The sequence below is a fragment of the Euwallacea fornicatus genome, unplaced genomic scaffold, assembly GCF_040115645.1.
Source record: "Euwallacea fornicatus isolate EFF26 unplaced genomic scaffold, ASM4011564v1 scaffold_47, whole genome shotgun sequence".
Classification (NCBI taxonomy): Eukaryota; Metazoa; Arthropoda; class Insecta; order Coleoptera; family Curculionidae; genus Euwallacea; species Euwallacea fornicatus.
In genome coordinates, this window is record NW_027096015.1 from 456144 (window position 1) to 600322 (window position 144179).

Sequence of the window (144179 nt, forward strand, 5' to 3'; positions counted from 1 at the left end):
TTTTGTGACTTTTCACATGTTGAAGCTCGATAACTTCGGTCAATGAGGACCAAATTTCTTAATCAAATACTCAAATGAACCATCTCGACGAGATCTTTAACATGACGTAACACATCATGATTGTATCATCTTGAGTTTCAAAGAAAAATAGTACTTTATGAGCTCAAACATACAATTTTTGTGACTTTTCACATGTTGAAGCTCGATAACTTCGGTCAATGAGGACCAAATTTCTTAATCAAATACTCAAATGAACCATCTCGACGAGATCTTTAACATGACGTAACACATCATGATTGTATCATCTTGAGTTTCAAAGAAAAATAGTACTTTATGAGCTCAAACATACAATTTTTGTGACTTTTCACATGTTGAAGCTCGATAACTTCGGTCAATGAGGACCAAATTTCTTAATCAAAGACTCAAATGAACCATCTCGACGAGATCTTTAACACGACGTAACACATCATGATTGTATCATCTTGAGTTTCCACGAAAAATAGTACTTTATGAGCTCAAACATACAAGTTTTGTGACTTTTCACATTTTGAAGCTCGATAACTTCGGTCAATGAGGACCAAATTTCTTAATCAAAGACTCAAATGAACCATCTCGACGAGATCTTTAACATGACGTAACACATCATGATTGTATCATCTTGAGTTTCAAAGAAAAATAGTACTTTATGAGCTCAAACATACAAGTTTTGTGACTTTTCACACTTTGAAGCTCTATAACTTCGGTCAATGAGGACCAAATTTCTTAATCAAAGACTCAAATGAACCATCTCGACGAGATCTTTAACATGACGTAACACATCATGATTGTATCATCTTGAGTTTCAAAGAAAAATAGTACTTTATGAGCTCAAACATACAAGTTTTGTGACTTTTCACATTTTGAAGCTCGATAACTTCGGTCAATGAGGACCAAATTTCTTAATCAAATACTCAAATGAACCATCTCGACGAGATCTTTAACATGACGTAACACATCATGATTGTATCATCTTGAGTTTCAAAGAAAAATAGTACTTTATGAGCTCAAACATACAATTTTTGTGACTTTTCACATGTTGAAGCTCGATAACTTCGGTCAATGAGGACCAAATTTCTTAATCAAAGACTCAAATGAACCATCTCGACGAGATCTTTAACATGACGTAACACATCATGATTGTATCATCTTGAGTTTCAAAGAAAAATAGTACTTTATGAGCTCAAACATACAAGTTTTGTGACTTTTCACACTTTGAAGCTCTATAACTTCGGTCAATGAGGACCAAATTTCTTAATCAAAGACTCAAATGAACCATCTCGACGAGATCTTTAACACGACGTAACACATCATGATTGTATCATCTTGAGTTTCAAAGAAAAATAGTACTTAAAGAGCTCAAACACACAATTTTTGTGACTTTTCACATGTTGAAGCTCGATAACTTCGGTCAATGAGGACCAAATTTCTTAAACAAAGACTCAAATGAACCATCTCGACGAGATCTTTAACATGACGTAACACATCATGATTGTATCATCTTGAGTTTCCACGAAAAATAGTACTTTATGAGCTCAAACATACAAGTTTTGTGACTTTTCACATTTTGAAGCTCGATAACTTCGGGCAATGAGGACCAAATTTCTTAATCAAATACTCAAATGAACCATCTCGACGAGATCTTTAACATGACGTAACACATCATGATTGTATCATCTTGAGTTTCAAAGAAAAATAGTACTTTATGAGCTCAAACATACAATTTTTGTGACTTTTCACATGTTGAAGCTCGATAACTTCGGTCAATGAGGACCAAATTTCTTAATCAAAGACTCAAATGAACCATCTCGACGAGATCTTTAACATGACGTAACACATCATGATTGTATCATCTTGAGTTTCAAAGAAAAATAGTACTTTATGAGCTCAAACATACAAGTTTTGTGACTTTTCACACTTTGAAGCTCTATAACTTCGGTCAATGAGGACCAAATTTCTTAATCAAAGACTCAAATGAACCATCTCGACGAGATCTTTAACACGACGTAACACATCATGATTGTATCATCTTGAGTTTCAAAGAAAAATAGTACTTTATGAGCTCAAACATACAATTTTTGTGACTTTTCACATGTTGAAGCTCGATAACTTCGGTCAATGAGGACCAAATTTCTTAATCAAATACTCAAATGAACCATCTCGACGAGATCTTTAACATGACGTAACACATCATGATTGTATCATCTTGAGTTTCAAAGAAAAATAGTACTTTATGAGCTCAAACATACAATTTTTGTGACTTTTCACATGTTGAAGCTCGATAACTTCGGTCAATGAGGACCAAATTTCTTAATCAAAGACTCAAATGAACCATCTCGACGAGATCTTTAACATGACGTAACACATCATGATTGTATCATCTTGAGTTTCCACGAAAAATAGTACTTTATGAGCTCAAACATACAAGTTTTGTGACTTTTCACATTTTGAAGCTCGATAACTTCGGTCAATGAGGACCAAATTTCTTAATCAAATACTCAAATGAACCATCTCGACGAGATCTTTAACATGACGTAACACATCATGATTGTATCATCTTGAGTTTCAAAGAAAAATAGTACTTTATGAGCTCAAACATACAATTTTTGTGACTTTTCACATGTTGAAGCTCGATAACTTCGGACAATGAGGACCAAATTTCTTAAACAAAGTCTCAAATGAACCATCTCGACGAGATCTTTAACATAATGATACACATCATGATTGTATCATCTTGAGTTTCAAAGAAAAATAGTACTTTATGAGCTCAAACATACAATTTTTGTGACTTTTCACATGTTGAAGCTCGATAACTTCGGTCAATGAGGACCAAATTTCTTAATCAAATACTCAAATGAACCATCTCGACGAGATCTTTAACATGACGTAACACATCATGATTGTATCATCTTGAATTTCAAAGAAAAATAGTACTTTATGAGCTCAAACATACAAGTTTTGTGACTTTTCACACTTTGAAGCTCTATAACTTCGGTCAATGAGGACCAAATTTCTTAATCAAAGACTCAAATGAACCATCTCGACGAGATCTTTAACATGACGTAACACATCATGATTGTATCATCTTGAGTTTCAAAGAAAAATAGTACTTTATGAGCTCAAACATACAATTTTTGTGACTTTTCACATGTTGAAGCTCGATAACTTCGGTCAATGAGGACCAAATTTCTTAATCAAATACTCAAATGAACCATCTCGACGAGATCTTTAACATGACGTAACACATCATGATTGTATCATCTTGAGTTTCAAAGAAAAATAGTACTTTATGAGCTCAAACATACAAGTTTTGTGACTTTTCACACTTTGAAGCTCTATAACTTCGGTCAATGAGGACCAAATTTCTTAATCAAAGACTCAAATGAACCATCTCGACGAGATCTTTAACACGACGTAACACATCATGATTGTATCATCTTGAGTTTCAAAGAAAAATAGTACTTTATGAGCTCAAACATACAATTTTTGTGACTTATCACATGTTGAAGCTCGATAACTTCGGTCAATGAGGACCAAATTTCTTAATCAAATACTCAAATGAACCATCTCGACGAGATCTTTAACATGACGTAACACATCATGATTGTATCATCTTGAGTTTCAAAGAAAAATAGTACTTTATGAGCTCAAACATACAAGTTTTGTGACTTTTCACACTTTGAAGCTCTATAACTTCGGTCAATGAGGACCAAATTTCTTAATCAAAGACTCAAATGAACCATCTCGACGAGATCTTTAACACGACGTAACACATCATGATTGTATCATCTTGAGTTTCAAAGAAAAATAGTACTTTATGAGCTCAAACATACAATTTTTGTGACTTATCACATGTTGAAGCTCGATAACTTCGGTCAATGAGGACCAAATTTCTTAATCAAATACTCAAATGAACCATCTCGACGAGATCTTTAACATGACGTAACACATCATGATTGTATCATCTTGAGTTTCAAAGAAAAATAGTACTTTATGAGCTCAAACATAAAATTTTTGTGACTTTTCACACTTTGAAGCTCTATAACTTCGGTCAATGAGGACCAAATTTCTTAATCAAAGACTCAAATGAACCATCTCGACGAGATCTTTAACATGACGTAACACATCATGATTGTATCATCTTGAGTTTCAAAGAAAAATAGTACTTTATGAGCTCAAACATACAAGTTTTGTGACTTTTCACACTTTGAAGCTCTATAACTTCGGTCAATGAGGACCAAATTTCTTAATCAAAGACTCAAATGAACCATCTCGACGAGATCTTTAACATGACGTAACACATCATGATTGTATCATCTTGAGTTTCAAAGAAAAATAGTACTTTATGAGCTCAAACATACAAGTTTTGTGACTTTTCACATTTTGAAGCTCGATAACTTCGGTCAATGAGGACCAAATTTCTTAATCAAATACTCAAATGAACCATCTCGACGAGATCTTTAACATGACGTAACACATCATGATTGTATCATCTTGAGTTTCAAAGAAAAATAGTACTTTATGAGCTCAAACATACAATTTTTGTGACTTTTCACACTTTGAAGCTCTATAACTTCGGTCAATGAGGACCAAATTTCTTAATCAAAGACTCAAATGAACCATCTCGACGAGATCTTTAACACGACGTAACACATCATGATTGTATCATCTTGAGTTTCAAAGAAAAATAGTACTTAAAGAGCTCAAACACACAATTTTTGTGACTTTTCACATGTTGAAGCTCGATAACTTCGGTCAATGAGGACCAAATTTCTTAAACAAAGACTCAAATGAACCATCTCGACGAGACCTTTAACATGACGTAACACATCATGATTGTATCATCTTGAGTTTCCACGAAAAATAGTACTTTATGAGCTCAAACATACAAGTTTTGTGACTTTTCACATTTTGAAGCTCGATAACTTCGGTCAATGAGGACCAAATTTCTTAATCAAATACTCAAATGAACCATCTCGACGAGATCTTTAACATGACGTAACACATCATGATTGTATCATCTTGAGTTTCAAAGAAAAATAGTACTTTATGAGCTCAAACATACAATTTTTGTGACTTTTCACATGTTGAAGCTCGATAACTTCCGTCAATGAGGACCAAATTTCTTAATCAAAGACTCAAATGAACCATCTCGACGAGATCTTTAACATGACGTAACACATCATGATTGTATCATCTTGAGTTTCAAAGAAAAATAGTACTTTATGAGCTCAAACATACAAGTTTTGTGACTTTTCACACTTTGAAGCTCTATAACTTCGGTCAATGAGGACCAAATTTCTTAATCAAAGACTCAAATGAACCATCTCGACGAGATCTTTAACACGACGTAACACATCATGATTGTATCATCTTGAGTTTCAAAGAAAAATAGTACTTTATGAGCTCAAACATACAATTTTTGTGACTTTTCACATGTTGAAGCTCGATAACTTCGGTCAATGAGGACCAAATTTCTTAATCAAATACTCAAATGAACCATCTCGACGAGATCTTTAACATGACGTAACACATCATGATTGTATCATCTTGAGTTTCAAAGAAAAATAGTACTTTATGAGCTCAAACATACAATTTTTGTGACTTTTCACATGTTGAAGCTCGATAACTTCGGTCAATGAGGACCAAATTTCTTAATCAAAGACTCAAATGAACCATCTCGACGAGATCTTTAACATGACGTAACACATCATGATTGTATCATCTTGAGTTTCCACGAAAAATAGTACTTTATGAGCTCAAACATACAAGTTTTGTGACTTTTCACATTTTGAAGCTCGATAACTTCGGTCAATGAGGACCAAATTTCTTAATCAAATACTCAAATGAACCATCTCGACGAGATCTTTAACATGACGTAACACATCATGATTGTATCATCTTGAGTTTCAAAGAAAAATAGTACTTTATGAGCTCAAACATACAAGTTTTGTGACTTTTCACACTTTGAAGCTCTATAACTTCGGTCAATGAGGACCAAATTTCTTAATCAAAGACTCAAATGAACCATCTCGACGAGATCTTTAACATGACGTAACACATCATGATTGTATCATCTTGAGTTTCAAAGAAAATAATACTTTATGAGCTCAAACATACAAGTTTTGTGACTTTTCACACTTTGAAGCTCTATAACTTCGGTCAATGAGGACCAAATTTCTTAATCAAAGACTCAAATGAACCATCTCGACGAGATCTTTAACATGACGTAACACATCATGATTGTATCATCTTGAGTTTCAAAGAAAAATAGTACTTTATGAGCTCAAACATACAAGTTTTGTGACTTTTCACATTTTGAAGCTCGATAACTTCGGTCAATGAGGACCAAATTTCTTAATCAAATACTCAAATGAACCATCTCGACGAGATCTTTAACATGACGTAACACATCATGATTGTATCATCTTGAGTTTCAAAGAAAAATAGTACTTTATGAGCTCAAACATACAATTTTTGTGACTTTTCACGTGTTGAAGCTCGATAACTTCGGTCAATGAGGACCAAATTTCTTAATCAAAGACTCAAATGAACCATCTCGACGAGATCTTTAACATGACGTACCACATCATGATTGTATCATCTTGAGTTTCAAAGAAAAATAGTACTTTATGAGCTCAAACATACAAGTTTTGTGACTTTTCACACTTTGAAGCTCTATAACTTCGGTCAATGAGGACCAAATTTCTTAATCAAAGACTCAAATGAACCATCTCGACGAGATCTTTAACACGACGTAACACATCATGATTGTATCATCTTGAGTTTCAAAGAAAAATAGTACTTAAAGAGCTCAAACACACAATTTTTGTGACTTTTCACATGTTGAAGCTCGATAACTTCGGTCAATGAGGACCAAATTTCTTAAACAAAGACTCAAATGAACCATCTCGACGAGATCTTTAACATGACGTAACACATCATGATTGTATCATCTTGAGTTTCCACGAAAAATAGTACTTTATGAGCTCAAACATACAAGTTTTGTGACTTTTCACATTTTGAAGCTCGATAACTTCGGTCAATGAGGACCAAATTTCTTAATCAAATACTCAAATGAACCATCTCGACGAGATCTTTAACATGACGTAACACATCATGATTGTATCATCTTGAGTTTCAAAGAAAAATAGTACTTTATGAGCTCAAACATACAATTTTTGTGACTTTTCACATGTTGAAGCTCGATAACTTCGGTCAATGAGGACCAAATTTCTTAATCAAAGACTCAAATGAACCATCTCGACGAGATCTTTAACATGACGTAACACATCATGATTGTATCATCTTGAGTTTCAAAGAAAAATAGTACTTTATGAGCTCAAACATACAAGTTTTGTGACTTTTCACACTTTGAAGCTCTATAACTTCGGTCAATGAGGACCAAATTTCTTAATCAAAGACTCAAATGAACCATCTCGACGAGATCTTTAACACGACGTAACACATCATGATTGTATCATCTTGAGTTTCAAAGAAAAATAGTACTTTATGAGCTCAAACATACAATTTTTGTGACTTTTCACATGTTGAAGCTCGATAACTTCGGTCAATGAGGACCAAATTTCTTAATCAAATACTCAAATGAACCATCTCGACGAGATCTTTAACATGACGTAACACATCATGATTGTATCATCTTGAGTTTCAAAGAAAAATAGTACTTTATGAGCTCAAACATACAATTTTTGTGACTTTTCACATGTTGAAGCTCGATAACTTCGGTCAATGAGGACCAAATTTCTTAATCAAATACTCAAATGAACCATCTCGACGAGATCTTTAACATGACGTAACACATCATGATTGTATCATCTTGAGTTTCCACGAAAAATAGTACTTTATGAGCTCAAACATACAAGTTTTGTGACTTTTCACATTTTGAAGCTCGATAACTTCGGTCAATGAGGACCAAATTTCTTAATCAAATACTCAAATGAACCATCTCGACGAGATCTTTAACATGACGTAACACATCATGATTGTATCATCTTGAGTTTCAAAGAAAAATAGTACTTTATGAGCTCAAACATACAAGTTTTGTGACTTTTCACACTTTGAAGCTCTATAACTTCGGTCAATGAGGACCAAATTTCTTAATCAAATACTCAAATGAACCATCTCGACGAGATCTTTAACATGACGTAACACATCATGATTGTATCATCTTGAGTTTCCACGAAAAATAGTACTTTATGAGCTCAAACATACAAGTTTTGTGACTTTTCACATTTTGAAGCTCGATAACTTCGGTCAATGAGGACCAAATTTCTTAATCAAAGACTCAAATGAACCATCTCGACGAGATCTTTAACATGACGTAACACATCATGATTGTATCATCTTGAGTTTCCACGAAAAATAGTACTTTATGAGCTCAAACATACAAGTTTTGTGACTTTTCACATGTTGAAGCTCGATAACTTCGGTCAATGAGGACCAAATTTCTTAATCAAATACTCAAATGAACCATCTCGACGAGACCTTTAACATGACGTAATACATCATGATTGTATCATCTTGAGTTTCAAAGAAAAATAGTACTTAAAGAGCTCAAACATACAATTTTTGTGACTTTTCACATGTTGAAGCTCGATAACTTCGGTCAATGAGGACCAAATTTCTTAAACAAAGACTCAAATGAACCATCTCGACGAGATCTTTAACATGACGTAACACATCATGATTGTATCATCTTGAGTTTCAAAGAAAAATAGTACTTTATGAGCTCAAACATACAATTTTTGTGACTTTTCACATGTTGAAGCTCGATAACTTCGGTCAATGAGGACCAAATTTCTTAATCAAATACTCAAATGAACCATCTCGACGAGATCTTTAACATGACGTAACACATCATGATTGTATCATCTTGAGTTTCAAAGAAAAATAGTACTTTATGAGCTCAAACATACAAGTTTTGTGACTTTTCACACTTTGAAGCTCTATAACTTCGGTCAATGAGGACCAAATTTCTTAATCAAAGACTCAAATGAACCATCTCGACGAGATCTTTAACATGACGTAACACATCATGATTGTATCATCTTGAGTTTCAAAGAAAAATAGTACTTTATGAGCTCAAACATACAAGTTTTGTGACTTTTCACACTTTGAAGCTCTATAACTTCGGTCAATGAGGACCAAATTTCTTAATCAAAGACTCAAATGAACCATCTCGACGAGATCTTTAACATGACGTAACACATCATGATTGTATCATCTTGAGTTTCCACGAAAAATAGTACTTTATGAGCTCAAACATACAATTTTTGTGACTTTTCACATGTTGAAGCTCGATAACTTCGGTCAATGAGGACCAAATTTCTTAAACAAAGTCTCAAATGAACCATCTCGACGAGATCTTTAACATAATGATAGACATCATGATTGTATCATCTTGAGTTTCAAAGAAAAATAGTACTTTATGAGCTCAAACATACAATTTTTGTGACTTTTCACATGTTGAAGCTCGATAACTTCGGTCAATGAGGACCAAATTTCTTAATCAAAGACTCAAATGAACCATCTCGACGAGATCTTTAACATGACGTAACACATCATGATTGTATCATCTTGAGTTTCCACGAAAAATAGTACTTTATGAGCTCAAACATACAAGTTTTGTGACTTTTCACATGTTGAAGCTCGATAACTTCGGTCAATGAGGACCAAATTTCTTAATCAAAGACTCAAATGAACCATCTCGACGAGATCTTTAACATGACGTAACACATCATGATTGTATCATCTTGAGTTTCAAAGAAAAATAGTACTTTATGAGCTCAAACATACAAGTTTTGTGACTTTTCACACTTTGAAGCTCTATAACTTCGGTCAATGAAGACCAAATTAATTAATCAAAGACTCAAATGATCCATCTCGACGAGATCTTTAACACGACGTAACACATCATGATTGTATCATCTTGAGTTTCAAAGAAAAATAGTACTTTATGAGCTCAAACATACAAGTTTTGTGACTTTTCACACTTTGAAGCTCTATAACTTCGGTCAATGAGGACCAAATTTCTTAATCAAAGACTCAAATGAACCATCTCGACGAGATCTTTAACATGACGTAACACATCATGATTGTATCATCTTGAGTTTCAAAGAAAAATAGTACTTTATGAGCTCAAACATACAAGTTTTGTGACTTTTCACACTTTGAAGCTCTATAACTTCGGTCAATGAGGACCAAATTTCTTAATCAAAGACTCAAATGAACCATCTCGACGAGATCTTTAACATGACGTAACACATCATGATTGTATCATCTTGAGTTTCAAAGAAAAATAGTACTTTATGAGCTCAAACATACAAGTTTTGTGACTTTTCACATGTTGAAGCTCGATAACTTCGGTCAATGAGGACCAAATTTCTTAATCAAATACTCAAATGAACCATCTCGACGAGACCTTTAATATGACGTAATACATCATGATTGTATCATCTTGAGTTTCAAAGAAAAATAGTACTTAAAGAGCTCAAACATACAATTTTTGTGACTTTTCACATGTTGAAGCTCGATAACTTCGGTCAATGAGGACCAAATTTCTTAAACAAAGACTCAAATGAACCATCTCGACGAGATCTTTAACATGACGTAACACATCATGATTGTATCATCTTGAGTTTCAAAGAAAAATAGTACTTTATGAGCTCAAACATACAATTTTTGTGACTTTTCACATGTTGAAGCTCGATAACTTCGGTCAATGAGGACCAAATTTCTTAATCAAATACTCAAATGAACCATCTCGACGAGATCTTTAACATGACGTAACACATCATGATTGTATCATCTTGAGTTTCCACGAAAAATAGTACTTTATGAGCTCAAACATACAAGTTTTGTGACTTTTCACATTTTGAAGCTCGATAACTTCGGTCAATGAGGACCAAATTTCTTAATCAAAGACTCAAATGAACCATCTCGACGAGATCTTTAACATGACGTAACACATCATGATTGTATCATCTTGAGTTTCCACGAAAAATAGTACTTTATGAGCTCAAACATACAAGTTTTGTGACTTTTCACATGTTGAAGCTCGATAACTTCGGTCAATGAGGACCAAATTTCTTAATCAAATACTCAAATGAACCATCTCGACGAGACCTTTAACATGACGTAATACATCATGATTGTATCATCTTGAGTTTCAAAGAAAAATAGTACTTAAAGAGCTCAAACATACAATTTTTGTGACTTTTCACATGTTGAAGCTCGATAACTTCGGTCAATGAGGACCAAATTTCTTAAACAAAGACTCAAATGAACCATCTCGACGAGATCTTTAACATGACGTAACACATCATGATTGTATCATCTTGAGTTTCAAAGAAAAATAGTACTTTATGAGCTCAAACATACAATTTTTGTGACTTTTCACATGTTGAAGCTCGATAACTTCGGTCAATGAGGACCAAATTTCTTAATCAAATACTCAAATGAACCATCTCGACGAGATCTTTAACATGACGTAACACATCATGATTGTATCATCTTGAGTTTCAAAGAAAAATAGTACTTTATGAGCTCAAACATACAAGTTTTGTGACTTTTCACACTTTGAAGCTCTATAACTTCGGTCAATGAGGACCAAATTTCTTAATCAAAGACTCAAATGAACCATCTCGACGAGATCTTTAACATGACGTAACACATCATGATTGTATCATCTTGAGTTTCAAAGAAAAATAGTACTTTATGAGCTCAAACATACAAGTTTTGTGACTTTTCACACTTTGAAGCTCTATAACTTCGGTCAATGAGGACCAAATTTCTTAATCAAAGACTCAAATGAACCATCTCGACGAGATCTTTAACATGACGTAACACATCATGATTGTATCATCTTGAGTTTCCACGAAAAATAGTACTTTATGAGCTCAAACATACAATTTTTGTGACTTTTCACATGTTGAAGCTCGATAACTTCGGTCAATGAGGACCAAATTTCTTAAACAAAGTCTCAAATGAACCATCTCGACGAGATCTTTAACATAATGATAGACATCATGATTGTATCATCTTGAGTTTCAAAGAAAAATAGTACTTTATGAGCTCAAACATACAATTTTTGTGACTTTTCACATGTTGAAGCTCGATAACTTCGGTCAATGAGGACCAAATTTCTTAATCAAAGACTCAAATGAACCATCTCGACGAGATCTTTAACATGACGTAACACATCATGATTGTATCATCTTGAGTTTCCACGAAAAATAGTACTTTATGAGCTCAAACATACAAGTTTTGTGACTTTTCACATGTTGAAGCTCGATAACTTCGGTCAATGAGGACCAAATTTCTTAAACAAAGACTCAAATGAACCATCTCGACGAGATCTTTAACATGACGTAACACATCATGATTTTATCATCTTGAGTTTCAAAGAAAAATAGTACTTTATGAGCTCAAACATACAATTTTTGTGACTTTTCACATGTTGAAGCTCGATAACTTCGGTCAATGAGGACCAAATTTCTTAATCAAATACTCAAATGAACCATCTCGACGAGATCTTTAACATGACGTAACACATCATGATTGTATCATCTTGAGTTTCAAAGAAAAATAGTACTTTATGAGCTCAAACATACAAGTTTTGTGACTTTTCACACTTTGAAGCTCTATAACTTCGGTCAATGAGGACCAAATTTCTTAATCAAAGACTCAAATGAACCATCTCGACGAGATCTTTAACATGACGTAACACATCATGATTGTATCATCTTGAGTTTCAAAGAAAAATAGTACTTTATGAGCTCAAACATACAAGTTTTGTGACTTTTCACACTTTGAAGCTCTATAACTTCGGTCAATGAGGACCAAATTTCTTAATCAAAGACTCAAATGAACCATCTCGACGAGATCTTTAACATGACGTAACACATCATGATTGTATCATCTTGAGTTTCAAAGAAAAATAGTACTTTATGAGCTCAAACATACAAGTTTTGTGACTTTTCACATGTTGAAGCTCGATAACTTCGGTCAATGAGGACCAAATTTCTTAATCAAATACTCAAATGAACCATCTCGACGAGACCTTTAATATGACGTAATACATCATGATTGTATCATCTTGAGTTTCAAAGAAAAATAGTACTTAAAGAGCTCAAACATACAATTTTTGTGACTTTTCACATGTTGAAGCTCGATAACTTCGGTCAATGAGGACCAAATTTCTTAAACAAAGACTCAAATGAACCATCTCGACGAGATCTTTAACATGACGTAACACATCATGATTGTATCATCTTGAGTTTCAAAGAAAAATAGTACTTTATGAGCTCAAACATACAATTTTTGTGACTTTTCACATGTTGAAGCTCGATAACTTCGGTCAATGAGGACCAAATTTCTTAATCAAATACTCAAATGAACCATCTCGACGAGATCTTTAACATGACGTAACACATCATGATTGTATCATCTTGAGTTTCCACGAAAAATAGTACTTTATGAGCTCAAACATACAAGTTTTGTGACTTTTCACATTTTGAAGCTCGATAACTTCGGTCAATGAGGACCAAATTTCTTAATCAAAGACTCAAATGAACCATCTCGACGAGATCTTTAACATGACGTAACACATCATGATTGTATCATCTTGAGTTTCCACGAAAAATAGTACTTTATGAGCTCAAACATACAAGTTTTGTGACTTTTCACATGTTGAAGCTCGATAACTTCGGTCAATGAGGACCAAATTTCTTAATCAAATACTCAAATGAACCATCTCGACGAGACCTTTAACATGACGTAATACATCATGATTGTATCATCTTGAGTTTCAAAGAAAAATAGTACTTAAAGAGCTCAAACATACAATTTTTGTGACTTTTCACATGTTGAAGCTCGATAACTTCGGTCAATGAGGACCAAATTTCTTAAACAAAGACTCAAATGAACCATCTCGACGAGATCTTTAACATGACGTAACACATCATGATTGTATCATCTTGAGTTTCAAAGAAAAATAGTACTTTATGAGCTCAAACATACAATTTTTGTGACTTTTCACATGTTGAAGCTCGATAACTTCGGTCAATGAGGACCAAATTTCTTAATCAAATACTCAAATGAACCATCTCGACGAGATCTTTAACATGACGTAACACATCATGATTGTATCATCTTGAGTTTCAAAGAAAAATAGTACTTTATGAGCTCAAACATACAAGTTTTGTGACTTTTCACACTTTGAAGCTCTATAACTTCGGTCAATGAGGACCAAATTTCTTAATCAAAGACTCAAATGAACCATCTCGACGAGATCTTTAACATGACGTAACACATCATGATTGTATCATCTTGAGTTTCAAAGAAAAATAGTACTTTATGAGCTCAAACATACAAGTTTTGTGACTTTTCACACTTTGAAGCTCTATAACTTCGGTCAATGAGGACCAAATTTCTTAATCAAAGACTCAAATGAACCATCTCGACGAGATCTTTAACATGACGTAACACATCATGATTGTATCATCTTGAGTTTCCACGAAAAATAGTACTTTATGAGCTCAAACATACAATTTTTGTGACTTTTCACATGTTGAAGCTCGATAACTTCGGTCAATGAGGACCAAATTTCTTAAACAAAGTCTCAAATGAACCATCTCGACGAGATCTTTAACATAATGATAGACATCATGATTGTATCATCTTGAGTTTCAAAGAAAAATAGTACTTTATGAGCTCAAACATACAATTTTTGTGACTTTTCACATGTTGAAGCTCGATAACTTCGGTCAATGAGGACCAAATTTCTTAATCAAAGACTCAAATGAACCATCTCGACGAGATCTTTAACATGACGTAACACATCATGATTGTATCATCTTGAGTTTCCACGAAAAATAGTACTTTATGAGCTCAAACATACAAGTTTTGTGACTTTTCACATGTTGAAGCTCGATAACTTCGGTCAATGAGGACCAAATTTCTTAAACAAAGACTCAAATGAACCATCTCGACGAGATCTTTAACATGACGTAACACATCATGATTTTATCATCTTGAGTTTCAAAGAAAAATAGTACTTTATGAGCTCAAACATACAATTTTTGTGACTTTTCACATGTTGAAGCTCGATAACTTCGGTCAATGAGGACCAAATTTCTTAATCAAATACTCAAATGAACCATCTCGACGAGATCTTTAACATGACGTAACACATCATGATTGTATCATCTTGAGTTTCAAAGAAAAATAGTACTTTATGAGCTCAAACATACAAGTTTTGTGACTTTTCACACTTTGAAGCTCTATAACTTCGGTCAATGAGGACCAAATTTCTTAATCAAAGACTCAAATGAACCATCTCGACGAGATCTTTAACATGACGTAACACATCATGATTGTATCATCTTGAGTTTCAAAGAAAAATAGTACTTTATGAGCTCAAACATACAAGTTTTGTGACTTTTCACACTTTGAAGCTCTATAACTTCGGTCAATGAGGACCAAATTTCTTAATCAAAGACTCAAATGAACCATCTCGACGAGATCTTTAACATGACGTAACACATCATGATTGTATCATCTTGAGTTTCAAAGAAAAATAGTACTTTATGAGCTCAAACATACAAGTTTTGTGACTTTTCACATGTTGAAGCTCGATAACTTCGGTCAATGAGGACCAAATTTCTTAATCAAATACTCAAATGAACCATCTCGACGAGACCTTTAATATGACGTAATACATCATGATTGTATCATCTTGAGTTTCAAAGAAAAATAGTACTTAAAGAGCTCAAACATACAATTTTTGTGACTTTTCACATGTTGAAGCTCGATAACTTCGGTCAATGAGGACCAAATTTCTTAAACAAAGACTCAAATGAACCATCTCGACGAGATCTTTAACATGACGTAACACATCATGATTGTATCATCTTGAGTTTCAAAGAAAAATAGTACTTTATGAGCTCAAACATACAATTTTTGTGACTTTTCACATGTTGAAGCTCGATAACTTCGGTCAATGAGGACCAAATTTCTTAATCAAATACTCAAATGAACCATCTCGACGAGATCTTTAACATGACGTAACACATCATGATTGTATCATCTTGAGTTTCAAAGAAAAATAGTACTTTATGAGCTCAAACATACAAGTTTTGTGACTTGTCACACTTTGAAGCTCTATAACTTCGGTCAATGAGGACCAAATTTCTTAATCAAAGACTCAAATGAACCATCTCGACGAGATCTTTAACACGACGTAACACATCATGATTGTATCATCTTGAGTTTCAAAGAAAAATAGTACTTTATGAGCTCAAACATACAAGTTTTGTGACTTTTCACACTTTGAAGCTCTATAACTTCGGTCAATGAGGACCAAATTTCTTAATCAAAGACTCAAATGAACCATCTCGACGAGATCTTTAACATGACGTAACACATCATGATTGTATCATCTTGAGTTTCAAAGAAAATAATACTTTATGAGCTCAAACATACAAGTTTTGTGACTTTTCACACTTTGAAGCTCTATAACTTCGGTCAATGAGGACCAAATTTCTTAATCAAAGACTCAAATGAACCATCTCGACGAGATCTTTAACATGACGTAACACATCATGATTGTATCATCTTGAGTTTCAAAGAAAAATAGTACTTTATGAGCTCAAACATACAAGTTTTGTGACTTTTCACATTTTGAAGCTCGATAACTTCGGTCAATGAGGACCAAATTTCTTAATCAAATACTCAAATGAACCATCTCGACGAGATCTTTAACATGACGTAACACATCATGATTGTATCATCTTGAGTTTCAAAGAAAAATAGTACTTTATGAGCTCAAACATACAATTTTTGTGACTTTTCACATGTTGAAGCTCGATAACTTCGGTCAATGAGGACCAAATTTCTTAATCAAAGACTCAAATGAACCATCTCGACGAGATCTTTAACATGACGTACCACATCATGATTGTATCATCTTGAGTTTCAAAGAAAAATAGTACTTTATGAGCTCAAACATACAAGTTTTGTGACTTTTCACACTTTGAAGCTCTATAACTTCGGTCAATGAGGACCAAATTTCTTAATCAAAGACTCAAATGAACCATCTCGACGAGATCTTTAACACGACGTAACACATCATGATTGTATCATCTTGAGTTTCAAAGAAAAATAGTACTTAAAGAGCTCAAACACACAATTTTTGTGACTTTTCACATGTTGAAGCTCGATAACTTCGGTCAATGAGGACCAAATTTCTTAAACAAAGACTCAAATGAACCATCTCGACGAGATCTTTAACATGACGTAACACATCATGATTGTATCATCTTGAGTTTCCACGAAAAATAGTACTTTATGAGCTCAAACATACAAGTTTTGTGACTTTTCACATTTTGAAGCTCGATAACTTCGGTCAATGAGGACCAAATTTCTTAAACAAATACTCAAATGAACCATCTCGACGAGATCTTTAACATGACGTAACACATCATGATTGTATCATCTTGAGTTTCAAAGAAAAATAGTACTTTATGAGCTCAAACATACAAGTTTTGTGACTTTTCACACTTTGAAGCTCTATAACTTCGGTCAATGAGGACCAAATTTCTTAATCAAAGACTCAAATGAACCATCTCGACGAGATCTTTAACATGACGTAACACATCATGATTGTATCATCTTGAGTTTCAAAGAAAAATAGTACTTTATGAGCTCAAACATACAAGTTTTGTGACTTTTCACATTTTGAAGCTCGATAACTTCGGTCAATGAGGACCAAATTTCTTAATCAAATACTCAAATGAACCATCTCGACGAGATCTTTAACATGACGTAACACATCATGATTGTATCATCTTGAGTTTCAAAGAAAAATAGTACTTTATGAGCTCAAACATACAATTTTTGTGACTTTTCACATGTTGAAGCTCGATAACTTCGGTCAATGAGGACCAAATTTCTTAATCAAAGACTCAAATGAACCATCTCGACGAGATCTTTAACATGACGTACCACATCATGATTGTATCATCTTGAGTTTCAAAGAAAAATAGTACTTTATGAGCTCAAACATACAAGTTTTGTGACTTTTCACACTTTGAAGCTCTATAACTTCGGTCAATGAGGACCAAATTTCTTAATCAAAGACTCAAATGAACCATCTCGACGAGATCTTTAACACGACGTAACACATCATGATTGTATCATCTTGAGTTTCAAAGAAAAATAGTACTTAAAGAGCTCAAACACACAATTTTTGTGACTTTTCACATGTTGAAGCTCGATAACTTCGGTCAATGAGGACCAAATTTCTTAAACAAAGACTCAAATGAACCATCTCGACGAGATCTTTAACATGACGTAACACATCATGATTGTATCATCTTGAGTTTCCACGAAAAATAGTACTTTATGAGCTCAAACATACAAGTTTTGTGACTTTTCACATTTTGAAGCTCGATAACTTCGGTCAATGAGGACCAAATTTCTTAATCAAATACTCAAATGAACCATCTCGACGAGATCTTTAACATGACGTAACACATCATGATTGTATCATCTTGAGTTTCAAAGAAAAATAGTACTTTATGAGCTCAAACATACAATTTTTGTGACTTTTCACATGTTGAAGCTCGATAACTTCGGTCAATGAGGACCAAATTTCTTAATCAAAGACTCAAATGAACCATCTCGACGAGATCTTTAACATGACGTAACACATCATGATTGTATCATCTTGAGTTTCAAAGAAAAATAGTACTTTATGAGCTCAAACATACAAGTTTTGTGACTTTTCACACTTTGAAGCTCTATAACTTCGGTCAATGAGGACCAAATTTCTTAATCAAAGACTCAAATGAACCATCTCGACGAGATCTTTAACACGACGTAACACATCATGATTGTATCATCTTGAGTTTCAAAGAAAAATAGTACTTTATGAGCTCAAACATACAATTTTTGTGACTTTTCACATGTTGAAGCTCGATAACTTCGGTCAATGAGGACCAAATTTCTTAATCAAATACTCAAATGAACCATCTCGACGAGATCTTTAACATGACGTAACACATCATGATTGTATCATCTTGAGTTTCAAAGAAAAATAGTACTTTATGAGCTCAAACATACAATTTTTGTGACTTTTCACATGTTGAAGCTCGATAACTTCGGTCAATGAGGACCAAATTTCTTAATCAAAGACTCAAATGAACCATCTCGACGAGATCTTTAACATGACGTAACACATCATGATTGTATCATCTTGAGTTTCCACGAAAAATAGTACTTTATGAGCTCAAACATACAAGTTTTGTGACTTTTCACATTTTGAAGCTCGATAACTTCGGTCAATGAGGACCAAATTTCTTAATCAAATACTCAAATGAACCATCTCGACGAGATCTTTAACATGACGTAACACATCATGATTGTATCATCTTGAGTTTCAAAGAAAAATAGTACTTTATGAGCTCAAACATACAAGTTTTGTGACTTTTCACACTTTGAAGCTCTATAACTTCGGTCAATGAGGACCAAATTTCTTAATCAAATACTCAAATGAACCATCTCGACGAGATCTTTAACATGACGTAACACATCATGATTGTATCATCTTGAGTTTCCACGAAAAATAGTACTTTATGAGCTCAAACATACAAGTTTTGTGACTTTTCACATTTTGAAGCTCGATAACTTCGGTCAATGAGGACCAAATTTCTTAATCAAAGACTCAAATGAACCATCTCGACGAGATCTTTAACATGACGTAACACATCATGATTGTATCATCTTGAGTTTCCACGAAAAATAGTACTTTATGAGCTCAAACATACAAGTTTTGTGACTTTTCACATGTTGAAGCTCGATAACTTCGGTCAATGAGGACCAAATTTCTTAATCAAATACTCAAATGAACCATCTCGACGAGACCTTTAACATGACGTAATACATCATGATTGTATCATCTTGAGTTTCAAAGAAAAATAGTACTTAAAGAGCTCAAACATACAATTTTTGTGACTTTTCACATGTTGAAGCTCGATAACTTCGGTCAATGAGGACCAAATTTCTTAAACAAAGACTCAAATGAACCATCTCGACGAGATCTTTAACATGACGTAACACATCATGATTGTATCATCTTGAGTTTCAAAGAAAAATAGTACTTTATGAGCTCAAACATACAATTTTTGTGACTTTTCACATGTTGAAGCTCGATAACTTCGGTCAATGAGGACCAAATTTCTTAATCAAATACTCAAATGAACCATCTCGACGAGATCTTTAACATGACGTAACACATCATGATTGTATCATCTTGAGTTTCAAAGAAAAATAGTACTTTATGAGCTCAAACATACAAGTTTTGTGACTTTTCACACTTTGAAGCTCTATAACTTCGGTCAATGAGGACCAAATTTCTTAATCAAAGACTCAAATGAACCATCTCGACGAGATCTTTAACATGACGTAACACATCATGATTGTATCATCTTGAGTTTCAAAGAAAAATAGTACTTTATGAGCTCAAACATACAAGTTTTGTGACTTTTCACACTTTGAAGCTCTATAACTTCGGTCAATGAGGACCAAATTTCTTAATCAAAGACTCAAATGAACCATCTCGACGAGATCTTTAACATGACGTAACACATCATGATTGTATCATCTTGAGTTTCCACGAAAAATAGTACTTTATGAGCTCAAACATACAATTTTTGTGACTTTTCACATGTTGAAGCTCGATAACTTCGGTCAATGAGGACCAAATTTCTTAAACAAAGTCTCAAATGAACCATCTCGACGAGATCTTTAACATAATGATAGACATCATGATTGTATCATCTTGAGTTTCAAAGAAAAATAGTACTTTATGAGCTCAAACATACAATTTTTGTGACTTTTCACATGTTGAAGCTCGATAACTTCGGTCAATGAGGACCAAATTTCTTAATCAAAGACTCAAATGAACCATGTCGACGAGATCTTTAACATGACGTAACACATCATGATTGTATCATCTTGAGTTTCCACGAAAAATAGTACTTTATGAGCTCAAACATACAAGTTTTGTGACTTTTCACATGTTGAAGCTCGATAACTTCGGTCAATGAGGACCAAATTTCTTAATCAAAGACTCAAATGAACCATCTCGACGAGATCTTTAACACGACGTAACACATCATGATTGTATCATCTTGAGTTTCAAAGAAAAATAGTACTTTATGAGCTCAAACATACAAGTTTTGTGACTTTTCACACTTTGAAGCTCTATAACTTCGGTCAATGAGGACCAAATTAATTAATCAAAGACTCAAATGATCCATCTCGACGAGATCTTTAACACGACGTAACACATCATGATTGTATCATCTTGAGTTTCAAAGAAAAATAGTACTTTATGAGCTCAAACATACAAGTTTTGTGACTTTTCACACTTTGAAGCTCTATAACTTCGGTCAATGAGGACCAAATTTCTTAATCAAAGACTCAAATGAACCATCTCGACGAGATCTTTAACATGACGTAACACATCATGATTGTATCATCTTGAGTTTCAAAGAAAAATAGTACTTTATGAGCTCAAACATACAAGTTTTGTGACTTTTCACACTTTGAAGCTCTATAACTTCGGTCAATGAGGACCAAATTTCTTAATCAAAGACTCAAATGAACCATCTCGACGAGATCTTTAACATGACGTAACACATCATGATTGTATCATCTTGAGTTTCAAAGAAAAATAGTACTTTATGAGCTCAAACATACAAGTTTTGTGACTTTTCACACTTTGAAGCTCTATAACTTCGGTCAATGAGGACCAAATTTCTTAATCAAAGACTCAAATGAACCATCTCGACGAGATCTTTAACATGACGTAACACATCATGATTGTATCATCTTGAGTTTCAAAGAAAAATAGTACTTTATGAGCTCAAACATACAATTTTTGTGACTTTTCACATGTTGAAGCTCGATAACTTCGGTCAATGAGGACCAAATTTCTTAATCAAAGACTCAAATGAACCATCTCGACGAGATCTTTAACATGACGTAACACATCATGATTGTATCATCTTGAGTTTCCACGAAAAATAGTACTTTATGAGCTCAAACATACAAGTTTTGTGACTTTTCACATTTTGAAGCTCGATAACTTCGGTCAATGAGGACCAAATTTCTTAATCAAATACTCAAATGAACCATCTCGACGAGATCTTTAACATGACGTAACACATCATGATTGTATCATCTTGAGTTTCAAAGAAAAATAGTACTTTATGAGCTCAAACATACAATTTTTGTGACTTTTCACATGTTGAAGCTCGATAACTTCGGTCAATGAGGACCAAATTTCTTAATCAAAGACTCAAATGAACCATCTCGACGAGATCTTTAACATGACGTAACACATCATGATTGTATCATCTTGAGTTTCAAAGAAAAATAGTACTTTATGAGCTCAAACATACAAGTTTTGTGACTTTTCACACTTTGAACCTCTATAACTTCGGTCAATGAGGACCAAATTTCTTAATCAAAGACTCAAATGAACCATCTCGACGAGATCTTTAACATGACGTAACATATCATGATTGTATCATCTTGAGTTTCCACGAAAAATAGTACTTTATGAGCTCAAACATACAAGTTTTGTGACTTTTCACATTTTGAAGCTCGATAACTTCGGTCAATGAGGACCAAATTTCTTAATCAAATACTCAAATGAACCATCTCGACGAGATCTTTAACATGACGTAACACATCATGATTGTATCATCTTGAGTTTCAAAGAAAAATAGTACTTTATGAGCTCAAACATACAATTTTTGTGACTTTTCACATGTTGAAGCTCGATAACTTCGGTCAATGAGGACCAAATTTCTTAATCAAAGACTCAAATGAACCATCTCGACGAGATCTTTAACATGACGTAACACATCATGATTGTATCATCTTGAGTTTCAAAGAAAAATAGTACTTTATGAGCTCAAACATACAAGTTTTGTGACTTTTCACACTTTGAAGCTCTATAACTTCGGTCAATGAGGACCAAATTTCTTAATCAAAGACTCAAATGAACCATCTCGACGAGATCTTTTACATAATGATACACATCATGATTGTATGATCTTGAGTTTCCACGAAAAATAGTACTTAATCAGCTCAAACATACAAGTTTTGTGACTTTTCACATTTTGAAGCTCGATAACTTCGGTCAATGAGGACCAAATTTCTTAATCAAAGACTCAAATGAACCATCTCGACGAGATCTTTAACACGACGTAACACATCATGATTGTATCATCTTGAGTTTCAAAGAAAAATAGTACTTTATGAGCTCAAACATACAAGTTTTGTGACTTTTCACACTTTGAAGCTCTATAACTTCGGTCACTGAGGACCAAATTTCTTAATCAAAGACTCAAATGAACCATCTCGACGAGATCTTTAACATGACGTAACACATCATGATTGTATCATCTTGAGTTTCCACGAAAAATAGTACTTTATGAGCTCAAACATACAAGTTTTGTGACTTTTCACATGTTGAAGCTCGATAACTTCGGTCAATGAGGACCAAATTTCTTAATCAAAGACTCAAATGAACCATCTCGACGAGATCTTTAACATGACGTAACACATCATGATTGTATCATCTTGAGTTTCAAAGAAAAATAGTACTTTATGAGCTCAAACATACAAGTTTTGTGACTTTTCACACTTTGAAGCTCTATAACTTCGGTCAATGAGGACCAAATTTCTTAATCAAAGACTCAAATGAACCATCTCGACGAGATCTTTAACACGACGTAACACATCATGATTGTATCATCTTGAGTTTCAAAGAAAAATAGTACTTTATGAGCTCAAACATATAAGTTTTGTGACTTTTCACATGTTGAAGCTCGATAACTTCGGTCAATGAGGACCAAATTTCTTAATCAAAGACTCAAATGAACCATCTCGACGAGATCTTTAACATGACGTAACACATCATGATTGTATCATCTTGAGTTTCAAAGAAAAATAGTACTTTATGAGCTCAAACATACAAGTTTTGTGACTTTTCACACTTTGAAGCTCTATAACTTCGGTCAATGAGGACCAAATTAATTAATCAAAGACTCAAATGATCCATCTCGACGAGATCTTTAACACGACGTAACACATCATGATTGTATCATCTTGAGTTTCAAAGAAAAATAGTACTTTATGAGCTCAAACATACAAGTTTTGTGACTTTTCACACTTTGAAGCTCTATAACTTCGGTCAATGAGGACCAAATTTCTTAATCAAAGACTCAAATGAACCATCTCGACGAGATCTTTAACATGACGTAACACATCATGATTGTATCATCTTGAGTTTCAAAGAAAAATAGTACTTTATGAGCTCAAACATACAAGTTTTGTGACTTTTCACACTTTGAAGCTCTATAACTTCGGTCAATGAGGACCAAATTTCTTAATCAAAGACTCAAATGAACCATCTCGACGAGATCTTTAACATGACGTAACACATCATGATTGTATCATCTTGAGTTTCAAAGAAAAATAGTACTTTATGAGCTCAAACATACAAGTTTTGTGACTTTTCACACTTTGAAGCTCTATAACTTCGGTCAATGAGGACCAAATTTCTTAATCAAAGACTCAAATGAACCATCTCGACGAGATCTTTAACATGACGTAACACATCATGATTGTATCATCTTGAGTTTCCACGAAAAATAGTACTTTATGAGCTCAAACATACAAGTTTTGTGACTTTTCACATTTTGAAGCTCGATAACTTCGGTCAATGAGGACCAAATTTCTTAATCAAATACTCAAATGAACCATCTCGACGAGATCTTTAACATGACGTAACACATCATGATTGTATCATCTTGAGTTTCAAAGAAAAATAGTACTTTATGAGCTCAAACATACAATTTTTGTGACTTTTCACATGTTGAAGCTCGATAACTTCGGTCAATGAGGACCAAATTTCTTAATCAAAGACTCAAATGAACCATCTCGACGAGATCTTTAACATGACGTAACACATCATGATTGTATCATCTTGAGTTTCCACGAAAAATAGTACTTTATGAGCTCAAACATACAAGTTTTGTGACTTTTCACATTTTGAAGCTCGATAACTTCGGTCAATGAGGACCAAATTTCTTAATCAAATACTCAAATGAACCATCTCGACGAGATCTTTAACATGACGTAACACATCATGATTGTATCATCTTGAGTTTCAAAGAAAAATAGTACTTTATGAGCTCAAACATACAAGTTTTGTGACTTTTCACACTTTGAAGCTCTATAACTTCGGTCAATGAGGACCAAATTTCTTAATCAAAGACTCAAATGAACCATCTCGACGAGATCTTTAACACGACGTAACACATCATGATTGTATCATCTTGAGTTTCAAAGAAAAATAGTACTTTATGAGCTCAAACATATAAGTTTTGTGACTTTTCACATGTTGAAGCTCGATAACTTCGGTCAATGAGGACCAAATTTCTTAATCAAAGACTCAAATGAACCATCTCGACGAGATCTTTAACATGACGTAACACATCATGATTGTATCATCTTGAGTTTCAAAGAAAAATAGTACTTTATGAGCTCAAACATACAAGTTTTGTGACTTTTCACACTTTGAAGCTCTATAACTTCGGTCAATGAGGACCAAATTAATTAATCAAAGACTCAAATGATCCATCTCGACGAGATCTTTAACACGACGTAACACATCATGATTGTATCATCTTGAGTTTCAAAGAAAAATAGTACTTTATGAGCTCAAACATACAAGTTTTGTGACTTTTCACACTTTGAAGCTCGATAACTTCGGTCAATGAGGACCAAATTTCTTAATCAAATACTCAAATGAACCATCTCGACGAGATCTTTAACATGACGTAACACATCATGATTGTATCATCTTGAGTTTCAAAGAAAAATAGTACTTTATGAGCTCAAACATACAAGTTTTGTGACTTTTCACACTTTGAAGCTCTATAACTTCGGTCAATGAGGACCAAATTTCTTAATCAAAGACTCAAATGAACCATCTCGACGAGATCTTTAACACGACGTAACACATCATGATTGTATCATCTTGAGTTTCAAAGAAAAATAGTACTTTATGAGCTCAAACATACAATTTTTGTGACTTTTCACATGTTGAAGCTCGATAACTTCGGTCAATGAGGACCAAATTTCTTAAACAAAGTCTCAAATGAACCATCTCGACGAGATCTTTAACATGACGTAACACATCATGATTGTATCATCTTGAGTTTCAAAGAAAAATAGTACTTTATGAGCTCAAACATACAAGTTTTGTGACTTTTCACACTTTGAAGCTCTATAACTTCGGTCAATGAGGACCAAATTAATTAATCAAAGACTCAAATGATCCATCTCGACGAGATCTTTAACATGACGTAACACATCATGATTGTATCATCTTGAGTTTCCACGAAAAATAGTACTTTATGAGCTCAAACATACAAGTTTTGTGACTTTTCACATTTTGAAGCTCGATAACTTCGGTCAATGAGGACCAAATTTCTTAATCAAATACTCAAATGAACCATCTCGACGAGATCTTTAACATGACGTAACACATCATGATTGTATCATCTTGAGTTTCAAAGAAAAATAGTACTTTATGAGCTCAAACATACAAGTTTTGTGACTTTTCACACTTTGAAGCTCTATAACTTCGGTCAATGAGGACCAAATTTCTTAATCAAAGACTCAAATGAACCATCTCGACGAGATCTTTAACACGACGTAACACATCATGATTGTATCATCTTGAGTTTCAAAGAAAAATAGTACTTTATGAGCTCAAACATACAATTTTTGTGACTTTTCACATGTTGAAGCTCGATAACTTCGGTCAATGAGGACCAAATTTCTTAAACAAAGTCTCAAATGAACCATCTCGACGAGATCTTTAACATGACGTAACACATCATGATTGTATCATCTTGAGTTTCAAAGAAAAATAGTACTTTATGAGCTCAAACATACAAGTTTTGTGACTTTTCACACTTTGAAGCTCTATAACTTCGGTCAATGAGGACCAAATTAATTAATCAAAGACTCAAATGATCCATCTCGACGAGATCTTTAACATGACGTAACACATCATGATTGTATCATCTTGAGTTTCCACGAAAAATAGTACTTTATGAGCTCAAACATACAAGTTTTGTGACTTTTCACATTTTGAAGCTCGATAACTTCGGTCAATGAGGACCAAATTTCTTAATCAAATACTCAAATGAACCATCTCGACGAGATCTTTAACATGACGTAACACATCATGATTGTATCATCTTGAGTTTCAAAGAAAAATAGTACTTTATGAGCTCAAACATACAAGTTTTGTGACTTTTCACACTTTGAAGCTCTATAACTTCGGTCAATGAGGACCAAATTTCTTAATCAAAGACTCAAATGAACCATCTCGACGAGATCTTTAACACGACGTAACACATCATGATTGTATCATCTTGAGTTTCAAAGAAAAATAGTACTTTATGAGCTCAAACATACAATTTTTGTGACTTTTCACATGTTGAAGCTCGATAACTTCGGTCAATGAGGACCAAATTTCTTAAACAAAGTCTCAAATGAACCATCTCGACGAGATCTTTAACATGACGTAACACATCATGATTGTATCATCTTGAGTTTCAAAGAAAAATAGTACTTTATGAGCTCAAACATACAAGTTTTGTGACTTTTCACACTTTGAAGCTCTATAACTTCGGTCAATGAGGACCAAATTAATTAATCAAAGACTCAAATGATCCATCTCGACGAGATCTTTAACATGACGTAACACATCATGATTGTATCATCTTGAGTTTCCACGAAAAATAGTACTTTATGAGCTCAAACATACAAGTTTTGTGACTTTTCACATTTTGAAGCTCGATAACTTCGGTCAATGAGGACCAAATTTCTTAATCAAATACTCAAATGAACCATCTCGACGAGATCTTTAACATGACGTAACACATCATGATTGTATCATCTTGAGTTTCAAAGAAAAATAGTACTTTATGAGCTCAAACATACAAGTTTTGTGACTTTTCACACTTTGAAGCTCTATAACTTCGGTCAATGAGGACCAAATTTCTTAATCAAAGACTCAAATGAACCATCTCGACGAGATCTTTAACACGACGTAACACATCATGATTGTATCATCTTGAGTTTCAAAGAAAAATAGTACTTTATGAGCTCAAACATACAATTTTTGTGACTTTTCACATGTTGAAGCTCGATAACTTCGGTCAATGAGGACCAAATTTCTTAAACAAAGTCTCAAATGAACCATCTCGACGAGATCTTTAACATGACGTAACACATCATGATTGTATCATCTTGAGTTTCAAAGAAAAATAGTACTTTATGAGCTCAAACATACAAGTTTTGTGACTTTTCACACTTTGAAGCTCTATAACTTCGGTCAATGAGGACCAAATTAATTAATCAAAGACTCAAATGATCCATCTCGACGAGATCTTTAACATGACGTAACACATCATGATTGTATCATCTTGAGTTTCCACGAAAAATAGTACTTTATGAGCTCAAACATACAAGTTTTGTGACTTTTCACATTTTGAAGCTCGATAACTTCGGTCAATGAGGACCAAATTTCTTAATCAAATACTCAAATGAACCATCTCGACGAGATCTTTAACATGACGTAACACATCATGATTGTATCATCTTGAGTTTCAAAGAAAAATAGTACTTTATGAGCTCAAACATACAAGTTTTGTGACTTTTCACACTTTGAAGCTCTATAACTTCGGTCAATGAGGACCAAATTTCTTAATCAAAGACTCAAATGAACCATCTCGACGAGATCTTTAACACGACGTAACACATCATGATTGTATCATCTTGAGTTTCAAAGAAAAATAGTACTTTATGAGCTCAAACATACAATTTTTGTGACTTTTCACATGTTGAAGCTCGATAACTTCGGTCAATGAGGACCAAATTTCTTAATCAAAGACTCAAATGAACCATCTCGACGAGATCTTTAACATGACGTAACACATCATGATTGTATCATCTTGAGTTTCAAAGAAAAATAGTACTTTATGAGCTCAAACATACAAGTTTTGTGACTTTTCACACTTTGAAGCTCTATAACTTCGGTCAATGAGGACCAAATTTCTTAATCAAAGACTCAAATGAACCATCTCGACGAGATCTTTTACATAATGATACACATCATGATTGTATGATCTTGAGTTTCCACGAAAAATAGTACTTAATCAGCTCAAACATACAAGTTTTGTGACTTTTCACATTTTGAAGCTCGATAACTTCGGTCAATGAGGACCAAATTTCTTAATCAAAGACTCAAATGAACCATCTCGACGAGATCTTTAACACGACGTAACACATCATGATTGTATCATCTTGAGTTTCAAAGAAAAATAGTACTTTATGAGCTCAAACATACAAGTTTTGTGACTTTTCACACTTTGAAGCTCTATAACTTCGGTCAATGAGGACCAAATTTCTTAATCAAAGACTCAAATGAACCATCTCGACGAGATCTTTAACATGACGTAACACATCATGATTGTATCATCTTGAGTTTCCACGAAAAATAGTACTTTATGAGCTCAAACATACAAGTTTTGTGACTTTTCACATGTTGAAGCTCGATAACTTCGGTCAATGAGGACCAAATTTCTTAATCAAAGACTCAAATGAACCATCTCGACGAGATCTTTAACATGACGTAACACATCATGATTGTATCATCTTGAGTTTCAAAGAAAAATAGTACTTTATGAGCTCAAACATACAAGTTTTGTGACTTTTCACACTTTGAAGCTCTATAACTTCGGTCAATGAGGACCAAATTTCTTAATCAAAGACTCAAATGAACCATCTCGACGAGATCTTTAACACGACGTAACACATCATGATTGTATCATCTTGAGTTTCAAAGAAAAATAGTACTTTATGAGCTCAAACATATAAGTTTTGTGACTTTTCACATGTTGAAGCTCGATAACTTCGGTCAATGAGGACCAAATTTCTTAATCAAAGACTCAAATGAACCATCTCGACGAGATCTTTAACATGACGTAACACATCATGATTGTATCATCTTGAGTTTCAAAGAAAAATAGTACTTTATGAGCTCAAACATACAAGTTTTGTGACTTTTCACACTTTGAAGCTCTATAACTTCGGTCAATGAGGACCAAATTAATTAATCAAAGACTCAAATGATCCATCTCGACGAGATCTTTAACACGACGTAACACATCATGATTGTATCATCTTGAGTTTCAAAGAAAAATAGTACTTTATGAGCTCAAACATACAAGTTTTGTGACTTTTCACACTTTGAAGCTCTATAACTTCGGTCAATGAGGACCAAATTTCTTAATCAAAGACTCAAATGAACCATCTCGACGAGATCTTTAACATGACGTAACACATCATGATTGTATCATCTTGAGTTTCAAAGAAAAATAGTACTTTATGAGCTCAAACATACAAGTTTTGTGACTTTTCACACTTTGAAGCTCTATAACTTCGGTCAATGAGGACCAAATTTCTTAATCAAAGACTCAAATGAACCATCTCGACGAGATCTTTAACATGACGTAACACATCATGATTGTATCATCTTGAGTTTCAAAGAAAAATAGTACTTTATGAGCTCAAACATACAAGTTTTGTGACTTTTCACACTTTGAAGCTCTATAACTTCGGTCAATGAGGACCAAATTTCTTAATCAAAGACTCAAATGAACCATCTCGACGAGATCTTTAACATGACGTAACACATCATGATTGTATCATCTTGAGTTTCCACGAAAAATAGTACTTTATGAGCTCAAACATACAAGTTTTGTGACTTTTCACATTTTGAAGCTCGATAACTTCGGTCAATGAGGACCAAATTTCTTAATCAAATACTCAAATGAACCATCTCGACGAGATCTTTAACATGACGTAACACATCATGATTGTATCATCTTGAGTTTCAAAGAAAAATAGTACTTTATGAGCTCAAACATACAATTTTTGTGACTTTTCACATGTTGAAGCTCGATAACTTCGGTCAATGAGGACCAAATTTCTTAATCAAAGACTCAAATGAACCATCTCGACGAGATCTTTAACATGACGTAACACATCATGATTGTATCATCTTGAGTTTCCACGAAAAATAGTACTTTATGAGCTCAAACATACAAGTTTTGTGACTTTTCACATTTTGAAGCTCGATAACTTCGGTCAATGAGGACCAAATTTCTTAATCAAATACTCAAATGAACCATCTCGACGAGATCTTTAACATGACGTAACACATCATGATTGTATCATCTTGAGTTTCAAAGAAAAATAGTACTTTATGAGCTCAAACATACAAGTTTTGTGACTTTTCACACTTTGAAGCTCTATAACTTCGGTCAATGAGGACCAAATTTCTTAATCAAAGACTCAAATGAACCATCTCGACGAGATCTTTAACACGACGTAACACATCATGATTGTATCATCTTGAGTTTCAAAGAAAAATAGTACTTTATGAGCTCAAACATACAATTTTTGTGACTTTTCACATGTTGAAGCTCGATAACTTCGGTCAATGAGGACCAAATTTCTTAATCAAATACTCAAATGAACCATCTCGACGAGATCTTTAACATGACGTAACACATCATGATTGTATCATCTTGAGTTTCAAAGAAAAATAGTACTTTATGAGCTCAAACATACAAGTTTTGTGACTTTTCACACTTTGAACCTCTATAACTTCGGTCAATGAGGACCAAATTTCTTAATCAAAGACTCAAATGAACCATCTCGACGAGATCTTCAACATGACGTAACACATCATGATTGTATCATCTTGAGTTTCCACGAAAAATAGTACTTTATGAGCTCAAACATACAAGTTTTGTGACTTTTCACATTTTGAAGCTCGATAACTTCGGTCAATGAGGACCAAATTTCTTAATCAAATACTCAAATGAACCATCTCGACGAGATCTTTAACATGACGTAACACATCATGATTGTATCATCTTGAGTTGCAAAGAAAAATAGTACTTTATGAGCTCAAACATACAATTTTTGTGACTTTTCACATGTTGAAGCTCGATAACTTCGGTCAATGAGGACAAAATTTCTTAATCAAAGACTCAAATGAACCATCTCGACGAGATCTTTAACATGACGTAACACATCATGATTGTATCATCTTGAGTTTCCACGAAAAATAGTACTTTATGAGCTCAAACATACAATTTTTGTGACTTTTCACATGTTGAAGCTCGATAACTTCGGTCAATGAGGACCAAATTTCTTAATCAAATACTCAAATGAACCATCTCGACGAGATCTTTAACATGACGTAACACATCATGATTGTATCATCTTGAGTTTCAAAGAAAAATAGTACTTTATGAGCTCAAACATACAAGTTTTGTGACTTTTCACACTTTGAAGCTCTATAACTTCGGTCAATGAGGACCAAATTTCTTAATCAAAGACTCAAATGAACCATCTCGACGAGATCTTTTACATAATGATACACATCATGATTGTATGATCTTGAGTTTCCACGAAAAATAGTACTTAATCAGCTCAAACATACAAGTTTTGTGACTTTTCACATTTTGAAGCTCGATAACTTCGGTCAATGAGGACCAAATTTCTTAATCAAAGACTCAAATGAACCATCTCGACGAGATCTTTAACACGACGTAACACATCATGATTGTATCATCTTGAGTTTCAAAGAAAAATAGTACTTTATGAGCTCAAACATACAAGTTTTGTGACTTTTCACACTTTGAAGCTCTATAACTTCGGTCAATGAGGACCAAATTTCTTAATCAAAGACTCAAATGAACCATCTCGACGAGATCTTTAACATGACGTAACACATCATGATTGTATCATCTTGAGTTTCCACGAAAAATAGTACTTTATGAGCTCAAACATACAAGTTTTGTGACTTTTCACATGTTGAAGCTCGATAACTTCGGTCAATGAGGACCAAATTTCTTAATCAAAGACTCAAATGAACCATCTCGACGAGATCTTTAACATGACGTAACACATCATGATTGTATCATCTTGAGTTTCAAAGAAAAATAGTACTTTATGAGCTCAAACATACAAGTTTTGTGACTTTTCACACTTTGAAGCTCTATAACTTCGGTCAATGAGGACCAAATTTCTTAATCAAAGACTCAAATGAACCATCTCGACGAGATCTTTAACACGACGTAACACATCATGATTGTATCATCTTGAGTTTCAAAGAAAAATAGTACTTTATGAGCTCAAACATACAAGTTTTGTGACTTTTCACACTTTGAAGCTCGATAACTTCGGTCAATGAGGACCAAATTTCTTAATCAAAGACTCAAATGAACCATCTCGACGAGATCTTTAACACGACGTAACACATCATGATTGTATCATCTTGAGTTTCAAAGAAAAATAGTACTTTATGAGCTCAAACATACAAGTTTTGTGACTTTTCACACTTTGAAGCTCTATAACTTCGGTCAAGGAGGACCAAATTTCTTAATCAAAGACTCAAATGAACCATCTCGACGAGATCTTTAACATGACGTAACACATCATGATTGTATCATCTTGAGTTTCAAAGAAAAATAGTACTTTATGAGCTCAAACATACAATTTTTGTGACTTTTCACATGTTGAAGCTCGATAACTTCGGTCAATGAGGACCAAATTTCTTAATCAAAGACTCAAATGAACCATCTCGACGAGATCTTTAACATGACGTAACACATCATGATTGTATCATCTTGAGTTTCCACGAAAAATAGTACTTTATGAGCTCAAACATACAAGTTTTGTGACTTTTCACATTTTGAAGCTCGATAACTTCGGTCAATGAGGACCAAATTTCTTAATCAAATACTCAAATGAACCATCTCGACGAGATCTTTAACATGACGTAACACATCATGATTGTATCATCTTGAGTTTCAAAGAAAAATAGTACTTTATGAGCTCAAACATACAATTTTTGTGACTTTTCACATGTTGAAGCTCGATAACTTCGGTCAATGAGGACCAAATTTCTTAATCAAAGACTCAAATGAACCATCTCGACGAGATCTTTAACATGACGTAACACATCATGATTGTATCATCTTGAGTTTCCACGAAAAATAGTACTTAATCAGCTCAAACATACAAGTTTTGTGACTTTTCACATTTTGAAGCTCGATAACTTCGGTCAATGAGGACCAAATTTCTTAATCAAAGACTCAAATGAACCATCTCGACGAGATCTTTAACATGACGTAACACATCATGATTGTATCATCTTGAGTTTCAAAGAAAAATAGTACTTTATGAGCTCAAACATACAATTTTTGTGACTTTTCACATGTTGAAGCTCTATAACTTCGGTCAATGAGGACCAAATTTCTTAATCAAAGACTCAAATGAACCATCTCGACGAGATCTTTAACATGACGTAACACATCATGATTGTATCATCTTGAGTTTCAAAGAAAAATAGTACTTTATGAGCTCAAACATACAAGTTTTGTGACTTTTCACACTTTGAAGCTCTATAACTTCGGTCAATGAGGACCAAATTAATTAATCAAAGACTCAAATGATCCATCTCGACGAGATCTTTAACACGACGTAACACATCATGATTGTATCATCTTGAGTTTCAAAGAAAAATAGTACTTTATGAGCTCAAACATACAAGTTTTGTGACTTTTCACACTTTGAAGCTCTATAACTTCGGTCAATGAGGACCAAATTTCTTAATCAAAGACTCAAATGAACCATCTCGACGAGATCTTTAACATGACGTAACACATCATGATTGTATCATCTTGAGTTTCAAAGAAAAATAGTACTTTATGAGCTCAAACATACAAGTTTTGTGACTTTTCACACTTTGAAGCTCTATAACTTCGGTCAATGAGGACCAAATTTCTTAATCAAAGACTCAAATGAACCATCTCGACGAGATCTTTAACATGACGTAACACATCATGATTGTATCATCTTGAGTTTCAAAGAAAAATAGTACTTTATGAGCTCAAACATACAATTTTTGTGACTTTTCACATGTTGAAGCTCGATAACTTCGGTCAATGAGGACCAAATTTCTTAATCAAAGACTCAAATGAACCATCTCGACGAGATCTTTAACATGACGTAACACATCATGATTGTATCATCTTGAGTTTCCACGAAAAATAGTACTTTATGAGCTCAAACATACAAGTTTTGTGACTTTTCACATGTTGAAGCTCGATAACTTCGGTCAATGAGGACCAAATTTCTTAATCAAAGACTCAAATGAACCATCTCGACGAGATCTTTAACATGACGTAACACATCATGATTGTATCATCTTGAGTTTCAAAGAAAAATAGTACTTTATGAGCTCAAACATACAAGTTTTGTGACTTTTCACACTTTGAAGCTCTATAACTTCGGTCAATGAGGACCAAATTAATTAATCAAAGACTCAAATGATCCATCTCGACGAGATCTTTAACACGACGTAACACATCATGATTGTATCATCTTGAGTTTCAAAGAAAAATAGTACTTTATGAGCTCAAACATACAAGTTTTGTGACTTTTCACACTTTGAAGCTCTATAACTTCGGTCAATGAGGACCAAATTTCTTAATCAAAGACTCAAATGAACCATCTCGACGAGATCTTTAACATGACGTAACACATCATGATTGTATCATCTTGAGTTTCAAAGAAAAATAGTACTTTATGAGCTCAAACATACAAGTTTTGTGACTTTTCACACTTTGAAGCTCTATAACTTCGGTCAATGAGGACCAAATTTCTTAATCAAAGACTCAAATGAACCATCTCGACGAGATCTTTAACATGACGTAACACATCATGATTGTATCATCTTGAGTTTCCACGAAAAATAGTACTTTATGAGCTCAAACATACAAGTTTTGTGACTTTTCACATTTTGAAGCTCGATAACTTCGGTCAATGAGGACCAAATTTCTTAATCAAATACTCAAATGAACCATCTCGACGAGATCTTTAACATGACGTAACACATCATGATTGTATCATCTTGAGTTGCAAAGAAAAATAGTACTTTATGAGCTCAAACATACAATTTTTGTGACTTTTCACATGTTGAAGCTCGATAACTTCGGTCAATGAGGACAAAATTTCTTAATCAAAGACTCAAATGAACCATCTCGACGAGATCTTTAACATGACGTAACACATCATGATTGTATCATCTTGAGTTTCAAAGAAAAATAGTACTTTATGAGCTCAAACATACAAGTTTTGTGACTTTTCACACTTTGAAGCTCTATAACTTCGGTCAATGAGGACCAAATTTCTTAATCAAAGACTCAAATGAACCATCTCGACGAGATCTTTAACACGACGTAACACATCATGATTGTATCATCTTGAGTTTCAAAGAAAAATAGTACTTTATGAGCTCAAACATACAATTTTTGTGACTTTTCACATGTTGAAGCTCGATAACTTCGGTCAATGAGGACCAAATTTCTTAATCAAAGACTCAAATGAACCATCTCGACGAGATCTTTTACATAATGATACACATCATGATTGTATGATCTTGAGTTTCCACGAAAAATAGTACTTAATCAGCTCAAACATACAAGTTTTGTGACTTTTCACATTTTGAAGCTCGATAACTTCGGTCAATGAGGACCAAATTTCTTAATCAAAGACTCAAATGAACCATCTCGACGAGATCTTTAACACGACGTAACACATCATAATTTTATCATCTTGAGTTTCAAAGAAAAATAGTACTTTATGAGTTCAAACATACAAGTTTTGTGACTTTTCACACTTTGAAGCTCTATAACTTCGGTCAATGAGGACCAAATTTCTTAATCAAAGACTCAAATGAACCATCTCGACGAGATCTTTAACACGACGTAACACATCATAATTTTATCATCTTGAGTTTCAAAGAAAAATAGTACTTTATGAGTTCAAACATACAAGTTTTGTGACTTTTCACACTTTGAAGCTCGATAACTTCGGTCAATGAGGACCAAATTTCTTAATCAAAGACTCAAATGAACCATCTCGACGAGATCTTTAACACGACGTAACACATCATGATTGTATCATCTTGAGTTTCAAAGAAAAATAGTACTTTATGAGCTCAAACATACAAGTTTTGTGACTTTTCACACTTTGAAGCTCTATAACTTCGGTCAATGAAGACCAAATTTCTTAATCAAAGACTCAAATGAACCATCTCGACGAGATCTTTAACATGACGTAACACATCATGATTGTATCATCTTGAGTTTCAAAGAAAAATAGTACTTTATGAGCTCAAACATACAATTTTTGTGACTTTTCACATGTTGAAGCTCGATAACTTCGGTCAATGAGGACCAAATTTCTTAATCAAAGACTCAAATGAACCATCTCGACGAGATCTTTAACATGACGTAACACATCATGATTGTATCATCTTGAGTTTCCACGAAAAATAGTACTTTATGAGCTCAAACATACAAGTTTTGTGACTTTTCACATTTTGAAGCTCGATAACTTCGGTCAATGAGGACCAAATTTCTTAATCAAATACTCAAATGAACCATCTCGACGAGATCTTTAACATGACGTAACACATCATGATTGTATCATCTTGAGTTTCAAAGAAAAATAGTACTTTATGAGCTCAAACATACAAGTTTTGTGACTTTTCACACTTTGAACCTCTATAACTTCGGTCAATGAGGACCAAATTTCTTAATCAAAGACTCAAATGAACCATCTCGACGAGATCTTTAACATGACGTAACACATCATGATTGTATCATCTTGAGTTTCCACGAAAAATAGTACTTTATGAGCTCAAACATACAAGTTTTGTGACTTTTCACATTTTGAAGCTCGATAACTTCGGTCAATGAGGACCAAATTTCTTAATCAAATACTCAAATGAACCATCTCGACGAGATCTTTAACATGACGTAACACATCATGATTGTATCATCTTGAGTTGCAAAGAAAAATAGTACTTTATGAGCTCAAACATACAATTTTTGTGACTTTTCACATGTTGAAGCTCGATAACTTCGGTCAATGAGGACAAAATTTCTTAATCAAAGACTCAAATGAACCATCTCGACGAGATCTTTAACATGACGTAACACATCATGATTGTATCATCTTGAGTTTCCACGAAAAATAGTACTTTATGAGCTCAAACATACAATTTTTGTGACTTTTCACATGTTGAAGCTCGATAACTTCGGTCAATGAGGACCAAATTTCTTAATCAAATACTCAAATGAACCATCTCGACGAGATCTTTAACATGACGTAACACATCATGATTGTATCATCTTGAGTTTCAAAGAAAAATAGTACTTTATGAGCTCAAACATACAAGTTTTGTGACTTTTCACACTTTGAAGCTCTATAACTTCGGTCAATGAGGACCAAATTTCTTAATCAAAGACTCAAATGAACCATCTCGACGAGATCTTTAACACGACGTAACACATCATGATTGTATCATCTTGAGTTTCAAAGAAAAATAGTACTTTATGAGCTCAAACATACAATTTTTGTGACTTTTCACATGTTGAAGCTCGATAACTTCGGTCAATGAGGACCAAATTTCTTAATCAAAGACTCAAATGAACCATCTCGACGAGATCTTTAACATGACGTAACACATCATGATTGTATCATCTTGAGTTTCAAAGAAAAATAGTACTTTATGAGCTCAAACATACAAGTTTTGTGACTTTTCACACTTTGAAGCTCTATAACTTCGGTCAATGAGGACCAAATTTCTTAATCAAAGACTCAAATGAACCATCTCGACGAGATCTTTTACATAATGATACACATCATGATTGTATGATCTTGAGTTTCCACGAAAAATAGTACTTAATCAGCTCAAACATACAAGTTTTGTGACTTTTCACATTTTGAAGCTCGATAACTTCGGTCAATGAGGACCAAATTTCTTAATCAAAGACTCAAATGAACCATCTCGACGAGATCTTTAACACGACGTAACACATCATAATTTTATCATCTTGAGTTTCAAAGAAAAATAGTACTTTATGAGTTCAAACATACAAGTTTTGTGACTTTTCACACTTTGAAGCTCTATAACTTCGGTCAATGAGGACCAAATTTCTTAATCAAAGACTCAAATGAACCATCTCGACGAGATCTTTAACACGACGTAACACATCATAATTTTATCATCTTGAGTTTCAAAGAAAAATAGTACTTTATGAGTTCAAACATACAAGTTTTGTGACTTTTCACACTTTGAAGCTCGATAACTTCGGTCAATGAGGACCAAATTTCTTAATCAAAGACTCAAATGAACCATCTCGACGAGATCTTTAACACGACGTAACACATCATGATTGTATCATCTTGAGTTTCAAAGAAAAATAGTACTTTATGAGCTCAAACATACAAGTTTTGTGACTTTTCACACTTTGAAGCTCTATAACTTCGGTCAATGAGGACCAAATTTCTTAATCAAAGACTCAAATGAACCATCTCGACGAGATCTTTAACATGACGTAACACATCATGATTGTATCATCTTGAGTTTCAAAGAAAAATAGTACTTTATGAGCTCAAACATACAATTTTTGTGACTTTTCACATGTTGAAGCTCGATAACTTCGGTCAATGAGGACCAAATTTCTTAATCAAAGACTCAAATGAACCATCTCGACGAGATCTTTAACATGACGTAACACATCATGATTGTATCATCTTGAGTTTCCACGAAAAATAGTACTTTATGAGCTCAAACATACAAGTTTTGTGACTTTTCACATTTTGAAGCTCGATAACTTCGGTCAATGAGGACCAAATTTCTTAATCAAATACTCAAATGAACCATCTCGACGAGATCTTTAACATGACGTAACACATCATGATTGTATCATCTTGAGTTTCAAAGAAAAATAGTACTTTATGAGCTCAAACATACAATTTTTGTGACTTTTCACATGTTGAAGCTCGATAACTTCGGTCAATGAGGACCAAATTTCTTAATCAAAGACTCAAATGAACCATCTCGACGAGATCTTTAACATGACGTAACACATCATGATTGTATCATCTTGAGTTTCCACGAAAAATAGTACTTAATCAGCTCAAACATACAAGTTTTGTGACTTTTCACATGTTGAAGCTCGATAACTTCGGTCAATGAGGACCAAATTTCTTAATCAAAGACTCAAATGAACCATCTCGACGAGATCTTTAACATGACGTAACACATCATGATTGTATCATCTTGAGTTTCAAAGAAAAATAGTACTTTATGAGCTCAAACATACAATTTTTGTGACTTCACATGTTGAAGCTCGATAACTTCGGTCAATGAGGACCAAATATCTTAATCAAAGACTCAAATGAACCATCTCGACGAGATCTTTAACATGACGTAACACATCATGATTGTATCATCTTGAGTTTCCACGAAAAATAGTACTTTATGAGCTCAAACATACAAGTTTTGTGACTTTTCACATGTTGAAGCTCGATAACTTCGGTCAATGAGGACCAAATTTCTTAATCAAAGACTCAAATGAACCATCTCGACGAGATCTTTAACATGACGTAACACATCATGATTGTATCATCTTGAGTTTCCACGAAAAATAGTACTTTATGAGCTCAAACATACAAGTTTTGTGACTTTTCACATTTTGAAGCTCGATAACTTCGGTCAATGAGGACCAAATTTCTTAATCAAATACTCAAATGAACCATCTCGACGAGATCTTTAACATGACGTAACACATCATGATTGTATCATCTTGAGTTTCAAAGAAAAATAGTACTTTATGAGCTCAAACATACAATTTTTGTGACTTTTCACATGTTGAAGCTCGATAACTTCGGTCAATGAGGACCAAATTTCTTAATCAAAGACTCAAATGAACCATCTCGACGAGATCTTTAACATGACGTAACACATCATGATTGTATCATCTTGAGTTTCCACGAAAAATAGTACTTTATGAGCTCAAACATACAAGTTTTGTGACTTTTCACATTTTGAAGCTCGATAACTTCGGTCAATGAGGACCAAATTTCTTAATCAAATACTCAAATGAACCATCTCGACGAGATCTTTAACATGACGTAACACATCATTGTTGTATCATCTTGAGTTTCAAAGAAAAATAGTACTTTATGAGCTCAAACATACAAGTTTTGTGACTTTTCACACTTTGAAGCTCTATAACTTCGGTCAATGAGGACCAAATTTCTTAATCAAAGACTCAAATGAACCATCTCGACGAGATCTTTAACACGACGTAACACATCATGATTGTATCATCTTGAGTTTCCACGAAAAATAGTACTTTATGAGCTCAAACATACAAGTTTTGTGACTTTTCACATTTTGAAGCTCGATAACTTCGGTCAATGAGGACCAAATTTCTTAATCAAATACTCAAATGAACCATCTCGACGAGATCTTTAACATGACGTAACACATCATGATTGTATCATCTTGAGTTGCAAAGAAAAATAGTACTTTATGAGCTCAAACATACAATTTTTGTGACTTTTCACATGTTGAAGCTCGATAACTTCGGTCAATGAGGACAAAATTTCTTAATCAAAGACTCAAATGAACCATCTCGACGAGATCTTTAACATGACGTAACACATCATGATTGTATCATCTTGAGTTTCCACGAAAAATAGTACTTTATGAGCTCAAACATACAATTTTTGTGACTTTTCACATGTTGAAGCTCGATAACTTCGGTCAATGAGGACCAAATTTCTTAATCAAATACTCAAATGAACCATCTCGACGAGATCTTTAACATGACGTAACACATCATGATTGTATCATCTTGAGTTTCAAAGAAAAATAGTACTTTATGAGCTCAAACATACAAGTTTTGTGACTTTTCACACTTTGAAGCTCTATAACTTCGGTCAATGAGGACCAAATTTCTTAATCAAAGACTCAAATGAACCATCTCGACGAGATCTTTAACACGACGTAACACATCATGATTGTATCATCTTGAGTTTCAAAGAAAAATAGTACTTTATGAGCTCAAACATACAATTTTTGTGACTTTTCACATGTTGAAGCTCGATAACTTCGGTCAATGAGGACCAAATTTCTTAATCAAAGACTCAAATGAACCATCTCGACGAGATCTTTTACATAATGATACACATCATGATTGTATGATCTTGAGTTTCCACGAAAAATAGTACTTAATCAGCTCAAACATACAAGTTTTGTGACTTTTCACATTTTGAAGCTCGATAACTTCGGTCAATGAGGACCAAATTTCTTAATCAAAGACTCAAATGAACCATCTCGACGAGATCTTTAACACGACGTAACACATCATAATTTTATCATCTTGAGTTTCAAAGAAAAATAGTACTTTATGAGTTCAAACATACAAGTTTTGTGACTTTTCACACTTTGAAGCTCTATAACTTCGGTCAATGAGGACCAAATTTCTTAATCAAAGACTCAAATGAACCATCTCGACGAGATCTTTAACACGACGTAACACATCATAATTTTATCATCTTGAGTTTCAAAGAAAAATAGTACTTTATGAGTTCAAACATACAAGTTTTGTGACTTTTCACACTTTGAAGCTCGATAACTTCGGTCAATGAGGACCAAATTTCTTAATCAAAGACTCAAATGAACCATCTCGACGAGATCTTTAACACGACGTAACACATCATGATTGTATCATCTTGAGTTTCAAAGAAAAATAGTACTTTATGAGCTCAAACATACAAGTTTTGTGACTTTTCACACTTTGAAGCTCTATAACTTCGGTCAATGAGGACCAAATTTCTTAATCAAAGACTCAAATGAACCATCTCGACGAGATCTTTAACATGACGTAACACATCATGATTGTATCATCTTGAGTTTCAAAGAAAAATAGTACTTTATGAGCTCAAACATACAAGTTTTGTGACTTTTCACACTTTGAAGCTCGATAACTTCGGTCAATGAGGACCAAATTTCTTAATCAAAGACTCAAATGAACCATCTCGACGAGATCTTTAACACGACGTAACACATCATGATTGTATCATCTTGAGTTTCAAAGAAAAATAGTACTTTATGAGCTCAAACATACAAGTTTTGTGACTTTTCACACTTTGAAGCTCTATAACTTCGGTCAATGAGGACCAAATTTCTTAATCAAAGACTCAAATGAACCATCTCGACGAGATCTTTAACATGACGTAACACATCATGATTGTATCATCTTGAGTTTCAAAGAAAAATAGTACTTTATGAGCTCAAACATACAATTTTTGTGACTTTTCACATGTTGAAGCTCGATAACTTCGGTCAATGAGGACCAAATTTCTTAATCAAAGACTCAAATGAACCATCTCGACGAGATCTTTAACATGACGTAACACATCATGATTGTATCATCTTGAGTTTCAAAGAAAAATAGTACTTTATGAGCTCAAACATACAATTTTTGTGACTTTTCACATGTTGAAGCTCGATAACTTCGGTCAATGAGGACCAAATTTCTTAATCAAAGACTCAAATGAACCATCTCGACGAGATCTTTAACATGACGTAACACATCATGATTGTATCATCTTGAGTTTCCACGAAAAATAGTACTTTATGAGCTCAAACATACAAGTTTTGTGACTTTTCACATTTTGAAGCTCGATAACTTCGGTCAATGAGGACCAAATTTCTTAATCAAATACTCAAATGAACCATCTCGACGAGATCTTTAACATGACGTAACACATCATGATTGTATCATCTTGAGTTTCAAAGAAAAATAGTACTTTATGAGCTCAAACATACAAGTTTTGTGACTTTTCACACTTTGAACCTCTATAACTTCGGTCAATGAGGACCAAATTTCTTAATCAAAGACTCAAATGAACCATCTCGACGAGATCTTTAACATGACGTAACACATCATGATTGTATCATCTTGAGTTTCAAAGAAAAATAGTACTTTATGAGCTCAAACATACAATTTTTGTGACTTTTCACATGTTGAAGCTCGATAACTTCGGTCAATGAGGACCAAATTTCTTAATCAAAGACTCAAATGAACCATCTCGACGAGATCTTTAACATGACGTAACACATCATGATTGTATCATCTTGAGTTTCCACGAAAAATAGTACTTTATGAGCTCAAACATACAAGTTTTGTGACTTTTCACATTTTGAAGCTCGATAACTTCGGTCAATGAGGACCAAATTTCTTAATCAAATACTCAAATGAACCATCTCGACGAGATCTTTAACATGACGTAACACATCATGATTGTATCATCTTGAGTTTCAAAGAAAAATAGTACTTTATGAGCTCAAACATACAATTTTTGTGACTTTTCACATGTTGAAGCTCGATAACTTCGGTCAATGAGGACCAAATTTCTTAATCAAATACTCAAATGAACCATCTCGACGAGATCTTTAACATGACGTAACACATCATGATTGTATCATCTTGAGTTTCCACGAAAAATAGTACTTAATCAGCTCAAACATACAAGTTTTGTGACTTTTCACATGTTGAAGCTCGATAACTTCGGTCAATGAGGACCAAATTTCTTAATCAAAGACTCAAATGAACCATCTCGACGAGATCTTTAACATGACGTAACACATCATGATTGTATCATCTTGAGTTTCAAAGAAAAATAGTACTTTATGAGCTCAAACATACAATTTTTGTGACTTCACATGTTGAAGCTCGATAACTTCGGTCAATGAGGACCAAATATCTTAATCAAAGACTCAAATGAACCATCTCGACGAGATCTTTAACATGACGTAACACATCATGATTGTATCATCTTGAGTTTCCACGAAAAATAGTACTTAATCAGCTCAAACATACAAGTTTTGTGACTTTTCACATGTTGAAGCTCGATAACTTCGGTCAATGAGGACCAAATTTCTTAATCAAAGACTCAAATGAACCATCTCGACGAGATCTTTAACATGACGTAACACATCATGATTGTATCATCTTGAGTTTCAAAGAAAAATAGTACTTTATGAGCTCAAACATACAAGTTTTGTGACTTTTCACACTTTGAAGCTCTATAACTTCGGTCAATGAGGACCAAATTAATTAATCAAAGACTCAAATGATCCATCTCGACGAGATCTTTAACACGACGTAACACATCATGATTGTATCATCTTGAGTTTCAAAGAAAAATAGTACTTTATGAGCTCAAACATACAAGTTTTGTGACTTTTCACACTTTGAAGCTCTATAACTTCGGTCAATGAGGACCAAATTTCTTAATCAAAGACTCAAATGAACCATCTCGACGAGATCTTTAACATGACGTAACACATCATGATTGTATCATCTTGAGTTTCAAAGAAAAATAGTACTTTATGAGCTCAAACATACAAGTTTTGTGACTTTTCACACTTTGAAGCTCTATAACTTCGGTCAATGAGGACCAAATTTCTTAATCAAAGACTCAAATGAACCATCTCGACGAGATCTTTAACATGACGTAACACATCATGATTGTATCATCTTGAGTTTCAAAGAAAAATAGTACTTTATGAGCTCAAACATACAAGTTTTGTGACTTTTCACACTTTGAAGCTCTATAACTTCGGTCAATGAGGACCAAATTTCTTAATCAAAGACTCAAATGAACCATCTCGACGAGATCTTTAACATGACGTAACACATCATGATTGTATCATCTTGAGTTTCAAAGAAAAATAGTACTTTATGAGCTCAAACATACAATTTTTGTGACTTTTCACATGTTGAAGCTCGATAACTTCGGTCAATGAGGACCAAATTTCTTAATCAAAGACTCAAATGAACCATCTCGACGAGATCTTTAACATGACGTAACACATCATGATTGTATCATCTTGAGTTTCCACGAAAAATAGTACTTTATGAGCTCAAACATACAATTTTTGTGACTTTTCACATGTTGAAGCTCGATAACTTCGGTCAATGAGGACAAAATTTCTTAATCAAAGACTCAAATGAACCATCTCGACGAGATCTTTAACATGACGTAACACATCATGATTGTATCATCTTGAGTTTCCACGAAAAATAGTACTTTATGAGCTCAAACATACAATTTTTGTGACTTTTCACATGTTGAAGCTCGATAACTTCGGTCAATGAGGACCAAATTTCTTAATCAAATACTCAAATGAACCATCTCGACGAGATCTTTAACATGACGTAACACATCATGATTGTATCATCTTGAGTTTCAAAGAAAAATAGTACTTTATGAGCTCAAACATACAAGTTTTGTGACTTTTCACACTTTGAAGCTCTATAACTTCGGTCAATGAGGACCAAATTTCTTAATCAAAGACTCAAATGAACCATCTCGACGAGATCTTTAACACGACGTAACACATCATGATTGTATCATCTTGAGTTTCAAAGAAAAATAGTACTTTATGAGCTCAAACATACAATTTTTGTGACTTTTCACATGTTGAAGCTCGATAACTTCGGTCAATGAGGACCAAATTTCTTAATCAAAGACTCAAATGAACCATCTCGACGAGATCTTTAACATGACGTAACACATCATGATTGTATCATCTTGAGTTTCAAAGAAAAATAGTACTTTATGAGCTCAAACATACAAGTTTTGTGACTTTTCACACTTTGAAGCTCTATAACTTCGGTCAATGAGGACCAAATTTCTTAATCAAAGACTCAAATGAACCATCTCGACGAGATCTTTAACATAATGATACACATCATGATTGTATCATCTTGAGTTTCCACGAAAAATAGTACTTAATCAGCTCAAACATACAAGTTTTGTGACTTTTCACATTTTGAAGCTCGATAACTTCGGTCAATGAGGACCAAATTTCTTAATCAAAGACTCAAATGAACCATCTCGACGAGATCTTTAACACGACGTAACACATCATGATTGTATCATCTTGAGTTTCAAAGAAAAATAGTACTTTATGAGCTCAAACATACAAGTTTTGTGACTTTTCACACTTTGAAGCTCTATAACTTCGGTCAATGAGGACCAAATTTCTTAATCAAAGACTCAAATGAACCATCTCGACGAGATCTTTAACATGACGTAACACATCATGATTGTATCATCTTGAGTTTCAAAGAAAAATAGTACTTTATGAGCTCAAACATACAAGTTTTGTGACTTTTCACACTTTGAAGCTCGATAACTTCGGTCAATGAGGACCAAATTTCTTAATCAAAGACTCAAATGAACCATCTCGACGAGATCTTTAACACGACGTAACACATCATGATTGTATCATCTTGAGTTTCAAAGAAAAATAGTACTTTATGAGCTCAAACATACAAGTTTTGTGACTTTTCACACTTTGAAGCTCTATAACTTCGGTCAATGAGGACCAAATTTCTTAATCAAAGACTCAAATGAACCATCTCGACGAGATCTTTAACATGACGTAACACATCATGATTGTATCATCTTGAGTTTCAAAGAAAAATAGTACTTTATGAGCTCAAACATACAATTTTTGTGACTTTTCACATGTTGAAGCTCGATAACTTCGGTCAATGAGGACCAAATTTCTTAATCAAAGACTCAAATGAACCATCTCGACGAGATCTTTAACATGACGTAACACATCATGATTGTATCATCTTGAGTTTCCACGAAAAATAGTACTTTATGAGCTCAAACATACAAGTTTTGTGACTTTTCACATTTTGAAGCTCGATAACTTCGGACAATGAGGACCAAATTTCTTAATCAAATACTCAAATGAACCATCTCGACGAGATCTTTAACATGACGTAACACATCATGATTGTATCATCTTGAGTTTCAAAGAAAAATAGTACTTTATGAGCTCAAACATACAAGTTTTGTGACTTTTCACACTTTGAAGCTCTATAACTTCGGTCAATGAGGACCAAATTTCTTAATCAAAGACTCAAATGAACCATCTCGACGAGATCTTTAACATGACGTAACACATCATGATTGTATCATCTTGAGTTTCCACGAAAAATAGTACTTTATGAGCTCAAACATACAATTTTTGTGACTTTTCACATGTTGAAGCTCGATAACTTCGGTCAATGAGGACCAAATTTCTTAATCAAATACTCAAATGAACCATCTCGACGAGATCTTTAACATGACGTAACACATCATGATTGTATCATCTTGAGTTTCAAAGAAAAATAGTACTTTATGAGCTCAAACATACAAGTTTTGTGACTTTTCACACTTTGAAGCTCTATAACTTCGGTCAATGAGGACCAAATTTCTTAATCAAAGACTCAAATGAACCATCTCGACGAGATCTTTAACACGACGTAACACATCATGATTGTATCATCTTGAGTTTCAAAGAAAAATAGTACTTTATGAGCTCAAACATACAAGTTTTGTGACTTTTCACACTTTGAAGCTCTATAACTTCGGTCAATGAGGACCAAATTTCTTAATCAAAGACTCAAATGAACCATCTCGACGAGATCTTTAACATGACGTAACACATCATGATTGTATCATCTTGAGTTTCCACGAAAAATAGTACTTTATGAGCTCAAACATACAAGTTTTGTGACTTTTCACACTTTGAAGCTCTATAACTTCGGTCAATGAGGACCAAATTTCTTAATCAAAGACTCAAATGAACCATCTCGACGAGATCTTTAACACGACGTAACACATCATGATTGTATCATCTTGAGTTTCAAAGGAAAATAGTACTTTATGAGCTCAAATATACAATTTTTGTGACTTTTCACATGTTGAAGCTCGATAACTTCGGTCAATGAGGACCAAATTTCTTAATCAAATACTCAAATGAACCATCTCGACGAGATCTTTAACATGACGTAACACATCATGATTGTATCATCTTGAGTTTCAAAGAAAAATAGTACTTTATGAGCTCCAACATACAATTTTTGTGACTTTTCACATGTTGAAGCTCGATAACTTCGGTCAATGAGGACCAAATTTCTTAATCAAAGACTCAAATGAACCATCTCGACGAGATCTTTAACATGACGTAACACATCATGATTGTATCATCTTGAGTTTCCACGAAAAATAGTACTTTATGAGCTCAAACATACAAGTTTTGTGACTTTTCACATTTTGAAGCTCGATAACTTCGGTCAATGAGGACCAAATTTCTTAATCAAATACTCAAATGAACCATCTCGACGAGATCTTTAACATGACGTAACACATCATGATTGTATCATCTTGAGTTTCAAAGAAAAATAGTACTTTATGAGCTCAAACATACAAGTTTTGTGACTTTTCACACTTTGAAGCTCTATAACTTCGGTCAATGAGGACCACATTTCTTAATCAAAGACTCAAATGAACCATCTCGACGAGATCTTTAACACGACGTAACACATCATGATTGTATCATCTTGAGTTTCAAAGAAAAATAGTACTTTATGAGCTCAAACATACAATTTTTGTGACTTTTCACATGTTGAAGCTCGATAACTTCGGTCAATGAGGACCAAATTTCTTAATCAAATACTCAAATGAACCATCTCGACGAGATCTTTAACATGACGTAACACATCATGATTGTATCATCTTGAGTTTCCACGAAAAATAGTACTTTATGAGCTCAAACATACAAGTTTTGTGACTTTTCACATTTTGAAGCTCGATAACTTCGGTCAATGAGGACCAAATTTCTTAATCAAATACTCAAATGAACCATCTCGACGAGATCTTTAACATGACGTAACACATCATGATTGTATCATCTTGAGTTGCAAAGAAAAATAGTACTTTATGAGCTCAAACATACAATTTTTGTGACTTTTCACATGTTGAAGCTCGATAACTTCGGTCAATGAGGACAAAATTTCTTAATCAAAGACTCAAATGAACCATCTCGACGAGATCTTTAACATGACGTAACACATCATGATTGTATCATCTTGAGTTTCCACGAAAAATAGTACTTTATGAGCTCAAACATACAATTTTTGTGACTTTTCACATGTTGAAGCTCGATAACTTCGGTCAATGAGGACCAAATTTCTTAATCAAATACTCAAATGAACCATCTCGACGAGATCTTTAACATGACGTAACACATCATGATTGTATCATCTTGAGTTTCAAAGAAAAATAGTACTTTATGAGCTCAAACATACAAGTTTTGTGACTTTTCACACTTTGAAGCTCTATAACTTCGGTCAATGAGGACCAAATTTCTTAATCAAAGACTCAAATGAACCATCTCGACGAGATCTTTAACACGACGTAACACATCATGATTGTATCATCTTGAGTTTCAAAGAAAAATAGTACTTTATGAGCTCAAACATACAATTTTTGTGACTTATCACATGTTGAAGCTCGATAACTTCGGTCAGTGAGGACCAAATTTCTTAATCAAATACTCAAATGAACCATCTCGACGAGATCTTTAACATGACGTAACACATCATGATTGTATCATCTTGAGTTTCAAAGAAAAATAGTACTTTATGAGCTCAAACATACAATTTTTGTGACTTTTCACATGTTGAAGCTCGATAACTTCGGTCAATGAGGACCAAATTTCTTAATCAAAGACTCAAATGAACCATCTCGACGAGATCTTTAACATGACGTAACACATCATGATTGTATCATCTTGAGTTTCAAAGAAAAATAGTACTTTATGAGCTCAAACATACAAGTTTTGTGACTTTTCACACTTTGAAGCTCTATAACTTCGGTCAATGAGGACCAAATTTCTTAATCAAAGACTCAAATGAACCATCTCGACGAGATCTTTAACATGACGTAACACATCATGATTGTATCATCTTGAGTTTCCACGAAAAATAGTACTTTATGAGCTCAAACATACAAGTTTTGTGACTTTTCACATGTTGAAGCTCGATAACTTCGGTCAATGAGGACCAAATTTCTTAATCAAAGACTCAAATGAACCATCTCGACGAGATCTTTAACATGACGTAACACATCATGATTGTATCATCTTGAGTTTCAAAGAAAAATAGTACTTTATGAGCTCAAACATACAAGTTTTGTGACTTTTCGCACTTTGAAGCTCTATAACTTCGGTCAATGAGGACCAAATTTCTTAATCAAAGACTCAAATGAACCATCTCGACGAGATCTTTAACACGACGTAACACATCATGATTGTATCATCTTGAGTTTCAAAGAAAAATAGTACTTTATGAGCTCAAACATACAATTTTTGTGACTTTTCACATGTTGAAGCTCGATAACTTCGGTCAATGAGGACAAAATTTCTTAATCAAAGACTCAAATGAACCATCTCGACGAGATCTTTAACATGACGTAACACATCATGATTGTATCATCTTGAGTTTCAAAGAAAAATAGTACTTTATGAGCTCAAACATACAAGTTTTGTGACTTTTCACACTTTGAAGCTCGATAACTTCGGTCAATGAGGACCAAATTTCTTAATCAAAGACTCAAATGAACCATCTCGACGAGATCTTTAACATGACGTAACACATCATGATTGTATCATCTTGAGTTGCAAAGAAAAATAGTACTTTATGAGCTCAAACATACAATTTTTGTGACTTTTCACATGTTGAAGCTCGATAACTTCGGTCAATGAGGACAAAATTTCTTAATCAAAGACTCAAATGAACCATCTCGACGAGATCTTTAACATGACGTAACACATCATGATTGTATCATCTTGAGTTTCCACGAAAAATAGTACTTTATGAGCTCAAACATACAAGTTTTGTGACTTTTCACACTTTGAAGCTCTATAACTTCGGTCAATGAGGACCAAATTTCTTAATCAAATACTCAAATGAACCATCTCGACGAGATCTTTAACATGACGTAACACATCATGATTGTATCATCTTGAGTCTCAAAGAAAAATAGTACTTTATGAGCTCAAACATACAAGTTGTGTGACTTTTCACACTTTGAAGCTCTATAACTTCGGTCAATGAGGACCAAATTTCTTAATCAAAGACTCAAATGAACCATCTCGACGAGATCTTTAACACGACGTAACACATCATGATTGTATCATCTTGAGTTTCAAAGAAAAATAGTACTTTATGAGCTCAAACATACAATTTTTGTGACTTTTCACATGTTGAAGCTCGATAACTTCGGTCAATGAGGACCAAATTTCTTAATCAAATACTCAAATGAACCATCTCGACGAGATCTTTAACATGACGTAACACATCATGATTGTATCATCTTGAGTTTCAAAGAAAAATAGTACCTTATGAGCTCAAACATACAATTTTTGTGACTTTTCACATGTTGAAGCTCGATAACTTCGGTCAATGAGGACAAAATTTCTTAATCAAAGACTCAAATGAACCATCTCGACGAGATCTTTAACATGACGTAACACATCATGATTGTATCATCTTGAGTTTCCACGAAAAATAGTACTTTATGAGCTCAAACATACAATTTTTGTGACTTTTCACATGTTGAAGCTCGATAACTTCGGTCAATGAGGACCAAATTTCTTAATCAAATACTCAAATGAACCATCTCGACGAGATCTTTAACATGACGTAACACATCATGATTGTATCATCTTGAGTTTCAAAGAAAAATAGTACTTTATGAGCTCAAACATACAAGTTTTGTGACTTTTCACACTTTGAAGCTCTATAACTTCGGTCAATGAGGACCAAATTTCTTAATCAAAGACTCAAATGAACCATCTCGACGAGATCTTTAACACGACGTAACACATCATGATTGTATCATCTTGAGTTTCAAAGAAAAATAGTACTTTATGAGCTCAAACATACAATTTTTGTGACTTATCACATGTTGAAGCTCGATAACTTCGGTCAGTGAGGACCAAATTTCTTAATCAAATACTCAAATGAACCATCTCGACGAGATCTTTAACATGACGTAACACATCATGATTGTATCATCTTGAGTTTCAAAGAAAAATAGTACTTTATGAGCTCAAACATACAATTTTTGTGACTTTTCACATGTTGAAGCTCGATAACTTCGGTCAATGAGGACCAAATTTCTTAATCAAAGACTCAAATGAACCATCTCGACGAGATCTTTAACATGACGTAACACATCATGATTGTATCATCTTGAGTTTCAAAGAAAAATAGTACTTTATGAGCTCAAACATACAAGTTTTGTGACTTTTCACACTTTGAAGCTCTATAACTTCGGTCAATGAGGACCAAATTTCTTAATCAAAGACTCAAATGAACCATCTCGACGAGATCTTTAACATGACGTAACACATCATGATTGTATCATCTTGAGTTTCCACGAAAAATAGTACTTTATGAGCTCAAACATACAAGTTTTGTGACTTTTCACATGTTGAAGCTCGATAACTTCGGTCAATGAGGACCAAATTTCTTAATCAAAGACTCAAATGAACCATCTCGACGAGATCTTTAACATGACGTAACACATCATGATTGTATCATCTTGAGTTTCAAAGAAAAATAGTACTTTATGAGCTCAAACATACAAGTTTTGTGACTTTTCGCACTTTGAAGCTCTATAACTTCGGTCAATGAGGACCAAATTTCTTAATCAAAGACTCAAATGAACCATCTCGACGAGATCTTTAACACGACGTAACACATCATGATTGTATCATCTTGAGTTTCAAAGAAAAATAGTACTTTATGAGCTCAAACATACAATTTTTGTGACTTTTCACATGTTGAAGCTCGATAACTTCGGTCAATGAGGACAAAATTTCTTAATCAAACACTCAAATGAACCATCTCGACGAGATCTTTAACATGACGTAACACATCATGATTGTATCATCTTGAGTTTCAAAGAAAAATAGTACTTTATGAGCTCAAACATACAAGTTTTGTGACTTTTCACACTTTGAAGCTCGATAACTTCGGTCAATGAGGACCAAATTTCTTAATCAAAGACTCGAATGAACCATCTCGACGAGATCTTTAACATGACGTAACACATCATGATTGTATCATCTTGAGTTGCAAAGAAAAATAGTACTTTATGAGCTCAAACATACAATTTTTGTGACTTTTCACATGTTGAAGCTCGATAACTTCGGTCAATGAGGACAAAATTTCTTAATCAAAGACTCAAATGAACCATCTCGACGAGATCTTTAACATGACGTAACACATCATGATTGTATCATCTTGAGTTTCCACGAAAAATAGTACTTTATGAGCTCAAACATACAATTTTTGTGACTTTTCACATGTTGAAGCTCGATAACTTCGGTCAATGAGGACCAAATTTCTTAATCAAATACTCAAATGAACCATCTCGACGAGATCTTTAACATGACGTAACACATCATGATTGTATCATCTTGAGTCTCAAAGAAAAATAGTACTTTATGAGCTCAAACATACAAGTTGTGTGACTTTTCACACTTTGAAGCTCTATAACTTCGGTCAATGAGGACCAAATTTCTTAATCAAAGACTCAAATGAACCATCTCGACGAGATCTTTAACATGACGTAACACATCATGATTGTATCATCTTGAGTTTCAAAGAAAAATAGTACTTAAAGAGCTCAAACATACAATTTTTGTGACTTTTCACATGTTGAAGCTCGATAACTTCGGTCAATGAGTACCAAATTTCTTAAACAAAGACTCAAATGAACCATCTCGACGAGATCTTTAACATGACGTAACACATCATGATTGTATCATCTTGAGTTTCAAAGAAAAATAGTACTTAAAGAGCTCAAACATACAATTTTTGTGACTTTTCACATGTTGAAGCTCGATAACTTCGGTCAATGAGGACCAAATTTCTTAATCAAAGACTCAAATGAACCATCTCGACGAGATCTTTAACATGACGTAACACATCATGATTGTATCATCTTGAGTTTCCACGAAAAATAGTACTTTATGAGCTCACACATACAAGTTTTGTGACTTTTCACATGTTGAAGCTCGATAACTTCGGTCAATGAGGACCAAATTTCTTAATCAAAGACTCAAATGAACCATCTCGACGAGATCTTTAACATGACGTAACACATCATGATTGTATCATCTTGAGTTTCAAAGAAAAATAGTACTTTATGAGCTCAAACATACAAGTTTTGTGACTATTCACACTTTGAAGCTCTATAACTTCGGTCAATGAGGACCAAATTTCTTAATCAAAGACTCAAATGAACCATCTCGACGAGATCTTTAACACGACGTAACACATCATGATTGTATCATCTTGAGTTTCCACGAAAAATAGTACTTTATGAGCTCAAACATACAAGTTTTGTGACTTTTCACACTTTGAAGCTCTATAACTTCGGTCAATGAGGACCAAATTTCTTAATCAAAGACTCAAATGAACCATCTCGACGAGATCTTTAACATGACGTAACACATCATGATTGTATCATCTTGAGTTTCAAAGAAAAATAGTACTTAAAGAGCTCAAACATACAATTTTTGTGACTTTTCACATGTTGGGGCTCGATAACTTCGGTCAATGAGGACCAAATTTCTTAAACAAAGACTCAAATGAACCATCTCGACGAGATCTTTAACATAATGATACACATCATGATTGTATCATCTTGAGTTTCCACGAAAAATAGTACTTTATGAGCTCAAACATAAAATTTTTGTGACTTTTCACATGTTGAAGCTCGATAACTTCGGTCAATGAGGACCAAATTTCTTAATCAAATACTCAAATGAACCATCTCGACGAGATCTTTAACATGACGTCACACATCATGATACAATCATCTTGAGTTTCAAAGAAAAATAGTACTTTATGAACTCAAACATACAAGTTTTGTGACTTTTCACATGTTGAAGCTCTATAACTTCGGTCAATGAGGACCAAATTTCTTAAACAAAGACTCAAATGAACCATCTCGACGAGATCTTTAACATGACGTAACACATCATGATTGTATCATCTTGAGTTTCAAAGAAAAATAGTACTTAAAGAGCTCAAACATACAATTTTTGTGACTTTTCACATGTTGAAGCTCGATAACTTCGGTCAATGAGTACCAAATTTCTTAAACAAAGACTCAAATGAACCATCTCGACGAGATCTTTAACATAATGATACACATCATGATTGTATCATCTTGAGTTTCCACGAAAAATAGTACTTTATGAGCTCAAACATAAAATTTTTGTGACTTTTCACATGTTGAAGCTCGATAACTTCGGTCAATGAGGACCAAATTTCTTAATCAAATACTCAAATGAACCATCTCGACGAGATCTTTAACATGACGTAACACATCATGATTGTATCATCTTGAGTTTCAAAGAAAAATAGTACTTTATGAGCTCAAACATACAAGTTTTGTGACTTTTCACACTTTGAAACTCTATAATTTCGGTCAATGAGGACCAAATTTCTTAATCAAAGACTCAAATGAACCATCTCGACGAGATCTTTAACATGACGTAACACATCATGATTGTATCATCTTGAGTTTCAAAGAAAAATAGTACTTTATGAGCTCAAACATACAATTTTTGTGACTTTTCACACTTTGAAGCTCTATAACTTCGGTCAATGAGGACCAAATTTCTTAATCAAAGACTCAAATGAACCATCTCGACGAGATCTTTAACACGACGTAACACATCATGATTGTATCATCTTGAGTTTCCGCGAAAAATAGTACTTTATGAGCTCAAACATACAATTTTTGTGACTTTTCACATGTTGAAGCTCGATAACTTCGGTCAATGAGGACCAAATTTCTTAATCAAATACTCAAATGAACCATCTCGACGAGATCTTTAACACGACGTAACACATCATGATTGTATCATCTTGAGTTTCAAAGAAAAATAGTACTTTATGAGCTCAAACATACAATTTTTGTGACTTATCACATGTTGAAGCTCGATAACTTCGGTCAATGAGGACCAAATTTCTTAATCAAAGACTCAAATGAACCATCTCGACGAGATCTTTAACACGACGTAACACATCATGATTGTATCATCTTGAGTTTCAAAGAAAAATAGTACTTTATGAGCTCAAACATACAATTTTTGTGACTTTTCACATGTTGAAGCTCGATAACTTCGGTCAATGAGGACCAAATTTCTTAATCAAAGACTCAAATGAACCATCTCGACGAGATCTTTTACATAATGATACACATCATGATTGTATGATCTTGAGTTTCCACGAAAAATAGTACTTAATCAGCTCAAACATACAAGTTTTGTGACTTTTCACATTTTGAAGCTCGATAACTTCGGTCAATGAGGACCAAATTTCTTAATCAAAGACTCAAATGAACCATCTCGACGAGATCTTTAACATGACGTAACACATCATGATTGTATCATCTTGAGTTTCCACGAAAAATAGTACTTTATGAGCTCAAACATACAAGTTTTGTGACTTTACACATGTTGAAGCTCGATAACTTCGGTCAATGAGGACCAAATTTCTTAATCAAAGACTCAAATGAACCATCTCGACGAGATCTTTAACATGACGTAACACATCATGATTGTATCATCTTGAGTTTCAAAGAAAAATAGTACTTTATGAGCTCAAACATACAAGTTTTGTGACTTTTCGCACTTTGAAGCTCTATAACTTCGGTCAATGAGGACCAAATTTCTTAATCAAAGACTCAAATGAACCATCTCGACGAGATCTTTAACACGACGTAACACATCATGATTGTATCATCTTGAGTTTCAAAGAAAAATAGTACTTTATGAGCTCAAACATACAATTTTTGTGACTTTTCACATGTTGAAGCTCGATAACTTCGGTCAATGAGGACAAAATTTCTTAATCCAAGACTCAAATGAACCATCTCGACGAGATCTTTAACATGACGTAACACATCATGATTGTATCATCTTGAGTTTCAAAGAAAAATAGTACTTTATGAGCTCAAACATACAAGTTTTGTGACTTTTCACACTTTGAAGCTCGATAACTTCGGTCAATGAGGACCAAATTTCTTAATCAAAGACTCAAATGAACCATCTCGACGAGATCTTTAACATAATGATACACATCATGATTGTATCATCTTGAGTTTCCACGAAAAATAGTACTTAATCAGCTCAAACATACAAGTTTTGTGACTTTTCACATTTTGAAGCTCGATAACTTCGGTCAATGAGGACCAAATTTCTTAATCAAATACTCAAATGAACCATCTCGACGAGATCTTTAACATGACGTAACACATCATGATTGTATCATCTTGAGTTTCAAAGAAAAATAGTACTTTATGATCTCAAACATACAAGTTTTGTGACTTTTCACACTTTGAAGCTCTATAACTTCGGTCAATGAGGACCAAATTTCTTAGTCAAAGACTCAAATGAACCATCTCGACGAGATCTTTAACATGACGTAACACATCATGATTGTATCATCTTGAGTTTCCACGAAAAATAGTACTTTATGAGCTCAAACATACAATTTTTGTGACTTTTCACATGTTGAAGCTCGATAACTTCGGTCAATGAGGACCAAATTTCTTAATCAAATACTCAAATGAACCATCTCGACGAGATCTTTAACATGACGTAACACATCATGATTGTATCATCTTGAGTTTCCACGAAAAATAGTACTTTATGAGCTCAAACATACAAGTTTTGTGACTTTTCACACTTTGAAGCTCTATAACTTCGGTCAATGAGGACCAAATTTCTTAATCAAAGACTCAAATGAACCATCTCGACGAGATCTTTAACATGACGTAACACATCATGATTGTATCATCTTGAGTTTCAAAGAAAAATAGTACTTAAAGAGCTCAAACATACAATTTTTGTGACTTTTCACATGTTGGGGCTCGATAACTTCGGTCAATGAGGACCAAATTTCTTAAACAAAGACTCAAATGAACCATCTCGACGAGATCTTTAACATAATGATACACATCATGATTGTATCATCTTGAGTTTCCACGAAAAATAGTACTTTATGAGCTCAAACATAAAATTTTTGTGACTTTTCACATGTTGAAGCTCGATAACTTCGGTCAATGAGGACCAAATTTCTTAATCAAATACTCAAATGAACCATCTCGACGAGATCTTTAACATGACGTAACACATCATGATACAATCATCTTGAGTTTCAAAGAAAAATAGTACTTTATGAACTCAAACATACAAGTTTTGTGACTTTTCACATGTTGAAGCTCTATAACTTCGGTCAATGAGGACCAAATTTCTTAAACAAAGACTCAAATGAACCATCTCGACGAGATCTTTAACATGACGTAACACATCATGATTGTATCATCTTGAGTTTCAAAGAAAAATAGTACTTAAAGAGCTCAAACATACAATTTTTGTGACTTTTCACATGTTGAAGCTCGATAACTTCGGTCAATGAGTACCAAATTTCTTAAACAAAGACTCAAATGAACCATCTCGACGAGATCTTTAACATAATGATACACATCATGATTGTATCATCTTGAGTTTCCACGAAAAATAGTACTTTATGAGCTCAAACATAAAATTTTTGTGACTTTTCACATGTTGAAGCTCGATAACTTCGGTCAATGAGGACCAAATTTCTTAATCAAATACTCAAATGAACCATCTCGACGAGATCTTTAACATGACGTAACACATCATGATTGTATCATCTTGAGTTTCAAAGAAAAATAGTACTTTATGAGCTCAAACATACAAGTTTTGTGACTTTTCACACTTTGAAACTCTATAATTTCGGTCAATGAGGACCAAATTTCTTAATCAAAGACTCAAATGAACCATCTCGACGAGATCTTTAACATGACGTAACACATCATGATTGTATCATCTTGAGTTTCAAAGAAAAATAGTACTTTATGAGCTCAAACATACAATTTTTGTGACTTTTCACACTTTGAAGCTCTATAACTTCGGTCAATGAGGACCAAATTTCTTAATCAAAGACTCAAATGAACCATCTCGACGAGATCTTTAACACGACGTAACACATCATGATTGTATCATCTTGAGTTTCCGCGAAAAATAGTACTTTATGAGCTCAAACATACAATTTTTGTGACTTTTCACATGTTGAAGCTCGATAACTTCGGTCAATGAGGACCAAATTTCTTAATCAAATACTCAAATGAACCATCTCGACGAGATCTTTAACACGACGTAACACATCATGATTGTATCATCTTGAGTTTCAAAGAAAAATAGTACTTTATGAGCTCAAACATACAATTTTTGTGACTTATCACATGTTGAAGCTCGATAACTTCGGTCAATGAGGACCAAATTTCTTAATCAAAGACTCAAATGAACCATCTCGACGAGATCTTTAACACGACGTAACACATCATGATTGTATCATCTTGAGTTTCAAAGAAAAATAGTACTTTATGAGCTCAAACATACAATTTTTGTGACTTTTCACATGTTGAAGCTCGATAACTTCGGTCAATGAGGACCAAATTTCTTAATCAAAGACTCAAATGAACCATCTCGACGAGATCTTTTACATAATGATACACATCATGATTGTATGATCTTGAGTTTCCACGAAAAATAGTACTTAATCAGCTCAAACATACAAGTTTTGTGACTTTTCACATTTTGAAGCTCGATAACTTCGGTCAATGAGGACCAAATTTCTTAATCAAAGACTCAAATGAACCATCTCGACGAGATCTTTAACATGACGTAACACATCATGATTGTATCATCTTGAGTTTCCACGAAAAATAGTACTTTATGAGCTCAAACATACAAGTTTTGTGACTTTACACATGTTGAAGCTCGATAACTTCGGTCAATGAGGACCAAATTTCTTAATCAAAGACTCAAATGAACCATCTCGACGAGATCTTTAACATGACGTAACACATCATGATTGTATCATCTTGAGTTTCAAAGAAAAATAGTACTTTATGAGCTCAAACATACAAGTTTTGTGACTTTTCGCACTTTGAAGCTCTATAACTTCGGTCAATGAGGACCAAATTTCTTAATCAAAGACTCAAATGAACCATCTCGACGAGATCTTTAACACGACGTAACACATCATGATTGTATCATCTTGAGTTTCAAAGAAAAATAGTACTTTATGAGCTCAAACATACAATTTTTGTGACTTTTCACATGTTGAAGCTCGATAACTTCGGTCAATGAGGACAAAATTTCTTAATCCAAGACTCAAATGAACCATCTCGACGAGATCTTTAACATGACGTAACACATCATGATTGTATCATCTTGAGTTTCAAAGAAAAATAGTACTTTATGAGCTCAAACATACAAGTTTTGTGACTTTTCACACTTTGAAGCTCGATAACTTCGGTCAATGAGGACCAAATTTCTTAATCAAAGACTCAAATGAACCATCTCGACGAGATCTTTAACATAATGATACACATCATGATTGTATCATCTTGAGTTTCCACGAAAAATAGTACTTAATCAGCTCAAACATACAAGTTTTGTGACTTTTCACATTTTGAAGCTCGATAACTTCGGTCAATGAGGACCAAATTTCTTAATCAAATACTCAAATGAACCATCTCGACGAGATCTTTAACATGACGTAACACATCATGATTGTATCATCTTGAGTTTCAAAGAAAAATAGTACTTTATGATCTCAAACATACAAGTTTTGTGACTTTTCACACTTTGAAGCTCTATAACTTCGGTCAATGAGGACCAAATTTCTTAGTCAAAGACTCAAATGAACCATCTCGACGAGATCTTTAACATGACGTAACACATCATGATTGTATCATCTTGAGTTTCCACGAAAAATAGTACTTTATGAGCTCAAACATACAATTTTTGTGACTTTTCACATGTTGAAGCTCGATAACTTCGGTCAATGAGGACCAAATTTCTTAATCAAATACTCAAATGAACCATCTCGACGAGATCTTTAACATGACGTAACACATCATGATTGTATCATCTTGAGTTTCAAAGAAAAATAGTACTTTATGAGCTCAAAGATACAAGTTTTGTGACTTTTCACACTTTGAAGCTCGATAACTTCGGTCAATGAGGACCAAATTTCTTAATCAAAGACTCAAATGAACCATCTCGACGAGATCTTTAACACGACGTAACACATCATGATTGTATCATCTTGAGTTTCAAAGAAAAATAGTACTTTATGAGCTCAAACATACAATTTTTGTGACTTATCACATGTTGAAGCTCGATAACTTCGGTCAATGAGGACCAAATTTCTTAATCAAATACTCAAATGAACCATCTCGACGAGATCTTTAACATGACGTAACACATCATGATTGTATCATCTTGAGTTTCAAAGAAAAATAGTACTTTATGAGCTCAAACATACAAGTTTTGTGACTTTTCACACTTTGAAGCTCTATAACTTCGGTCAATGAGGACCAAATTTCTTAATCAAAGACTCAAATGAACCATCTCGACGAGATCTTTAACATGACGTAACACATCATGATTGTATCATCTTGAGTTTCCACGAAAAATAGTACTTTATGAGCTCAAACATACAAGTTTTGTGACTTTTCACATGTTGAAGCTCGATAACTTCGGTCAATGAGGACCAAATTTCTTAATCAAAGACTCAAATGAACCATCTCGACGAGATCTTTAACATGACGTAACACATCATGATTGTATCATCTTGAGTTTCAAAGAAAAATAGTACTTAAAGAGCTCAAACATACAATTTTTGTGACTTTTCACATGTTGGGGCTCGATAACTTCGGTCAATGAGGACCAAATTTCTTAAACAAAGACTCAAATGAACCATCTCGACGAGATCTTTAACATAATGATACACATCATGATTGTATCATATTGAGTTTCCACGAAAAATAGTACTTAATCAGCTCAAACATACAAGTTTTGTGACTTTTCACATTTTGAAGCTCGATAACTTCGGTCAATGAGGACCAAATTTCTTAATCAAATACTCAAATGAACCATCTCGACGAGATCTTTAACATGACGTAACACATCATGATTGTATCATCTTGAGTTTCAAAGAAAAATAGTACTTTATGAGCTCAAACATACAAGTTTTGTGACTTTTCACACTTTGAAGCTCTATAACTTCGGTCAATGAGGACCAAATTTCTTAGTCAAAGACTCAAATGAACCATCTCGACGAGATCTTTAACATGACGTAACACATCATGATTGTATCATCTTGAGTTTCCACAAAAAATAGTACTTTATGAGCTCAAACATACAATTTTTGTGACTTTTCACATGTTGAAGCTCGATAACTTCGGTCAATGAGGACCAAATTTCTTAATCAAATACTCAAATGAACCATCTCGACGAGATCTTTAACATGACGTAACACATCATGATTGTATCATCTTGAGTTTCAAAGAAAAATAGTACTTTATGAGCTCAAACATACAAGTTTTGTGACTTTTCACACTTTGAAGCTCTATAACTTCGGTCAATGAGGACCAAATTTCTTAATCAAAGACTCAAATGAACCATCTCGACGAGATCTTTAACATGACGTAACACATCATGATTGTATCATCTTGAGTTTCAAAGAAAAATAGTACTTTATGAGCTCAAACATACAATTTTTGTGACTTTTCACATGTTGAAGCTCGATAACTTCGGTCAATGAGGACCAAATTTCTTAATCAAAGACTCAAATGAACCATCTCGACGAGATCTTTAACACGACGTAACACATCATGATTGTATCATCTTGAGTTTCAAAGAAAAATAGTACTTTATGAGCTCAAACATACAATTTTTGTGACTTTTCACATGTTGAAGCTCGATAACTTCGGTCAATGAGGACCAAATTTCTTAATCAAAGACTCAAATGAACCATCTCGACGAGATCTTTTACATAATGATACACATCATGATTGTATGATCTTGAGTTTCCACGAAAAATAGTACTTAATCAGCTCAAACATACAAGTTTTGTGACTTTTCACATTTTGAAGCTCGATAACTTCGGTCAATGAGGACCAAATTTCTTAATCAAATACTCAAATGAACCATCTCGACGAGATCTTTAACATGACGTAACACATCATGATTGTATCATCTTGAGTTTCAAAGAAAAATAGTACTTTATGAGCTCAAACATACAAGTTTTGTGACTTTTCACACTTTGAAGCTCGATAACTTCGGTCAATGAGGACCAAATTTCTTAATCATAGACTCAAATGAACCATCTCGACGAGATCTTTAACACGACGTAACACATCATGATTGTATCATCTTGAGTTTCAAAGAAAAATAGTACTTTATGAGCTCAAACATACAAGTTTTGTGACTTTTCACACTTTGAAGCTCTATAACTTCGGTCAATGAGGACCAAATTTCTTAATCAAAGACTCAAATGAACCATCTCGACGAGATCTTTAACATGACGTAACACATCATGATTGTATCATCTTGAGTTTCAAAGAAAAATAGTACTTTATGAGCTCAAACATACAATTTTTGTGACTTTTCACATGTTGAAGCTCGATAACTTCGGTCAATGAGGTCCAAATTTCTTAATCAAAGACTCAAATGAACCATCTCGACGAGATCTTTAACATGACGTAACACATCATGATTGTATCATCTTGAGTTTCAAAGAAAAATAGTACTTTATGAGCTCAAACATACAAGTTTTGTGACTTTTCACACTTTGAAGCTCGATAACTTCGGTCAATGAGGACCAAATTTCTTAATCAAAGACTCAAATGAACCATCTCGACGAGATCTTTAACATGACGTAACACATCATGATTGTATCATCTTGAGTTTCCACGAAAAATAGTACTTTATGAGCTCAAACATACAAGTTTTGTGACTTTTCACATGTTGAAGCTCGATAACTTCGGTCAATGAGGACCAAATTTCTTAATCAAAGACTCAAATGAACCATCTCGACGAGATCTTTAACATGACGTAACACATCATGATTGTATCATCTTGAGTTTCCACGAAAAATAGTACTTTATGAGCTCAAACATACAAGTTTTGTGACTTTTCACATGTTGAAGCAAGATAACTTCGGTCAATGAGGACCAAATTTCTTAATCAAAGACTCAAATGAACCATCTCGACGAGATCTTTAACATGACGTAACACATCATGATTGTATCATCTTGAGTTTCAAAGAAAAATAGTACTTTATGAGCTCAAACATACAAGTTTTGTGACTTTTCACAATTTGAAGCTCGATAACTTCGGTCAATGAGGACCAAATTTCTTAATCAAAAACTCAAATGAACCATCTCGACGAGATCTTTAACATAATTATACACATCATGATTGTATCATCTTGAGTTTCAAAGAAAAATAGTACTTTATGAGCTCAAACAATCAAGTTTTGTGACTTTTCACACTTTGAAGCTCTATAACTTCGGTCAATGAGGACCAAATTTCTTAAACCAAGACTCAAATGAACCATCTCGACGAGATCTTTAACATAATGATACACATCATGATTGTATCATCTTGAGTTTCCACGAAAAATAGTACTTAATCAGCTCAAACATACAAGTTTTGTGACTTTTCACATTTTGAAGCTCTATAACTTCGGTCAATGAGGACCAAATTTCTTAATCAAAGACTCAAATGAACCATCTCGACGAGATCTTTAACATAATTATACACATCATGATTGTATCATCTTGAGTTTCAAAGAAAAATAGTACTTTATGAGCTCAAACATACAAGTTTTGTGACTTTTCACACTTTGAAGCTCGATAACTTCGGTCAATGAGGACCAAATTTCTTAAACAAAGACTCAAATGAACCATCTCGACGAGATCTTTAACATAATGATACACATCATGATTGTATCATCTTGAGTTTCCACGAAAAATAGTACTTTATGAGCTCAAACATAAAATTTTTGTGACTTTTCACATGTTGAAGCTCGATAACTTCGGTCAATGAGGACCAAATTTCTTAATCAAATACTCAAATGAACCATCTCGACGAGATCTTTAACATGACGTAACACATCATGATACAATCATCTTGAGTTTCAAAGAAAAATAGTACTTTATGAACTCAAACATACAAGTTTTGTGACTTTTCACATGTTGAAGCTCTATAACTTCGGTCAATGAGGACCAAATTTCTTAAACAAAGACTCAAATGAACCATCTCGACGAGATCTTTAACATGACGTAACACATCATGATTGTATCATCTTGAGTTTCAAAGAAAAATAGTACTTAAAGAGCTCAAACATACAATTTTTGTGACTTTTCACATGTTGAAGCTCGATAACTTCGGTCAATGAGTACCAAATTTCTTAAACAAAGACTCAAATGAACCATCTCGACGAGATCTTTAACATAATGATACACATCATGATTGTATCATCTTGAGTTTCCACGAAAAATAGTACTTTATGAGCTCAAACATAAAATTTTTGTGACTTTTCACATGTTGAAGCTCGATAACTTCGGTCAATGAGGACCAAATTTCTTAATCAAATACTCAAATGAACCATCTCGACGAGATCTTTAACATGACGTAACACATCATGATTGTATCATCTTGAGTTTCAAAGAAAAATAGTACTTTATGAGCTCAAACATACAAGTTTTGTGACTTTTCACACTTTGAAGCTCTATAACTTCGGTCAATGAGGACCAAATTTCTTAATCAAATACTCAAATGAACCATCTCGACGAGATCTTTAACATGACGTAACACATCATGATTGTATCATCTTGAGTTTCCACGAAAACTAGTACTTTATGAGCTCAAACATACAAGTTTTGTGACTTTTCACATGTTGAAGCAAGATAACTTCGGTCAATGAGGACCAAATTTCTTAATCAAAGACTCAAATGAACCATCTCGACGAGATCTTTAACATGACGTAACACATCATGATTGTATCATCTTGAGTTTCAAAGAAAAATAGTACTTTATGAGCTCAAACATACAAGTTTTGTGACTTTTCACAATTTGAAGCTCGATAACTTCGGTCAATGAGGACCAAATTTCTTAATCAAAGACTCAAATGAACCATCTCGACGAGATCTTTAACATAATTATACACATCATGATTGTATCATCTTGAGTTTCCACGAAAAATAGTACTTAATCAGCTCAAACATACAAGTTTTGTGACTTTTCACACTTTGAAGCTCTATAACTTCGGTCAATGAGGACCAAATTTCTTAATCAAATACTCAAATGAACCATCTCGACGAGATCTTTAACATGACGTAACACATCATGATTGTATCATCTTGAGTTTCCACGAAAAATAGTACTTTATGAGCTCAAACATACAAGTTTTGTGACTTTTCACATGTTGAAGCAAGATAACTTCGGTCAATGAGGACCAAATTTCTTAATCAAAGACTCAAATGAACCATCTCGACGAGATCTTTAACATGACGTAACACATCATGATTGTATCATCTTGAGTTTCCACGAAAAATAGTACTTTATGAGCTCAAACATAAAATTTTTGTGACTTTTCACATGTTGAAGCTCGATAACTTCGGTCAATGAAGACCAAATTTCTTAAACAAAGACTCAAATGAACCATCTCGACGAGATCTTTAACATAATTATACACATCATGATTGTATCATCTTGAGTTTCCACGAAAAATAGTACTTAATCAGCTCAAACATACAAGTTTTGTGACTTTTCACACTTTGAAGCTCTATAACTTCGGTCAATGAGGACCAAATTTCTTAATCAAAGACTCATATGAACCATCTCGACGAGATCTTTATCATAATGATACACATCATGATTGTATCATCTTGAGTTTCCACGAAAAATAGTACTTTATGAGCTCAAACATACAAGTTTTGTGACTTTTCACACTTTGAAGCTCTATAACTTCGGTCAATGAGGACCAAATTTCTTAAACAAAGACTCAAATGAACCATCTCGACGAGATCTTTAACATGACGTAACACATCATGATTGTATCATCTTGAGTTTCCACGAAAAATAGTACTTTATGAGCTCAAACATAAAATTTTTGTGACTTTTCACATGTTGAAGCTCGATAACTTCGGTCAATGAGGACCAAATTTCTTAATCAAATACTCAAATGAACCATCTCGACGAGATCTTTAACATGACGTAACACATCATGATTGTATCATCTTGAGTTTCAAAGAAAAATAGTACTTTATGAGCTCAAACATACAAGTTTTGTGACTTTTCACACTTTGAAGCTCTATAACTTCGGTCAATGAGGACCAAATTTCTTAATCAAAGACTCATATGAACCATCTCGACGAGATCTTTAACATAATTATACACATCATGATTGTATCATCTTGAGTTTCCACGAAAAATAGTACTTTATGAGCTCAAACATACAAGTTTTGTGACTTTTCACATTTTGAAGCTCGATAACTTCGGTCAATGAGGACCAAATTTCTTAACCAAAGACTCAAATGAACCATCTCGACGAGATCTTTAACATAATGATACAAATCATGATTGTATCATCTTGAGTTTCCACGAAAAATGGTACTTTATGAGCTCAAACATGCAAGTTTTGTGACTTTTCACACTTTGAAGCTCTATAACTTCGGTCAATGAGGACCAAATTTCTTAATCAAAGACTCAAATGAACCGTCTCGACGAGATCTTTAACATGACGTAACACATCATGATTGTATCATCTTGAGTTTCCACGAAAAATAGTACTTTTTGAGCTCAAACATACAAGTTTTGTGACTTTTCACATGTTGAAGCAAGATAACTTCGGTCAATGAGGACCAAATTTCTTAATCAAAGATTCAAATGAACCGTCTCGACGAGATCTTTAACATGACGTAACACATCATGATTGTATCATCTTGAGTTTCCACGAAAAATAGTACTTTATGAGCTCAAACATACAAGTTTTGTGACTTTTCACATGTTGAAGCAAGATAACTTCGGTCAATGAGGACCAAATTTCTTAACCAAAGACTCAAATGAACCATCTCGACGAGATCTTTAACATAATGATACACATCATGATTGTATCATCTTGAGTTTCCACGAAAAATAGTACTTTATGAGCTCAAACATGCAAGTTTTGTGACTTTTCACACTTTGAAGCTCTATAACTTCGGTCAATGAGGACCAAATTTCTTAATCAAAGACTCAAATGAACCATCTCGACGAGATCTTTAACACGACGTAACACATCATGATTGTATCATCTTGAGTTTCAAAGAAAAATAGTACTTTATGAGCTCAAACATACAAGTTTTGTGACTTTTCACACTTTGAAGCTCTATAACTTCGGTCAATGAGGACCAAATTTCTTAATCAAAGACTCAAATGAACCATCTCGACGAGATCTTTAACACGACGTAACACATCATGATTGTATCATCTTGAGTTTCAAAGAAAACTAGTACTTTATGAGCTCAAACATACAATTTTTGTGACTTTTCACATGTTGAAGCTCGATAACTTCGGTCAATGAGGACCAAATTTCTTAATCAAATACTCAAATGAACCATCTCGACGAGATCTTTAACATGACGTAACACATCATGATTGTATCATCTTGAGTTTCAAAGAAAAATAGTACTTTATGAGCTCAAACAATCAAGTTTTGTGACTTTTCACACTTTGAAGCTCTATAACTTCGGTCAATGAGGACCAAATTTCTTAATCAAAGACTCATATGAACCATCTCGACGAGATCTTTAACATGACGTAACACATCATGATTGTATCATCTTGAGTTTCAAAGAAAAATAGTACTTTATGAGCTCAAACATACAAGTTTTGTGACTTTTCACACTTTGAAGCTCTATAACTTCGGTCAATGAGGACCAAATTTCTTAATCAAAGACTCATATGAACCATCTCGACGAGATCTTTAACATGACGTAACACATCATGATTGTATCATCTTGAGTTTCAAAGAAAAATAGTACTTTATGAGCTCAAACATACAAGTTTTGTGACTTTTCACAATTTGAAGCTCGATAACTTCGGTCAATGAGGACCAAATTTCTTAATCAAAGACTCAAATGAACCATCTCGACGAGATCTTTAACATGACGTAACACATCATGATTGTATCATCTTGAGTTTCCACGAAAAATAGTACTTTATGAGCTCAAACATAAAATTTTTGTGACTTTTCACATGTTGAAGCTCGATAACTTCGGTCAATGAGGACCAAATTTCTTAATCAAATACTCAAATGAACCATCTCGACGAGATCTTTAACATGACGTTACACATCATTATTGTATCTTCTTGAGTTTCAAAGAAAAATAGTACTTAATCAGCTCAAACATACAAGTTTTGTGACTTTTCACATTTTGAAGCTCGATCACTTCGGTCAATGAGGACCAAATTTCTTAATCTAAGACTCAAATGAACCATCTCGACGAGATCTTTAACATGACGTAACACATCATGATTGTATCATCTTGAGTTTCAAAGAAAAATAGTACTTTATGAGCTCAAACATACAAGTTTTGTGACTTTCCACACTTTGAAGCTCTATAACTTCGGTCAATGAGGACCAAATTTCTTAATCAAAGACTCAAATGAACCATCTCGACGAGATCTTTAACATAATGATACACATCATGATTGTATCATCTTGAGTTTCCACGAAAAATAGTACTTAATCAGCTCAAACATACAAGTTTTGTGACTTTTCACATTTTGAAGCTCTATAACTTCGGTCAATGAGGACCAAATTTCTTAATCAAAGACTCAAATGAACCATCTCGACGAGATCTTTAACACGACGTAACACATCATGATTGTATCATCTTGAGTTTCAAAGAAAACTAGTACTTTATGAGCTCAAACATACAATTTTTGTGACTTTTCACATGTTGAAGCTCGATAACTTCGGTCAATGAGGACCAAATTTCTTAATCAAATACTCAAATGAACCATCTCGACGAGATCTTTAACATGACGTAACACATCATGATTGTATCATCTTGAGTTTCAAAGAAAAATAGTACTTTATGAGCTCAAACAATCAAGTTTTGTGACTTTTCACACTTTGAAGCTCTATAACTTCGGTCAATGAGGACCAAATTTCTTAATCAAAGACTCATATGAACCATCTCGACGAGATCTTTAACACGACGTAACACATCATGATTGTATCATCTTGAGTTTCAAAGAAAACTAGTACTTTATGAGCTCAAACATACAATTTTTGTGACTTTTCACATGTTGAAGCTCGATAACTTCGGTCAATGAGGACCAAATTTCTTAATCAAATACTCAAATGAACCATCTCGACGAGATCTTTAACATGACGTAACACATCATGATTGTATCATCTTGAGTTTCAAAGAAAAATAGTACTTTATGAGCTCAAACAATCAAGTTTTGTGACTTTTCACACTTTGAAGCTCTATAACTTCGGTCAATGAGGACCAAATTTCTTAATCAAAGACTCATATGAACCATCTCGACGAGATCTTTAACATGACGTAACACATCATGATTGTATCATCTTGAGTTTCAAAGAAAAATAGTACTTTATGAGCTCAAACATACAAGTTTTGTGACTTTTCACACTTTGAAGCTCTATAACTTCGGTCAATGAGGACCAAATTTCTTAATCAAAGACTCAAATGAACCATCTCGACGAGATCTTTAACACGACGTAACACATCATGATTGTATCATCTTGAGTTTCAAAGAAAAATAGTACTTTATGAGCTCAAACATACAAGTTTTGTGACTTTTCACACTTTGAAGCTCTATAACTTCGGTCAATGAGGACCAAATTTCTTAATCAAAGACTCAAATGAACCATCTCGACGAGATCTTTAACACGACGTAACACATCATGATTGTATCATCTTGAGTTTCAAAGAAAACTAGTACTTTATGAGCTCAAACATACAATTTTTGTGACTTTTCACATGTTGAAGCTCGATAACTTCGGTCAATGAGGACCAAATTTCTTAATCAAATACTCAAATGAACCATCTCGACGAGATCTTTAACATGACGTAACACATCATGATTGTATCATCTTGAGTTTCAAAGAAAAATAGTACTTTATGAGCTCAAACAATCAAGTTTTGTGACTTTTCACACTTTGAAGCTCTATAACTTCGGTCAATGAGGACCAAATTTCTTAATCAAAGACTCATATGAACCATCTCGACGAGATCTTTAACATGACGTAACACATCATGATTGTATCATCTTGAGTTTCAAAGAAAAATAGTACTTTATGAGCTCAAACATACAAGTTTTGTGACTTTTCACACTTTGAAGCTCTATAACTTCGGTCAATGAGGACCAAATTTCTTAATCAAAGACTCATATGAACCATCTCGACGAGATCTTTAACATGACGTAACACATCATGATTGTATCATCTTGAGTTTCAAAGAAAAATAGTACTTTATGAGCTCAAACATACAAGTTTTGTGACTTTTCACAATTTGAAGCTCGATAACTTCGGTCAATGAGGACCAAATTTCTTAATCAAAGACTCAAATGAACCATCTCGACGAGATCTTTAACATGACGTAACACATCATGATTGTATCATCTTGAGTTTCCACGAAAAATAGTACTTTATGAGCTCAAACATAAAATTTTTGTGACTTTTCACATGTTGAACCTCGATAACTTCGGTCAATGAGGACCAAATTTCTTAATCAAATACTCAAATGAACCATCTCGACGAGATCTTTAACATGACGTTACACATCATGATTGTATCATCTTGAGTTTCAAAGAAAAATAGTACTTTATGAGCTCAAACATACAAGTTTTGTGACTTTCCACACTTTGAAGCTCTATAACTTCGGTCAATGAGGACCAAATTTCTTAATCAAAGACTCAAATGAACCATCTCGACGAGATCTTTAACATAATGATACACATCATGATTGTATCATCTTGAGTTTCCACGAAAAATAGTACTTAATCAGCTCAAACATACAAGTTTTGTGACTTTTCACATTTTGAAGCTCTATAACTTCGGTCAATGAGGACCAAATTTCTTAATCAAAGACTCAAATGAACCATCTCGACGAGATCTTTAACACGACGTAACACATCATAATTTTATCATCTTGAGTTTCAAAGAAAAATAGTACTTTATGAGTTCAAACATACAAGTTTTGTGACTTTTCACACTTTGAAGCTCTATAACTTCGGTCAATGAGGACCAAATTTCTTAATCAAAGACTCAAATGAACCATCTCGACGAGATCTTTAACATAATGATACACATCATGATTGTATCATCTTGAGTTTCCACGAAAAATAGTACTTTATGAGCTCAAACATACAAGTTTTGTGACTTTTCACATGTTGAAGCAAGATAACTTCGGTCAATGAGGACCAAATTTCTTAATCAAAGACTCAAATGAACCATCTCGACGAGATCTTTAACATGACGTAACACATCATGATTGTATCATCTTGAGTTTCCACGAAAAATAGTACTTTATGAGCTCAAACATAAAATTTTTGTGACTTTTCACATGTTGAAGCTCGATAACTTCGGTCAATGAAGACCAAATTTCTTAAACAAAGACTCAAATGAACCATCTCGACGAGATCTTTAACATAATTATACACATCATGATTGTATCATCTTGAGGTTCCACGAAAAATAGTACTTAATCAGCTCAAACATACAAGTTTTGTGACTTTTCACACTTTGAAGCTCTATAACTTCGGTCAATGAGGACCAAATTTCTTAATCAAAGACTCATATGAACCATCTCGACGAGATCTTTATCATAATGATACACATCATGATTGTATCATCTTGAGTTTCCACGAAAAATAGTACTTTATGAGCTCAAACATACAAGTTTTGTGACTTTTCACACTTTGAAGCTCTATAACTTCGGTCAATGAGGACCAAATTTCTTAAACAAAGACTCAAATGAACCATCTCGACGAGATCTTTAACATAATTATACACATCATGATTGTATCATCTTGAGTTTCCACGAAAAATAGTACTTTATGAGCTCAAACATACAAGTTTTGTGACTTTTCACACTTTGAAGCTCTATAACTTCGGTCAATGAGGACCAAATTTCTTAATCAAAGACTCAAATGAACCATCTCGACGAGATCTTTAACATGACGTAACACATCATGATTGTATCATCTTGAGTTTCCACGAAAAATAGTACTTTATGAGCTCAAACATAAAATTTTTGTGACTTTTCACATGTTGAAGCTCGATAACTTCGGTCAATGAGGACCAAATTTCTTAATCAAATACTCAAATGAACCATCTCGACGAGATCTTTAACATGACGTAACACATCATGATTGTATCATCTTGAGTTTCAAAGAAAAATAGTACTTTATGAGCTCAAACATACAAGTTTTGTGACTTTTCACACTTTGAAGCTCTATAACTTCGGTCAATGAGGACCAAATTTCTTAATCAAAGACTCATATGAACCATCTCGACGAGATCTTTAACATAATTATACACATCATGATTGTATCATCTTGAGTTTCCACGAAAAATAGTACTTTATGAGCTCAAACATACAAGTTTTGTGACTTTTCACATTTTGAAGCTCGATAACTTCGGTCAATGAGGACCAAATTTCTTAACCAAAGACTCAAATGAACCATCTCGACGAGATCTTTAACATAATGATACAAATCATGATTGTATCATCTTGAGTTTCCACGAAAAATAGTACTTTATGAGCTCAAACATGCAAGTTTTGTGACTTTTCACACTTTGAAGCTCTATAACTTCGGTCAATGAGGACCAAATTTCTTAATCAAAGACTCAAATGAACCGTCTCGACGAGATCTTTAACATGACGTAACACATCATGATTGTATCATCTTGAGTTTCCACGAAAAATAGTACTTTTTGAGCTCAAACATACAAGTTTTGTGACTTTTCACATGTTGAAGCAAGATAACTTCGGTCAATGAGGACCAAATTTCTTAACCAAAGACTCAAATGAACCATCTCGACGAGATCTTTAACATAATGATACACATCATGATTGTATCATCTTGAGTTTCCACGAAAAATAGTACTTTATGAGCTCAAACATGCAAGTTTTGTGACTTTTCACACTTTGAAGCTCTATAACTTCGGTCAATGAGGACCAAATTTCTTAATCAAAGACTCAAATGAACCATCTCGACGAGATCTTTAACACGACGTAACACATCATGATTGTATCATCTTGAGTTTCAAAGAAAAATAGTACTTTATGAGCTCAAACATACAAGTTTTGTGACTTTTCACACTTTGAAGCTCTATAACTTCGGTCAATGAGGACCAAATTTCTTAATCAAAGACTCAAATGAACCATCTCGACGAGATCTTTAACACGACGTAACACATCATGATTGTATCATCTTGAGTTTCAAAGAAAACTAGTACTTTATGAGCTCAAACATACAATTTTTGTGACTTTTCACATGTTGAAGCTCGATAACTTCGGTCAATGAGGACCAAATTTCTTAATCAAATACTCAAATGAACCATCTCGACGAGATCTTTAACATGACGTAACACATCATGATTGTATCATCTTGAGTTTCAAAGAAAAATAGTACTTTATGAGCTCAAACAATCAAGTTTTGTGACTTTTCACACTTTGAAGCTCTATAACTTCGGTCAATGAGGACCAAATTTCTTAATCAAAGACTCATATGAACCATCTCGACGAGATCTTTAACATGACGTAACACATCATGATTGTATCATCTTGAGTTTCAAAGAAAAATAGTACTTTATGAGCTCAAACATACAAGTTTTGTGACTTTTCACACTTTGAAGCTCTATAACTTCGGTCAATGAGGACCAAATTTCTTAATCAAAGACTCATATGAACCATCTCGACGAGATCTTTAACATGACGTAACACATCATGATTGTATCATCTTGAGTTTCAAAGAAAAATAGTACTTTATGAGCTCAAACATACAAGTTTTGTGACTTTTCACAATTTGAAGCTCGATAACTTCGGTCAATGAGGACCAAATTTCTTAATCAAAGACTCAAATGAACCATCTCGACGAGATCTTTAACATGACGTAACACATCATGATTGTATCATCTTGAGTTTCCACGAAAAATAGTACTTTATGAGCTCAAACATAAAATTTTTGTGACTTTTCACATGTTGAACCTCGATAACTTCGGTCAATGAGGACCAAATTTCTTAATCAAATACTCAAATGAACCATCTCGACGAGATCTTTAACATGACGTTACACATCATGATTGTATCTTCTTGAGTTTCAAAGAAAAATAGTACTTAATCAGCTCAAACATACAAGTTTTGTGACTTTTCACATTTTGAAGCTCGATAACTTCGGTCAATGAGGACCAAATTTCTTAATCTAAGACTCAAATGAACCATCTCGACGAGATCTTTAACATGACGTAACACATCATGATTGTATCATCTTGAGTTTCAAAGAAAAATAGTACTTTATGAGCTCAAACATACAAGTTTTGTGACTTTCCACACTTTGAAGCTCTATAACTTCGGTCAATGAGGACCAAATTTCTTAATCAAAGACTCAAATGAACCATCTCGACGAGATCTTTAACATAATGATACACATCATGATTGTATCATCTTGAGTTTCCACGAAAAATAGTACTTAATCAGCTCAAACATACAAGTTTTGTGACTTTTCACATTTTGAAGCTCTATAACTTCGGTCAATGAGGACCAAATTTCTTAATCAAAGACTCAAATGAACCATCTCGACGAGATCTTTAACACGACGTAACACATCATAATTTTATCATCTTGAGTTTCAAAGAAAAATAGTACTTTATGAGTTCAAACATACAAGTTTTGTGACTTTTCACACTTTGAAGCTCTATAACTTCGGTCAATGAGGACCAAATTTCTTAATCAAAGACTCAAATGAACCATCTCGACGAGATCTTTAACATAATGATACACATCATGATTGTATCATCTTGAGTTTCCACGAAAAATAGTACTTTATGAGCTCAAACATACAAGTTTTGTGACTTTTCACATGTTGAAGCAAGATAACTTCGGTCAATGAGGACCAAATTTCTTAATCAAAGACTCAAATGAACCATCTCGACGAGATCTTTAACATGACGTAACACATCATGATTGTATCATCTTGAGTTTCCACGAAAAATAGTACTTTATGAGCTCAAACATAAAATTTTTGTGACTTTTCACATGTTGAAGCTCGATAACTTCGGTCAATGAAGACCAAATTTCTTAAACAAAGACTCAAATGAACCATCTCGACGAGATCTTTAACATAATTATACACATCATGATTGTATCATCTTGAGTTTCCACGAAAAATAGTACTTAATCAGCTCAAACATACAAGTTTTGTGACTTTTCACACTTTGAAGCTCTATAACTTCGGTCAATGAGGACCAAATTTCTTAATCAAAGACTCATATGAACCATCTCGACGAGATCTTTATCATAATGATACACATCATGATTGTATCATCTTGAGTTTCCACGAAAAATAGTACTTTATGAGCTCAAACATACAAGTTTTGTGACTTTTCACACTTTGAAGCTCTATAACTTCGGTCAATGAGGACCAAATTTCTTAAACAAAGACTCAAATGAACCATCTCGACGAGATCTTTAACATAATTATACACATCATGATTGTATCATCTTGAGTTTCCACGAAAAATAGTACTTTATGAGCTCAAACATACAAGTTTTGTGACTTTTCACACTTTGAAGCTCTATAACTTCGGTCAATGAGGACCAAATTTCTTAATCAAAGACTCAAATGAACCATCTCGACGAGATCTTTAACATGACGTAACACATCATGATTGTATCATCTTGAGTTTCCACGAAAAATAGTACTTTATGAGCTCAAACATAAAATTTTTGTGACTTTTCACATGTTGAAGCTCGATAACTTCGGTCAATGAGGACCAAATTTCTTAATCAAATACTCAAATGAACCATCTCGACGAGATCTTTAACATGACGTAACACATCATGATTGTATCATCTTGAGTTTCAAAGAAAAATAGTACTTTATGAGCTCAAACATACAAGTTTTGTGACTTTTCACACTTTGAAGCTCTATAACTTCGGTCAATGAGGACCAAATTTCTTAATCAAAGACTCATATGAACCATCTCGACGAGATCTTTAACATAATTATACACATCATGATTGTATCATCTTGAGTTTCCACGAAAAATAGTACTTTATGAGCTCAAACATACAAGTTTTGTGACTTTTCACATTTTGAAGCTCGATAACTTCGGTCAATGAGGACCAAATTTCTTAACCAAAGACTCAAATGAACCATCTCGACGAGATCTTTAACATAATGATACAAATCATGATTGTATCATCTTGAGTTTCCACGAAAAATAGTACTTTATGAGCTCAAACATGCAAGTTTTGTGACTTTTCACACTTTGAAGCTCTATAACTTCGGTCAATGAGGACCAAATTTCTTAATCAAAGACTCAAATGAACCGTCTCGACGAGATCTTTAACATGACGTAACACATCATGATTGTATCATCTTGAGTTTCCACGAAAAATAGTACTTTTTGAGCTCAAACATACAAGTTTTGTGACTTTTCACATGTTGATGCAAGATAACTTCGGTCAATGAGGACCAAATTTCTTAATCAAAGATTCAAATGAACCGTCTCGACGAGATCTTTAACATGACGTAACACATCATGATTGTATCATCTTGAGTTTCCACGAAAAATAGTACTTTATGAGCTCAAACATACAAGTTTTGTGACTTTTCACATGTTGAAGCAAGATAACTTCGGTCAATGAGGACCAAATTTCTTAACCAAAGACTCAAATGAACCATCTCGACGAGATCTTTAACATAATGATACACATCATGATTGTATCATCTTGAGTTTCCACGAAAAATAGTACTTTATGAGCTCAAACATGCAAGTTTTGTGACTTTTCACACTTTGAAGCTCTATAACTTCGGTCAATGAGGACCAAATTTCTTAATCAAAGACTCAAATGAACCATCTCGACGAGATCTTTAACACGACGTAACACATCATGATTGTATCATCTTGAGTTTCAAAGAAAAATAGTACTTTATGAGCTCAAACATACAAGTTTTGTGACTTTTCACACTTTGAAGCTCTATAACTTCGGTCAATGAGGACCAAATTTCTTAATCAAAGACTCAAATGAACCATCTCGACGAGATCTTTAACACGACGTAACACATCATGATTGTATCATCTTGAGTTTCAAAGAAAACTAGTACTTTATGAGCTCAAACATACAATTTTTGTGACTTTTCACATGTTGAAGCTCGATAACTTCGGTCAATGAGGACCAAATTTCTTAATCAAATACTCAAATGAACCATCTCGACGAGATCTTTAACATGACGTAACACATCATGATTGTATCATCTTGAGTTTCAAAGAAAAATAGTACTTTATGAGCTCAAACAATCAAGTTTTGTGACTTTTCACACTTTGAAGCTCTATAACTTCGGTCAATGAGGACCAAATTTCTTAATCAAAGACTCATATGAACCATCTCGACGAGATCTTTAACATGACGTAACACATCATGATTGTATCATCTTGAGTTTCAAAGAAAAATAGTACTTTATGAGCTCAAACATACAAGTTTTGTGACTTTTCACACTTTGAAGCTCTATAACTTCGGTCAATGAGGACCAAATTTCTTAATCAAAGACTCATATGAACCATCTCGACGAGATCTTTAACATGACGTAACACATCATGATTGTATCATCTTGAGTTTCAAAGAAAAATAGTACTTTATGAGCTCAAACATACAAGTTTTGTGACTTTTCACAATTTGAAGCTCGATAACTTCGGTCAATGAGGACCAAATTTCTTAATCAAAGACTCAAATGAACCATCTCGACGAGATCTTTAACATGACGTAACACATCATGATTGTATCATCTTGAGTTTCCACGAAAAATAGTACTTTATGAGCTCAAACATAAAATTTTTGTGACTTTTCACATGTTGAAGCTCGATAACTTCGGTCAATGAGGACCAAATTTCTTAATCAAATACTCAAATGAACCATCTCGACGAGATCTTTAACATGACGTTACACATCATGATTGTATCTTCTTGAGTTTCAAAGAAAAATAGTACTTAATCAGCTCAAACATACAAGTTTTGTGACTTTTCACATTTTGAAGCTCGATAACTTCGGTCAATGAGGACCAAATTTCTTAATCTAAGACTCAAATGAACCATCTCGACGAGATCTTTAACATGACGTAACACATCATGATTGTATCATCTTGAGTTTCAAAGAAAAATAGTACTTTATGAGCTCAAACATACAAGTTTTGTGACTTTCCACACTTTGAAGCTCTATAACTTCGGTCAATGAGGACCAAATTTCTTAATCAAAGACTCAAATGAACCATCTCGACGAGATCTTTAACATAATGATACACATCATGATTGTATCATCTTGAGTTTCCACGAAAAATAGTACTTAATCAGCTCAAACATACAAGTTTTGTGACTTTTCACATTTTGAAGCTCTATAACTTCGGTCAATGAGGACCAAATTTCTTAATCAAAGACTCAAATGAACCATCTCGACGAGATCTTTAACACGACGTAACACATCATAATTTTATCATCTTGAGTTTCAAAGAAAAATAGTACTTTATGAGTTCAAACATACAAGTTTTGTGACTTTTCACACTTTGAAGCTCTATAACTTCGGTCAATGAGGACCAAATTTCTTAATCAAAGACTCAAATGAACCATCTCGACGAGATCTTTAACATAATGATACACATCATGATTGTATCATCTTGAGTTTCCACGAAAAATAGTACTTAATCAGCTCAAACATACAAGTTTTGTGACTTTTCACATGTTGAAGCAAGATAACTTCGGTCAATGAGGACCAAATTTCTTAACCAAAGACTCAAATGAACCATCTCGACGAGATCTTTAACATAATGATACACATCATGATTGTATCATCTTGAGTTTCCACGAAAAATAGTACTTAATCAGCTCAAACATACAAGTTTTGTGACTTTTCACATTTTGAAGCTCTATAACTTCGGTCAATGAGGACCAAATTTCTTAATCAAAGACTCATATGAACCATCTCGACGAGATCTTTAACATGACGTAACACATCATGATTGTATCATCTTGAGTTTCAAAGAAAAATAGTACTTTATGAGCTCAAACATACAAGTTTTGTGACTTTTCACAATTTGAAGCTCGATAACTTCGGTCAATGAGGACCAAATTTCTTAATCAAAGACTCAAATGAACCATCTCGACGAGATCTTTAACATGACGTAACACATCATGATTGTATCATCTTGAGTTTCCACGAAAAATAGTACTTTATGAGCTCAAACATAAAATTTTTGTGACTTTTCACATGTTGAAGCTCGATAACTTCGGTCAATGAGGACCAAATTTCTTAATCAAATACTCAAATGAACCATCTCGACGAGATCTTTAACATGACGTTACACATCATGATTGTATCTTCTTGAGTTTCAAAGAAAAATAGTACTTAATCAGCTCAAACATACAAGTTTTGTGACTTTTCACATTTTGAAGCTCGATAACTTCGGTCAATGAGGACCAAATTTCTTAATCTAAGACTCAAATGAACCATCTCGACGAGATCTTTAACATGACGTAACACATCATGATTGTATCATCTTGAGTTTCAAAGAAAAATAGTACTTTATGAGCTCAAACATACAAGTTTTGTGACTTTCCACACTTTGAAGCTCTATAACTTCGGTCAATGAGGACCAAATTTCTTAATCAAAGACTCAAATGAACCATCTCGACGAGATCTTTAACATAATGATACACATCATGATTGTATCATCTTGAGTTTCAAAGAAAAATAGTACTTTATGAGTTCAAACATACAAGTTTTGTGACTTTTCACACTTTGAAGCTCTATAACTTCGGTCAATGAGGACCAAATTTCTTAATCAAAGACTCAAATGAACCATCTCGACGAGATCTTTAACACGACGTAACACATCATAATTTTATCATCTTGAGTTTCAAAGAAAAATAGTACTTTATGAGTTCAAACATACAAGTTTTGTGACTTTTCACACTTTGAAGCTCTATAACTTCGGTCAATGAGGACCAAATTTCTTAATCAAAGACTCAAATGAACCATCTCGACGAGATCTTTAACATAATGATACACATCATGATTGTATCATCTTGAGTTTCCACGAAAAATAGTACTTAATCAGCTCAAACATACAAGTTTTGTGACTTTTCACATTTTGAAGCTCTATAACTTCGGTCAATGAGGACCAAATTTCTTAATCAAAGACTCAAATGAACCATCTCGACGAGATCTTTAACACGACGTAACACATCATAATTTTATCATCTTGAGTTTCAAAGAAAAATAGTACTTTATGAGTTCAAACATACAAGTTTTGTGACTTTTCACACTTTGAAGCTCTATAACTTCGGTCAATGAGGACCAAATTTCTTAATCAAAGACTCAAATGAACCATCTCGACGAGATCTTTAACATAATGATACACATCATGATTGTATCATCTTGAGTTTCCACGAAAAATAGTACTTTATGAGCTCAAACATACAAGTTTTGTGACTTTTCACACTTTGAAGCTCTATAACTTCGGTCAATGAGGACCAAATTTCTTAAACAAAGACTCAAATAAACCATCTCGACGAGATCTTTAACATAATGATACACATCATGATTGTATCATCTTGAGTTTCCACGAAAAATAGTACTTAATCAGCTCAAACATACAAGTTTTGTGACTTTTCACACTTTGAAGCTCTATAACTTCGGTCAATGAGGACCAAATTTCTTAATCAAAGACTCATATGAACCATCTCGACGAGATCTTTAACATGACGTAACACATCATGATTGTATCATCTTGAGTTTCCACGAAAAATAGTACTTTATGAGCTCAAACATACAATTTTTGTGACGTTTCACATGTTGAAGCTCGATAACTTCGGTCAATGAGGACCAAATTTCTTAATCAAATACTCAAATGAACCATCTCGACGAGATCTTTAACATGACGTAACACATCATGATTGTATCATCTTGAGTTTCAAAGAAAAATAGTACTTTATGAGCTCAAACATACAAGTTTTGTGACTTTTCACACTTTGAAGCTCTATAACTTCGGTCAATGAGGACCAAATTTCTTAATCAAAGACTCAAATGAACCATCTCGACGAGATCTTTAACACGACGTAACACATCATGATTGTATCATCTTGAGTTTCAAAGAAAAATAGTACTTTATGAGCTCAAACATACAATTTTTGTGACTTATCACATGTTGAAGCTCGATAACTTCGGTCAATGAGGACCAAATTTCTTAATCAAATACTCAAATGAACCATCTCGACGAGATCTTTAACATGACGTAACACATCATGATTGTATCATCTTGAGTTTCAAAGAAAAATAGTACTTTATGAGCTCAAACATACAATTTTTGTGACTTTTCACATGTTGAAGCTCGATAACTTCGGTCAATGAGGACCAAATTTCTTAATCAAATACTCAAATGAACCATCTCGACGAGATCTTTAACATGACGTTACACATCATGATTGTATCATCTTGAGTTTCAAAGAAAAATAGTACTTTATGAGCTCAAACATACAAGTTTTGTGACTTTTCACACTTTGAAGCTCTATAACTTCGGTCAATGAGGACCAAATTTCTTAATCAAAGACTCAAATGAACCATCTCGACGAGATCTTTAACATGACGTAACACATCATGATTGTATCATCTTGAGTTTCAAAGAAAAATAGTACTTTATGAGCTCAAACATACAATTTTTGTGACTTTTCACATGTTGAAGCTCGATAACTTCGGTCAATGAGGACCAAATTTCTTAATCAAAGACTCAAATGAACCATCTCGACGAGATCTTTAACACGACGTAACACATCATGATTGTATCATCTTGAGTTTCAAAGAAAAATAGTACTTTATGAGCTCAAACATACAATTTTTGTGACTTTTCACATGTTGAAGCTCGATAACTTCGGTCAATGAGGACCAAATTTCTTAATCAAAGACTCAAATGAACCATCTCGACGAGATCTTTTACATAATGATACACATCATGATTGTATGATCTTGAGTTTCCACGAAAAATAGTACTTAATCAGCTCAAACATACAAGTTTTGTGACTTTTCACATTTTGAAGCTCGATAACTTCGGTCAATGAGGACCAAATTTCTTAATCAAATACTCAAATGAACCATCTCGACGAGATCTTTAACATGACGTAACACATCATGATTGTATCATCTTGAGTTTCAAAGAAAAATAGTACTTTATGAGCTCAAACATACAAGTTTTGTGACTTTTCACACTTTGAAGCTCTATAACTTCGGTCAATGAGGACCAAATTTCTTAATCAAAGACTCAAATGAACCATCTCGACGAGATCTTTAACATAATGATACACATCATGATTGTATCATCTTGAGTTTCCACGAAAAATAGTACTTTATGAGCTCAAACATACAAGTTTTGTGACTTTTCACATGTTGAAGCTCGATAACTTCGGTCAATGAGGACAAAATTTCTTAATCAAAGACTCAAATGAACCATCTCGACGAGATCTTTAACATGACGTAACACATCATGATTGTATCATCTTGAGTTTCCACGAAAAATAGTACTTTATGAGCTCAAACATACAAGTTTTGTGACTTTTCACATGTTGAAGCTCGATAACTTCGGTCAATGAGGACCAAATTTCTTAATCAAAGACTCAAATGAACCATCTCGACGAGATCTTTAACATGACGTAACACATCATGATTGTATCATCTTGAGTTTCAAAGAAAAATAGTACTTTATGAGCTCAAACATACAAGTTTTGTGACTATTCACACTTTGAAGCTCTATAACTTCGGTCAATGAGGACCAAATTTCTTAAACAAAGACTCAAATAAACCATCTCGACGAGATCTTTAACATAATGATACACATCATGATTGTATCATCTTGAGTTTCCACGAAAAATAGTACTTAATCAGCTCAAACATACAAGTTTTGTGACTTTTCACACTTTGAAGCTCTATAACTTCGGTCAATGAGGACCAAATTTCTTAATCAAAGACTCATATGAACCATCTCGACGAGATCTTTAACATGACGTAACACATCATGATTGTATCATCTTGAGTTTCCACGAAAAATAGTACTTTATGAGCTCAAACATACAATTTTTGTGACTTTTCACATGTTGAAGCTCGATAACTTCGGTCAATGAGGACCAAATTTCTTAATCAAATACTCAAATGAACCATCTCGACGAGATCTTTAACATGACGTAACACATCATGATTGTATCATCTTGAGTTTCAAAGAAAAATAGTACTTTATGAGCTCAAACATACAAGTTTTGTGACTTTTCACACTTTGAAGCTCTATAACTTCGGTCAATGAGGACCAAATTTCTTAATCAAAGACTCAAATGAACCATCTCGACGAGATCTTTAACACGACGTAACACATCATGATTGTATCATCTTGAGTTTCAAAGAAAAATAGTACTTTATGAGCTCAAACATACAATTTTTGTGACTTATCACATGTTGAAGCTCGATAACTTCGGTCAATGAGGACCAAATTTCTTAATCAAATACTCAAATGAACCATCTCGACGAGATCTTTAACATGACGTAACACATCATGATTGTATCATCTTGAGTTTCAAAGAAAAATAGTACTTTATGAGCTCAAACATACAATTTTTGTGACTTTTCACATGTTGAAGCTCGATAACTTCGGTCAATGAGGACCAAATTTCTTAATCAAATACTCAAATGAACCATCTCGACGAGATCTTTAACATGACGTTACACATCATGATTGTATCATCTTGAGTTTCAAAGAAAAATAGTACTTTATGAGCTCAAACATACAAGTTTTGTGACTTTTCACACTTTGAAGCTCTATAACTTCGGTCAATGAGGACCAAATTTCTTAATCAAAGACTCAAATGAACCATCTCGACGAGATCTTTAACATGACGTAACACATCATGATTGTATCATCTTGAGTTTCAAAGAAAAATAGTACTTTATGAGCTCAAACATACAATTTTTGTGACTTTTCACATGTTGAAGCTCGATAACTTCGGTCAATGAGGACCAAATTTCTTAATCAAAGACTCAAATGAACCATCTCGACGAGATCTTTAACACGACGTAACACATCATGATTGTATCATCTTGAGTTTCAAAGAAAAATAGTACTTTATGAGCTCAAACATACAATTTTTGTGACTTTTCACATGTTGAAGCTCGATAACTTCGGTCAATGAGGACCAAATTTCTTAATCAAAGACTCAAATGAACCATCTCGACGAGATCTTTAACACGACGTAACACATCATGATTGTATCATCTTGAGTTTCCACGAAAAATAGTACTTTATGAGCTCAAACATACAAGTTTTGTGACTTTTCACACTTTGAAGCTCTATAACTTCGGTCAATGAGGACCAAATTTCTTAAACAAAGACTCAAATGAACCATCTCGACGAGATCTTTATCATAATGATACACATCATGATTGTATCATCTTGAGTTTCCACGAAAAATAGTACTTTATGAGCTCAAACATACAATTTTTGTGACTTTTCACACTTTGAAGCTCTATAACTTCGGTCAATGAGGACCAAATTTCTTAAACAAAGACTCAAATGAACCATCTCGACGAGATCTTTAACATAATTATACACATCATGATTGTATCATCTTGAGTTTCCACGAAAAATAGTACTTTATGAGCTCAAACATACAAGTTTTGTGACTTTTCACACTTTGAAGCTCTATAACTTCGGTCAATGAGGACCAAATTTCTTAATCAAAGACTCATATGAACCATCTCGACGAGATCTTTAACATGACGTAACACATCATGATTGTATCATCTTGAGTTTCAAAGAAAAATAGTACTTTATGAGCTCAAACATACAAGTTTTGTGACTTTTCACAATTTGAAGCTCGATAACTTCGGTCAATGAGGACCAAATTTCTTAATCAAAGACTCAAATGAACCATCTCGACGAGATCTTTAACATAATTATACACATCATGATTGTATCATCTTGAGTTTCCACGAAAAATAGTACTTAATCAGCTCAAACATACAAGTTTTGTGACTTTTCACACTTTGAAGCTCTATAACTTCGGTCAATGAGGACCAAATTTCTTAATCAAATACTCAAATGAACCATCTCGACGAGATCTTTAACATGACGTAACACATCATGATTGTATCATCTTGAGTTTCCACGAAAAATAGTACTTTATGAGCTCAAACATACAAGTTTTGTGACTTTTCACATGTTGAAGCAAGATAACTTCGGTCAATGAGGACCAAATTTCTTAATCAAAGACTCAAATGAACCATCTCGACGAGATCTTTAACATGACGTAACACATCATGATTGTATCATCTTGAGTTTCCACGAAAAATAGTACTTTATGAGCTCAAACATAAAATTTTTGTGACTTTTCACATGTTGAAGCTCGATAACTTCGGTCAATGAAGACCAAATTTCTTAAACAGAGACTCAAATGAACCATCTCGACGAGATCTTTAACATAATTATACACATCATGATTGTATCATCTTGAGTTTCCACGAAAAATAGTACTTAATCAGCTCAAACATACAAGTTTTGTGACTTTTCACACTTTGAAGCTCTATAACTTCGGTCAATGAGGACCAAATTTCTTAATCAAAGACTCATATGAACCGTCTCGACGAGATCTTTATCATAATGATACACATCATGATTGTATCATCTTGAGTTTCCACGAAAAATAGTACTTTATGAGCTCATACATACAAGTTTTGTGACTTTTCACACTTTGAAGCTCTATAACTTCGGTCAATGAGGACCAAATTTCTTAAACAAAGACTCAAATGAACCATCTCGACGAGATCTTTAACATAATTATACACATCATGATTGTATCATCTTGAGTTTCCACGAAAAATAGTACTTTATGAGCTCAAACATACAAGTTTTGTGACTTTTCACACTTTGAAGCTCTATAACTTCGGTCAATGAGGACCAAATTTCTTAATCAAAGACTCAAATGAACCATCTCGACGAGATCTTTAACATGACGTAACACATCATGATTGTATCATCTTGAGTTTCAAAGAAAAATAGTACTTTATGAGCTCAAACATACAAGTTTTGTGACTTTTCACACTTTGAAGCTCTATAACTTCGGTCAATGAGGACCAAATTTCTTAATCAAAGACTCATATGAACCATCTCGACGAGATCTTTAACATAATTATACACATCATGATTGTATCATCTTGAGTTTCCACGAAAAATAGTACTTTATGAGCTCAAACATAAAATTTTTGTGACTTTTCACATGTTGAAGCTCGATAACTTCGGTCAATGAGGACCAAATTTCTTAATCAAATACTCAAATGAACCATCACGACGAGATCTTTAACATGACGTAACACATCATGATTGTATCATCTTGAGTTTCAAAGAAAAATAGTACTTTATGAGCTCAAACATACAAGTTTTGTGACTTTTCACACTTTGAAGCTCTATAACTTCGGTCAATGAGGACCAAATTTCTTAATCAAAGACTCATATGAACCATCTCGACGAGATCTTTAACATAATTATACACATCATGATTGTATCATCTTGAGTTTCCACGAAAAATAGTACTTTATGAGCTCAAACATACAAGTTTTGTGACTTTTCACATTTTGAAGCTCGATAACTTCGGTCAATGAGGACCAAATTTCTTAACCAAAGACTCAAATGAACCATCTCGACGAGATCTTTAACATAATGATACAAATCATGATTGTATCATCTTGAGTTTCCACGAAAAATAGTACTTTATGAGCTCAAACATACAAGTTTTGTGACTTTTCACATTTTGAAGCTCGATAACTTCGGTCAATGAGGACCAAATTTCTTAACCAAAGACTCAAATGAACCATCTCGACGAGATCTTTAACATAATGATACAAATCATGATTGTATCATCTTGAGTTTCCACGAAAAATAGTACTTTATGAGCTCAAACATGCAAGTTTTGTGACTTTTCACACTTTGAAGCTCTATAACTTCGGTCAATGAGGACCAAATTTCTTAATCAAAGACTCAAATGAACCATCTCGACGAGATCTTTAACACGACGTAACACATCATGATTGTATCATCTTGAGTTTCAAAGAAAAATAGTACTTTATGAGCTCAAACATACAAGTTTTGTGACTTTTCACACTTTGAAGCTCTATAACTTCGGTCAATGAGGACCAAATTTCTTAATCAAAGACTCAAATGAACCATCTCGACGAGATCTTTAACACGACGTAACACATCATGATTGTATCATCTTGAGTTTCAAAGAAAACTAGTACTTTATGAGCTCAAACATACAATTTTTGTGACTTTTCACATGTTGAAGCTCGATAACTTCGGTCAATGAGGACCAAATTTCTTAATCAAATACTCAAATGAACCATCTCGACGAGATCTTTAACATGACGTAACACATCATGATTGTATCATCTTGAGTTTCAAAGAAAAATAGTACTTTATGAGCTCAAACATACAAGTTTTGTGACTTTTCACACTTTGAAGCTCTATAACTTCGGTCAATGAGGACCAAATTTCTTAATCAAAGACTCATATGAACCATCTCGACGAGATCTTTAACATGACGTAACACATCATGATTGTATCATCTTGAGTTTCAAAGAAAAATAGTACTTTATGAGCTCAAACATACAAGTTTTGTGACTTTTCACACTTTGAAGCTCTATAACTTCGGTCAATGAGGACCAAATTTCTTAATCAAAGACTCATATGAACCATCTCGACGAGATCTTTAACATGACGTAACACATCATGATTGTATCATCTTGAGTTTCAAAGAAAAATAGTACTTTATGAGCTCAAACATACAAGTTTTGTGACTTTTCACAATTTGAAGCTCGATAACTTCGGTCAATGAGGACCAAATTTCTTAATCAAAGACTCAAATGAACCATCTCGACGAGATCTTTAACATGACGTAACACATCATGATTGTATCATCTTGAGTTTCCACGAAAAATAGTACTTTATGAGCTCAAACATAAAATTTTTGTGACTTTTCACATGTTGAAGCTCGATAACTTCGGTCAATGAGGACCAAATTTCTTAATCAAATACTCAAATGACCCATCTCGACGAGATCTTTAACATGACGTTACACATCATGATTGTATCTTCTTGAGTTTCAAAGAAAAATAGTACTTAATCAGCTCAAACATACAAGTTTTGTGACTTTTCACATTTTGAAGCTCGATAACTTCGGTCAATGAGGACCAAATTTCTTAATCTAAGACTCAAATGAACCATCTCGACGAGATCTTTAACATGACGTAACACATCATGATTGTATCATCTTGAGTTTCAAAGAAAAATAGTACTTTATGAGCTCAAACATACAAGTTTTGTGACTTTCCACACTTTGAAGCTCTATAACTTCGGTCAATGAAGACCAAATTTCTTAATCAAAGACTCAAATGAACCATCTCGACGAGATCTTTAACATAATGATACACATCATGATTGTATCATCTTGAGTTTCCACGAAAAATAGTACTTAATCAGCTCAAACATACAAGTTTTGTGACTTTTCACATTTTGAAGCTCTATAACTTCGGTCAATGAGGACCAAATTTCTTAATCAAAGACTCAAATGAACCATCTCGACGAGATCTTTAACACGACGTAACACATCATAATTTTATCATCTTGAGTTTCAAAGAAAAATAGTACTTTATGAGTTCAAACATACAAGTTTTGTGACTTTTCACACTTTGAAGCTCTATAACTTCGGTCAATGAGGACCAAATTTCTTAATCAAAGACTCAAATGAACCATCTCGACGAGATCTTTAACATAATGATACACATCATGATTGTATCATCTTGAGTTTCCACGAAAAATAGTACTTTATGAGCTCAAACATACAAGTTTTGTGACTTTTCACACTTTGAAGCTCTATAACTTCGGTCAATGAGGACCAAATTTCTTAAACAAAGACTCAAATAAACCATCTCGACGAGATCTTTAACATAATGATACACATCATGATTGTATCATCTTGAGTTTCCACGAAAAATAGTACTTAATCAGCTCAAACATACAAGTTTTGTGACTTTTCACACTTTGAAGCTCTATAACTTCGGTCAATGAGGACCAAATTTCTTAATCAAAGACTCATATGAACCATCTCGACGAGATCTTTAACATGACGTAACACATCATGATTGTATCATGTTGAGTTTCCACGAAAAATAGTACTTTATGAGCTCAAACATACAATTTTTGTGACTTTTCACATGTTGAAGCTCGATAACTTCGGTCAATGAGGACCAAATTTCTTAATCAAATACTCAAATGAACCATCTCGACGAGATCTTTAACATGACGTAACACATCATGATTGTATCATCTTGAGTTTCAAAGAAAAATAGTACTTTATGAGCTCAAACATACAAGTTTTGTGACTTTTCACACTTTGAAGCTCTATAACTTCGGTCAATGAGGACCAAATTTCTTAATCAAAGACTCAAATGAACCATCTCGACGAGATCTTTAACATGACGTAACACATCATGATTGTATCATCTTGAGTTTCAAAGAAAAATAGTACTTTATGAGCTCAAACATACAATTTTTGTGACTTTTCACATGTTGAAGCTCGATAACTTCGGTCAATGAGGACCAAATTTCTTAATCAAATACTCAAATGAACCATCTCGACGAGATCTTTAACATGACGTAACACATCATGATTGTATCATCTTGAGTTTCAAAGAAAAATAGTACTTTATGAGCTCAAACATACAAGTTTTGTGACTTTTCACACTTTGAAGCTCTATAACTTCGGTCAATGAGGACCAAATTTCTTAATCAAAGACTCAAATGAACCATCTCGACGAGATCTTTAACATGACGTAACACATCATGATTGTATCATCTTGAGTTTCAAAGAAAAATAGTACTTTATGAGCTCAAACATACAATTTTTGTGACTTTTCACATGTTGAAGCTCGATAACTTCGGTCAATGAGGACCAAATTTCTTAATCAAAGACTCAAATGAACCATCTCGACGAGATCTTTAACACGACGTAACACATCATGATTGTATCATCTTGAGTTTCAAAGAAAAATAGTACTTTATGAGCTCAAACATACAATTTTTGTGACTTTTCACATGTTGAAGCTCGATAACTTCGGTCAATGAGGACCAAATTTCTTAATCAAAGACTCAAATGAACCATCTCGACGAGATCTTTTACATAATGATACACATCATGATTGTATGATCTTGAGTTTCCACGAAAAATAGTACTTAATCAGCTCAAACATACAAGTTTTGTGACTTTTCACATTTTGAAGCTCGATAACTTCGGTCAATGAGGACCAAATTTCTTAATCAAATACTCAAATGAACCATCTCGACGAGATCTTTAACATGACGTAACACATCATGATTGTATCATCTTGAGTTTCAAAGAAAAATAGTACTTTATGAGCTCAAACATACAAGTTTTGTGACTTTTCACACTTTGAAGCTCTATAACTTCGGTCAATGAGGACCAAATTTCTTAATCAAAGACTCAAATGAACCATCTCGACGAGATCTTTAACATAATGATACACATCATGATTGTATCATCTTGAGTTTCCACGAAAAATAGTACTTTATGAGCTCAAACATACAAGTTTTGTGACTTTTCACATGTTGAAGCAAGATAACTTCGGTCAATGAGGACCAAATTTCTTAATCAAAGACTCAAATGAACCATCTCGACGAGATCTTTAACATGACGTAACACATCATGATTGTATCATCTTGAGTTTCAAAGAAAAATAGTACTTTATGAGCTCAAACATACAATTTTTGTGACTTTTCACATGTTGAAGCTCGATAAGTTCGGTCAATGAGGACCAAATTTCTTAATCAAAGACTCAAATGAACCATCTCGACGAGATTTTTAACATGACGTTACACATCATGATTGTATCTTCTTGAGTTTCAAAGAAAAATAGTACTTAATGAGCTCAAACATACAAGTTTTGTGACTTTTCACATTTTGAAGCTCGATAACTTCGGTCAATGAGGACCAAATTTCTTAATCAAAGACTCAAATGAACCATCTCGACGAGATCTTTAACATAATGATACACATCATGATTATATCATCTTGAGTTTCCACGAAAAATAGTACTTTATGAGCTCAAACATAAAATTTTTGTGACTTTTCACATGTTGAAGCTCGATAACTTCGGTCAATGAGGACCAAATTTCTTAATCAAATACTCAAATGAACCATCTCGACGAGATTTTTAACATGACGTTACACATCATGATTGTATCTTCTTGAGTTTCAAAGAAAAATAGTACTTAATGAGCTCAAACATACAATTTTTGTGACTTTTCACATGTTGAAGCTCGATAACTTCGGTCAATGAGGACCAAATTTCTTAATCAAAGACTCAAATGAACCATCTCGACGAGATCTTTTACATAATGATACACATCATGATTGTATCATCTTGAGTTTCCACGAAAAATAGTACTTTATGAGCTCAAACATAAAATTTTTGTGACTTTTCACATGTTGAAGCTCGATAACTTCGGTCAATGAGGACCAAATTTCTTAATCAAAGACTCAAATGAACCATCTCGACGAGATCTTTAACATGACGTAACACATCATGATTGTATCATCTTGAGTTTCCACGAAAAATAGTACTTTATGAGCTCAAACATACAAGTTTTGTGACTTTTCACACTTTGAAGCTCGATAACTTCGGTCAATGAGGACCAAATTTCTTAATCAAAGACTCAAATGAACCATCTCGACGAGATCTTTAACATAATGATACACATCATTATTGTATCATCTTGAGTTTCCACGAAAAATAGTACTTTATGAGCTCAAACATAAAATTTTTGTGACTTTTCACATGTTGAAGCTCGATAACTTCGGTCAATGAGGACCAAATTTCTTAATCAAAGACTCAAATGAACCATCTCGACGAGATCTTTAACATGACGTAACACATCATGATTGTATCAACTTGAGTTTCAAAGAAAAATAGTACTTTATGAGCTCAAACATACAATTTTTGTGACTTTTCACATGTTGAAGCTCGATAACTTCGGTCAATGAGGACCAAATTTCTTAATCAAAGACTCAAATGAACCATCTCGACGAGATCTTTAACATGACGTAACACATCATGATTGTATCAACTTGAGTTTCAAAGAAAAATAGTACTTTATGAGCTCAAACATACAATTTTTGTAACTTTTCACATGTTGAAGCTCGATAACTTCGGTCAATGAGGACCAAATTTCTTAATCAAAGACTCAAATGAACCATCTCGACGAGATTTTTAACATGACGTTACACATCATGATTGTATCTTCTTGAGTTTCAAAGAAAAATAGTACTTAATGAGCTCAAACATACAAGTTTTGTGACTTTTCACATTTTGAAGCTCGATAACTTCGGTCAATGAGGACCAAATTTCTTAATCAAAGACTCAAATGAACCATCTCGACGAGATCTTTAACATAATGATACACATCATTATTGTATCATCTTGAGTTTCCACGAAAAATAGTACTTTATGAGCTCAAACATAAAATTTTTGTGACTTTTCACATGTTGAAGCTCGATAACTTCGGTCAATGAGGACCAAATTTCTTAATCAAAGACTCAAATGAACCATCTCGACGAGATCTTTAACATGACGTAACACATCATGATTGTATCAACTTGAGTTTCAAAGAAAAATAGTACTTTATGAGCTCAAACATACAATTTTTGTGACTTTTCACATGTTGAAGCTCGATAACTTCGGTCAATGAGGACCAAATTTCTTAATCAAAGACTCAAATGAACCATCTCGACGAGATTTTTAACATGACGTTACACATCATGATTGTATCTTCTTGAGTTTCAAAGAAAAATAGTACTTAATGAGCTCAAACATACAAGTTTTGTGACTTTTCACATTTTGAAGCTCGATAACTTCGGTCAATAAGGACCAAATTTCTTAATCAAAGACTCAAATGAACCATCTCGACGAGATCTTTAACATAATGATACACATCATGATTGTATCATCTTGAGTTTCCACGAAAAATAGTACTTTATGAGCTCAAACATAAAATTTTTGTGACTTTTCACATGTTGAAGCTCGATAACTTCGGTCAATGAGGACCAAATTTCTTAATCAAAGACTCAAATGAACCATCTCGACGAGATCTTTAACATAATGATACATATCATGATTGTATCGTCTTGAGTTTCCACGAAAAATAGTACTTTATGAGCTCAAACATACAAGTTTTGTGACTTTTCACATTTTGAAGCTCGATAACTTCGGTCAATGAGGACCAAATTTCTTAATCACAGACTCAAATGAACCATCTCGACGAGATCTTTAACATAATGGTACACATCATGATTGAATGATCTTGAGTTTCCACGAAAAATAGTACTTAATCAGCTCAAACATACAAGTTTTGTGACTTTTCACATTTTGAAGCTCGATAACTTCGGTCAATGAGGACCAAATTTCTTAATCAAAGACTCAAATGAACCATCTCGACGAGATCTTTAACATGACGTAACACATCATGATTGTATCATCTTGAGTTTCCACGAAAAATAGTACTTTATGAGCTCAAACATACAAGTTTTGTGACTTTTCACATGTTGAAGCAAGATAACTTCGGTCAATGAGGACCAAATTTCTTAATCAAAGACTCAAATGAACCATCTCGACGAGATCTTTAACATGACGTAACACATCATGATTGTATCATCTTGAGTTTCCACGAAAAATAGTACTTTATGAGCTCAAACATACAAGTTTTGTGACTTTTCACATGTTGAAGCTCGATAACTTCGGTCAATGAGGACCAAATTTCTTAATCAAAAACTCAAATGAACCATCTCGACGAGATCTTTAACATGACGTAACACATCATGATTGTATCATCTTGAGTTTCCACGAAAAATAGTACTTTATGAGCTCAAACATACAAGTTTTGTGACTTTTCACATGTTGAAGCAAGATAACTTCGGTCAATGAGGACCAAATTTCTTAATCAAAGACTCAAATGAACCATCTCGACGAGATCTTTAACATGACGTAACACATCATGATTGTATCATCTTGAGTTTCAAAGAAAAATAGTACTTTATGAGCTCAAACATACAATTTTTGTGACTTTTCACATGTTGAAGCTCGATAAGTTCGGTCAATGAGGACCAAATTTCTTAATCAAAGACTCAAATGAACCATCTCGACGAGATTTTTAACATGACGTTACACATCATGATTGTATCTTCTTGAGTTTCAAAGAAAAATAGTACTTAATGAGCTCAAACATACAAGTTTTGTGACTTTTCACATTTTGAAGCTCGATAACTTCGGTCAATGAGGACCAAATTTCTTAATCAAAGACTCAAATGAACCATCTCGACGAGATCTTTAACATAATGATACACATCATGATTATATCATCTTGAGTTTCCACGAAAAATAGTACTTTATGAGCTCAAACATAAAATTTTTGTGACTTTTCACATGTTGAAGCTCGATAACTTCGGTCAATGAGGACCAAATTTCTTAATCAAATACTCAAATGAACCATCTCGACGAGATTTTTAACATGACGTTACACATCATGATTGTATCTTCTTGAGTTTCAAAGAAAAATAGTACTTAATGAGCTCAAACATACAATTTTTGTGACTTTTCACATGTTGAAGCTCGATAACTTCGGTCAATGAGGACCAAATTTCTTAATCAAAGACTCAAATGAACCATCTCGACGAGATCTTTTACATAATGATACACATCATGATTGTATCATCTTGAGTTTCCACGAAAAATAGTACTTTATGAGCTCAAACATAAAATTTTTGTGACTTTTCACATGTTGAAGCTCGATAACTTCGGTCAATGAGGACCAAATTTCTTAATCAAAGACTCAAATGAACCATCTCGACGAGATCTTTAACATGACGTAACACATCATGATTGTATCATCTTGAGTTTCCACGAAAAATAGTACTTTATGAGCTCAAACATACAAGTTTTGTGACTTTTCACACTTTGAAGCTCGATAACTTCGGTCAATGAGGACCAAATTTCTTAATCAAAGACTCAAATGAACCATCTCGACGAGATCTTTAACATAATGATACACATCATGATTGTATCATCTTGAGTTTCCACGAAAAATAGTACTTAATCAGCTCAAACATACAAGTTTTGTGACTTTTCACATTTTGAAGCTCGATAACTTCGGTCAATGAGGACCAAATTTCTTAATCAAAGACTCAAATGAACCATCTCGACGAGATCTTTAACATAATGATACACATCATGATTGTATCATCTTGAGTTTCCACGAAAAATAGTACTTAATCAGCTCAAACATACAAGTTTTGTGACTTTTCACATTTTGAAGCTCGATAACTTCGGTCAATGAGGACCAAATTTCCTAATCAAAGACTCAAATGAACCATCTCGACGAGATCTTTAACATGACGTAACACATCATGATTGTATCATCTTGAGTTTCCTCGAAAAATAGTACTTTATGCGCTCAAACATACAATTTTTGTGACTTTTCACATGTTGAAGCTCGATAACTTCGGTCAATGAGGACCAAATTTCTTAATCAAAGACTCAAATGAACCATCTCGACGAGATCTTTAACATGACGTAACACATCATGATTGTATCATCTTGAGTTTCCACGAAAAATAGTACTTTATGAGCTCAAACATACAAGTTTTGTGACTTTTCACACTTTGAAGCTCGATAACTTCGGTCAATGAGGACCACATTTCTTAATCAAAGACTCAAATGAACCATCTCGACGAGATCTTTAACATGACGTAACACATCATGATTGTATCATCTTGAGTTTCAAAAAAAAATAGTACTTTATGAGCTCAAACATACAAGTTTTGTGACTTTTCACACTTTGAAGCTCGATAACTTCGGTCAATGAGGACCAAATTTCTTAATCAAAGACTCAAATGAACCATCTCGACGAGATCTTTAACATAATGATACACATCATGATTATATCATCTTGAGTTTCCACGAAAAATAGTACTTTATGAGCTCAAACATAAAATTTTTGTGACTTTTCACATGTTGAAGCTCGATAACTTCGGTCAATGAGGACCAAATTTCTTAATCAAATACTCAAATGAACCATCTCGACGAGATCTTTAACGTGACGTAACACATCATGATTGTATCATCTTGAGTTTCAAAGAAAAATAGTACTTTATGAGCTCAAACATACAATTTTTGTGACTTTTCACACTTTGAAGCTCGATAACTTCGGTCAATGAGGACCAAATTTCTTAATCAAATACTCAAATGAACCATCTCGACGAGATTTTTAACATGACGTTACACATCATGATTGTATCTTCTTGAGTTTCAAAGAAAAATAGTACTTAATGAGCTCAAACATACAATTTTTGTGACTTTTCACATGTTGAAGCTCGATAACTTCGGTCAATGAGGACCAAATTTCTTAATCAAAGACTCAAATGAACCATCTCGACGAGATCTTTTACATAATGATACACATCATGATTGTATCATCTTGAGTTTCCACGAAAAATAGTACTTTATGAGCTCAAACATAAAATTTTTGTGACTTTTCACATGTTGAAGCTCGATAACTTCGGTCAATGAGGACCAAATTTCTTAATCAAAGACTCAAATGAACCATCTCGACGAGATCTTTAACATGACGTAACACATCATGATTGTATCATCTTGAGTTTCCACGAAAAATAGTACTTTATGAGCTCAAACATACAAGTTTTGTGACTTTTCACACTTTGAAGCTCGATAACTTCGGTCAATGAGGACCAAATTTCTTAATCAAAGACTCAAATGAACCATCTCGACGAGATCTTTAACATAATGATACACATCATGATTGTATCATCTTGAGTTTCCACGAAAAATAGTACTTAATCAGCTCAAACATACAAGTTTTGTGACTTTTCACATTTTGAAGCTCGATAACTTCGGTCAATGAGGACCAAATTTCTTAATCAAAGACTCAAATGAACCATCTCGACGAGATCTTTAACATGACGTAACACATCATGATTGTATCATCTTGAGTTTCAAAGAAAAATAGTACTTTATGAGCTCAAACATACAATTTTTTTGACTTTTCACATGTTGAAGCTCGATAACTTCGGTCAATGAGGACCAAATTTCTTAATCAAAGACTCAAATGAACCATCTCGACGAGATCTTTAACATAATGATACACATCATGATTGTATCATCTTGAGTTTCCACGAAAAATAGTACTTAATCAGCTCAAACATACAAGTTTTGTGACTTTTCACATTTTGAAGCTCGATAACTTCGGTCAATGAGGACCAAATTTCTTAATCAAAGACTCAAATGAACCATCTCGACGAGATCTTTAACATGACGTAACACATCATGATTGTATCATCTTGAGTTTCAAAGAAAAATAGTACTTTATGAGCTCAAACATACAAGTTTTGTGACTTTTCACACTTTGAAGCTCGATAACTTCGGTCAATGAGGACCAAATTTCTTAATCAAAGACTCAAATGAACCATCTCGACGAGATCTTTAACATAATGATACACATCATGATTGTATCATCTTGAGTTTCCACGAAAAATAGTACTTTATGAGCTCAAACATACAAGTTTTGTGACTTTTCACACTTTGAAGCTCGATAACTTCGGTCAATGAGGACCAAATTTCTTAATCAAAGACTCAAATGAACCATCTCGACGAGATCTTTAACATGACGTAACACATCATGATTGTATCATCTTGAGTTTCAAAGAAAAATAGTACTTTATGAGCTCAAACATACAAGTTTTGTGACTTTTCACACTTTGAAGCTCTATAACTTCGGTCAATGAAGACCAAATTTCTTAATCAAAGACTCAAATGAACCATCTCGACGAGATCTTTAACATAATGATACATATCATGATTGTATCATCTTGAGTTTCCACGAAAAATAGTACTTTATGAGCTCAAACATAAAATTTTTGTGACTTTTCACATGTTGAAGCTCGATAACTTCGGTCAATGAGGACCAAATTTCTTAATCAAATACTCAAATGAACCATCTCGACGAGATCTTTAACATGACGTTACACATCATGATTGTATCTTCTTGAGTTTCAAAGAAAAATAGTACTTAATGAGCTCAAACATACAAGTTTTGTGACTTTTCACATTTTGAAGCTCGATAACTTCGGTCAATGAGGACCAAATTTCTTAATCAAAGACTCAAATGAACCATCTCGACGAGATCTTTAACATAATGATACACATCATGATTGTATCATCTTGAGTTTCCACGAAAAATAGTACTTAATCAGCTCAAACATACAAGTTTTGTGACTTTTCACATTTTGAAGCTCGATAACTTCGGTCAATGAGGACCAAATTTCCTAATCAAAGACTCAAATGAACCATCTCGACGAGATCTTTAACATGACGTAACACATCATGATTGTATCATCTTGAGTTTCCTCGAAAAATAGTACTTTATGCGCTCAAACATACAATTTTTGTGACTTTTCACATGTTGAAGCTCGATAACTTCGGTCAATGAGGACCAAATTTCTTAATCAAAGACTCAAATGAACCATCTCGACGAGATCTTTAACATGACGTAACACATCATGATTGTATCATCTTGAGTTTCCACGAAAAATAGTACTTTATGAGCTCAAACATACAAGTTTTGTGACTTTTCACACTTTGAAGCTCGATAACTTCGGTCAATGAGGACCACATTTCTTAATCAAAGACTCAAATGAACCATCTCGACGAGATCTTTAACATGACGTAACACATCATGATTGTATCATCTTGAGTTTCAAAGAAAAATAGTACTTAATGAGCTCAAACATACAAGTTTTGTGACTTTTCACATTTTGAAGCTCGATAACTTCGGTCAATGAGGACCAAATTTCTTAATCAAAGACTCAAATGAACCATCTCGACGAGATCTTTTACATAATGATACACATCATGATTGTATCATCTTGAGTTTCCACGAAAAATAGTACTTTATGAGCTCAAACATAAAATTTTTGTGACTTTTCACATGTTGAAGCTCGATAACTTCGGTCAATGAGGACCAAATTTCTTAATCAAAGACTCAAATGAACCATCTCGACGAGATCTTTAACATGACGTAACACATCATGATTGTATGATCTTGAGTTTCCACGAAAAATAGTACTTTATGAGCTCAAACATACAAGTTTTGTGACTTTTCACACTTTGAAGCTCGATAACTTCGGTCAATGAGGACCAAATTTCTTAATCAAAGACTCAAATGAACCATCTCGACGAGATCTTTAACATAATGATACACATCATGATTGTATCATCTTGAGTTTCCACGAAAAATAGTACTTAATCAGCTCAAACATACAAGTTTTGTGACTTTTCACATTTTGAAGCTCGATAACTTCGGTCAATGAGGACCAAATTTCTTAATCAAAGACTCAAATGAACCATCTCGACGAGATCTTTAACATGACGTAACACATCATGATTGTATCATCTTGAGTTTCAAAGAAAAATAGTACTTTATGAGCTCAAACATACAATTTTTGTGACTTTTCACACTTTGAAGCTCGATAACTTCGGTCAATGAGGACCAAATTTCTTAATCAAATACTCAAATGAACCATCTCGACGAGATTTTTAACATGACGTTACACATCATGATTGTATCTTCTTGAGTTTCAAAGAAAAATAGTACTTTATGAGCTCAAACATAAAATTTTTGTGACTTTTCACATGTTGAAGCTCGATAACTTCGGTCAATGAGGACCAAATTTCTTAATCAAAGACTCAAATGAACCATCTCGACGAGATCTTTAACATGACGTAACACATCATGATTGTATCATCTTGAGTTTCCACGAAAAATAGTACTTTATGAGCTCAAACATACAAGTTTTGTGACTTTTCACACTTTGAAGCTCGATAACTTCGGTCAATGAGGACCAAATTTCTTAATCAAAGACTCAAATGAACCATCTCGACGAGATCTTTAACATAATGATACACATCATGATTGTATCATCTTGAGTTTCCACGAAAAATAGTACTTAATCAGCTCAAACATACAAGTTTTGTGACTTTTCACATTTTGAAGCTCGATAACTTCGGTCAATGAGGACCAAATTTCTTAATCAAAGACTCAAATGAACCATCTCGACGAGATCTTTAACATGACGTAACACATCATGATTGTATCATCTTGAGTTTCAAAGAAAAATAGTACTTTATGAGCTCAAACATACAATTTTTTTGACTTTTCACATGTTGAAGCTCGATAACTTCGGTCAATGAGGACCAAATTTCTTAATCAAAGACTCAAATGAACCATCTCGACGAGATTTTTAACATGACGTTACACATCATGATTGTATCATCTTGAGTTTCCACGAAAAATAGTACTTAATCAGCTCAAAAATACAAGTTTTGTGACTTTTCACACTTTGAAGCTCGATAACTTCGGTCAATGAGGACCAAATTTCTTAATCAAAGACTCAAATGAACCATCTCGACGAGATCTTTAACATGACGTAACACATCATGATTGTATCATCTTGAGTTTCAAAGAAAAATAGTACTTTATGAGCTCAAACATACAATTTTTGTGACTTTTCACACTTTGAAGCTCGATAACTTCGGTCAATGAGGACCAAATTTCTTAATCAAATACTCAAATGAACCATCTCGACGAGATTTTTAACATGACGTTACACATCATGATTGTATCTTCTTGAGTTTCAAAGAAAAATAGTACTTTATGAGCTCAAACATAAAATTTTTGTGACTTTTCACATGTTGAAGCTCGATAACTTCGGTCAATGAGGACCAAATTTCTTAATCAAAGACTCAAATGAACCATCTCGACGAGATCTTTAACATGACGTAACACATCATGATTGTATCATCTTGAGTTTCCACGAAAAATAGTACTTTATGAGCTCAAACATACAAGTTTTGTGACTTTTCACACTTTGAAGCTCGATAACTTCGGTCAATGAGGACCAAATTTCTTAATCAAAGACTCAAATGAACCATCTCGACGAGATCTTTAACATAATGATACACATCATGATTGTATCATCTTGAGTTTCCACGAAAAATAGTACTTAATCAGCTCAAACATACAAGTTTTGTGACTTTTCACATTTTGAAGCTCGATAACTTCGGTCAATGAGGACCAAATTTCTTAATCAAAGACTCACATGAACCATCTCGACGAGATCTTTAACATGACGTAACACATCATGATTGTATCATCTTGAGTTTCAAAGAAAAATAGTACTTTATGAGCTCAAACATACAATTTTTTTGACTTTTCACATGTTGAAGCTCGATAACTTCGGTCAATGAGGACCAAATTTCTTAATCAAAGACTCAAATGAACCATCTCGACGAGATCTTTAACATGACGTAACACATCATGATTGTATCATCTTGAGTTTCCACGAAAAATAGTACTTTATGAGCTCAAAAATACAAGTTTTGTGACTTTTCACACTTTGAAGCTCGATAACTTCGGTCAATGAGGACCAAATTTCTTAATCAAAGACTCAAATGAACCATCTCGACGAGATCTTTAACATAATGATACACATCATGATTGTATCATCTTGAGTTTCCACGAAAAATAGTACTTTATGAGCTCAAACATACAAGTTTTGTGACTTTTCACACTTTGAAGCTCGATAACTTCGGTCAATGAGGACCAAATTTCTTAATCAAAGACTCAAATGAACCATCTCGACGAGATCTTTAACATGACGTAACACATCATGATTGTATCATCTTGAGTTTCCACGAAAAATAGTACTTTATGAGCTCAAAAATACAAGTTTTGTGACTTTTCACACTTTGAAGCTCGATAACTTCGGTCAATGAGGACCAAATTTCTTAATCAAAGACTCAAATGAACCATCTCGACGAGATCTTTAACATAATGATACACATCATGATTGTATCATCTTGAGTTTCCACGAAAAATAGTACTTTATGAGCTCAAACATACAAGTTTTGTGACTTTTCACACTTTGAAGCTCGATAACTTCGGTCAATGAGGACCAAATTTCTTAATCAAAGACTCAAATGAACCATCTCGACGAGATCTTTAACATGACGTAACACATCATGATTGTATCATCTTGAGTTTCAAAGAAAAATAGTACTTTATGAGCTCAAACATACAAGTTTTGTGACTTTTCACACTTTGAAGCTCGATAACTTCGGTCAATGAGGACCAAATTTCTTAATCAAAGACTCAAATGAACCATCTCGACGAGATCTTTAACATAATGATACACATCATGATTGTATCATCTTGAGTTTCCACGAAAAATAGTACTTAATCAGCTCAAACATACAAGTTTTGTGACTTTTCACATTTTGAAGCTCGATAACTTCGGTCAATGAGGACCAAATTTCTTAATCAAAGACTCACATGAACCATCTCGACGAGATCTTTAACATGACGTAACACATCATGATTGTATCATCTTGAGTTTCAAAGAAAAATAGTACTTTATGAGCTCAAACATACAATTTTTTTGACTTTTCACATGTTGAAGCTCGATAACTTCGGTCAATGAGGACCAAATTTCTTAATCAAATACTCAAATGAACCATCTCGACGAGATCTTTAACATGACGTAACACATCATGATTGTATCATCTTGAGTTTCAAAGAAAAATAGTACTTTATGAGTTCAAACATACAATTTTTGTGACTTTTCACATGTTGAAGCTCGATAACTTCGGTCAATGAGGACCAAATTTCTTAATCAAAGACTCAAATGAACCATCTCGACGAGATCTTTAACATGACGTAACACATCATGATTGTATCATCTTGAGTTTCCACGAAAAATAGTACTTTATGAGCTCAAACATACAAGTTTTGTGACTTTTCACATGTTGAAGCAAGATAACTTCGGTCAATGAGGACCAAATTTCTTAATCAAAGACTCAAATGAACCATCTCGACGAGATCTTTAACATGACGTAACACATCATGATTGTATCATCTTGAGTTTCGAAGAAAAATAGTACTTTATGAGCTCAAACATACAAGTTTTGTGACTTTTCACACTTTGAAGCTCTATAACTTCGGTCAATGAAGACCAAATTTCTTAATCAAAGACTCAAATGAACCATCTCGACGAGATCTTTAACATAATGATACATATCATGATTGTATCATCTTGAGTTTCCACGAAAAATAGTACTTTATGAGCTCAAACATAAAATTTTTGTGACTTTTCACATGTTGAAGCTCGATAACTTCGGTCAATGAGGACCAAATTTCTTAATCAAAGACTCAAATGAACCATCTCGACGAGATCTTTAACATGACGTAACACATCATGATTGTATCATCTTGAGTTTCAAAGAAAAATAGTACTTTATGAGCTCAAACATACAATTTTTGTGACTTTTCACACTTTGAAGCTCGATAACTTCGGTCAATGAGGACCAAATTTCTTAATCAAATACTCAAATGAACCATCTCGACGAGATTTTTAACATGACGTTACACATCATGATTGTATCTTCTTGAGTTTCAAAGAAAAATAGTACTTTATGAGCTCAAACATAAAATTTTTGTGACTTTTCACATGTTGAAGCTCGATAACTTCGGTCAATGAGGACCAAATTTCTTAATCAAAGACTCAAATGAACCATCTCGACGAGATCTTTAACATGACGTAACACATCATGATTGTATCATCTTGAGTTTCCACGAAAAATAGTACTTTATGAGCTCAAACATACAAGTTTTGTGACTTTTCACACTTTGAAGCTCGATAACTTCGGTCAATGAGGACCAAATTTCTTAATCAAAGACTCAAATGAACCATCTCGACGAGATCTTTAACATAATGATACACATCATGATTGTATCATCTTGAGTTTCCACGAAAAATAGTACTTAATCAGCTCAAACATACAAGTTTTGTGACTTTTCACATTTTGAAGCTCGATAACTTCGGTCAATGAGGACCAAATTTCTTAATCAAAGACTCAAATGAACCATCTCGACGAGATCTTTAACATGACGTAACACATCATGATTGTATCATCTTGAGTTTCAAAGAAAAATAGTACTTTATGAGCTCAAACATACAATTTTTTTGACTTTTCACATGTTGAAGCTCGATAACTTCGGTCAATGAGGACCAAATTTCTTAATCAAAGACTCAAATGAACCATCTCGACGAGATCTTTAACATGACGTAACACATCATGATTGTATCATCTTGAGTTTCCACGAAAAATAGTACTTTATGAGCTCAAAAATACAAGTTTTGTGACTTTTCACACTTTGAAGCTCGATAACTTCGGTCAATGAGGACCAAATTTCTTAATCAAAGACTCAAATGAACCATCTCGACGAGATCTTTAACATAATGATACACATCATGATTGTATCATCTTGAGTTTCCACGAAAAATAGTACTTTATGAGCTCAAACATACAAGTTTTGTGACTTTTCACACTTTGAAGCTCGATAACTTCGGTCAATGAGGACCAAATTTCTTAATCAAAGACTCAAATGAACCATCTCGACGAGATCTTTAACATGACGTAACACATCATGATTGTATCATCTTGAGTTTCAAAGAAAAATAGTACTTTATGAGCTCAAACATACAAGTTTTGTGACTTTTCACACTTTGAAGCTCTATAACTTCGGTCAATGAGGACCAAATTTCTTAATCAAAGACTCAAATGAACCATCTCGACGAGATCTTTAACATGACGTAACACATCATGATTGTATGATCTTGAGTTTCCACGAAAAATAGTACTTTATGAGCTCAAACATACAAGTTTTGTGACTTTTCACACTTTGAAGCTCGATAACTTCGGTCAATGAGGACCAAATTTCTTAATCAAATACTCAAATGAACCATCTCGACGAGATCTTTAACATGACGTTACACATCATGATTGTATCTTCTTGAGTTTCAAAGAAAAATAGTACTTAATGAGCTCAAACATACAAGTTTTGTGACTTTTTACATTTTGAAGCTCGATAACTTCGGTCAATGAGGACCAAATTTCTTAATCAAAGACTCAAATGAACCATCTCGACGAGATCTTTAACATGACGTAACACATCATGATTGTATGATCTTGAGTTTCCACGAAAAATAGTACTTTATGAGCTCAAACATACAAGTTTTGTGACTTTTCACACTTTGAAGCTCGATAACTTCGGTCAATGAGGACCAAATTTCTTAATCAAAGACTCAAATGAACCATCTCGACGAGATCTTTAACATAATGATACACATCATGATTGTATCATCTTGAGTTTCCACGAAAAATAGTACTTAATCAGCTCAAACATACGAGTTTTGTGACTTTTCACATTTTGAAGCTCGATAACTTCGGTCAATGAGGACCAAATTTCTTAATCAAAGACTCAAATGAACCATCTCGACGAGATCTTTAACATGACGTAACACATCATGATTGTATCATCTTGAGTTTCCACGAAAAATAGTACTTTATGAGCTCAAACATACAATTTTTGTGACTTTTCACACTTTGAAGCTCGATAACTTCGGTCAATGAGGACCAAATTTCTTAATCAAATACTCAAATGAACCATCTCGACGAGATTTTTAACATGACGTTACACATCATGATTGTATCTTCTTGAGTTTCAAAGAAAAATAGTACTTTATGAGCTCAAACATAAAATTTTTGTGACTTTTCACATGTTGAAGCTCGATAACTTCGGTCAATGAGGACCAAATTTCTTAATCAAAGACTCAAATGAACCATCTCGACGAGATCTTTAACATGACGTAACACATCATGATTGTATCATCTTGAGTTTCAAAGAAAAATAGTACTTTATGAGTTCAAACATACAATTTTTGTGACTTTTCACATGTTGAAGCTCGATAACTTCGGTCAATGAGGACCAAATTTCTTAATCAAAGACTCAAATGAACCATCTCGACGAGATCTTTAACATGACGTAACACATCATGATTGTATCATCTTGAGTTTCCACGAAAAATAGTACTTTATGAGCTCAAACATACAAGTTTTGTGACTTTTCACATGTTGAAGCAAGATAACTTCGGTCAATGAGGACCAAATTTCTTAATCAAAGACTCAAATGAACCATCTCGACGAGATCTTTAACATGACGTAACACATCATGATTGTATCATCTTGAGTTTCGAAGAAAAATAGTACTTTATGAGCTCAAACATACAAGTTTTGTGACTTTTCACACTTTGAAGCTCTATAACTTCGGTCAATGAAGACCAAATTTCTTAATCAAAGACTCAAATGAACCATCTCGACGAGATCTTTAACATAATGATACATATCATGATTGTATCATCTTGAGTTTCCACGAAAAATAGTACTTTATGAGCTCAAACATAAAATTTTTGTGACTTTTCACATGTTGAAGCTCGATAACTTCGGTCAATGAGGACCAAATTTCTTAATCAAAGACTCAAATGAACCATCTCGACGAGATCTTTAACATGACGTAACACATCATGATTGTATCATCTTGAGTTTCAAAGAAAAATAGTACTTTATGAGCTCAAACATACAATTTTTGTGACTTTTCACACTTTGAAGCTCGATATCTTCGGTCAATGAGGACCAAATTTCTTAATCAAATACTCAAATGAACCATCTCGACGAGATTTTTAACATGACGTTACACATCATGATTGTATCTTCTTGAGTTTCAAAGAAAAATAGTACTTTATGAGCTCAAACATAAAATTTTTGTGACTTTTCACATGTTGAAGCTCGATAACTTCGGTCAATGAGGACCAAATTTCTTAATCAAAGACTCAAATGAACCATCTCGACGAGATCTTTAACATGACGTAACACATCATGATTGTATCATCTTGAGTTTCCACGAAAAATAGTACTTTATGAGCTCAAACATACAAGTTTTGTGACTTTTCACACTTTGAAGCTCGATAACTTCGGTCAATGAGGACCAAATTTCTTAATCAAAGACTCAAATGAACCATCTCGACGAGATCTTTAACATAATGATACACATCATGATTGTATCATCTTGAGTTTCCACGAAAAATAGTACTTAATCAGCTCAAACATACAAGTTTTGTGACTTTTCACATTTTGAAGCTCGATAACTTCGGTCAATGAGGACCAAATTTCTTAATCAAAGACTCAAATGAACCATCTCGACGAGATCTTTAACATGACGTAACACATCATGATTGTATCATCTTGAGTTTCAAAGAAAAATAGTACTTTATGAGCTCAAACATACAATTTTTTTGACTTTTCACATGTTGAAGCTCGATAACTTCGGTCAATGAGGACCAAATTTCTTAATCAAAGACTCAAATGAACCATCTCGACGAGATCTTTAACATGACGTAACACATCATGATTGTATCATCTTGAGTTTCCACGAAAAATAGTACTTTATGAGCTCAAAAATACAAGTTTTGTGACTTTTCACACTTTGAAGCTCGATAACTTCGGTCAATGAGGACCAAATTTCTTAATCAAAGACTCAAATGAACCATCTCGACGAGATCTTTAACATAATGATACACATCATGATTGTATCATCTTGAGTTTCCACGAAAAATAGTACTTTATGAGCTCAAACATACAAGTTTTGTGACTTTTCACACTTTGAAGCTCGATAACTTCGGTCAATGAGGACCAAATTTCTTAATCAAAGACTCAAATGAACCATCTCGACGAGATCTTTAACATGACGTAACACATCATGATTGTATCATCTTGAGTTTCAAAGAAAAATAGTACTTTATGAGCTCAAACATACAAGTTTTGTGACTTTTCACACTTTGAAGCTCTATAACTTCGGTCAATGAAGACCAAATTTCTTAATCAAAGACTCAAATGAACCATCTCGACGAGATCTTTAACATAATGATACATATCATGATTGTATCATCTTGAGTTTCCACGAAAAATAGTACTTTATGAGCTCAAACATAAAATTTTTGTGACTTTTCACATGTTGAAGCTCGATAACTTCGGTCAATGAGGACCAAATTTCTTAATCAAATACTCAAATGAACCATCTCGACGAGATCTTTAACATGACGTTACACATCATGATTGTATCTTCTTGAGTTTCAAAGAAAAATAGTACTTAATGAGCTCAAACATACAAGTTTTGTGACTTTTCACACTTTGAAGCTCGACAACTTCGGTCAATGAGGACCACATTTCTTAATCAAAGACTCAAATGAACCATCTCGACGAGATCTTTAACATGACGTAACACATCATGATTGTATCATCTTGAGTTTCAAAGAAAAATAGTACTTAATGAGCTCAAACATACAAGTTTTGTGACTTTTCACATTTTGAAGCTCGATAACTTCGGTCAATGAGGACCAAATTTCTTAATCAAAGACTCAAATGAACCATCTCGACGAGATTTTTAACATGACGTTACACATCATGATTGTATCTTCTTGAGTTTCAAAGAAAAATAGTACTTAATGAGCTCAAACATACAAGTTTTGTGACTTTTCACATTTTGAAGCTCGATAACTTCGGTCAATGAGGACCAAATTTCTTAATCAAAGACTCAAATGAACCATCTCGACGAGATCTTTAACATGACGTAACACATCATGATTGTATCATCTTGAGTTTCAAAGAAAAATAGTACTTAATGAGCTCAAACATACAAGTTTTGTGACTTTTCACATGTTGAAGCTCGATAACTTCGGTCAATGAGGACCAAATTTCTTAATCAAATACTCAAATGAACCATCTCGACGAGATTTTTAACATGACGTTACACATCATGATTGTATCTTCTTGAGTTTCAAAGAAAAATAGTACTTAATGAGCTCAAACATACAAGTTTTGTGACTTTTCACATTTTGAAGCACGATAACTTCGGTCAATGAGGACCAAATTTCTTAATCAAAGACTCAAATGAACCATCTCGACGAGATCTTTTACATAATGATACACATCATGATTGTATCATCTTGAGTTTCCACGAAAAATAGTACTTTATGAGCTCAAACATAAAATTTTTGTGACTTTTCACATGTTGAAGCTCGATAACTTCGGTCAATGAGGACCAAATTTCTTAATCAAAGACTCAAATGAACCATCTCGACGAGATCTTTAACATGACGTAACACATCATGATTGTATGATCTTGAGTTTCCACGAAAAATAGTACTTTATGAGCTCAAACATACAAGTTTTGTGACTTTTCACACTTTGAAGCTCGATAACTTCGGTCAATGAGGACCAAATTTCTTAATCAAAGACTCAAATGAACCATCTCGACGAGATCTTTAACATAATGATACACATCATGATTGTATCATCTTGAGTTTCCACGAAAAATAGTACTTAATCAGCTCAAACATACAAGTTTTGTGACTTTTCACATTTTGAAGCTCGATAACTTCGGTCAATGAGGACCAAATTTCTTAATCAAAGACTCAAATGAACCATCTCGACGAGATCTTTAACATGACGTAACACATCATGATTGTATCATCTTGAGTTTCAAAGAAAAATAGTACTTTATGAGCTCAAACATACAATTTTTGTGACTTTTCACACTTTGAAGCTCGATAACTTCGGTCAATGAGGACCAAATTTCTTAATCAAATACTCAAATGAACCATCTCGACGAGATTTTTAACATGACGTTACACATCATGATTGTATCTTCTTGAGTTTCAAAGAAAAATAGTACTTTATGAGCTCAAACATAAAATTTTTGTGACTTTTCACATGTTGAAGCTCGATAACTTCGGTCAATGAGGACCAAATTTCTTAATCAAAGACTCAAATGAACCATCTCGACGAGATCTTTAACATGACGTAACACATCATGATTGTATCATCTTGAGTTTCCACGAAAAATAGTACTTTATGAGCTCAAACATACAAGTTTTGTGACTTTTCACACTTTGAAGCTCGATAACTTCGGTCAATGAGGACCAAATTTCTTAATCAAAGACTCAAATGAACCATCTCGACGAGATCTTTAACATAATGATACACATCATGATTGTATCATCTTGAGTTTCCACGAAAAATAGTACTTAATCAGCTCAAACATACAAGTTTTGTGACTTTTCACATTTTGAAGCTCGATAACTTCGGTCAATGAGGACCAAATTTCTTAATCAAAGACTCAAATGAACCATCTCGACGAGATCTTTAACATGACGTAACACATCATGATTGTATCATCTTGAGTTTCAAAGAAAAATAGTACTTTATGAGCTCAAACATACAATTTTTTTGACTTTTCACATGTTGAAGCTCGATAACTTCGGTCAATGAGGACCAAATTTCTTAATCAAAGACTCAAATGAACCATCTCGACGAGATCTTTAACATGACGTAACACATCATGATTGTATCATCTTGAGTTTCCACGAAAAATAGTACTTTATGAGCTCAAAAATACAAGTTTTGTGACTTTTCACACTTTGAAGCTCGATAACTTCGGTCAATGAGGACCAAATTTCTTAATCAAAGACTCAAATGAACCATCTCGACGAGATCTTTAACATAATGATACACATCATGATTGTATCATCTTGAGTTTCCACGAAAAATAGTACTTTATGAGCTCAAACATACAAGTTTTGTGACTTTTCACACTTTGAAGCTCGATAACTTCGGTCAATGAGGACCAAATTTCTTAATCAAAGACTCAAATGAACCATCTCGACGAGATCTTTAACATGACGTAACACATCATGATTGTATCATCTTGAGTTTCAAAGAAAAATAGTACTTTATGAGCTCAAACATACAAGTTTTGTGACTTTTCACACTTTGAAGCTCTATAACTTCGGTCAATGAAGACCAAATTTCTTAATCAAAGACTCAAATGAACCATCTCGACGAGATCTTTAACATAATGATACATATCATGATTGTATCATCTTGAGTTTCCACGAAAAATAGTACTTTATGAGCTCAAACATAAAATTTTTGTGACTTTTCACATGTTGAAGCTCGATAACTTCGGTCAATGAGGACCAAATTTCTTAATCAAATACTCAAATGAACCATCTCGACGAGATCTTTAACATGACGTTACACATCATGATTGTATCTTCTTGAGTTTCAAAGAAAAATAGTACTTAATGAGCTCAAACATACAAGTTTTGTGACTTTTTACATTTTGAAGCTCGATAACTTCGGTCAATGAGGACCAAATTTCTTAATCAAAGACTCAAATGAACCATCTCGACGAGATTTTTAACATGACGTTACACATCATGATTGTATCTTCTTGAGTTTCAAAGAAAAATAGTACTTAATGAGCTCAAACATACAAGTTTTGTGACTTTTCACATTTTGAAGCTCGATAACTTCGGTCAATGAGGACCAAATTTCTTAATCAAAGACTCAAATGAACCATCTCGACGAGATCTTTAACATGACGTAACACATCATGATTGTATCATCTTGAGTTTCAAAGAAAAATAGTACTTAATGAGCTCAAACATACAAGTTTTGTGACTTTTCACATGTTGAAGCTCGATAACTTCGGTCAATGAGGACCAAATTTCTTAATCAAAGACTCAAATGAACCATCTCGACGAGATCTTTAACATGACGTAACACATCATGATTGTATCATCTTGAGTTTCCACGAAAAATAGTACTTTATGAGCTCAAAAATACAAGTTTTGTGACTTTTCACACTTTGAAGCTCGATAACTTCGGTCAATGAGGACCAAATTTCTTAATCAAAGACTCAAATGAACCATCTCGACGAGATCTTTAACATAATGATACACATCATGATTGTATCATCTTGAGTTTCCACGAAAAATAGTACTTTATGAGCTCAAACATACAAGTTTTGTGACTTTTCACACTTTGAAGCTCGATAACTTCGGTCAATGAGGACCAAATTTCTTAATCAAAGACTCAAATGAACCATCTCGACGAGATCTTTAACATGACGTAACACATCATGATTGTATCATCTTGAGTTTCAAAGAAAAATAGTACTTTATGAGCTCAAACATACAAGTTTTGTGACTTTTCACACTTTGAAGCTCTATAACTTCGGTCAATGAAGACCAAATTTCTTAATCAAAGACTCAAATGAACCATCTCGACGAGATCTTTAACATAATGATACATATCATGATTGTATCATCTTGAGTTTCCACGAAAAATAGTACTTTATGAGCTCAAACATAAAATTTTTGTGACTTTTCACATGTTGAAGCTCGATAACTTCGGTCAATGAGGACCAAATTTCTTAATCAAATACTCAAATGAACCATCTCGACGAGATCTTTAACATGACGTTACACATCATGATTGTATCTTCTTGAGTTTCAAAGAAAAATAGTACTTAATGAGCTCAAACATACAAGTTTTGTGACTTTTTACATTTTGAAGCTCGATAACTTCGGTCAATGAGGACCAAATTTCTTAATCAAAGACTCAAATGAACCATCTCGACGAGATTTTTAACATGACGTTACACATCATGATTGTATCTTCTTGAGTTTCAAAGAAAAATAGTACTTAATGAGCTCAAACATACAAGTTTTGTGACTTTTCACATTTTGAAGCTCGATAACTTCGGTCAATGAGGACCAAATTTCTTAATCAAAGACTCAAATGAACCATCTCGACGAGATCTTTAACATGACGTAACACATCATGATTGTATCATCTTGAGTTTCCACGAAAAATAGTACTTTATGAGCTCAAAAATACAAGTTTTGTGACTTTTCACACTTTGAAGCTCGATAACTTCGGTCAATGAGGACCAAATTTCTTAATCAAAGACTCAAATGAACCATCTCGACGAGATCTTTAACATAATGATACACATCATGATTGTATCTTCTTGAGTTTCAAAGAAAAATAGTACTTAATGAGCTCAAACATACAAGTTTTGTGACTTTTCACATGTTGAAGCTCGATAACTTCGGTCAATGAGGACCAAATTTCTTAATCAAATACTCAAATGAACCATCTCGACGAGATTTTTAACATGACGTTACACATCATGATTGTATCTTCTTGAGTTTCAAAGAAAAATAGTACTTAATGAGCTCAAACATACAAGTTTTGTGACTTTTCACATTTTGAAGCACGATAACTTCGGTCAATGAGGACCAAATTTCTTAATCAAATACTCAAATGAACCATCTCGACGAGATCTTTAACATGACGTAACACATCATGATTGTATCATCTTGAGTTTCAAAGAAAAATAGTACTTAATGAGCTCAAACATACAAGTTTTGTGACTTTTCACACTTTGAAGCTCGACAACTTCGGTCAATGAGGACCACATTTCTTAATCAAAGACTCAAATGAACCATCTCGACGAGATCTTTAACATGACGTAACACATCATGATTGTATCATCTTGAGTTTCAAAGAAAAATAGTACTTAATGAGCTCAAACATACAAGTTTTGTGACTTTTCACATTTTGAAGCTCGATAACTTCGGTCAATGAGGACCAAATTTCTTAATCAAAGACTCAAATGAACCATCTCGACGAGATTTTTAACATGACGTTACACATCATGATTGTATCTTCTTGAGTTTCAAAGAAAAATAGTACTTAATGAGCTCAAACATACAAGTTTTGTGACTTTTCACATTTTGAAGCTCGATAACTTCGGTCAATGAGGACCAAATTTCTTAATCAAAGACTCAAATGAACCATCTCGACGAGATCTTTAACATGACGTAACACATCATGATTGTATCATCTTGAGTTTCAAAGAAAAATAGTACTTAATGAGCTCAAACATACAAGTTTTGTGACTTTTCACATGTTGAAGCTCGATAACTTCGGTCAATGAGGACCAAATTTCTTAATCAAATACTCAAATGAACCATCTCGACGAGATTTTTAACATGACGTTACACATCATGATTGTATCTTCTTGAGTTTCAAAGAAAAATAGTACTTAATGAGCTCAAACATACAAGTTTTGTGACTTTTCACATTTTGAAGCACGATAACTTCGGTCAATGAGGACCAAATTTCTTAATCAAAGACTCAAATGAACCATCTCGACGAGATCTTTTACATAATGATACACATCATGATTGTATCATCTTGAGTTTCCACGAAAAATAGTACTTTATGAGCTCAAACATAAAATTTTTGTGACTTTTCACATGTTGAAGCTCGATAACTTCGGTCAATGAGGACCAAATTTCTTAATCAAAGACTCAAATGAACCATCTCGACGAGATCTTTAACATGACGTAACACATCATGATTGTATGATCTTGAGTTTCCACGAAAAATAGTACTTTATGAGCTCAAACATACAAGTTTTGTGACTTTTCACACTTTGAAGCTCGATAACTTCGGTCAATGAGGACCAAATTTCTTAATCAAAGACTCAAATGAACCATCTCGACGAGATCTTTAACATAATGATACACATCATGATTGTATCATCTTGAGTTTCCACGAAAAATAGTACTTAATCAGCTCAAACATACAAGTTTTGTGACTTTTCACATTTTGAAGCTCGATAACTTCGGTCAATGAGGACCAAATTTCTTAATCAAAGACTCAAATGAACCATCTCGACGAGATCTTTAACATGACGTAACACATCATGATTGTATCATCTTGAGTTTCAAAGAAAAATAGTACTTTATGAGCTCAAACATACAATTTTTGTGACTTTTCACACTTTGAAGCTCGATAACTTCGGTCAATGAGGACCAAATTTCTTAATCAAATACTCAAATGAACCATCTCGACGAGATTTTTAACATGACGTTACACATCATGATTGTATCTTCTTGAGTTTCAAAGAAAAATAGTACTTTATGAGCTCAAACATAAAATTTTTGTGACTTTTCACATGTTGAAGCTCGATAACTTCGGTCAATGAGGACCAAATTTCTTAATCAAAGACTCAAATGAACCATCTCGACGAGATCTTTAACATGACGTAACACATCATGATTGTATCATCTTGAGTTTCCACGAAAAATAGTACTTTATGAGCTCAAACATACAAGTTTTGTGACTTTTCACACTTTGAAGCTCGATAACTTCGGTCAATGAGGACCAAATTTCTTAATCAAAGACTCAAATGAACCATCTCGACGAGATCTTTAACATAATGATACACATCATGATTGTATCATCTTGAGTTTCCACGAAAAATAGTACTTAATCAGCTCAAACATACAAGTTTTGTGACTTTTCACATTTTGAAGCTCGATAACTTCGGTCAATGAGGACCAAATTTCTTAATCAAAGACTCAAATGAACCATCTCGACGAGATCTTTAACATGACGTAACACATCATGATTGTATCATCTTGAGTTTCAAAGAAAAATAGTACTTTATGAGCTCAAACATACAATTTTTTTGACTTTTCACATGTTGAAGCTCGATAACTTCGGTCAATGAGGACCAAATTTCTTAATCAAAGACTCAAATGAACCATCTCGACGAGATCTTTAACATGACGTAACACATCATGATTGTATCATCTTGAGTTTCCACGAAAAATAGTACTTTATGAGCTCAAAAATACAAGTTTTGTGACTTTTCACAATTTGAAGCTCGATAACTTCGGTCAATGAGGACCAAATTTCTTAATCAAAGACTCAAATGAACCATCTCGACGAGATCTTTAACATAATGATACACATCATGATTGTATCATCTTGAGTTTCCACGAAAAATAGTACTTTATGAGCTCAAACATACAAGTTTTGTGACTTTTCACACTTTGAAGCTCGATAACTTCGGTCAATGAGGACCAAATTTCTTAATCAAAGACTCAAATGAACCATCTCGACGAGATCTTTAACATGACGTAACACATCATGATTGTATCATCTTGAGTTTCAAAGAAAAATAGTACTTTATGAGCTCAAACATACAAGTTTTGTGACTTTTCACACTTTGAAGCTCTATAACTTCGGTCAATGAAGACCAAATTTCTTAATCAAAGACTCAAATGAACCATCTCGACGAGATCTTTAACATAATGATACATATCATGATTGTATCATCTTGAGTTTCCACGAAAAATAGTACTTTATGAGCTCAAACATAAAATTTTTGTGACTTTTCACATGTTGAAGCTCGATAACTTCGGTCAATGAGGACCAAATTTCTTAATCAAATACTCAAATGAACCATCTCGACGAGATCTTTAACATGACGTTACACATCATGATTGTATCTTCTTGAGTTTCAAAGAAAAATAGTACTTAATGAGCTCAAACATACAAGTTTTGTGACTTTTTACATTTTGAAGCTCGATAACTTCGGTCAATGAGGACCAAATTTCTTAATCAAAGACTCAAATGAACCATCTCGACGAGATTTTTAACATGACGTAACACATCATGATTGTATCATCTTGAGTTTCAAAGAAAAATAGTACTTAATGAGCTCAAACATACAAGTTTTGTGACTTTTCACATGTTGAAGCTCGATAACTTCGGTCAATGAGGACCAAATTTCTTAATCAAATACTCAAATGAACCATCTCGACGAGATTTTTAACATGACGTTACACATCATGATTGTATCTTCTTGAGTTTCAAAGAAAAATAGTACTTAATGAGCTCAAACATACAAGTTTTGTGACTTTTCACATGTTGAAGCTCGATAACTTCGGTCAATGAGGACCAAATTTCTTAATCAAATACTCAAATGAACCATCTCGACGAGATTTTTAACATGACGTTACACATCATGATTGTATCTTCTTGAGTTTCAAAGAAAAATAGTACTTAATGAGCTCAAACATACAAGTTTTGTGACTTTTCACATTTTGAAGCTCGATAACTTCGGTCAATGAGGACCAAATTTCTTAATCAAAGACTCAAATGAACCATCTCGACGAGATCTTTAACATAATGATACACATCATGATTGTATCATCTTGAGTTTCCACGAAAAATAGTACTTAATCAGCTCAAACATACAAGTTTTGTGACTTTTCACATTTTGAAGCTCGATAACTTCGGTCAATGAGGACCAAATTTCCTAATCAAAGACTCAAATGAACCATCTCGACGAGATCTTTAACATGACGTAACACATCATGATTGTATCATCTTGAGTTTCCACGAAAAATAGTACTTTATGAGCTCAAACATACAATTTTTGTGACTTTTCACATGTTGAAGCTCGATAACTTCGGTCAATGAGGACCAAATTTCTTAATCAAAGACTCAAATGAACCATCTCGACGAGATCTTTAACATGACGTAACACATCATGATTGTATCATCTTGAGTTTCCACGAAAAATAGTACTTTATGAGCTCAAACATACAAGTTTTGTGACTTTTCACACTTTGAAGCTCGATAACTTCGGTCAATGAGGACCACATTTCTTAATCAAAGACTCAAATGAACCATCTCGACGAGATCTTTAACATGACGTAACACATCATGATTGTATCATCTTGAGTTTCAAAGAAAAATAGTACTTTATGAGCTCAAACATACAAGTTTTGTGACTTTTCACACTTTGAAGCTCTATAACTTCGGTCAATGAGGACCAAATTTCTTAATCAAAGACTCAAATGAACCATCTCGACGAGATCTTTAACATAATGATACATATCATGATTGTATCATCTTGAGTTTCCACGAAAAATAGTACTTTATGAGCTCAAACATAAAATTTTTGTGACTTTTCACATGTTGAAGCTCGATAACTTCGGTCAATGAGGACCAAATTTCTTAATCAAATACTCAAATGAACCATCTCGACGAGATCTTTAACATGACGTTACACATCATGATTGTATCTTCTTGAGTTTCAAAGAAAAATAGTACTTAATGAGCTCAAACATACAAGTTTTGTGACTTTTTACATTTTGAAGCTCGATAACTTCGGTCAATGAGGACCAAATTTCTTAATCAAAGACTCAAATGAACCATCTCGACGAGATTTTTAACATGACGTTACACATCATGATTGTATCTTCTTGAGTTTCAAAGAAAAATAGTACTTAATGAGCTCAAACATACAAGTTTTGTGACTTTTCACATTTTGAAGCACGATAACTTCGGTCAATGAGGACCAAATTTCTTAATCAAATACTCAAATGAACCACCTCGACGAGATCTTTAACATGACGTAACACATCATGATTGTATCATCTTGAGTTTCAAAGAAAAATAGTACTTAATGAGCTCAAACATACAAGTTTTGTGACTTTTCACACTTTGAAGCTCGACAACTTCGGTCAATGAGGACCACATTTCTTAATCAAAGACTCAAATGAACCATCTCGACGAGATCTTTAACATGACGTAACACATCATGATTGTATCATCTTGAGTTTCAAAGAAAAATAGTACTTAATGAGCTCAAACATACAAGTTTTGTGACTTTTCACATTTTGAAGCTCGATAACTTCGGTCAATGAGGACCAAATTTCTTAATCAAAGACTCAAATGAACCATCTCGACGAGATTTTTAACATGACGTTACACATCATGATTGTATCTTCTTGAGTTTCAAAGAAAAATAGTACTTAATGAGCTCAAACATACAAGTTTTGTGACTTTTCACATTTTGAAGTTCGATAACTTCGGTCAATGAGGACCAAATTTCTTAATCAAAGACTCAAATGAACCATCTCGACGAGATCTTTAACATGACGTAACACATCATGATTGTATCATCTTGAGTTTCAAAGAAAAATAGTACTTAATGAGCTCAAACATACAAGTTTTGTGACTTTTCACATGTTGAAGCTCGATAACTTCGGTCAATGAGGACCAAATTTCTTAATCAAATACTCAAATGAACCATCTCGACGAGATTTTTAACATGACGTTACACATCATGATTGTATCTTCTTGAGTTTCAAAGAAAAATAGTACTTAATGAGCTCAAACATACAAGTTTTGTGACTTTTCACATTTTGAAGCACGATAACTTCGGTCAATGAGGACCAAATTTCTTAATCAAAGACTCAAATGAACCATCTCGACGAGATCTTTTACATAATGATACACATCATGATTGTATCATCTTGAGTTTCCACGAAAAATAGTACTTTATGAGCTCAAACATAAAATTTTTGTGACTTTTCACATGTTGAAGCTCGATAACTTCGGTCAATGAGGACCAAATTTCTTAATCAAAGACTCAAATGAACCATCTCGACGAGATCTTTAACATGACGTAACACATCATGATTGTATGATCTTGAGTTTCCACGAAAAATAGTACTTTATGAGCTCAAACATACAAGTTTTGTGACTTTTCACACTTTGAAGCTCGATAACTTCGGTCAATGAGGACCAAATTTCTTAATCAAAGACTCAAATGAACCATCTCGACGAGATCTTTAACATAATGATACACATCATGATTGTATCATCTTGAGTTTCCACGAAAAATAGTACTTAATCAGCTCAAACATACAAGTTTTGTGACTTTTCACATTTTGAAGCTCGATAACTTCGGTCAATGAGGACCAAATTTCTTAATCAAAGACTCAAATGAACCATCTCGACGAGATCTTTAACATGACGTAACACATCATGATTGTATCATCTTGAGTTTCAAAGAAAAATAGTACTTTATGAGCTCAAACATACAATTTTTGTGACTTTTCACACTTTGAAGCTCGATAACTTCGGTCAATGAGGACCAAATTTCTTAATCAAATACTCAAATGAACCATCTCGACGAGATTTTTAACATGACGTTACACATCATGATTGTATCTTCTTGAGTTTCAAAGAAAAATAGTACTTTATGAGCTCAAACATAAAATTTTTGTGACTTTTCACATGTTGAAGCTCGATAACTTCGGTCAATGAGGACCAAATTTCTTAATCAAAGACTCAAATGAACCATCTCGACGAGATCTTTAACATGACGTAACACATCATGATTGTATCATCTTGAGTTTCCACGAAAAATAGTACTTTATGAGCTCAAACATACAAGTTTTGTGACTTTTCACACTTTGAAGCTCGATAACTTCGGTCAATGAGGACCAAATTTCTTAATCAAAGACTCAAATGAACCATCTCGACGAGATCTTTAACATAATGATACACATCATGATTGTATCATCTTGAGTTTCCACGAAAAATAGTACTTAATCAGCTCAAACATACAAGTTTTGTGACTTTTCACATTTTGAAGCTCGATAACTTCGGTCAATGAGGACCAAATTTCTTAATCAAAGACTCAAATGAACCATCTCGACGAGATCTTTAACATGACGTAACACATCATGATTGTATCATCTTGAGTTTCAAAGAAAAATAGTACTTTATGAGCTCAAACATACAATTTTTTTGACTTTTCACATGTTGAAGCTCGATAACTTCGGTCAATGAGGACCAAATTTCTTAATCAAAGACTCAAATGAACCATCTCGACGAGATCTTTAACATGACGTAACACATCATGATTGTATCATCTTGAGTTTCCACGAAAAATAGTACTTTATGAGCTCAAAAATACAAGTTTTGTGACTTTTCACACTTTGAAGCTCGATAACTTCGGTCAATGAGGACCAAATTTCTTAATCAAAGACTCAAATGAACCATCTCGACGAGATCTTTAACATAATGATACACATCATGATTGTATCATCTTGAGTTTCCACGAAAAATAGTACTTTATGAGCTCAAACATACAAGTTTTGTGACTTTTCACACTTTGAAGCTCGATAACTTCGGTCAATGAGGACCAAATTTCTTAATCAAAGACTCAAATGAACCATCTCGACGAGATCTTTAACATGACGTAACACATCATGATTGTATCATCTTGAGTTTCAAAGAAAAATAGTACTTAATGAGCTCAAACATACAAGTTTTGTGACTTTTCACATGTTGAAGCTCGATAACTTCGGTCAATGAGGACCAAATTTCTTAATCAAATACTCAAATGAACCATCTCGACGAGATTTTTAACATGACGTTACACATCATGATTGTATCTTCTTGAGTTTCAAAGAAAAATAGTACTTAATGAGCTCAAACATACAAGTTTTGTGACTTTTCACATTTTGAAGCACGATAACTTCGGTCAATGAGGACCAAATTTCTTAATCAAAGACTCAAATGAACCATCTCGACGAGATCTTTTACATAATGATACACATCATGATTGTATCATCTTGAGTTTCCACGAAAAATAGTACTTTATGAGCTCAAACATAAAATTTTTGTGACTTTTCACATGTTGAAGCTCGATAACTTCGGTCAATGAGGACCAAATTTCTTAATCAAAGACTCAAATGAACCATCTCGACGAGATCTTTAACATGACGTAACACATCATGATTGTATGATCTTGAGTTTCCACGAAAAATAGTACTTTATGAGCTCAAACATACAAGTTTTGTGACTTTTCACACTTTGAAGCTCGATAACTTCGGTCAATGAGGACCAAATTTCTTAATCAAAGACTCAAATGAACCATCTCGACGAGATCTTTAACATAATGATACACATCATGATTGTATCATCTTGAGTTTCCACGAAAAATAGTACTTAATCAGCTCAAACATACAAGTTTTGTGACTTTTCACATTTTGAAGCTCGATAACTTCGGTCAATGAGGACCAAATTTCTTAATCAAAGACTCAAATGAACCATCTCGACGAGATCTTTAACATGACGTAACACATCATGATTGTATCATCTTGAGTTTCAAAGAAAAATAGTACTTTATGAGCTCAAACATACAATTTTTGTGACTTTTCACACTTTGAAGCTCGATAACTTCGGTCAATGAGGACCAAATTTCTTAATCAAATACTCAAATGAACCATCTCGACGAGATTTTTAACATGACGTTACACATCATGATTGTATCTTCTTGAGTTTCAAAGAAAAATAGTACTTTATGAGCTCAAACATAAAATTTTTGTGACTTTTCACATGTTGAAGCTCGATAACTTCGGTCAATGAGGACCAAATTTCTTAATCAAAGACTCAAATGAACCATCTCGACGAGATCTTTAACATGACGTAACACATCATGATTGTATCATCTTGAGTTTCCACGAAAAATAGTACTTTATGAGCTCAAACATACAAGTTTTGTGACTTTTCACACTTTGAAGCTCGATAACTTCGGTCAATGAGGACCAAATTTCTTAATCAAAGACTCAAATGAACCATCTCGACGAGATCTTTAACATAATGATACACATCATGATTGTATCATCTTGAGTTTCCACGAAAAATAGTACTTAATCAGCTCAAACATACAAGTTTTGTGACTTTTCACATTTTGAAGCTCGATAACTTCGGTCAATGAGGACCAAATTTCTTAATCAAAGACTCAAATGAACCATCTCGACGAGATCTTTAACATGACGTAACACATCATGATTGTATCATCTTGAGTTTCAAAGAAAAATAGTACTTTATGAGCTCAAACATACAATTTTTTTGACTTTTCACATGTTGAAGCTCGATAACTTCGGTCAATGAGGACCAAATTTCTTAATCAAAGACTCAAATGAACCATCTCGACGAGATCTTTAACATGACGTAACACATCATGATTGTATCATCTTGAGTTTCCACGAAAAATAGTACTTTATGAGCTCAAAAATACAAGTTTTGTGACTTTTCACACTTTGAAGCTCGATAACTTCGGTCAATGAGGACCAAATTTCTTAATCAAAGACTCAAATGAACCATCTCGACGAGATCTTTAACATAATGATACACATCATGATTGTATCATCTTGAGTTTCCACGAAAAATAGTACTTTATGAGCTCAAACATACAAGTTTTGTGACTTTTCACACTTTGAAGCTCGATAACTTCGGTCAATGAGGACCAAATTTCTTAATCAAAGACTCAAATGAACCATCTCGACGAGATCTTTAACATGACGTAACACATCATGATTGTATCATCTTGAGTTTCAAAGAAAAATAGTACTTTATGAGCTCAAACATACAAGTTTTGTGACTTTTCACACTTTGAAGCTCTATAACTTCGGTCAATGAAGACCAAATTTCTTAATCAAAGACTCAAATGAACCATCTCGACGAGATCTTTAACATAATGATACATATCATGATTGTATCATCTTGAGTTTCCACGAAAAATAGTACTTTATGAGCTCAAACATAAAATTTTTGTGACTTTTCACATGTTGAAGCTCGATAACTTCGGTCAATGAGGACCAAATTTCTTAATCAAATACTCAAATGAACCATCTCGACGAGATCTTTAACATGACGTTACACATCATGATTGTATCTTCTTGAGTTTCAAAGAAAAATAGTACTTAATGAGCTCAAACATACAAGTTTTGTGACTTTTTACATTTTGAAGCTCGATAACTTCGGTCAATGAGGACCAAATTTCTTAATCAAAGACTCAAATGAACCATCTCGACGAGATTTTTAACATGACGTTACACATCATGATTGTATCTTCTTGAGTTTCAAAGAAAAATAGTACTTAATGAGCTCAAACATACAAGTTTTGTGACTTTTCACATTTTGAAGCTCGATAACTTCGGTCAATGAGGACCAAATTTCTTAATCAAAGACTCAAATGAACCATCTCGACGAGATCTTTAACATGACGTAACACATCATGATTGTATCATCTTGAGTTTCAAAGAAAAATAGTACTTAATGAGCTCAAACATACAAGTTTTGTGACTTTTCACATGTTGAAGCTCGATAACTTCGGTCAATGAGGACCAAATTTCTTAATCAAAGACTCAAATGAACCATCTCGACGAGATCTTTAACATGACGTAACACATCATGATTGTATCATCTTGAGTTTCCACGAAAAATAGTACTTTATGAGCTCAAAAATACAAGTTTTGTGACTTTTCACACTTTGAAGCTCGATAACTTCGGTCAATGAGGACCAAATTTCTTAATCAAAGACTCAAATGAACCATCTCGACGAGATCTTTAACATAATGATACACATCATGATTGTATCATCTTGAGTTTCCACGAAAAATAGTACTTTATGAGCTCAAACATACAAGTTTTGTGACTTTTCACACTTTGAAGCTCGATAACTTCGGTCAATGAGGACCAAATTTCTTAATCAAAGACTCAAATGAACCATCTCGACGAGATCTTTAACATGACGTAACACATCATGATTGTATCATCTTGAGTTTCAAAGAAAAATAGTACTTTATGAGCTCAAACATACAAGTTTTGTGACTTTTCACACTTTGAAGCTCTATAACTTCGGTCAATGAAGACCAAATTTCTTAATCAAAGACTCAAATGAACCATCTCGACGAGATCTTTAACATAATGATACATATCATGATTGTATCATCTTGAGTTTCCACGAAAAATAGTACTTTATGAGCTCAAACATAAAATTTTTGTGACTTTTCACATGTTGAAGCTCGATAACTTCGGTCAATGAGGACCAAATTTCTTAATCAAATACTCAAATGAACCATCTCGACGAGATCTTTAACATGACGTTACACATCATGATTGTATCTTCTTGAGTTTCAAAGAAAAATAGTACTTAATGAGCTCAAACATACAAGTTTTGTGACTTTTTACATTTTGAAGCTCGATAACTTCGGTCAATGAGGACCAAATTTCTTAATCAAAGACTCAAATGAACCATCTCGACGAGATTTTTAACATGACGTTACACATCATGATTGTATCTTCTTGAGTTTCAAAGAAAAATAGTACTTAATGAGCTCAAACATACAAGTTTTGTGACTTTTCACATTTTGAAGCTCGATAACTTCGGTCAATGAGGACCAAATTTCTTAATCAAAGACTCAAATGAACCATCTCGACGAGATCTTTAACATGACGTAACACATCATGATTGTATCATCTTGAGTTTCAAAGAAAAATAGTACTTAATGAGCTCAAACATACAAGTTTTGTGACATTTCACATGTTGAAGCTCGATAACTTCGGTCAATGAGGACCAAATTTCTTAATCAAATACTCAAATGAACCATCTCGACGAGATTTTTAACATGACGTTACACATCATGATTGTATCTTCTTGAGTTTCAAAGAAAAATAGTACTTAATGAGCTCAAACATACAAGTTTTGTGACTTTTCACATTTTGAAGCACGATAACTTCGGTCAATGAGGACCAAATTTCTTAATCAAATACTCAAATGAACCATCTCGACGAGATCTTTAACATGACGTAACACATCATGATTGTATCATCTTGAGTTTCAAAGAAAAATAGTACTTAATGAGCTCAAACATACAAGTTTTGTGACTTTTCACATGTTGAAGCTCGATAACTTCGGTCAATGAGGACCAAATTTCTTAATCAAATACTCAAATGAACCATCTCGACGAGATTTTTAACATGACGTTACACATCATGATTGTATCTTCTTGAGTTTCAAAGAAAAATAGTACTTAATGAGCTCAAACATACAAGTTTTGTGACTTTTCACATTTTGAAGCTCGATAACTTCGGTCAATGAGGACCAAATTTCTTAATCAAAGACTCAAATGAACCATCTCGACGAGATCTTTAACATAATGATACACATCATGATTGTATCATCTTGAGTTTCCACGAAAAATAGTACTTAATCAGCTCAAACATACAAGTTTTGTGACTTTTCACATTTTGAAGCTCGATAACTTCGGTCAATGAGGACCAAATTTCCTAATCAAAGACTCAAATGAACCATCTCGACGAGATCTTTAACATGACGTAACACATCATGATTGTATCATCTTGAGTTTCCACGAAAAATAGTACTTTATGAGCTCAAACATACAATTTTTGTGACTTTTCACATGTTGAAGCTCGATAACTTCGGTCAATGAGGACCAAATTTCTTAATCAAAGACTCAAATGAACCATCTCGACGAGATCTTTAACATGACGTAACACATCATGATTGTATCATCTTGAGTTTCCACGAAAAATAGTACTTTATGAGCTCAAACATACAAGTTTTGTGACTTTTCACACTTTGAAGCTCGATAACTTCGGTCAATGAGGACCACATTTCTTAATCAAAGACTCAAATGAACCATCTCGACGAGATCTTTAACATGACGTAACACATCATGATTGTATCATCTTGAGTTTCAAAGAAAAATAGTACTTTATGAGCTCAAACATACAAGTTTTGTGACTTTTCACACTTTGAAGCTCTATAACTTCGGTCAATGAGGACCAAATTTCTTAATCAAAGACTCAAATGAACCATCTCGACGAGATCTTTAACATAATGATACATATCATGATTGTATCATCTTGAGTTTCCACGAAAAATAGTACTTTATGAGCTCAAACATAAAATTTTTGTGACTTTTCACATGTTGAAGCTCGATAACTTCGGTCAATGAGGACCAAATTTCTTAATCAAATACTCAAATGAACCATCTCGACGAGATCTTTAACATGACGTTACACATCATGATTGTATCTTCTTGAGTTTCAAAGAAAAATAGTACTTTATGAGCTCAAACATACAAGTTTTGTGACTTTTCACACTTTGAAGCTCTATAACTTCGGTCAATGAGGACCAAATTTCTTAATCAAAGACTCAAATGAACCATCTCGACGAGATCTTTAACATAATGATACATATCATGATTGTATCATCTTGAGTTTCCACGAAAAATAGTACTTTATGAGCTCAAACATAAAATTTTTGTGACTTTTCACATGTTGAAGCTCGATAACTTCGGTCAATGAGGACCAAATTTCTTAATCAAAGACTCAAATGAACCATCTCGACGAGATCTTTTACATAATGATACACATCATGATTGTATCATCTTGAGTTTCCACGAAAAATAGTACTTAATCAGCTCAAACATACAAGTTTTGTGACTTTTCACATTTTGAAGCTCGATAACTTCGGTCAATGAGGACCAAACTTCTTAATCAAAGACTCAAATGAACCATCTCGACGAGATCTTTAACATGACGTAACACATCATGATTGTATCATCTTGAGTTTCAAAGAAAAATAGTACTTTATGAGCTCAAACATACAATTTTTGTGACTTTTCACATGTTGAAGCTCGATAACTTCGGTCAATGAGGACCAAATTTCTTAATCAAAGACTCAAATGAACCATCTCGACGAGATCTTTAACATGACGTAACACATCATGATTGTATCATCTTGAGTTTCAAAGAAAAATAGTACTTTATGAGCTCAAACATACAAGTTTTGTGACTTTTCACACTTTGAAGCTCTATAACTTCGGTCAATGAGGACCAAATTTCTTAATCAAAGACTCAAATGAACCATCTCGACGAGATCTTTAACATAATGATACATATCATGATTGTATCATCTTGAGTTTCCACGAAAAATAGTACTTTATGAGCTCAAACATAAAATTTTTGTGACTTTTCACATGTTGAAGCTCGATAACTTCGGTCAATGAGGACCAACTTTCTTAATCAAATACTCAAATGAACCATCTCGACGAGATCTTTAACATGACGTTACACATCATGATTGTATCTTCTTGAGTTTCAAAGAAAAATAGTACTTAATGAGCTCAAACATACAAGTTTTGTGACTTTTTACATTTTGAAGCTCGATAACTTCGGTCAATGAGGACCAAATTTCTTAATCAAAGACTCAAATGAACCATCTCGACGAGATTTTTAACATGACGTTACACATCATGATTTTATCTTCTTGAGTTTCAAAGAAAAATAGTACTTAATGAGCTCAAACATACAAGTTTTGTGACTTTTCACATTTTGAAGCTCGATAACTTCGGTCAATGAGGACCAAATTTCTTAATCAAAGACTCAAATGAACCATCTCGACGAGATCTTTAACATGACGTAACACATCATGATTGTATCATCTTGAGTTTCCACGAAAAATAGTACTTAATCAGCTCAAACATACAAGTTTTGTGACTTTTCACATTTTGAAGCTCGATAACTTCGGTCAATGAGGACCAAATTTCTTAATCAAAGACTCAAATGAACCATCTCGACGAGATCTTTAACATGACGTAACACATCATGATTGTATCATCTTGAGTTTCAAAGAAAAATAGTACTTAATGAGCTCAAACATACAAGTTTTGTGACTTTTCACATTTTGAAGCACGATAACTTCGGTCAATGAGGACCAAATTTCTTAATCAAATACTCAAATGAACCATCTCGACGAGATCTTTAACATGACGTAACACATCATGATTGTATCATCTTGAGTTTCAAAGAAAAATAGTACTTAATGAGCTCAAACATACAAGTTTTGTGACTTTTCACATTTTGAAGCTCGATAACTTCGGTCAATGAGGACCAAATTTCTTAATCAAAGACTCAAATGAACCATCTCGACGAGATCTTTAACATGACGTAACACATCATGATTGTATCATCTTGAGTTTCAAAGAAAAATAGTACTTAATGAGCTCAAACATACAAGTTTTGTGACTTTTCACATGTTGAAGCTCGATAACTTCGGTCAATGAGGACCAAATTTCTTAATCAAATACTCAAATGAACCATCTCGACGAGATTTTTAACATGACGTTACACATCATGATTGTATCTTCTTGAGTTTCAAAGAAAAATAGTACTTAATGAGCTCAAACATACAAGTTTTGTGACTTTTCACATTTTGAAGCACGATAACTTCGGTCAATGAGGACCAAATTTCTTAATCAAATACTCAAATGAACCATCTCGACGAGATCTTTAACATGACGTAACACATCATGATTGTATCATCTTGAGTTTCAAAGAAAAATAGTACTTAATGAGCTCAAACATACAAGTTTTGTGACTTTTCACATGTTGAAGCTCGATAACTTCGGTCAATGAGGACCAAATTTCTTAATCAAATACTCAAATGAACCATCTCGACGAGATCTTTAACATGACGTAACACATCATGATTGTATCATCTTGAGTTTCAAAGAAAAATAGTACTTTATGAGCTCAAACATACAATTTTTGTGACTTTTCACATGTTGAAGCTCGATAACTTCGGTCAATGAGGACCAAATTTCTTAATCAAAGACTCAAATGAACCATCTCGACGAGATCGTTAACATGACGTAACACATCATGATTGTATCATCTTGAGTTTCCACGAAAAATAGTACTTTATGAGCTCAAACATACAAGTTTTGTGACTTTTCACATTTTGAAGCTCGATAACTTCGGTCAATGAGGACCAAATTTCTTATTCAAAGACTCAAATGAACCATCTCGACGAGATCTTTAACATGACGTAACACATCATGATTGTATCATCTTGAGTTTCAAAGAAAAATAGTACTTTATGAGCTCAAACATACAATTTTTGTGACTTTTCACATGTTGAAGCTCGATAACTTCGGTCAATGAGCACCAAATTTCTTAATCAAATACTCAAATGAACCATCTCGACGAGATCTTTAACATGACGTAACACATCATGATTGTATCATCTTGAGTTTCCACGAAAAATAGTACTTTATGAGCTCAAACATACAAGTTTTGTGACTTTTCACACTTTGAAGCTCGATAACTTCGGTCAATGAGGACCAAATTTCTTAATCAAAGACTCAAATGAACCATCTCGACGAGATCTTTAACATGACGTAACACATCATGATTGTATCATCTTGAGTTTCCACGAAAAATAGTACTTTATGAGCTCAAACATACAATTTTTGTGACTTTTCACATGTTGAAGCTCGATAACTTCGGTCAATGAGGACCAAATTTCTTAATCAAAGACTCAAATGAACCATCTCGACGAGATCTTTAACATGACGTAACACATCATGATTGTATCATCTTGAGTTTCCACGAAAAATAGTACTTTATGAGCTCAAACATACAAGTTTTGTGACTTTTCACATTTTGAAGCTCGATAACTTCGGTCAATGAGGACCAAATTTCCTAATCAAAGACTCAAATGAACCATCTCGACGAGATCTTTAACATGACGTAACACATCATGATTGTATCATCTTGAGTTTCCACGAAAAATAGTACTTTATGAGCTCAAACATACAATTTTTGTGACTTTTCACATGTTGAAGCTCGATAACTTCGGTCAATGAGGACCAAATTTCTTAATCAAAGACTCAAATGAACCATCTCGACGAGATCTTTAACATGACGTAACACATCATGATTGTATCATCTTGAGTTTCCACGAAAAATAGTACTTTATGAGCTCAAACATACAAGTTTTGTGACTTTTCACACTTTGAAGCTCGATAACTTCGGTCAATGAGGACCACATTTCTTAATCAAAGACTCAAATGAACCATCTCGACGAGATCTTTAACATGACGTAACACATCATGATTGTATCATCTTGAGTTTCAAAGAAAAATAGTACTTTATGAGCTCAAACATACAAGTTTTGAGACTTTTCACACTTTGAAGCTCTATAACTTCGGTCAATGAGGACCAAATTTCTTAATCAAAGACTCAAATGAACCATCTCGACGAGATCTTTAACATAATGATACATATCATGATTGTATCATCTTGAGTTTCCACGAAAAATAGTACTTTATGAGCTCAAACATAAAATTTTTGTGACTTTTCACATGTTGAAGCTCGATAACTTCGGTCAATGAGGACCAAATTTCTTAATCAAATACTCAAATGAACCATCTCGACGAGATCTTTAACATGACGTTACACATCATGATTGTATCTTCTTGAGTTTCAAAGAAAAATAGTACTTTATGAGCTCAAACATACAAGTTTTGTGACTTTTCACACTTTGAAGCTCTATAACTTCGGTCAATGAAGACCAAATTTCTTAATCAAAGACTCAAATGAACCATCTCGACGAGATCTTTAACATAATGATACATATCATGATTGTATCATCTTGAGTTTCCACGAAAAATAGTACTTTATGAGCTCAAACATACAAGTTTTGTGACTTTTCACATTTTGAAGCTCGATAACTTCGGTCAATGAGGACCAAATTTCTTAATCAAAGACTCAAATGAACCATCTCGACGAGATTTTTAACATGACGTTACACATCATGATTGTATCATCTTGAGTTTCCACGAAAAATAGTACTTTATGAGCTCAAACATACAAGTTTTGTGACTTTTCACACTTTGAAGCTCTATAACTTCGGTCAATGAGGACCAAATTTCTTAATCAAAGACTCAAATGAACCATCTCGACGAGATCTTTAACATGACGTAACACATCATGATTGTATCATCTTGAGTTTCAAAGAAAAATAGTACTTAATGAGCTCAAACATACAAGTTTTGTGACTTTTCACATGTTGAAGCTCGATAACTTCGGTCAATGAGGACCAAATTTCTTAATCAAATACTCAAATGAACCATCTCGACGAGATTTTTAACATGACGTTACACATCATGATTGTATCTTCTTGAGTTTCAAAGAAAAATAGTACTTAATGAGCTCAAACATACAAGTTTTGTGACTTTTCACATTTTGAAGCACGATAACTTCGGTCAATGAGGACCAAATTTCTTAATCAAATACTCAAATGAACCATCTCGACGAGATCTTTAACATGACGTAACACATCATGATTGTATCATCTTGAGTTTCAAAGAAAAATAGTACTTAATGAGCTCAAACATACAAGTTTTGTGACTTTTCACATGTTGAAGCTCGATAACTTCGGTCAATGAGGACCAAATTTCTTAATCAAATACTCAAATGAACCATCTCGACGAGATTTTTAACATGACGTTACACATCATGATTGTATCTTCTTGAGTTTTAAAGAAAAATAGTACTTAATGAGCTCAAACATACAAGTTTTGTGACTTTTCACATTTTGAAGCACGATAACTTCGGTCAATGAGGACCAAATTTCTTAATCAAAGACTCAAATGAACCATCTCGACGAGATCTTTTACATAATGATACACATCATGATTGTATCATCTTGAGTTTCCACGAAAAATAGTACTTAATCAGCTCAAACATACAAGTTTTGTGACTTTTCACATTTTGAAGCTCGATAACTTCGGTCAATGAGGACCAAACTTCTTAATCAAAGACTCAAATGAACCATCTCGACGAGATCTTTAACATGACGTAACACATCATGATTGTATCATCTTGAGTTTCAAAGAAAAATAGTACTTTATGAGCTCAAACATACAATTTTTGTGACTTTTCACATGTTGAAGCTCGATAACTTCGGTCAATGAGGACCAAATTTCTTAATCAAAGACTCAAATGAACCATCTCGACGAGATCTTTAACATGACGTAACACATCATGATTGTATCATCTTGAGTTTCAAAGAAAAATAGTACTTTATGAGCTCAAACATACAAGTTTTGTGACTTTTCACATTTTGAAGCTCGATAACTTCGGTCAATGAGGACCAAACTTCTTAATCAAAGACTCAAATGAACCATCTCGACGAGATCTTTAACATGACGTAACACATCATGATTGTATCATCTTGAGTTTCAAAGAAAAATAGTACTTTATGAGCTCAAACATACAATTTTTGTGACTTTTCACATGTTGAAGCTCGATAACTTCGGTCAATGAGCACCAAATTTCTTAATCAAATACTCAAATGAACCATCTCGACGAGATCTTTAACATGACGTAACACATCATGATTGTATCATCTTGAGTTTCCACGAAAAATAGTACTTTATGAGCTCAAACATACAAGTTTTGTGACTTTTCACACTTTGAAGCTCGATAACTTCGGTCAATGAGGACCAAATTTCTTAATCAAAGACTCAAATGAACCATCTCGACGAGATCTTTAACATGACGTAACACATCATGATTGTATCATCTTGAGTTTCAAAGAAAAATAGTACTTAATGAGCTCAAACATACAAGTTTTGTGACTTTTCACATTTTGAAGCACGATAACTTCGGTCAATGAGGACCAAACTTCTTAATCAAAGACTCAAATGAACCATCTCGACGAGATCTTTAACATAATGATACACATCATGATTGTATCATCTTGAGTTTCCACGAAAAATAGTACTTTATGAGCTCAAACATAAAATTTTTGTGACTTTTCACATGTTGAAGCTCGATAACTTCGGTCAATGAGGACCAAATTTCTTAATCAAAGACTCAAATGAACCATCTCGACGAGATCTTTAACATGACGTAACACATCATGATTGTATCATCTTGAGTTTCCACGAAAAATAGTACTTTATGAGCTCAAACATACAAGTTTTGTGACTTTTCACACTTTGAAGCTCGATAACTTCGGTCAATGAGGACCAAATTTCTTAATCAAAGACTCAAATGAACCATCTCGACGAGATCTTTAACATGACGTAACACATCATGATTGTATCATCTTGAGTTTCAAAGAAAAATAGTACTTTATGAGCTCAAACATACAAGTTTTGTGACTTTTCACAATTTGAAGCTCTATAACTTCGGTCAATGAGGACCAAATTTCTTAATCAAAGACTCAAATGAACCATCTCGACGAGATCTTTAACATAATGATACATATCATGATTGTATCATCTTGAGTTTCCACGAAAAATAGTACTTTATGAGCTCAAACATACAATTTTTGTGACTTTTCACATGTTGAAGCTCGATAACTTCGGTCAATGAGGACCAAATTTCTTAATCAAAGACTCAAATGAACCATCTCGACGAGATCTTTAACATGACGTAACACATCATGATTGTATCATCTTGAGTTTCAAAGAAAAATAGTACTTTATGAGCTCAAACATACAATTTTTGTGACTTTTCACACTTTGAAGCTCTATAACTTCGGTCAATGAGGACCAAATTTCTTAATCAAAGACTCAAATGAACCATCTCGACGAGATCTTTAACATGATGTAACACATCATGATTGTATCATCTTGAGTTTCCACGAAAAATAGTACTTTATGAGCTCAAACATACAAGTTTTGTGACTTTTCACATGTTGAAGCAAGATAACTTCGGTCAATGAGGACCAAATTTCTTAATCAAAGACTCAAATGAACCATCTCGACGAGATCTTCAACATGACGTAACACATCATGATTGTATCATCTTGAGTTTCAAAGAAAAATAGTACTTTATGAGCTCAAACATACAATTTTTGTGACTTTTCACACTTTGAAGCTCTATAACTTCGGTCAATGAGGACCAAATTTCTTAATCAAAGACTCAAATGAACCATCTCGACGAGATCTTTAACATGACGTAACACATCATGATTGTATCATCTTGAGTTTCCACGAAAAATAGTACTTTATGAGCTCAAACATACAAGTTTTGTGACTTTTCACATGTTGAAGCAAGATAACTTCGGTCAATGAGGACCAAATTTCTTAATCAAAGACTCAAATGAACCATCTCGACGAGATCTTTAACATGACGTAACACATCATGATTGTATCATCTTGAGTTTCAAAGAAAAATAGTACTTTATGAGTTCAAACATACAATTTTTGTGACTTTTCACATGTTGAAGCTCGATAACTTCGGTCAATGAGGACCAAATTTCTTAATCAAAGACTCAAATGAACCATCTCGACGAGATTTTTAACATGACGTTACACATCATGATTGTATCTTCTTGAGTTTCAAAGAAAAATAGTACTTAATGAGCTCAAACATACAAGTTTTGTGACTTTTCACATTTTGAAGCTCGATAACTTCGGTCAATGAGGACCAAATTTCTTAATCAAAGACTCAAATGAACCATCTCGACGAGATCTTTAACATAATGATACACATCATGATTGTATCATCTTGAGTTTCCACGAAAAATAGTACTTAATCAGCTCAAACATACAAGTTTTGTGACTTTTCACATTTTGAAGCTCGATAACTTCGGTCAATGAGGACCAAATTTCTTAATCAAAGACTCAAATGAACCATCTCGACGAGATCTTTAACATAATGATACACATCATGATTGTATCATCTTGAGTTTCCATGAAAAATAGTACTTTATGAGCTCAAACATAAAATTTTTGTGACTTTTCACATGTTGAAGCTCGATAACTTCGGTCAATGAGGACCAAATTTCTTAATCAAAGACTCAAATGAACCATCTCGACGAGATCTTTAACATAATGATACATATCATGATTGTATCATCTTGAGTTTCCACGAAAAATAGTACTTTATGAGCTCAAACATAAAATTTTTGTGACTTTTCACATGTTGAAGCTCGATAACTTCGGTCAATGAGGACCAAATTTCTTAATCAAAGACTCAAATGAACCATATCGACGAGATCTTTAACATGACGTAACACATCATGATTGTATCATCTTGAGTTTCAAAGAAAAATAGTACTTTATGAGCTCAAACATACAATTTTTGTGACTTTTCACATGTTGAAGCTCGATAACTTCGGTCAATGAGGACCAAATTTCTTAATCAAAGACTCAAATGAACCATCTCGACGAGATCGTTAACATGACGTAACACATCATGATTGTATCATCTTGAGTTTCCACGAAAAATAGTACTTTATGAGCTCAAACATACAAGTTTTGTGACTTTTCACATTTTGAAGCTCGATAACTTCGGTCAATGAGGACCAAATTTCTTATTCAAAGACTCAAATGAACCATCTCGACGAGATCTTTAACATGACGTAACACATCATGATTGTATCATCTTGAGTTTCCACGAAAAATAGTACTTTATGAGCTCAAACATACAAGTTTTGTGACTTTTAACATGTTGAAGCAAGATAACTTCGGTCAATGAGGACCAAATTTCTTAATCAAAGACTCAAATGAACCATCTCGACGAGATCTTTAACATGACGTAACACATCATGATTGTATCATCTTGAGTTTCCACGAAAAATAGTACTTTATGAGCTCAAACATACAAGTTTTGTGACTTTTCACATGTTGAAGCAAGATAACTTCGGTCAATGAGGACCAAATTTCTTAATCAAAGACTCAAATGAACCATCTCGACGAGATCTTTAACATGACGTAACACATCATGATTGTATCATCTTGAGTTTCCACGAAAAATAGTACTTTATGAGCTCAAACATACAAGTTTTGTGACTTTTCACACTTTGAAGCTCGATAACTTCGGTCAATGAGGACCAAATTTCTTAATCAAAGACTCAAATGAACCATCTCGACGAGATCTTTAACATGACGTAACACATCATGATTGTATCATCTTGAGTTTCAAAGAAAAATAGTACTTTATGAGCTCAAACATACAAGTTTTGTGACTTTTCACAATTTGAAGCTCTATAACTTCGGTCAATGAGGACCAAATTTCTTAATCAAAGACTCAAATGAACCATCTCGACGAGATCTTTAACATAATGATACATATCATGATTGTATCATCTTGAGTTTCCACGAAAAATAGTACTTTATGAGCTCAAACATACAATTTTTGTGACTTTTCACATGTTGAAGCTCGATAACTTCGGTCAATGAGGACCAAATTTCTTAATCAAAGACTCAAATGAACCATCTCGACGAGATCTTTAACATGACGTAACACATCATGATTGTATCATCTTGAGTTTCAAAGAAAAATAGTACTTTATGAGCTCAAACATACAATTTTTGTGACTTTTCACACTTTGAAGCTCTATAACTTCGGTCAATGAGGACCAAATTTCTTAATCAAAGACTCAAATGAACCATCTCGACGAGATCTTTAACATGATGTAACACATCATGATTGTATCATCTTGAGTTTCCACGAAAAATAGTACTTTATGAGCTCAAACATACAAGTTTTGTGACTTTTCACATGTTGAAGCAAGATAACTTCGGTCAATGAGGACCAAATTTCTTAATCAAAGACTCAAATGAACCATCTCGACGAGATCTTCAACATGACGTAACACATCATGATTGTATCATCTTGAGTTTCAAAGAAAAATAGTACTTTATGAGCTCAAACATACAATTTTTGTGACTTTTCACACTTTGAAGCTCTATAACTTCGGTCAATGAGGACCAAATTTCTTAATCAAAGACTCAAATGAACCATCTCGACGAGATCTTTAACATGACGTAACACATCATGATTGTATCATCTTGAGTTTCCACGAAAAATAGTACTTTATGAGCTCAAACATACAAGTTTTGTGACTTTTCACATGTTGAAGCAAGATAACTTCGGTCAATGAGGACCAAATTTCTTAATCAAAGACTCAAATGAACCATCTCGACGAGATCTTTAACATGACGTAACACATCATGATTGTATCATCTTGAGTTTCAAAGAAAAATAGTACTTTATGAGTTCAAACATACAATTTTTGTGACTTTTCACATGTTGAAGCTCGATAACTTCGGTCAATGAGGACCAAATTTCTTAATCAAAGACTCAAATGAACCATCTCGACGAGATTTTTAACATGACGTTACACATCATGATTGTATCTTCTTGAGTTTCAAAGAAAAATAGTACTTAATGAGCTCAAACATACAAGTTTTGTGACTTTTCACATTTTGAAGCTCGATAACTTCGGTCAATGAGGACCAAATTTCTTAATCAAAGACTCAAATGAACCATCTCGACGAGATCTTTAACATAATGATACACATCATGATTGTATCATCTTGAGTTTCCACGAAAAATAGTACTTAATCAGCTCAAACATACAAGTTTTGTGACTTTTCACATTTTGAAGCTCGATAACTTCGGTCAATGAGGACCAAATTTCTTAATCAAAGACTCAAATGAACCATCTCGACGAGATCTTTAACATAATGATACACATCATGATTGTATCATCTTGAGTTTCCATGAAAAATAGTACTTTATGAGCTCAAACATAAAATTTTTGTGACTTTTCACATGTTGAAGCTCGATAACTTCGGTCAATGAGGACCAAATTTCTTAATCAAAGACTCAAATGAACCATCTCGACGAGATCTTTAACATAATGATACATATCATGATTGTATCATCTTGAGTTTCCACGAAAAATAGTACTTTATGAGCTCAAACATAAAATTTTTGTGACTTTTCACATGTTGAAGCTCGATAACTTCGGTCAATGAGGACCAAATTTCTTAATCAAAGACTCAAATGAACCATATCGACGAGATCTTTAACATGACGTAACACATCATGATTGTATCATCTTGAGTTTCAAAGAAAAATAGTACTTTATGAGCTCAAACATACAATTTTTGTGACTTTTCACATGTTGAAGCTCGATAACTTCGGTCAATGAGGACCAAATTTCTTAATCAAAGACTCAAATGAACCATCTCGACGAGATCGTTAACATGACGTAACACATCATGATTGTATCATCTTGAGTTTCCACGAAAAATAGTACTTTATGAGCTCAAACATACAAGTTTTGTGACTTTTCACATTTTGAAGCTCGATAACTTCGGTCAATGAGGACCAAATTTCTTATTCAAAGACTCAAATGAACCATCTCGACGAGATCTTTAACATGACGTAACACATCATGATTGTATCATCTTGAGTTTCCACGAAAAATAGTACTTTATGAGCTCAAACATACAAGTTTTGTGACTTTTAACATGTTGAAGCAAGATAACTTCGGTCAATGAGGACCAAATTTCTTAATCAAAGACTCAAATGAACCATCTCGACGAGATCTTTAACATGACGTAACACATCATGATTGTATCATCTTGAGTTTCCACGAAAAATAGTACTTTATGAGCTCAAACATACAAGTTTTGTGACTTTTCACATGTTGAAGCAAGATAACTTCGGTCAATGAGGACCAAATTTCTTAATCAAAGACTCAGATGAACCATCTCGGCGAGATCTTTAACATGACGTAACACATCATGATTGTATCATCTTGAGTTTCCACGAAAAATAGTACTTTATGAGCTCAAACATACAAGTTTTGTGATTTTTCACATGTTGAAGCAAGATAACTTCGGTCAATGAGGACCAAATTTCTTAATCAAAGACTCAGATGAACCATCTCGACGAGATCTTTAACATGACGTAACACATCATGATTGTATCATCTTGAGTTTCAAAGAAAAATAGTACTTTATGAGCTCAAACATACAAGTTTTGTGACTTTTCACACTTTGAAGCTCGATAACTTCGGTCAATGAGGACCAAATTTCTTAATCAAAGACTCAAATGAACCATCTCGACGAGATCTTTAACATGACGTAACACATCATGATTGTATCATCTTGAGTTTCAAAGAAAAATAGTACTTTATGAGCTCAAACATACAAGTTTTGTGACTTTTCACACTTTGAAGCTCTATAACTTCGGTCAATGAGGACCAAATTTCTTAATCAAAGACTCAAATGAACCATCTCGACGAGATCTTTAACATAATGATACATATCATGATTGTATCATCTTGAGTTTCCACGAAAAATAGTACATTATGAGCTCAAACATAAAATTTTTGTGACTTTTCACATGTTGAAGCTCGATAACTTCGGTCAATGAGGACCAAATTTCTTAATCAAATACTCAAATGAACCATCTCGACGAGATTTTTAACATGACGTTACACATCATGATTGTATCTTCTTGAGTTTTAAAGAAAAATAGTACTTAATGAACTCAAACATACAATTTTTGTGACTTTTCACATGTTGAAGCTCGATAACTTCGGTCAATGAGGACCAAATTTCTTAATCAAAGACTCAAATGAACCATCTCGACGAGATCTTTTACATAATGATACACATCATGATTGTATCATCTTGAGTTTCCACGAAAAATAGTACTTTATGAGCTCAAACATAAAATTTTTGTGACTTTTCACATGTTGAAGCTCGATAACTTCGGTCAATGAGGACCAAATTTCTTAATCAAAGACTCAAATGAACCATCTCGACGAGATCTTTAACATGACGTAACACATCATGATTGTATCATCTTGAGTTTCAAAGAAAAATAGTACTTTATGAGCTCAAACATACAATTTTTGTGACTTTTCACATGTTGAAGCTCGATAACTTCGGTCAATGAGCACCAAATTTCTTAATCAAATACTCAAATGAACCATCTCGACGAGATTTTTAACATGACGTTACACATCATGATTGTATCTTCTTGAGTTTCAAATAAAAATAGTACTTAATGAGCTCAAACATACAAGTTTTGTGACTTTTCACATTTTGAAGCTCGATAACTTCGGTCAATGAGGACCAAATTTCTTAATCAAAGACTCAAATGAACCATCTCGACGAGATCTTTAACATGACGTAACACATCATGATTGTATCATCTTGAGTTTCAAAGAAAAATAGTACTTTATGAGCTCAAACATACAATTTTTGTGACTTTTCACATGTTGAAGCTCGATAACTTCGGTCAATGAGCACCAAATTTCTTAATCAAATACTCAAATGAACCATCTCGACGAGATTTTTAACATGACGTTACACATCATGATTGTATCTTCTTGAGTTTCAAATAAAAATAGTACTTAATGAGCTCAAACATACAAGTTTTGTGACTTTTCACATTTTGAAGCTCGATAACTTCGGTCAATGAGGACCAAATTTCTTAATCAAAGACTCAAATGAACCATCTCGACGAGATCTTTAACATAATGATACATATCATGATTGTATCATCTTGAGTTTCCACGAAAAATAGTACTTTATGAGCTCAAACATAAAATTTTTGTGACTTTTCACATGTTGAAGCTCGATAACTTCGGTCAATGAGGACCAAATTTCTTAATCAAATACTCAAATGAACCATCTCGACGAGATTTTTAACATGACGTTACACATCATGATTGTATCTTCTTGAGTTTTAAAGAAAAATAGTACTTAATGAGCTCAAACATACAATTTTTGTGACTTTTCACATGTTGAAGCTCGATAACTTCGGTCAATGAGGACCAAATTTCTTAATCAAAGACTCAAATGAACCATCTCGACGAGATCTTTTACATAATGATACACATCATGATTGTATCATCTTGAGTTTCCACGAAAAATAGTACTTAATCAGCTCAAACATACAAGTTTTTTGACTTTTCACATTTTGAAGCTCGATAACTTCGGTCAATGAGGACCAAATTTCTTAATCAAAGACTCAAATGAACCATCTCGACGAGATCTTTAACATGACGTAACACATCATGATTGTATCATCTTGAGTTTCAAAGAAAAATAGTACTTTATGAGCTCAAACATACAATTTTTGTGACTTTTCACATGTTGAAGCTCGATAACTTCGGTCAATGAGCACCAAATTTCTTAATCAAATACTCAAATGAACCATCTCGTAGAGATTTTTAACATGACGTTACACATCATGATTGTATCTTCTTGAGTTTCAAATAAAAATAGTACTTAATGAGCTCAAACATACAAGTTTTGTGACTTTTCACATTTTGAAGCTCGATAACTTCGGTCAATGAGGACCAAATTTCTTAATCAAAGACTCAAATGAACCATCTCGACGAGATCTTTAACATAATGATACACATCATGATTGTATCATCTTGAGTTTCCACGAAAAATAGTACTTTATGAGCTCAAACATAAAATTTTTGTGACTTTTCACATGTTGAAGCTCGATAACTTCGGTCAATGAGGACCAAATTTCTTAATCAAAGACTCAAATGAACCATCTCGACGAGATCTTTAACATAATGATACATATCATGATTGTATCATCTTGAGTTTCCACGAAAAATAGTACTTTATGAGCTCAAACATAAAATTTTTGTTACTTTTCACATGTTGAAGCTCGATAACTTCGATCAATGAGGACCAAATTTCTTAATCAAAGACTCAAATGAACCATCTCGACGAGATCTTTAACATGACGTAACACATCATGATTGTATCATCTTGAGTTTCAAAGAAAAATAGTACTTTATGGGCTCAAACATACAAGTTTTGTGACTTTTCACACTTTGAAGCTCGATAACTTCGGTC